General features: G+C 41.9%; 5 protein-coding genes, 2 long non-coding RNA genes and 6 other non-coding genes across 15 annotated transcripts; 3 read left to right on the top strand and 10 right to left on the bottom strand.

Annotated features, from left to right (window-relative positions):
* Positions 1–26,062: 26,062 nt before the first annotated feature.
* Positions 26,063–26,363, bottom strand: LOC120450084 (accessory gland-specific peptide 70A). The gene is made up of 2 exons (XM_039632877.2): positions 26,210–26,363; positions 26,063–26,157 (listed from the first exon to the last, which is right to left on the bottom strand). The coding sequence occupies exons 1-2, from the start codon at positions 26,322–26,324 to the stop codon at positions 26,105–26,107; spliced, it is 168 nt and encodes a 55-aa protein (XP_039488811.1). The 5' UTR covers positions 26,325–26,363; the 3' UTR covers positions 26,063–26,104.
* A 5,059-nt stretch (positions 26,364–31,422) lies between these two features.
* LOC120449882 lies at positions 31,423–31,852 on the top strand. Of its 2 annotated transcripts, none has more exons than XM_039632558.2 (2): positions 31,423–31,616; positions 31,687–31,852. In XM_039632558.2, exon 1 carries the CDS (start codon positions 31,438–31,440, stop codon positions 31,606–31,608), a length of 171 nt encoding a protein of 56 aa, XP_039488492.1. In that variant the 5' UTR covers positions 31,423–31,437; the 3' UTR covers positions 31,609–31,616; positions 31,687–31,852. The 2 variants fall into 2 exon arrangements, with proteins under 2 accessions (XP_039488492.1, XP_039488493.1); XM_039632559.2 differs by having other exon boundaries at positions 31,423–31,626.
* Positions 31,853–39,128: 7,276 nt separating this feature from the next.
* Positions 39,129–40,275, top strand: LOC120449066. The gene is made up of 3 exons (XR_005616177.1): positions 39,129–39,259; positions 39,327–39,726; positions 39,802–40,275. It is a non-coding gene; the product is annotated as an uncharacterized LOC120449066 (long non-coding RNA).
* Positions 40,276–44,782: 4,507 nt separating this feature from the next.
* Positions 44,783–45,907, bottom strand: LOC120447747. Of its 2 annotated transcripts, none has more exons than XR_006356482.1 (2): positions 45,363–45,907; positions 44,783–45,304 (listed from the first exon to the last, which is right to left on the bottom strand). It is a non-coding gene; the product is annotated as an uncharacterized LOC120447747 (long non-coding RNA). The 2 variants fall into 2 exon arrangements; XR_006356483.1 differs by having other exon boundaries at positions 44,783–45,301.
* A 2,545-nt stretch (positions 45,908–48,452) lies between these two features.
* Trnal-aag lies at positions 48,453–48,534 on the bottom strand. Its single transcript has one exon. It is a non-coding gene; the product is annotated as a tRNA-Leu (tRNA).
* Positions 48,535–48,616: 82 nt separating this feature from the next.
* LOC120447960 (protein slit) lies at positions 48,617–101,652 on the bottom strand. Its single transcript, XM_039629650.2, is given in 5 exon segments — positions 48,617–52,691; positions 63,516–63,732; positions 77,947–78,004; positions 91,419–91,468; positions 101,197–101,652. A coding segment is annotated over 1 exon segment (2,349 nt). The 5' UTR covers positions 52,565–52,691; positions 63,516–63,732; positions 77,947–78,004; positions 91,419–91,468; positions 101,197–101,652; the 3' UTR covers positions 48,617–50,215.
* Trnad-guc lies at positions 79,524–79,595 on the bottom strand. The gene has a single exon. It is a non-coding gene; the product is annotated as a tRNA-Asp (tRNA).
* LOC120447961 lies at positions 81,312–83,084 on the top strand. Its single transcript, XM_039629652.1, has 2 exons — positions 81,312–82,065; positions 82,120–83,084. Exons 1-2 carry the CDS (start codon positions 81,425–81,427, stop codon positions 82,952–82,954), a joined length of 1,476 nt encoding a protein of 491 aa, XP_039485586.1. The 5' UTR covers positions 81,312–81,424; the 3' UTR covers positions 82,955–83,084.
* Positions 89,622–91,403, bottom strand: LOC120447962. The gene is made up of 4 exons (XM_039629653.1): positions 91,173–91,403; positions 90,884–91,101; positions 90,208–90,281; positions 89,622–89,937 (listed from the first exon to the last, which is right to left on the bottom strand). Exons 1-4 carry the CDS (start codon positions 91,393–91,395, stop codon positions 89,931–89,933), a joined length of 522 nt encoding a protein of 173 aa, XP_039485587.1. The 5' UTR covers positions 91,396–91,403; the 3' UTR covers positions 89,622–89,930.
* A 15,298-nt stretch (positions 101,653–116,950) lies between the features above and the next one.
* Positions 116,951–117,075, bottom strand: Trnal-caa. The gene is made up of 2 exons: positions 117,038–117,075; positions 116,951–116,995 (listed from the first exon to the last, which is right to left on the bottom strand). It is a non-coding gene; the product is annotated as a tRNA-Leu (tRNA).
* A 1,675-nt stretch (positions 117,076–118,750) lies between these two features.
* Trnap-agg lies at positions 118,751–118,822 on the bottom strand. The gene has a single exon. It is a non-coding gene; the product is annotated as a tRNA-Pro (tRNA).
* A 743-nt stretch (positions 118,823–119,565) lies between these two features.
* On the bottom strand, positions 119,566–119,637 carry Trnap-agg. The gene has a single exon. It is a non-coding gene; the product is annotated as a tRNA-Pro (tRNA).
* Positions 119,638–119,908: 271 nt separating this feature from the next.
* On the bottom strand, positions 119,909–119,980 carry Trnap-agg. The gene has a single exon. It is a non-coding gene; the product is annotated as a tRNA-Pro (tRNA).
* Positions 119,981–144,179: the final 24,199 nt, after the last annotated feature.

Raw genomic sequence — 144,179 nt, 5'->3', positions numbered from 1 at the left:
TATTTTTAACTGTTTGGTAAGAAGTTGTAGGTAGGTTCTTGGATTCTAAGTGTTTATTTTTGCGATATCATAAACGGGAATTTGTGTACATCCCAGCCATCTTTGAGGTTCCTTTCTGGCCATGCTTCTCCGTCTGGTTCTGTGTATGCCTGTGTATTTTTTATGATGCTTGAAAATAAATAAACACTCAATACCAATGCCAAAGAGCAGACGGAGCCAACTTTCAGTGGCAGACACCAGAGAATCCGTGGCAGAGGCGATGGGAAAGGCAGACGACTGGCAGCATCGCGCACATTCAATAAATCTTCAACTGTGAATAGTCACTTGAGACGGAATCGGAGCAGGAGGAGCAGCTCCCCAGGACACTGGGACTCGAACGCCTTTCGCTTTCAGTTCTCCATCTGCTCCATTCCCCGTAATGGCCGCAGTCATGAGCTGTTGGATAATAATAATGATGATGCTCTCATACCGGCGCAGAACGTGTTTTGCGGGGAATATAAGAGCTAGTGTGTGAAAAAGCGCAGCTTGCACGTATGAACGACGGACTTAATGCCTCTAATAGCCTCATATTTTGCACTCCAATACATAACTCACTGGGAGCAGGAAGCGGAAGTCGAGAACGGAGGACGGAGGACGCGAGATCAAGACCAAGGCCAAGAGCTCAGAGACAATGAACAAAACAGGATATAAGGCCCCAATGATTTGCCGAATATTTGATATCCTAAGTAGATGATTAGGGACGATTACCAAGACCCAGTCCCCAATTATCCAATGGTCATTATAAGCTATAAATCTAATTACCGAACTTCCGTGAATCATTTTTTTGCTAAAGTCAAAATACGTGTTTATATTTTAGTCTCCAGAATCGAGCAAACAAACAAGGGTATTCAAACCAGAATGGCCTCAAAGTAGGCAACATGCAATGCTGCGCACAACAAAATGGATGCGGATGCAAGGAAAACGTAAATCAAACGGGGAAAAAGGCAATCGCAACTCTCGACCCCGAGCAAACATTCAATCTATAATGGCATTTACACGACTAGGAACAGGATATGTAATATCCTTTTGGGGTTTTTAGACCGAGCTGAAAACTGAAACGCCTCTCTCCTCCGTCCATCCTCCTCGTTCGTTTAGTAGGCAGGTCCTTCGAAATCTGGCTGACTGGGATGCAACTTACTTTCAAATAAATATGGCGCAGCCCTCTGGAACCCCGTCGCCATAAATCTCAACAATTTCCGCTGTCTGTGAGAGCAGAGGGCCCGCAAGTTCCATGGCCATCTATGGATTTGCTATTGAAATTTATGCGCATGGGAGTGTCTGGCCAAGTGGATCCTAACTCTTTTTGTTTTATTAACTAAGGCAGGAAGAGGTGGGCCAGCCGGAGATACTTTCGCCTGGCTTTAGTTTCGGTCAGTTAATGGATTTGTTTGGTTTGAAAGAATAAAAGAACTGTCTATGTTTCCCATTAAGCACATTGGCAATTCCCTCTTTTAAAAAATCTCACTGTTTCTTCCCCTACACAATTCCAATTGCAAACACTTCTGCCTTCCATTATAACTAAAAATAAGCTGAGCCAACGACGCGCCAATCATAATTTTTAAATCTTAAACGGCCACATAACACTCAAGTGCGAGGCTCAAAAGAAATGGCAACTTTCACTTGGTGCGCCAACGAGCGAAAGGAGGCCAGGCGAAAACTCCGCTTGGCAATTTAAAAATTAAGGCGAGGAGGCGCCAAGCGGAGCAGCAAAACACTTTAACTAAAATTAGAAAAACGCAAACGAGCTGAATGCAGGCGAAGCCCCTCTTCCTTTTGGCCATAATCAGCACTTGCAACTTGGCAAGAAAAACAAGCGCTGCATGCACTTAAAAATCCATACAGCAGATTATACGCCTTTTCGATTTAATAATAAGAGCATTAACACGTTGAATTAGTTTACAAATCTGAAAGGCCTTTTCTTTAAATGAGAAACTGGGAGATAAGGTTTGATTTTCAAATTCTTTTAGTGCCCTTATTTGTTCTCTGTGTATCAGCCAAGCAGGCGAATGTGCAACAGCAACATCAACGACAACTGCAACACGGCACTATAATGAAGCTATCAACCGTAAGATGGCGCTTAGGCACGCAATCATACTTTGGAAACCTTAGAGACCCCCGGCTACATGCGACTGGTTCTCATCGAGAGTGGCTTATACGACCAGATATGTAGTTCTGAGAATCAGTTTTTTTGGAAATAAGGTAAAGGTTCTTTATACATATTATTTCAAACTTTTAAGAATATTGTACAATTTTCAAGAGTGAAAAACTCGGATGGGAAACTATATTTGGCAGGAAATCCGATGCCAGAACACCCCCAAATTAAGTAGACTGCAACGTTGGCGTGGCCGTTTTCGTAATTTTCACCATGCCGCATAGACACGGCAGGCACTCACACACACGCGGCGTATGCTTAATATTTCCGCTGCATCCTATGCGCATATTCATTTTTGACGACGCTTTGACGTCGCCCGTTCGTTGACCGCTGGGGAATCGCCGGTGGGGGCTTCTGCATTAGCGTTTAATAGTAGACGACGCTGTCCTGGGCGCTGCCATCTTGCCAGCTGTACGGATATACCCCGCGGTGCTGACCTAAATTTTCCGGTTTATGAAAAATATATGTGTGCAATATAAAATGTTTCCCTCTGCTGCATGCATAAAGCGTGGAAAAATATGTATATTTATAGTTATATATATATATTTATAGCGCTGGGCACAGCGCTATATATTTATGTTTATTTACAAAGGGTTTGGTGGGTAGAGCTGGCCAAGTTTTTAAAGGCTCACCCGTTTCACTATTTTTGTCAAACTCTAAATGGCCACAAACGGTGGCGTCACAAACGGAAAATCGCCAGAGTTGCGGTGTTGCAAGAAAACATCAAAGGTTTGGAAAAGCTTTTGTTGGAGAGCTATGATTATAAGGGAGGGTAGCGCCAGCATTAAAACTGCAATACAAATCATCTAACATTAACTGGACAATAAAATATTTATATTTACATTTATATCAAAATGTATATGTATATTGTATATATCCGCAACTCGTTGAAAAGCAAGTATCGGGTGGAAAAAAGCTTTTTCAACTATATAAAATATATTTATTCTTGTTCTGAATCATGTCCGGGAACTTTTAACGCTAGATAGTTGAGACTAAGTATGCTGATTTTGGTGCCTTTTTACTTTATTACTTTTTGGCTTGTAAATTTTAATCGATTTACCAACAAATTGATACAAACGATCTGATGTCCTGTGGGCCAAAAGACCAGTATCACATGAAAAGCAGGACGGCATCGCCACTGTGACCTAGGGGAACAACAGAACCCGGAGGACCAGGTCTAATCAGGGAGTTACCCTTAATTTGACTGATACCGTTGGGAAAGTCCAGTGACAGCCAACTTTTAACTATATGCCCTTGTTGTTTAAGACTGTCTTGTAAAGCTAAGAAAACATATCCGATGAATAAGCATTTCGCAGCTCGACAAATGTGGACCAGTTGGCTTTGCACTTCGAAGTGCGGTCAAGCATTTTGTAATAATATTTATGCTGATACCCAGATTTCTTTCCTTTTTCGATGAGTAAGGGTAAATAATATTTTGAGATGGTGGGGACTATGTACAATTGCCAGCTGTGAAGGCTACAAGCCACCATCATACGCAAAGGCAACTTGAATTTATGAACAATTTTTGGGGAAAACATGGAGCAGCTTATCGTGAGCCATAAACGCTAATGGATGAGCTTTATGTCGGTCAAGAGGGGGACGTTCGCACTCCTCTGCACACTTGAAGTTCAACCCCGAAAAGGTGACAAAAGATATCGCAATTTTATGAGTAATCCTCTGACACCCTGACAAGGACATGCACTGATTACGAAGGTGTCGCAGACTAACCCCGCACAGCCCCCGTCGGAAGGCGGTAATAAAATTTTCACTTCAGATAGATTTTAGCATTGTCTCGCTTAGTGCAGATAATATGTATGTCTGACTGTGAGTGAACGTTTTGTGTGGTGGTGTCCTGTAGTCCTTTCCTACCTACCTTCCAGTCAGCCCTGTCTGCCTGTTGGCTCGGATGTTGTTGTGAGTCATATTAAAAAGTAACGAGCAAAATATTATGAAGCCAGACAAAAGGCACTTCCGGCAGCAAAAGAGCGAGGACGAGGACGGGGCTCGGGGTTTGGGGCTTCTGCTCCTATATTGGATTCACACGATGCAATGTTTTGTGAAGGATGCCAGCCATTTTAACTCTTGTTCATTGCCTGTTGTTGTTTGGCTGGCCAACACGATCCCACCATAAGACCACCAGCCCAAAACCATCGCTCGCCCGGAATCTTCCCCTATATTATATTGTGTTTTTGGACCCAGACAAGTCTGCATTGCCGCATGTACCATGTCCTGTCTCGTTTCCGAGGTTATCTCGTCCTTTGCCTGGGGGCAGCTCACACAGCATTATTAATAACCATAACTCAAATCTATTGCCGCTTTACTGCTCATTGATTCTGTTTATGGCCATGATTTCGTCAGTTCGCTTTGTCTGCCTGCCCCTTTGGCTTGGGCTTTTTCAAAAGTTTTGATTTCATTGCAACGAATGAGTTTCATGGCGAGCAGCGGGAAATGGATGTAAACTTCTCTGAATTTTAATGGGCTTTAGAGCTGATTCATACTGAAACAACTAAAGCGACTTACTTGAGGTGGAACTCCACTAAGTGTAAATTTTGTATCGTTTTATGATCGAGATTAACTGCATTTATTTTGAAGTCAGAAGTTTCAGTCTACAGCAATGTAAGTGAGGAACGACAATGATAAATATATGTAAGTATATTGCAGCTCACCGATCACTTTAACATTTAGAATGAAATTACTTTTAGATTGATTCACCAGCCAGTACTGAAATATCTTCAGCCTGATAGGAGCTAAAATCGATTTCTGTGGTCCATTAAAACTATATCCCCCCTTTTTCCACTACGGCTTATCACTCAAAGCTGGCACTTGTGAGATATCCAAGAAACGCCAGCGCCAACTGGTCTTTTGCGGCAAGTTTTAATTGTGCTCATATCTCAAGAACTCTTCTGGATCGCTTCGCTGCTTGTGGCAAAGTTTGCATTCGGCCATTTGTGGGTGGCCAAACTTTTTTGGGGCACAGTCACATGCACACACACACACACTCCCACACACAATCACAATCATACTGCCTGTCCCCGGCAAATTGCTTAACAATCCATGTTGCCATTTTACAACACTTGGAACTTCTTTCGGACAATTCGCCTTTGGCTTAGACCCGCTTTGTATGTTGACTTTTACTTTGGCCAACTGAGCGCAGAGCAGCACTCGCTGGGCGTATAATTTCAATGCTCACTGTCGTAAATAGCCTGGCCAGCGCCGAGAACGATGAGTATTTTCTTAATTTTCTTGCACTTCCTGCAGCCCGGCAAAAGGCAAAAGTTTTCCCAGCTCTGCCAGCCAGAATCATCATCAGCAGCAGCAGCGGCAGCAGCTTTTCCGTTTGTCAGCTGGAAAGGGTCGGGAAAATGGGGAGGGGGAACGAGCTCCGACATTAAAGTATTATGCAAGCGTATTAATGCACTCAACGGACACGGAGACTTGACAGACGGAACAGAACGGAACCGAAAAGTGACCGGCTACACAGAGAAAAATATTCAGTATTTAACATTCTAGCAAGTCATATGATTATATCAATAAATTCTCTTAAGTTCTTTTATTCTGTTGTATTTTGTATATACAATATTATTATGGAGCAATCAAAGCATTATCAGAATCATGCACTAAAAAGACTTCTTATAAATAAAATACTACTAATAATAAAAAGAGGCAAATATTTATGGTATATATTTTGAATGGCAAAACTGTTAGTTATTTTTTCTGTGCAGAGAAGTGCAGTGATAAGCTAGGGAGCAGGATGCAGTGGAAGGCTAAAAGAGAAATTCCAAGCTGCATCAAAAGTTCTCCACGGGCAGCAGAAACAGGAAGCGTCTTAGCGTGGCCCAAACTCCTGACTTAGACATTAGCCCATCTACGCGAATTCCGAAAGGGAATGTTTTATAAAAAATACAAACGGTGACTTATTAAATATCCCATAATGCGTGAAATACCAAACTTAAGACGATTGGTGTAATCATTTAGGCACAGGCCTAATTGAATTAGGGGTCAATTCCCCAGTTGCCCCGACCCATGTAAAATATCAAGTTGCTGTCTGGTCAAGATGCGGTGTGGCATTGTATTGTGTCGCGGTGTCTTGTCAACTGTCAAGTCATTGTTGGCCAAAAGCCGCCCACAGACGTATACAGATAGATAGATTCCTCCCCGTGCGATTCGATAGGATGTGTATTCCCAAATGCATTTCGATGTGACGCCTCGAACCCTATGATGTCTACACAGAAACCAAACGAAGTGGGATGACAAGAGGGCATATTTTTATGTTACATCTTAGAAACTATCATAAATTAATAATAATAATGAAAATTGATTATAGAATAAATAAATACTCATTTGATCTTTATATTGAAAATTTGTGCAATTTTGAAATGAACCAAGCGGTACAATAACCATTTAATAATTTACTTAATAGTACTTGTAATCTATGACATTGAGCGTTTTCAATCGAGCATAATCAATTCCGGACACCGTGAAAATCAGGAAGAATGGTCATATAGAAGATACACTTTACCCATGAGCTTTATTGGAATATTAGTTTCTTTGCACTTTGCGAATTGAAGCACACATGTGATTTGATTAGGAAACCCGATCGAACAGTCATTTATTTCGCAGTCTGGATCTTTTCTATGGGCGTTAACTTCCATCACCTGTCCACTTGACATATTTTTACGGTTGAAAAACTCGAATGGGTCGGGCGCTCATTCATTCCATGATTCGTTTATTCATTCATCAATCAGCGTACGCGACACTGCATGAAAAATGTCAGTGAGAAAAGCATCAACGCGTGGACAGGGAGAAATTTTGTTTCGATCTGTTGGTTGTCGTCCATGAAGATGGGAAGATGACTTCGGCGGGGAATACCATTACCTTTCTACCCGCCATCAGGTTCTTCCATTGTGGGAACCTCCACTCGAATGGTTTCGCTGCTTGCCGTTGCCCATTTTCGTCGATGCGTTGTGAAAATTGGCCAGTCACTTTTCAACATTTTCCGCGAGCCGTGAAGCAATCAATATTGATTGCATAATGAATGACAATCAGCGCTGCGCTTGACACTCGGCCCCAAACCTCAGCGATCCACCCACATTTCATATTTTTGCACAGGGAAAAACATTCAAAACTCTTGTAACCAATAGTAGTTTCCTAAATATGTGTGAAATTGTGTAAGGAGCATTTAAAGTTAATAGACTCATATCTTATGTATCCCTTTCTTTATATCTTTACAATTAATAACAATGTATTTAGGATAATGCATTTTGAACTGTATATAGAATATTATAGAATTAGCCTTGTCTTTATATTGCGCTTTTCCGCGGTGTGTGGATTTCCCGAGATGTGTGTTGACCTGCGGCATTCTAATTGCGCTGGCTCTTTTCCGAGGGTTCAATTGGCAGAAGCAATGCAAAACATTCCAGCGCTGGTGAAGATGATTCAATTGACATTCCCATTGCCACCGAAAGGGGGATCCGATCCGGATGCTCCGCTGGTGGCGTTCATGTGAACGTCCGGAGGATGAGGACGACGACGAAGGACGAAGGACGAAGGACGTCCAGCCATCCAAACCGACCGACCAGTCAGCCACACAATGGCCGCCACTTGGCTGGTCGCTGTCATGGCCAACTTGGCCAACAAGGATGGCAGTTACAGTTCCACCTCCACCTTCCCCTGGCCCCCTTGCCACAATATCCCTGTACTTCGCTGTCTCTGTCTGTGTCGCTGTTTTTGTTAACTTTTCGAGCTCAGTTTGCTGGATCTTCTCGTGTACGTGTGTGGCGTTTTGGCCGGCTCTTTTCTTTCTTGTTGCCTTCCTTGTTTTGGCCGTATTTTGTTGCAGTTTGTTTTGTGCTTTGTTGGTTGCCATTGCGCCATTTTAGCCGTTGATGTTACCTGCTGCCATTGCTGGCCATACTCTGCCAGGAAAAACACTGAATCAGGAAGATTAGTTTTTCCTAAGAAGTAGCTTATGTTTTTCAAAATATTTAAATGAAAAGCCGATTTTTGCAAAATCGTGAAGTTGATGTTGATAAAAATACTTTGTATTTATTTATTTTTTTACTGGTTGAGCATCACTTTATTAAGAACTCAAGCTGTAAAAGCTTATGGCAAAGTCTATTATACCTTAATGTGAAAGGTGACTTAAAATATTGGAATACAAAAATTGGTGTAGGGTATTGCCGATTTTCACATACCCGAAATATTTTGCACTATTTCGTGTTCCTTTTCTAGTTCAGCGTGTATGTGTCACTCAGCGGCATTGAATTCGATGTGAGTGCCAAAGTCTGTGTTCCTGTTCTTGGGGTATTTTTTAAATTGAACATATTTCCGTTTGAAATATACTTTTTTTTCCGAACCTACTACTGCCATCGAATTCGCTGCATCGACGGGGTATTCATTTCCTGTTTGTTACGGTCCAGACTGAAAACTCTCTGGAGCGAGCGGACCAGAAACTGAAGCATTCTTCAGCCCTTTTGAGTTGGCAGTTTTAAAGAGAAACATTTGTTGACAAACGACGGTGGATGGGCAAAACTATTAGGTTTGTATTATGTCGCAATCGTTTTAAATATGCACACAAAACCTAAACGCAAATACTGCAAATTGCTTTATGCATGTTTAAAATCAATTAATTAAGCCAAATTTGTTTGATTCACCAGGCCGAGTAGACTTTTTTGCTTCTTGCTTTGTCAAGTTTAGTTAAGAGCCTGCAAGAATGTGCAAATAAAGTGATTCCAATTTAATGAATTTCAGATTCCCTTTGTTGTCGTCGACTATTATTTTGTTATTATCCTGTCATGCTCTATTGCGTTGTGCACAAAGGCTTTCCCAGCAAATTATTTAAGCGAAATCAATTTTATTAACTTTTATTGAATTTTTCATTGGGTTCAGCCAATTAAACCTTTGGTTTTTCCGACTTTTTCAATATAGTTTTGGTCATAATATATTTTTTTTCCTCACTGTTTGTGCCGTTCATTATTGTTGAGCGATGTTTGTGACAAAGTGCACTTTTACAATGAAAAAACGAACAGCTGAAAAGTCCAGGTTTGGTCGTTCTTAAATGAAGACTCACATAGTTTTCCTAAAAAAGAATTAATTTAGGTGCTAAGTACTGACATATGTACGTATTTTAAGTGCTAGACAAGCAGAACAAATATATATACGAAATATGTATATAATCCTTAAGAGAATTTATAGATGCTAACAATTTGAATCAATGTCGCTTTCTGAACATTAATAGAGTAAACCTAACATCTTTTGAAACTTTAGTGATACAAACCTTTAAAATCAGTTAACGAAAGGACGCAAACTTCAAACTGTCATAGTCAGCGTTTTTATTGCACGCACATGCATTTCTGTAGCTTTTCCACCCACATAAAATAAATATTTTAACAAGTGTTATTTTAATTGCGTGCAACTGCTGCATGCACAACATTTCACCGTTTCAACTTGGTGTTTTTGCAGCTGCTGTTATTTACCTTTGACTGTTGCTGTAATGCGTACATGTCGAAGGGGGCGGGCCATATACGTATGTCGTGCACTGTATGTGTCCTGCGTGAGGTCGCATAAGTTGCGGACCGCAGGACAAGACCAAAGTTATGTGCTCGCATGAAGAACGAGCCGAGAATAAACCTTTTTATCTGATTAACGCGATGGGATGCATAAAAATGCCCGCCATTCCGATTTAATTTGCTCAACTGGGGGCCAAGGAAAAGTTTTCACTTTGTCACCTTACTTTTCCAACGCTGTGCGCTGCATAAATCAATTCAATTTGTAATAAATTTCAAAACTTTTCATTTTATATTAATTCTGATGCCAGCCAACGCCTGTCGTCGTCGCAGTTGGCCCTTTCTTTTTTTGCCGCCACAAGAAATCAATTTAATTCTAATAAAATAAGTGAGGGGAAAGTTTCAGTGCCCCGTCATCTTTGCCGTACACTCTAAAAATAAATTTTGTCAAGTAAAAAACAAATGAATTTTTTAAAGTAAACATAGTTTTAAGACCACATCAACTTTGCACAACAATCATGTTTTATTTTAAAAGCATTGACAAAATGTAAATCTTATGGTTTCATTATATTGTAATGACTGTTTTAAATTTAGCTCAAGTAGTATTACATATGTAAAAATCATATGTTAGAAAATCATTTGAATTTTTATATAAAACATATTTTCTCAGTGCAGACAAGACGTTGTCCTTTTAGTCCTTTTATTAAAGCATATTTCTGCGCCCCAATTTCGCGCATTTCCTTTGTCCTGCCGAGGTCCTTTCCTAGATGCCTTTTTTCTCAGATGCCGTTCCTGGCTGCAGCTTAACAAATTGACTTTCTCCGGCCGCGGTCTGCCTTAGATTTCCTCTTCTTTTTATTTTCTGCACTCCATACTTACTTAGTTTTTTCTTCTGATTATCGGCTGAGTTATTGCCGCAGGCAGAGAGGTCCTTTTATGGCCTGTCTGGACGCATCGTCGTCACTTTGTCGACGATGCGGGTAACCGGGCGCATGATAATTTCCAATGCCAATTCCTTTATCCTTCCTGCTCATGATTTACTGACAACTAATTTTGGTGCAGTAAACTAGGTGCAGTAAACGTCAAGCTCCAGCATTTCAGTCTTTCGGGGTCCAAATCTTCGGGGTTTGATTGCAGGAATATCAGGATATACATCACCTTTCTATCGAGAAGCTGAAAAACCTAAGTCCCGTATAAATTAACACGGAGACAAACTAACCATAGCTCTTACGTTGAGCGATAAATATGCAAAATCATATGAGCCCACGGAGTTTGCATGACGAGGGTCCAAGCTTCCTGAAACTCCAAGTAAACTAATCGTCAGGTAAATTAACCCCCAAATGATAAAAATTAACCCCTAAATTAATAAGCCTAAGGTAAACTAAACCCCAGACAAGCCCTCTAACAAACTCACCGTGGCTATTGATTACTGCGGATAAAATTTGAATAGGCTGCACTCATTTTGGGCCTCTTTACCTGCTTTCACCTAAACTATTTGCATATCCACTGCCGTCCGACAACCAAGAAATGCAATCAATTTGCTCAACAATTTTTGTCATTTGTTAAATTGGAAATTGCCAGCTGCAGGCTTTTCCTTTTGAATGCGGAGTGGAGATCAGAGAGAAAACTGGGAAATTCCTTTGGACATTTCGAGAATTCTCTTTGTCCTGAGCCTACAAACTGCAAGTCCTTTTCCCCATTTTGTTGATTGGTCGCCTTCAGGCCTTGAGAGCTCTGTGGAACTTTTGTTGATTTTTAATTGCGTCGATTTCTCCAGCACACAATCACACTGGAATGAAATAATTTATAACTCAGCCAAAACCCTATAGCCTATAGCCCCTTTGGACAACTTTCGAGAGCTCATTTCGCATGCAATGTGCAAATGAAATACAGTCCGAGCATTTCGCAAATCTCCTTTGTGTCTGACTTGCCAATTTGTGCCGGAGTCAACGATTTGCGATATTCTGTGGTGCTCATCCTGAGATCCATCAAAAGTACTCTTAAATTATCAATAAAAAATACCTTGTGTACGAACATAACAAACCATTTAAACCAGGGCTTTCTAGATCTTTTAATTTTCTTTCTTTAATTTTTTTTAAGAAAATTTAAATTTATGTTTTACAATAATAAATGATGACATTTGCTTAAATTAAATTGTGGTTGAGTTTTAAGTGTTAATAAATACAGTTTTAAATATATTCATAAGACTTTTCGAACGTTTCTTTTTAAAAAACAATACAGTAGCTTTTGTCTGCCTCGACTACAATTGCTCACTCTCATCAGATCTTCTGGTATTTCAATTATTTTTATAAGAAGCGTATACGTAATATAATTGTGAAAACGCACAAGAAACAAACGTGGCGATGCAATTGCTTTATAGTCCTCCTCGACAGCACACATGCTCACGTTTTATTGGAGTGTTTAACTCATGACCAGACATTAACAACGTCTGGCGTCTTCCTCTCTATCTTCCACGGGCAATCAAAGCATTGTCCTTTTACGACACCCCTCCCCTCGCACCACTTTCGATGCCAGGATGCGACAACAGTGAGAGCTGAAAGCTCTTGGCTGCATCTTGGCTCATCATCAACGCCAAGTAATTGCCATTGCAGCACTCCATCGCAACCCGCACTTCCCTCGAGCACGGCAACTTTCGGCTTTTTGTGTGCTGTGGTATTTATCGTGCAATGGCGAGAATCCTTGCAGGATAAGGTGTCCTTGCTGGGAGTGACAATTAATACAGCACATTGTTGGGCGGGCGAAAGCCATTTGGCTCTGAGAAATTTATACTTGGTTATCGAGAAACTTAACATTTCCCGACGATGACTAACTTACAGAAAACTAAGTGTTAAGTATTTTTTTATGTTTATCTTTACTAACAATTAAATGCAACATTTTTTTTTTAATTCTTGGATGGATCTCAAATTTTTATCGATTTTCGGCAGAAATCCATAAGCATCATCAAAAATTGCAAAATATGTGAAAAAAATAGAATTTTTGTTTGAAAACACAGTTCGATTGGAAAATTAATTACGAACTCTACGAGGTATTACATTTCATATATAGATACAATTTTGAATGTTCTGCTCAAAATACTGATATTTATAATCGCAAAAACACAAAAAAAGGGGTTTACCTTCAGGGCTAAACACATTTATTTGTCAAGCTAAATGTATTGTTTATTTATTTTTGACTCGAAGGGTAAGCACATTTATTTGTAATGTTTGTCAAACACAAAAAAGCATAATTGGCGTTCAACATTCATAGTGTTTTATATGTGTACATATAATTGTGCCTTCTATTAAATGCAAATTTTCAGTGGACTTCGCAAATGGTATTCCATTTGATCATCTGCATATTTTCCGACTAGGCTAGCAAGTCAAACCAACTAAGCCTCGACAAATATCGAAAGGACCAACACTCTACCACCTCGGCATCTGCTCTTTTCTGCACTCTGTGCCCTCCACTTCACTTCAATTCATTTAACTGTGTTAAATTAAATCACAAATCAAAAATCAATTACAGTTATTACAACGACTGCGACGATGTCTACGATTTCCAATCTCTAAACGAGCGCGATTTTCCACCCCCGTTCGCCTTTTCCGACCCCCCAACAGCTGCATCCCAAAGTGTGGTCCTGCGAAGGGTTGGGATTGGGGGATTGGGGGAAGTTCTTGACTGGCATGGTGACCTGTATCTATATCTCTGGTTCTACGGGTCTGATGCCGATTCCGATTCCGATTTCCACGCCGAAGGACTCCGGAGGAGTCTGGGGCTGCGGCTCCTTGGGCGCACATTCCTGCAATCTGTTCGAGCTGCCTTTCTGCCTTTTCTTCCATTTGCCGGCTGGTTTGGTTGGATGGCTGGTTGGTTGGCTGGGTGACTGGCTGGCTGTGACTTCTGGCCAAAGCTTCATCAATAATGATGTTATCGGTTGCACAGGCACACACCGAAGGCAACGAGGCCAGCACACGCTGCATATTTATTTAAAGTTTTATGGGTCCGGGCCGGGCCAAGATGAAGTCTAGTTGGAAATGGAAATCGAAGGGCGGCGTAGGAAGCAATTCCAACTGGTTTTTAATTTCGATTTGATAAAGATTTTAATAATGTTAGCCGAAGATGGTGCGGCGAAGCGAGGGTTCAACATCAAATTAGTGTAACGGATGTTGATTGCTCGACGAGCTAAAAGTGATTGCAGTTGATAGAAAACGTTGATTGATTTTTTCCCTTTACCACCAGTTGATTGGGATTGAAAGTTGGAAACGAGTTGCGAATTTACAATTTTTTATGTTATTTTTTGTTAGATTTTTTAATCCTATTTTAGTCCAAACTAATATTTATACGCAGCTAAATGGTTTTTGCTGTTGGTTTTTTTTCGAATTCCAACAACCACTAGCAATTTTGTGTGCAGTATTCAAAAAATGTGAGGCATTCAAATGAATTTTCCCACTTTGTAAAATGTGGCAAACAACATATAAAATACTTGTGCAAAGAGGGTTCCAAAATCCATTTTCCTGCTTTCGTTTCAAAGTTGTTTTCATTTCATTAATTAATTTAGCTTTACATCGAAGATCCCCTTTGGAATTTTCTGGTTACCTCAGTTGTTTTCCTTGTTTCACTTCGGGATGTTTCATCCTTAACCGCTTGAATGCCTCCCCCTTTTTCAGAGACTCTGGATTCCGGCAGTTGACTTCTATCTTGGGGCCCCACCCTTCCGTTGTTAAGCCGTTTGCTTTGTCATTTTGTTGGAAATTAATTCCCGTTTATGTACATTCTGGCAGCTACTGATACTTTTTATTTCGGTGGTTGCAAATTTTCTTTGGAACCAGAACCTGAATCTTTACCAGCCCAAGAACCAGGACCCCTTCTCCACTCGGCTAGCCCAAATCAACCCCAGTGCTTAGCCAAACTTCATTTGGCTGGAATGTAACCAGACAGTAACAACTCCTGACTGGATTTTATGAGTTCTGGCTCAACTACAAATGGCAGCCATAACACTAAAGAATCCCCGCCCTTTTCCAACCGAGATGAATGTGAGTCCCCAGCAGCTGCTGGCCAATTAGATTGCAAAGTTTTACGTAGAGGGGGCAAGTGGGATAACAATTTACCCGTTCGAGTGCCTGGCTGCTTGATTAATTCTAGAAAAGGAAAGATGGAAATCCCCAGTGAAACTGCATTGTCATTTGCATATCCGGAGTCAGGGTCATGTAGCAATGTGGGGATTTATGCTAGAGCCCCGATGGGGCTTCCTGATTTTGTGGTTTTACTTTTCCGCATCATCAAATCGAAGCATGCAAAAAACATCATGACTGGCGTAATTTACACGCCAATGACTTTCGAATCGACTAAGTACACTGGCACGCACATATGATACATACGCGTATGTATATCCGAACATTGATACGGACTGGGTCCCATCTTGGGCTAATCTTATCGGGCGTGGCACAGCTCATATAGCTTGGCAAAATCGCTTTAATATTGAAATTGCCAATTTCGATATTCATTAAATGTTGCGATGTTGAACGAGGAACCGACTGGGAGGCGGAATCGTGTGGGAGCTGGAGGGGCGTGGCGACAATGTGGCCTCTGTGCAAGGAAGCGTGCTTATCCTGCCATCGTTTCTGCTCCGGGGTGTGATATGTCGATAGGGCGGGGGCAATCAGAATCCATAAACATCAATGTCGCTAAGCAGCGAAATCAATGCACTGAGAAAAGATCTGTGCTATGTGCAGTCCATCTATTAAAAAATATAGGGCACTTTAGATTTAAAATGCCGAATCGGTCCTGCCATTAATACTTTATTGTAATACAAAGAAATAACAATGTAAATGGATCGGACTAAAATTCGATACATTTATTACCAAATTATTTTTCTTTTTTTGAGTGCATGGAAATTTTACACGGATCTCATTTCCGCTTTTGCCTCAAACCCAAGCTCAAAATGTTGTTCCCACGCATTTTATACATTTAATTCCCTATCAAGGCATCTTCGGCATTGCGGTTCATTATACAGAGAGCCGAAAATATCCCAGCAACCATGAGTTAAAGCCTTAAGATCTAGGGAAAATGTATGTGCAGCCATATATATATATATGTATATATATAGCGCTGTGTAAATTTCATCAAAATAAATACAATTTATAGCGCAATAAGCCAATTTATGCCCCATGTTCGTACACTCCCCCACTCCATTCACAATTTGCATAAATTTTGGCAAGTCAGTTGGAAGAGGGTCAGGGAATGAGGGCGCGGAAATCTTATATGTGTAAACAGCAAATAAATAATATTTGATTACTGTAATGGTGGGCGGTGCGGGGGTCGCCATAATTTAGCCTTCTGAATTATTGTTTCACTTGCTGTTTAGAATTCTAATGGTCGTTTTTATATTCCTTGAGCAGCAAGCAAACATCCTCCTTGTTTTTCCATCGAAAATTGCTCTAAATTCAGATGGCAAATGTTTGGGAAACTAATCAACTTCTACGCATCTCGACGAGCAATAAATCGAATTCAATATAGAGCATTTTTCTGACGAATCTAAAGCGTTTCTGTCTAGGAACCAAATGGAAATTCTCTTAAATAAAAGTTAAAAGAGTGGAAAAACAAATGAGTGTGGCAAACCCAATAAAAGCAACATGAAATGGGAAGCACACCACAAGAAGTACGAGAGAGAAGAGAAATTAACCCGGAAAGAATGAAAATACTGAGAAAAATGGCTGAGCGAAAAAAACGTGTCACACAGTGCGTATGTGGAACATTTTTTAATTGCTTCACATATGTTCAAGTAATTGCTGCAACAGTTTAGAATTCCAGTGGGAAAAGGGAACTAAGAAAACAATCCGTAAGAGGACACTTCACTTACGCAGAAGTGTTTTCTTCCAATGTATTTAACTTTAAATAGTAAAAGAAAATAATAGTAAAGATATTGTTACTTAAAATGAGTTATTGCATATGATAAATTTCGTAAACTTTTTTATTTTATTGTCTGATACATTATTTTACATCTACTTCATAGAATTATCATTTCTAAGAGTTTTTACCCAAGCGAATGCTTTATACTGTTCTTGGCATTGATTTCAGGTCCCATACCTACGTGTTCAGCTCTTCTCACAATGTGTAACTCATAATCCTTTCAGTAAGGCTTACAGCTCCTTGGCCGGGCAGGGACTATAAATTTTCTGGGAACAACCAGGCTCGGTTGAGAGTGTAACAAGCCCTAAGTGAAAAATAGAGAAAAATGACGGCTACACAAGATAAACAACACGGCCGAGTGCGAGCGAGCTACATAAAGTAAAACTGTATTTAATTAACCGACATTGCAATTACAAATTCTGTGCAGCGCGGCGAGAGCAAAACCCTGGACTGGGACCCGGGGGTTGGAACAGGACGCAGGACACAGGACACACAGGAGCACAGCAGCACAGGATCCAAGGAGCCAAGGAGGCAAGGAGTAGCAGCTGCTGTTCGGCATACTAAAAAAGACGCCGGGTAAAGAGCAAAACAATTTCATTTTGTGCACAGCCGGCTGAGTGAACTTATGGGCTGGAATGGCGAAAGGCGAAAGGAGCTGCTCGGCTACTCGGCTGCTGGGCGGCACAAAGCGCCATAAACGTGGCCATCAGATGAAGGACACTGCACCGTGGTTACAGAGTCCTCAGGAGTCAGGCCTAGAGGTCCTTGACTTTATGAGCTTAAACTAACACAGCCGATTGGTAAAGCATTGAAAGCATTGGTAATTCGAGATGGATGTGGATATTGATAAAGCATTGATAGCGAATGGTAATTCGAATTTGATGTGGATATTTTATATGTTAGTTTGCTTTAGTGAAATTCATTGTTAGAATTTAGCATTGCATCGTTAGAAATAACAAAAAATTGATATAATTATAGATTTATGAGTGCCTATTACATTTACAAAAATGTGTAATGCAAGCCTTGTAAAGCTAGCCATTAGTTGGCATTGTTGATCAATAATTATGTTAATCAAGCATATTATAATTTTATTTCAATATATATATTTTTCCAATGTAGCAAGCCCACTGTTTTGACCAATCGGGCTAACTTCTGCACACAATGCAGCAGTTTCCAAGGCGAGCAAACAAAAGCGCAGCAGTAGCAGCTGACTTGGAAGAATTGAAGGAAGATGTTGCAAGAAATCAGGACTAGGAATTAAGGTGGCGAGAAGCAGGGGTAAAAGGACGAAGCGAAGCCGCCTTTTGTTTATGGCTTTCAGAATTTACACCTTAAAGAACTGACAGTGCGAGCAGCTTCATTCTTATATTTTTTTTACAGCCCGGTGTGGGGAATGGGGGGCTCTGGGGGCAGAGGGAAAATTAACGGTAGCCAGTTATCATCCGGGAGCAGAAGCCTTTTCCCCACCTCGCCCAATGCCATTGGTCCTTATCGGTTTTGTCCTCCGGCAGCAGACGGAGTTGCTACAGCAAAATAAAAGGAAGGAACGTAAAAACTTGTGCATAACTCAGAAAAGTCTTAATGAATTATGAGCCCAATGTTGCCGGGTCCTGTCTCGTCTGATGTCTCGTCTGTTGTCTGTTGTCTGTTGTCTGTGCACTGGCAGCTCGCAGGACCAAAGTTCCTTCAAGGATTCAGTCCGCCTGCGGACGAGCCCATCTGGGTTTGCGGCCGATGATGGCTGTGATTACGGCGGCGAAGGTAAGCCAGTTGGATGCCTTCATTGTAAATTATTATATAAATGATTATATTACCTGGCCTGTTTCGCTTTAATCACTCCTCATTGTAGATAGGCTGTACCTTTTTATGTTTTGTTTAAGATCAATGATATATATCATCGGAGGGTGTGTGAAAACCAGGGTTTTTCCACACATTCAGATCATAATCATACAGTAAGATATAATAATTAATATCTTTTAACTGTTTTTCAGGCAAAATCAAATCAATATTTCAATGTTTAGAGCTTGCTGTTTATGAACTCCTCTGGCTTGTGATTCCCATTCAAATTCATTGCTGTTGATCGCACAACACTGGAGTGCTCTGCATACCCAACACTTCCTTCCCGCAGGCTTCATAAACAATCGGATCCCCGCACATGGCACCGCATAACAGTCCATTTATTTTAATTATTATTGCTATTATTGTCATGCTGACCAACTAAACAACAATGAGCAGTGCTGGGGAAGTGCACAGATGCAACTACATGAACGTAAATAACACACGAGAAGTTGGCGAGGAGTCTGCGATGAATAAAACTGCAAAGCATAAAATCTAAACAACTGAAATGAATGTTGCCAGGCAACTGAAATGGCAACAGAACCAGAAATACCAACGGAACGGCAAGAACGAGCAAACAAATAATTCCATGTCACACAATGATGAAAGTTTTGTAATGTTTGATGTTCCTTTAGGAGCCCCCATCTCCCACATCTCTCTCGACTCCCGCTGCTTGCAGTTGCAGAAAATTAAGCAATTTAATTTAATAGGCACGAGGAGTGGGAGGGGGAGGGGGAGGGGGACATGCAACTGCAACTGGAACTGGAACTGGAGCATAGCATATCCTCTGCGCACTCTGCTGCTCCTCCTGCAGGACAATAATTCAACACGTATTTAAATGCATATCCTCGGCCCTCAACTCTCTCCTCCCTTGAACACCACCAACTGTCTTGCAAATGAAAATTTACTGTGCATGTTGCCCCTGCCAGAAGCAGAACCAGAAATATATCCACAGCCAGAGAGCCAACCGGAAACGGAGACGAAGAAGAAAGAAGCCAGGACTTCGAGATACCGAACTCGGAGATACCTTAAAGTAAATACCACTCTAATGATAGTGAAGAGTTTAAAAAGTAGGCTTTTTGGGATTTAATTTATTCAAGTGATATAAATAGTGCATTTTATTGGGATTTTTGAAATTGATATTAGATCTTTCGATAATAAATGTGATGTAGGAACTTTCAGCTTTTCCCACTATATTGACTTATCATTGCAGCACTGCAAACTTTCGCCTAAATATGTAAATAGTACCCTTTGCAAGCATAAAACTGCAGACCGACTTCTTTTTTTCCCGTCCTAAAATATTGTTTGTGCCAGTTATTTATGTGTGTGTGTGTGTGTGTGTGTGTGAGAGCGTTGGGAAAAAGTTTGGCCAACAACTGAGAACTGAACTACAATTGCAGGAAAAGCGGCCAATCGAAAAGCTAAATCAAAAATGTTTGCCAGCTAGTCCGACTCTAAGCAACTAATTTCAGCTTAACCCACTTTGGCCGCATTTCCAAAGCATTTACCGTACTTGAGGCTTGATCTCTGATTTATGAGACCGACGACGACGTCTGGCGCAACAATACAGCATTTTTGTCATTTAATGCGAGTGAGAGATAAATTATTGCAAACAATCAAAGCACTGGCGGTGCGCTTGTGGGCTGTTGGGCTGGTGGCCTATTGGGCTATTGGTTGCCCTGTCAAAGGGGCGGAAATCAGGCAACATCCGCTCCATAAACGGATATCCGGTTTGTTCGCACGTTCACGCCGTCCTGTTTCAGAGGTCCTGTGAGGCTCAGGGGAATAAACTTTAATTTCTCTCGTTGTTTCTTAAATTGCGAGATAAACAGCAGATGCAAACTTAATGCCAACGAAAGGCTTGAGCATAAAATAATAAATTAATTGGAGGCTGTAGCTAAAAGATTACTTAAAAAGGAATAATTATAAAGAAAGTATTATAAGTAAAATATAATTAAATATAGGATTGGGATGCATTGCTAAGTCTGCTGTTCCATCTAAAATCACAAGAGGAATTTCAAGAAAGCCCTCCTTATGTCATTTATTTAATGTACCATTCATTACAGCGCAACGATTTCAAGTCACTTGAGATTTGCGCATCATCGCATAGTTATGCACAACAACGATGAAAAATGGCACAGTAGCATAAGAAACCAGCCAAAAAAGTGTTTTTTAGGGTTAAAATATCTGAAGAAAAGTTATTTCAATGGTTATTTACACTTGAAACGAACCGTCTGTGTGTCACCCTCGCATGTCTAATTCAATTCCATTGCGATTTCTATTAAGCCCAGCATCCTTGAGACGCCCATTGAAGTCACTATTCATCCATCCAAAGAGTGGTTAAAACGCCCACTTTCCCTTTTTCACTTTTTTTTTTTTATTCACCCGGCCAAATGGCAAGCAAGCGCAATTCGAGATTGCCGAAAGACGAGACGAAACAGGACTGAATCGGCTGAGTTATTACGCAAATTTAGCATCTGAATAGAAAATCGAATATTTCAAGTGGCTGGTAATGACATTTTAGCTCCAAGTTGCGAGTTGTCAGTCGTCGGAATTTTTGAGGTAAGCACTGCCATGGACCACGGGCTGTGGTAATTGAAGCTGGCATGTGATTTATTAACTCAATAATGGCACAGATAGCTCAGCATCATCCCCACGCCCAGTTTGTTAATGCCAAGAAAAATTGATGCAAATTTTCGCCGAATTCCCGCTCACACCCCAGCGCAAAAATTCCACTTAAATTCCGCGCATAATTCGATTTGCATTCAAAGAGGGAAATAAGCAAATTTGTATTAATCGAAATGTATTCAACTCAAAGGAACGCAGCCCGCGAGCATATGCCTGCGGGCTTGGGTTCAATTCTTTTGTGGTTCGCTTTTGGGTTTGGAGCGTAATTGAAATATTTCACTAAGGGTGGCTGGCTGACAGACAGACTCAGACTGTCCCCATTGCTTTTCAAAGGACTCGGGGAAAAAATCAAGCCAAATATTACACAATCTTGTTATATGTAAGTACAAACCATATATGTGTAGTGACAGCATAATATATTAATATTAGAGACACACTTAACTTACCAAATAACATTTTAAATATACTGAAATAAAGAAAGTATTTGGATAGATCTTATTATACTTCAACGTCACCTTTACAGGTATTTTCCAATCCGATGTCGAATACATTTTTGTGAGTTATATAAGATCCGTTGCTTATATGTTGTACTGTGAATTAAGATTACCAACGACAACCATTCCATCTGGAGCCCGATAATTTATGGATCCCTTGACGTTTTGTTTTCTTTGTCTCTGCCAGTGGACAATTACGCAATAAGATTTCGGCTTCCTCCCAGATTTGCTGCCTATCTCGGGTTAATTATTTCCTAATGCCCGTCTGTGAGAGGCGAAGGCATTTCCGTTTCCGCTGTCAGTCGTCGCCATCATCAATCTATATAACTAAAAGAATGGCGAAAGCAGCTGAATAATCCCCATACTCCGGACATTTCCCGGACATTTTGCCAGGCATTGTCCAACATTTCAAATGGAAAGTCCTTTAAGAAGCTGTTGGCATTTTGGATTTACGACAACCAACATGTTCCCACTGCCTCTATATTGTATTAGCTGCAATAACAGCCATAACCAAGTACTTCCCCACTCAAAGGACACAAAAGGGATGTAGAGCGAGTGAAGCGGCAGGACCAACTAGGACAATTGGTTTGCATTAGCAACAACCGAATCTCCGCTTCCCTGCACTTGGGCAAACAAATTACAAATAATTACTTAGGAAGGCCATGGCAGAGGTGAAACTGTGTAGTGCCCCTGTTTTCCCCTATCAACTGAACACTAACTGCAGGTGTAAACTGGCCCACTTTGTTGCATGTGCCGCTTGTTGTTAACGTCTGTGGTTCCGCCTCCCCTCCTCCTTCTGCACCTGCTGACGATGATGATGATGATGATGATGATGATGCTGATGGCGATTGTTGCTGTGGCTAACTGGAACTGACTAACTGTCTCATTGGTTAAAGGCTTGGCCAACGTCCTCGACCTACCCACCTAACACCCTTGGCTCCCTTGGAGCCTCCATCATTCCGAGCTGCAGAATTCGAAGGGTCTGGGAGCCACCTAATCTGAAATGCAATTATAAGGCCAAATGAAACAGCCTTTGGAGCTGGCAGAATGGAGTAATATTACAAGGGAATGAGACTTACTGGCATAACGGATCAAAATGGATCTCCACATGTATATATAAGAAATATCCTTTCCTTTGAAATAGTATCGGTTTATATTATAATTGGATAAATTAAATGAGGAACATAGATGGTATTATCTACAGCGATCCGAAGTAGTATTAATGCTGTTAAGGCGGGACTAAAATAATTTCGTGTTTCAAAGATGAATTACGTAATAAATTGGTTATTTAAAAACACGTTACTCTGATTTGTGGGCAGCACAATGAATCCTCAGGTACTGCTGGTAGTATTGCTTAGTCTATTGGCAACAACAAAAACAAGAGAGAACGCTATAGTCGAGTTCCCCGACTATCTGATACCCGTTACTCAGCTGGTGGAAGTGCGAATGAGAGTCTTAAACACTGAGAGTTTTTGCCAATTTGTGGGCGTTAGGGTGGGCGTGGCAAAAAGTTTTTTTGCAAATCGATAGAAATTTATAAGACTAATACAAAAATGAAAAAATATCAAAACATTTTTCAAAAGTGTGGGCGTGGCAGTTTTGGGCGGTTTGTGGGCGTTAGAGGGGGCGTGGCAAAAAGTTTTTTGGCAAATCGATAGAAATTTACAAGACCAATACAAAAATGAAAAAATATCAAAACATTTTTCAAAAGTGTGGGCGTGGCAGTTTTGGGCGGTTTGTGGGCGTTAGAGGGGGCGTGGCAAAAAGTGTTTTGGCAAATCGATAGAAATTTACAAGACCAATACAAAAATGAAAAGATATCAAAACATTTTTCAAAAGTGTGGGCGTAGCAGCTTTTGGCGGTTTGTGGGCGTTAGAGTGGGCGTGGCAAAAAGTTTTTTTGGCAAATCGATAGAAATTTACAAGACCAATTCAAAAATGAAAAGATATCAAAACATTTTTCAAAAGTGTGGGCGTGGCAGTTTTGGGCGGTTTGTGGGCGTTAGAGTGGGCGTGGCAACATGAATCGACAAACTTGCGCTGCGTCTATGTCTCTGGAGTCTGTATGCTTAATCCTAACTTTCTAGCTTTTGTAGTTCCTGAGATCACAGCGTTCATACGGACGGACAGACAGACGGACAGACGGACAGACGGACAGACGGACAGACGGACAGACGGACATGGTCATATCGACTCGGCTATTGGTCCTGATCAAGAATATATATACTTTATATGGTCGGAAACCCTTCCTTCTGCCTGTTACATACTTTTCAACGAATCTAGTATACCCTTTTACTCTACGAGTAACGGGTATAAATATTGAGATCTGGATAAGACCGAAGCCTGTGGACATACAACCCCCGTACTAAATTAATTGGCACTCCAATCGTCAAGCGTAACCTCCTCTAAAATAGATACCTTCTACAGAGTTAAGATTAATCCTATAGATACTACGGAGATTCTACAAATTTGTAACGTTTAATTGAAAAATGTACAATACTAAGTTTGTAGAGAGGTTCCGGTGAGAAATATAGTATAACCTGGCTAAAATACAGATTAAAATTCGTTTGAATTTTGCTCTTTCCCAAGTTGAGATATCCAAGTGCGAGTTTAATGTCCTAGTGTGTTCCACATTTGCATTGTCTTCATTTGTTTGCGCGGTGATGACGACAGCACTGTTGTCGTCATAGTCTCCTTGTTGGGCCATTGTCCGGACTCCAAGCCCCGGACTCCTATCTCCTATCTCCTATCTCCGGACTCCGAACTCCGGACTCCAAACTCATTGTTGGCCCTTTGTTTTTGCGCCTCGCGTGTCTAATAAAAGCGCATCACAATGTGGGTCATTGTACGACGACACAGGCCAGCCGGCATCACATGACTTTGCATTTGTCAGCAGCATGCAACTGCTGCAACATCAACACATAAAGCGCTGCTAATTGCAAACGTACACATGCCGCACAATCGGAGAGTTGCATGCAGAGAGAACATATATTTACCGAATTTTGTAATTAAAAAAACGATTTACTTGGTCTTTTTATTATAAACAACTTGGAAGAAATCATATACAAATACTTTAGGCTAGTATAAAATGTATTCATTGCTTTCAGTGTTGTCTTTCTTTGTTTCGCACAAGTCTGCGACAGCTGCAAAAGGAGAAAAGAGGGGAAGGCCTATGGAAAGTGTGTCAGGCATAGTAAATCGATATGGACTGCTAAATAATTAATTTCTGGATTAATTGTGATGGAGTCTTAACTTTTCCTGCACCATCTATTTATTAATCGTCACATACTTGTAAGCAAAGTTGGTTATTTAAAAATGAGCTCCGAAAATAGGCAATAAAAACATGTTGCACCAATTATCTACATGCATCTACATTTAAACAAATTTTACAAATATAAAATGTAAAAGAAAACTTCAAGACATTGGTTTCTGTTTATTTTATATTAGGCTCAATTACTCATATTTAAGCATCTTCCTCCCCAGCAAAAGAATAGATTAGACTACACTCGAAACTAAAGGGAATACAACTTACGAGGATTGGGGCTTGGAATTGGAAACTTTGGCTTCTTCTTTTGCCACGGCCAAGTCCAAGACTGGACCAAGCTGAAATTGCTAATATCAAATTTATAGAAATCCATTCAATATTTATTTTTAAAGAAAAAAGCATGGTCAGTTGAATAGGTATATCATATTCTACTTATCGTTTTCATTGCCGATTTAAAATTCTCAAAAGTATATCAGTGCGTGGCTAATTAATGCATCCATTCGTGACACCTATATATGTATCAGCTATAAAAAGGGAAATATCGTCGACTTGGCACAAAAATGAAGTCACTGCTATTTCTTCTGTTGGCCATCCTCTTCCTGACCGGAGTGACCCCAGCCCGGAAAAGGAGAGATGTTGGGATTTGGATCCGACCAGATCACTCGCCGAAACAGAACAATTGCCAGTACGAGTATGGTGGATGCGATAAATGATCATTGGATCCAGTGTGTCAATAAGGGCAAATAAACTTATATCGAATGTATTGCAAAAGGAAAAAATTATCTGACTGGGCAATTTTAATTTAAATTGCTAACAAGGGTATTATATTAAAACTTACTTTGTCGTGAAAAGTAGCTATTCCATTTATGGGGCTTTAAACGATAATGAGACGAAATGGAGTGGGCTGTTTGGTTTATCCGAAATGGGAAACGTTTTTGATTACGGACTATAAATAGGCAGAAGTTTCTGTTTCGGCTCGATAAGGTATCTGTTAGATACAATTTACAATATTTTCCGCTCCGCTTCGTCCTGCAAAGCATGGCTTTAAAAATAATGACTTTGACACCATCTATTTATTAAACGCCAGTAAACGTCGCATACTTTTGAGCAAAGTTGATCATTTGTAATGGAGCTCAGAGAGTAGGCAATAAAAAGATGTTGCACCAATCATCTACATGCATCTACATTTAAACATATTTTACAAATGTAAAATGTAAAAGAAAACGTCAAGACATTGTTTTGGGTTTATTTTATATTAAGCTCAATTACTCATATCTTAGCATCTTCCTCCCCAGCCGGGCCCCAAGTTAAGACGGCACCACTTATCACCTGCAAAAGAATGGGTTAGACTACACTCGAAGTTGAAGGGGATACAACTTACGAGGATTAGGGCTTGGAATTGGAAACTTTGGCTTCTTCTTTTGCCACGGCCAAGTCCAAGACTGGACCAAGCTGACGATGCAAAGGAGAACCAAGAGGAGAGCTACTGTGTTCATTCTTACACCGATATTCAAGCCAATCGGCTTTTTATAGGTCCGAACACTTAAAAAAAAGGTGTAGGGGCGTAATAAGATTACGAATGTCACGGTTTAGGTTTGTCACACTTTTGGGTTATCCAATATCCAAGTCAAATCGAACCTTTGACATTTAGAGGACATGTTTACTTGAGTTATTTTAGAAATAATAAATATTGTAATAAATATTATATAGTTCATTTAATATGATTAAAATACTTTAATATTTTTGCGTGTTATTTATCAAAGTTACATTTTCCAATTGGAATAGAAACAACTAGAATATTAAAATACGTTGATATTATGCTAGTTTGCGGCTTTGTATGACCTTGACATCCGTGTATTTGAAATGGTAAAGCAAATATAAATTGGGGCTTTAAAGAAAATGTATATTAAATGTTTCGATAGCAACGTAAACTAAAATCTTGGAACAGCTTTACACTGCGGAATGGAATTAGATTCACCCGAGACTAGCAGAACCCGAAAATCGCCATTAGGTGACCACAATATGTCTTCTTTGGCCGGGAACCGACATTAACATGCTGGGGTAATCACCATGCTTCGGGCCATGGCTTTATGGTTGCAATTCGATGGTCCGGCAACCGCAGCTGGAAGAGTGAAAGGCGGGCCAAGAACTTGCAGCTGGTTTCTGCTGTACTCTGGTCTTTGAATTGCTAACCTGATTCAATGAGCCTGAAAATCCATCACTTCCTCGGCCTCCCAACTTATTTTAGTTGTATGTGGGCCTTTCCTTTTGCCACTTTTTTTGGCCAACAAAAGGCAAAAACTCGATTGAACAGCAGCCAACCTTTTTCTTGTATGGCAATACTTTCTAAAGGCTTAGCCGTTGGCCGCAATTGTTTTATTACAAATTGGGAAAATGTCTCAAAAGCGCCTAGAGAATAATCGTTTTGCATTCGTTAGGGATCTATAAATTTCCAAATGCATTATTCGCGTCACCTTAATCGTAAAAGGAGAAATTTTGTAGCTGTAAAGTTTTTTAAGAACTACATTCAATCAGAAGTAATAATTTGGGTTTACATATAAGCAAAACTGTAAGTAGTGATAATAGATTCTTAATCATTTAAAAGTTCAGTTCCAATACACATCTTAAATTTTAGAAAGATGGACGGTATTTTATATTGTTACATACCCCCTAAGATTTTACAAATCTATTGTGTGAAGTAAAGTATAAATGCTTTTAAGGCGAGAAAAAATTAATTTGTCATGTCACCTTGGAATTATGTACATATATTATATATTTTTTCTATAAAAAGGGGATACGCTGAGATTTTGGCACAACAATGAAGCTTCAGGTATTGCTAGTAGGACTTCTTGGTCTTTTGGCAGTGGCCTCGGCCCTTCCAGCAAAAGGCAAAAAAAAAAATATTGAGATCTGGATAAGACCGAAGCCTATGGACATACCACAACCAGAGCCCTATTAAATCAATTGGTACACCAATCCTCTTTTTCTTGGTCTTGGTATAAATAATAACGACATAATTTTTCACTAATAAAATGGCCCCACCATTTTAAACCGTTTTGTGTTATTTTTATAGCCCATAAGTTTAAGTGAAACAGATATATTATGTTGTGGGGTAAATAGTAGTAGTTCGTATAAAGTGTATCCGCCTCTGCTAACTCGGATACTATACAACATTAACAGTTGCTTACAACTATTTTGTAGAGCGATTCTTTCCTTTCTACAATAAGAAAACCATTTGGATAATTGAAAAAAGGTCAAGTGGGAACAAACAAGCTGTGGGTGAAAAAACTGACATTTAAGGGCTGAGGCTTTGTTGAAATTATTTCTGAAACTAATAAATGTTATTTATGTTATTATTAAATAAAATTTGTCTTTGTCATAATATTTTGACATATCGTCCTATTCAAAAGATGGTATTAACCACCAACAACTTTATTTAATGCTTTCAAGCAAGCCTAAACATTTTAGTACATTTTATTTTTTTATTTTATTTTTTTTTCACTTTTCTTCATAAGTCAAATAACAAATTTTCACAAGTATTCACATTATATATGTATATATATATTTATATATGTTTTATGTATATTTATTATATATATATTATATTATATTATTAATATTATATTATATTATATATATATATATGTATATTATCCATTGCATAATAATTTTTATAGAAATTTGTTGTTAATTACGTTTTAAGATTAACAGAAAAAGGCCATTGTCTTATGTAACAAGCCCTTGGATATCTTTGACATTTCATTTAATGTTTAAATAATGTATGGTTATGAAAAATGTCAAAATTGGTCATGGTGATATCCATAAATAATCAACACTATTTTATTACAATATGTTTTAATTCGTACCCTATATTTTGAGCAGTGATAAGATCAAATTTATAGAAATCCAATCAATATTTATCTTTAAAGAAAAAAAGCAGCTATGCAAAGCAAGAAATTACATTAGGATTAAATTATCTATACAGTTATCATAATGAAAATGGTCAGTTCAATAGGTATATCATATTCTACTTATCGTTTTCATTGCCGATTTAAGATTCTCAAAAGTATATCAGTGCGTGGCTAATTAATGCATCCATTCGTGACACCTATATATGTATCAGCTATAAAAAGGGAAATATCGTCGACTTGGCACAAAAATGAAGTCACTGCTATTTCTTCTGTTGGCCATCCTCTTCCTGACCGGAGTGACCCCAGCCCGGAAAAGGAGAGATGTTGAGATTTGGGTCCGACCAGATCAATACCCAAGCAACAACAATTGCAACTATGGAGGATGCGAAAAATGATCATTGGATCCAGTGTCAATAAGGGCGAATAAACTTATACCGACTCTATTGCAAAAGGAAAAAACTATCTGACTATCTATAATTGTTAAAAAGGGTACTATATTAAAACTTACTTTGTCGTGAAAAGTACCTATTCTATTTATGGGGCTTTAAATGATAGTGAGACAAAATGGAGAGGGCTCTTTGGTTTAGCCAAAATGGGAAACGTTTTTGATTACGGATATATAATCCGCGATTCTATCCTTAGATAAAAGTGCTTATTTCGACCAATTAAATAGTACTTTTAATTCATAAGCACTTTAGTACAAACTAAATTCTTCAATTGACATTTATGAATAAAAATATTGAATATATTTCAGTTATTGCACGTTTATTAGTTCTAAAGAGAACATTTTCGAATCGGACCACAATTTGCAAGTGTGCATCGTTGAGATCTACATTTACTTTTTACAACACTTTTCTCCCCAAATTTAGCATGCTGCAGATTCGCAAAACTTTCCAGAAAACTTCTGGTCTGCGCAGTCGAAGAATGAGTTGCCGCCACGCCCAGTTATACTCTTATTATTTTGGCATGTAATTCCCAGCCCTTCCGTCCTTCAGCCCCTCGGTCCTGCGAATATCCCCACATGTGTGTCAGTTTTGTCGCTCGCGGACAATGGCAGAAGTTTCTGTTTCGGCTCGATAAAGTATCTGTTAGATACAATTTACAATATTTTCCGCTCCGCTACGTCCTGCTCGCCCCGCCCAGCCAAGTGAAAGTTTCGGCAGCAAAGTATGGCTTTAATGATAATGACTTTAGCTTCGGCAAAAAGTAGCGCAAAGTTTAGAATACGCCAACGCAACGCTTTTGGGGATTTTGCCAGCGAACTGGAGTAGTGGTTTGAAGAACTTTTTCTCTTCCCAACAAACGCGAATTGGAACGAGTTCGTTTGTTGGGTGTGTGTGTGTGTGTGTGTGTGTGTTTGCTAACTTTTCCTACGTGTTGCCCATATGAAACTGATAAGAAAATAATGGAGGAGCAGGACTCGCCAAGTGGGACAAGGCCAGGCTGCCTATTGCGTAATTTGAATGCGATGTAATTCGATATCAATGAAGCGATGCTGTGGCATTAGTTAAGCCCCAAACTAGACTACCTCTAGGGCCCGAAGATCGTGTACTGGCATTTGCAGCGATTTACTTTTATCACAATCGCCTCAACAAACTCGGACATTGTCAGCGATTTATTGCATCAGCTCCCACCAAAAACAACTCGGCGAGCGACAGACACTTGGTTACGTTGTAAACGGCCAGAGCTGCAGATACAGATACTTTACAGATACTATACAGATACTATGCCAACAACCACAAACAAGCATCCTGAGCAGCCCGTAGCTACCAAAAAGCAAAACCCCAATTGCCCATTCTCGTTCCCGATTCCGATCCCAGTATCTCATCAACGTGGCTAATCTGCACTGTGCCAAATTTCTTATACAATCATAACGAACCTCACACTCTACTGATTTAATTATTATTAGTATTCGTTCTGTGTTCAAGTTCTGTTTGCATGAGCAGTGTTAGAAATTGTATATAAAATTGTTCCATCCATTCTTGATTTCTGCTAAGTTATACTGGGGATAAATGTTTGTTTTCGAAGAATTAGTTTTTAGTTCATCGACATGACACTAACTTTTCTCGCGGTGCAACTGCAGTCGCTGTTAGACTGCTGCTGATGTCAACTTCTTTGTTGTCGTCGTCGTCATCTCCTCCTCATCAACATCAGTGGAGCGCGGCAAAAGTCTTCTCCCAGCAACGGCCCAAAGTTTGGACTGGAGTCCCAGGCTGTTAAGAGTTCAACTCGTGATGTTTAAGTGGTTTAAGCCAAGGTAACGATTTCCTCATTGGTCTACAATTCTCCAGCTCAGCTCAGCTCAGCTCAGTTCAGCTTGCTTTTGCTGTTGTTGCCGGCGACATTCTGTCATGCCACGATCACGAACCATTCGTAACACATTTGTTGCAATTTTCGTCGCTATTTGTTAAGGTTCAGTCGAGGTTGCAACTAGCAACCGAAAGGGACTCTCGTCTGTTTGCTAATGTTGTAAAATATGTAGTAAACGGCAGGATAAATCGATTGATTGCAATACGCTGCAAAGTGTCTGCACTGTTGCAAGAGCAAAAACAACAGAATTAAGACTCAGAAAACGTATTAAGAGTTTTAAAATACTCTAGAACACCAATAAGTTGGCATAACCAATACGTTTAGCACCTGGTTGAAACTCAACATTTTACGCTATAAAAAGAGTATAGACTTTGTTGTGGGCTTAATAATGAAGTTACTGAATCTACTACTAGTCGTCCTTGTCCTAATAGGAATGGCTGCTTGCCAAAAACGCAGGAAAAGAGGGTCTGAATTTTGGGTGCGACCCAAGCACAATCCACCAGGAACAAGATATTGTCAGCCGAATGATCCCTGGTGTCGAAGAGATTATGATAATTAAATCTTTAAGTATGTAGAAGTATGTAAAACACAGAAGAATGCGTTTCCGACCATATAATGTATATATTTTCTTTATCAGGACCAATAGCCGAGCAGATCTGGCCCTGTCCGTTTTTCTGTCCGTATGAAAGTCAAGAACTTAGGATGTATGAAATATAGAAAGTCGGGATAAAGCATGCAGACTCCAGAGACATATACAAGAATCTACCCTGTTGAAATTTAAATATATCAAATATACAAACGACCTTCTCTTAGTTTAAAGAAAAACAGTGGAAATAATTATGCAAGGATTAAATGGCGAAATTGCAAAATCCGCATAGAACGGTGCTAATGGCCGTCTACTTAGGTGGTTGTCCAAATTGCACTCGCATTAAATTCACTTCCGCTGCAGGAACACCGACTTCCGCTTTGGAGGGAGATGCCAAGGGGACAGGTGGCCAGAGGGGAGCAGAGGGGAGAACAGGTGTAAACTGTGACGCCGCCAACGGGCGACACATTTGGCAGCTATTCAAGTGTGATAACAACAATGTGCCAAGCCCAATAGAAAAGGGACACGGCGCAGGACAACAAAGGGAGCGAGCGAGATGGGATGAGCAGGAGTAAATCAAATAGAATAATTGTTACACGCAGAGCGAGGGAGATGGTCTCCCATCTCCTGGGAAGGAAAGAGACAGTTGGCAGCGACGTATGATCGAGCAGCAGCAAAAACAAACGCTGCCTAACAAGCCTAGGCAACAATAACAATAACATTGAAAGGACATCAGCGTCCTCCATCCTCTTCGCACTTTCCATATGTCCTTGCAATCGTCGCCTGCACTGAGAACAAACTTCACTGTTTCACCAAATGTCCAAGACCTACACAGATGTATTCTTACATGAGAGACGATTATTTAATTGCCATTTACACAAGAAATAAATTACCAAATCATATTGCAAGCAAGTAGATTTTTTTCTCAGTGCCTCGTTCCATTTCGCTGCGATGAGAAGCGCTGCGATGCGACTTCAATTCAATCAATTGAACGTGCCACGAATGGTTAGCAATAACAAAATACACTCTGCTGGCTTGGCGGGTGCTAAGAGGGGCAGGGGGCGAGAAAGGACCAAGGACCAGGACAACGACGGGTAGAGGGGGTTCAGACCAACTGGCGTGTGAAATTGACAATGCAGCTGCAGGGGGGAGGAAGGAAGCAAGGGGCGTGGAGGCATTTGGGATCATTGAACACTGACAAAATACAAATCGCTAGCCTTAAGCTACAAAGCGCACTAATACATTAATTCAAATCTAAACACATATATTTAATCAAAATTTGGCTAAGAATAAACAGGCAAATCATCTAAGATATCCATGGACTGGAATGATTTATAACTTTGGTAGTTAATTGCAATAAATTAAATGTGCATTTTTCATTGGCAACTTTTGAGTACAAGTACAATACATGAAATAGTTCTGAATTTAGTTTTGCAGTGTAGGGAGAACATTTTTGCACGCGACAAACGACCAATGTGCGGGATTAAGGACCTTCCTTGATGAAAAAGTCCTGTGTCCGCATGCCGTTCCTGTATGCCGATGTCCAATGTCCACTGGCGACGTGCCCCATTGATTGACTGGTACGGACACCTGCACACATCAGTGGCCGACATTTTTGCATAAAACCGAGCCGGGATATTGAAGCAAATAAAACTTATTTAGGTTGCAGGGGCGAACAAACCAACAGACCAGTGATTTTCAATATTTGCAGCGGGCTTACCTGGGCACAGGCCCATGCGCCATAACAGGTGTTGATATGTTTACACAGTGCCTAATGGGCGGGGTTTTCGGTGGGGGGAATCGGTTGGGGAATAGGCGGTGAATGGGCCATGATTGGTTTCTATGTGCGTGCAATTTGCACAAAATGCAGACGGACCGCATCGAGGATGCGAGACAAGCTTGTGGTGGGATTTGGCTGGTTATCAATTAAACAATTAGCGGACCATTATTTGAATAGGCTCGTATAGAGAGTGCCTGGGTGCCCTGCCCCACCCTTTCCCTGGGAATCACAGCTCCCACTCGTTGGCTTGTCGAATAAACATTTCTCACACATCGCGATTGTGTTTCCCCGACTGTCATTTACCGTTGGCTCTCGGGCGGAAAACCTCGGGAGACCCTGATTGCCACGCCCACAACTTGCAATCAAGCGCTTGCCTTCGAGTATCTCAAAGATGCACCTCTTTTTCCAATGGTGATGGCATAGTTACAGTTCCGTTAGTCGTGCCTCGACATGCACAATGATAATTTTGTTAAGTGCTCTTAAATGTTTTAAAAAGTCGTTACTATTTAAGTCAGAGTTTTCAGTTTAATTATATTCTACAAAAATAAGTTCTTATGATTTTTCCACTGTATGATTTCAACTTACTTATTTTGCTAATTACATATTATATTATATATATATATTATAAATAAATATATTATATGTGCTTGCTGACTTTTTCTCTATGAGTAGTTTCTGCCAGCACTAAGCGCAAGTGCACTCACGCCAGACCAAATTACAAGGGATCGAAGACGAGGCATGGTTTTTTAAATTAAAAACTAAAATCGATTGACATTCAATTTGAGCAGGCAGCTTCCCCCCCCCCTGACTAAAGTCAGTCCCCCGCCCGATGTCGTATCTCAAGTCAACATTTGTCGCTATAAATTTGCCAGTGCCCAAGTTTCGCACATTTCCTTGACTCTGCCACGGATGTTGGATGTTGAATGCTGGATGCTGGGGCGTTGGATTCTGAGGAGGAGCTGGGATGCGGAGATGCTGGGATGTGGAGATGCTGGGATGCTGGGATGCTGGATGCCGAGATGCGATGCAATGCGTGTGCGTGCGAAAGATACTCGGAGACAGATGGGAGCTGTGAGATGGAAACTGGGAGTGCTTCTGCCTCGGATGGTGTTTCCTTCCCAGCGCCAACCTTGGCAGCTGATATAGCTAGACCAGCCAGCGGCGACATTCAATACTCGCTGACATGTGCGCCACCCGACGGCATCTCTGTCTTCCGCCAGAAGGGGGAAGGGGGGAATGATTTTGCATCCCAGTGATCACAGTGACTACAGTTTACTAATTACTATACAGAATATACAACATTAAAAAAATGTGAAGTATGGTATCTATCAAAATGGTATCTTTATACAAAGTTTAAATTAATTAATAAAATAATTTAATATTTGACTCCCCTTTTTAGAACATTTATTTATCTTGTATAAAAGATTGTTATTTAAAAAAATATTTTTTTATTAAAACACTATAAATATTACTAAGAAATTCATATTTCTTCAGCACAGATATATGGTATATTTTTGAATGACTAACTCAAAAGTGGAACAGCATAAGCAAGGCCTCTAAGCTGGGATATTGGGGTGTATGACCAAATGCTGTGCCATTAATAACCCCAATTAATTATGGTTTAAAGCCAAACTAATGGCCAGTTCCCAACTGCAATGAATAACGAGTCACCGCCGGCAGTGACTGTCATCCTACTGTTATTTCGCAGCCATCACTCGAGCTCTGCTCCTCGCCGCAGGTCTAACACCGACTTCAACTTTGGCTCCTGTGTAGTATCTATATATCTGAATCCGTATCTGCGATTCGGTATCCACACACTCTACGTATCTGCTGCCATGTGTGGCTTTCCGCGTTTGCGTGCAAATTTTGTGACACTTTACCCACGGGAGCGTTTTTTGCAACTTTGGCAGCTGAGCGTCGATCTGGGCTCTCCATTCCGCCTTCTGCACTGCTCCTTCGCTCTATTAATCCTGACAAAGTACGACAGGTACACCGTAAACATTACACAAACAAATTCATGTTCTTTGCCTGCAAAGTAGGTAGCTTTAGGTTCGATAACGATATAACTTAAAACTACAACAGAAGGTCTGGGGAAGTTGTTACTACTTTAAAATAAATGCTGAGCTTGATGAAGTTTAACAAAATATTCATATTGAAAATGGTAACTGCTAGATATATTTCACAATTAATTCAAAGAGATTGACCGATTTCAACTGCGCAGCTATGTGACTTATTCAGTTTTCCAGGAAATAGTTGATTTAGTTTCCAGCGAAGCTGCTAGTCAACCCTTCATTAAGTTCTCTATTTTATTTGGATTTTTTGTTTGAAATGCGGAGGCGGTGGCACCGATGGCGTGTGCATAATTTCCCGGCTCGAGTGCAGCGAAAGAAAGACAGACGAGCTGAAGAGTTGATGCAACAAGTTGCAGCCGCTTTTAATTGATATTAATTTAATTGACACTCCAGTTGAGTTGTGAACTCGAGTGGCGTTTTGGGCTCGTTCTGGTTCTACTTACCCACGGTCCTCCTCCTCCGCCCCCTTTTTTTTCCACCCGACTAATCGCGTGGGCTTAGCCCGACTTGTCAGCCGGCAAAGTGGCGGCTTCAATGAGCTTGGCTGTAAACACAGTTTCCCGGCAGGGAAACGGGGGGAAGATGGGGGTCTGGAGTGCATTTTATGAGTTTCCATTTAAGTTCAATTAGGTTTGCACTCGCGATTAGCATAATGAGCGAGTGGCGTGAAAGAGTTGCAAAGGCCCTTCAAGTATTCATGCAAAATTCTGAAGAGGCGCGGAATTCTGACATTGTGTGCAATTCTTAGAGATCTCATTTAAAACAGCAACGGGGTAATTAATATAATTTTACCTTAATTACAATGGTATTTATGTTAATTAATATTAAAGGATGACTATTGTGAAACTGGGAATAACGCTATTGTCGACTATTCTTGACTTCCAGATAGCAGTTACAACTCGAGGAAGAAATTTCAAAATTTTTATGGCATGTTAAAGGTAATTATAGGGTAGAAACACTTTCATCTACCAGATACCTTCTATTTAAAGAATACAGTAACGCGAAAAGTGTGTATATAATGGTGATATGTTGATTTAAAAGTAGCTTGATGATTTTACTTATTATCTTACATTCGTCATTTAAAAGTTTTATATAAAGAAAAAGATCATGTACGATAACTTGTGCACTCATCACTGATTTCTTGATCCGAATTGGTCAAACCCATACAACAGTGTTATATGCATTTGATTTTGCTGATTACATAAAAATAGTGTTCATTGCAGTATACTGACACCTGGCTGGCATCTCGATATGTATTTGCATCCAATCCCCTTGCAATCATAACGGGTCCATGGACTGCAGTCTGCAGTCTGGAGTTGCTGCTCCGAAAGTATCGTGCCTCCATGCCATCATCGTAATCATCCTGGTGCGCAGACGCTCTAATCGCTCATTAAACGGCCACAATTTGCCGGACGGCGTTGCATTTAAATTACTTTCCCATTGAGTTGGCCAGGAGAATTGGCTGAAATTTGTTTATGAGGGCCAGCGCAGACCTTTTAACTAAAACTAAAGCTCATAACTCTGGCCAACCGACAGGCGGCTCTGTCTGCTCCGTTGGACAATCGAGTCGCGTGAATTTTAGCAATCAGGCAAGGCCCGTGGAAGTTGCAAAGTCGCAGCTGAAAACTCTGCAAACTGCAGCCAATGTGCCCCCCAGAACCCCACTGGCCCCACATTGTTGTCGTCGCATTCATCAAAAAACGCTAAAGTCGTGCAGTTCGGTTTCCAAATCTATGCCCCACCCGCATCCTCGAGTTCTGCATTTTCCTCCCAGCCCGTTCCCTTATTGCAATTGGCATGCCATGCTTAAGTTTTCCAAGTTTTTCTTTAGAATTTTCCATGCTTTTTCCACAGAGAGTGGGAAGGGGCAGGAGAGCTGACCGACGTGATATTATAAATTTAGCTTGCTCCAGCCTGCTGCCTCTTTCTTGTCCACCCATGGGAAACTGCTTTCTGCCATATTTGGACTTTCTCTAATCTCCCAGAATCGCCAGAATCACCAGAACCACAGTTTGATATATTCTTCTGGCTAGAGTTTCCACGAGTCCTCTTTTATATATTTTTGCCATGTCAACTACAAAGATTATGTGACTTAGTAACTAGTAATATTTAGATACCATAACAGTTATTTTCAGTCCAATTGATATATCTTTCGGATGTTCTGCTTGGTTGGTTGCTGATATAAGTGTTCAACTCCAATCGATTGAAATAGACGAAAATAAGTGCACATCACAACAATCTTCCAGCTCCAAATCATTTGGCAGCTGACTCACCTTCCCATTCCCCTGAATGGGAATCACTTCAAAAGGAATTTCAAATATTTATTAACGCCCTGCTGCCGAGCTGGGCTCATAACTGTTGTAAATTACTTGGCCAGGCTGTAAATATTAATAACCAAAGGGTGCAGCGCCGGAATCCCCGAAATAGAGGAATAGGGTCGTCGGAATGAGGGGGCCACCATTTCGAGCTGTGTTGAGGAACCAATTAAGCGGATTTCAAGTGCTACGAAAATAGCGCCGCACAATCGAAAGGTGACGAAGCGAGCTCGCCGGCAAGGAGGAAAACTCGTGAAAACCCGGGATGGGGAAAAACTCCACTCGTCTATTACATAAGGCAGATGCTGAAGAGGGTGATAGTGCCGGATAATGGAAGCGTGGAATCGGAGGACTGACATTGAAATGTTGCGCGTGCAGCAGTGCAAACAAATTTAAAAATAAAACAAGGAGAGTCGTAAGGGAAATGCCGGGGAAAGTTGCGTCTGTAGCATAAATTAAACTGCATTGCATTGCTGCATTAAGAGATCAAACACGAGTGAGGGCGAGGGGGAAAGGCTTTCCCAGCAGGAGGCTGCATCTGCTCCTCGAGCATTTAAAATGCTGTAAATTTTAATTAGACGAGATGCTCGCACTCCGAATTTGGAGGGCGCAAGCCGAGGAATGCGCTACGGGATTCCGCTGCTAAATATCCGAATAAAGATAACGATAAGTAATTAAGGAGATTTGAATCTTATCAATTAGATAGGTTTACATAGAAAACGGAAGAAAGGAGTTTACATAGAAACTCTTCAGATATATATATATATATATATATCTATTAAATGACAGCCATATAATACCGACCATTTTAATTATTGACTACCATCAACTTCCTGGTATCAACTGCCAAAGACCCCAGAGCAGTTTCAATGCCAAAACTCTTTGGTCTCCGTCAGAGCTGGCCATAAATAATAATCATGACAATATTTATCCCCGGGCAATGTGAACTTTTCGCACAAAGACCCGAGACCAGAGACTCTGGAACCGAAAGTTGAGTGCAACTCAGCTCGATTTGATGCCAGGCGATTCAAAATGAATCGCGGCTCTCGAGGCCTCCTTTGTTTTTTGTTTGCCGCTCTCAGCAAACTGCAGTGAATTCTGTTGACATTGGCTGGATGTCTAGGAGCCAGTTGTGGCCAAGATCTAGCTATTCCATTCTTGTGTAGTAAATTCGAAATGTAAAATAGAAATGTTAAAGTAAACATTTATTCTCATTCCGTTCTGACCGTAATAAAACGTTTATAACGCGGCTTATAACGCTATAATCACTTTCATTGTTTAATGGGTAACATTCTCTGCTGTTTCTGTTGTCCCACAATCGGAGTTTTATATTTGGGTACAGCTTTTTTACGAGTTCCCTCCTCATCACTGGCTCATCTTGGGGTTCTGGGCACTCCCCCCGCTTTTAGCCGGCTTATCAAAAATTGCATGGCATTGCAGCAGGCTGGGAATGCTAGGTAAGAACATTGTTCGACTGCGCCTTGGCGGCAATAAACGAAACAAAATGAAACTTACACTTTTCAGTGGGTCCACGGATCCAAGGGCCCCCTCCGAAATGTCGGCATAGCCACAATTCCTGACATTCGTTGGCTGAGATTAATGCTCCTTTGGTTGCAGCCGCCAAGCCGCCAAGTCGACGAGGGCAGGTCAAGGGCCCGAGGTCTGAGGTCTGAGGTCTGAGGAGTCTGGGCCACAAGAAGTTCTGGCCTATACTCTAAACAAATCGGAGTTCAAGGGCTGTGCGGAGACCACGTGGTGGCGATAAAGTTCTTCCCAGAAGCCTACTACTCAATTAATTTATAACTAAGTAAACAAACAATACTGAAGTTGAGTGGATGCACATGTACGATCTAAAGTTGCGGAGAATTTCCATCTCTTCTAAAACCACAGTATAAAGAACTTCAGAATGTTATACAATAGTATAGTAAGTTTGTAAGAATGATACAGTAGGTCTTTTAATAACATCTTTGACTTTCTAACAAACCATATATCTTTGTAGGTACTTTAGGAAAAGGGTATCCCAATGTCTCTACTTCCATGTACATCTCAGCTTCACTGCTCTTTTTTTGGGCCTTGTTGTCGACCTCAACAGCAGTTTAAGTTCCAGTCTCGGATTGCGCAATAAGAGCCCTCAGAAATATACAAGAAAAAAAAGAAAAAATAGAGAGCGAGAAAAGAACGAGGCAAGAAAGGAGCCACACAGCAAATTGTTAAAAATAATTTATATTAAAACGCAGCACAAAAAGACATTGCAATGAAAATTGTGCAAACAATTCGAGTCCAGAAAAAAAGCAGGCGAAGAGATGCCAGGGAGATCCGGCCATCCAGATAAGCCAGGAGGAGCAGCCAGGAGGAGAAGCAGCCAGGAGGAGATGGCCCAGGGATCCGGGAGCGAAACCCAGAGCGGCAAACAAATGTCCAAATGATATTTTGTCATAATAAATGGCACAACTATGATTATTTATGACTCGAAATGCGATCGCTCCCTCCACCGGCTCGCTCAATTTAAGTCTCATAATCAAAGACGAGACGAGGTGCTCTGGTCATGATTTCGATTTCTTGCCCGGCCATGTAATTTATAGTGCCAAGAGTATTGAATACCGCTGGATTTTCAGTTTTTTATTTTCATTCTGTTTCTGTACTTTTGTGCCTTTGCCGCCCTCCTTCCTGCCCCTTTTTGTGGCAATCAAACCGAGACTTAGGCCACGAACTGACTGTGATAATGCCGTTTTTTCTCCGATTCCCCGATGTTGATTTGCCGACTTAGGCTTTGGTTTTGGCTTCAGCTCTGCGTCTTCGATTTCCTCTGTTTTTTGCTGTTGGCGGCTGGCCGAGGGTATTTCTGAATTTCTGTATTTCTGTTCTAGGTCTCAATTGTGGCTGATTGTTGTGAGGCATCATTAGAAGAACGTAAATCAAATAGTTTCCTCGTTTTATGACTCCTTCGCTGAGAGTTGAACCATTTATGGCCTGTAATGGAGGCAGCAAATGTAAGACAGTTTCTGGCCAAGATTAAGGTCGGAATGTTGCAGGCCATTCTGGAACAGCTTTATGAGATGGCACTTAAAGAGCGATCAAAGATGTTGCATGTCAACGGTTTTAGAAATGACCTTCCCTAACAGATTCTTTTAGCCTAAAATTACACAAAACTTGTGGCTAAGGCTAAGGAATGATACCGATACCAAGTCCTTTCTGGAAATCGAAGCATTAATTTTGTTTACATGCCATTGCTAGACTTTAAAGGATTCTTGTGGCCATTGATTGCCATACATATTTCGGTATTTTCGTGGAGCTAGCAACTGTCAATAAGTCCTTACACTGTCGGCACACATGACACCCGGTTTCCCGGTTTCACTGCCATCACTTAACCTCCTCCATCCGCTGGCTTCAGCGTTTTCAAATTAAACTTAAACTTTTTTCATTTCCATTCAGCACACATAGAAAAACTCCCGACCCGGACCCGTGGATGGATTCTGCTGCGCACATGCGTTTCAATTCCGATTTTTTTCCATTTCATTTTCATTTTCATTTTTTCTTGTTGTATTTCGGTTGTATGTATTTTTTGTAGCTGCTGGGTCTGATTCCTGGTATGCCGCGTGCTCAGCGCGTTGTTTGCTTATTTGAAGTTTCCGCAGGGAGCTGAGTTTTCGGTTCAGTCGGGTTGAGTTGAGTTGAGTTCAGTTGAGAGCTGAGCTGTGCGGGGAGTTCCTGGGGTCTTTCAGGGGAGTTCCAGGGGAGTTCCAGGGGGTATTACGGAAAGTGAGGGGCGGATAGAGCCAACGAGCGCGCAATATTAAATCGTCTGTATTGTTTACAATCAGAAAGCGTTTTATAGACTTTATATAGACGAACGAGTCAACAGAACGAGTCAAACGAAAAGCGGGCAAACATATCGTATCGATTCGAGCTCCTATTCTCCAGAATTCTATGGACGCGACCACCAGGGAGTCACAGTTGAGCAATTTCTGCTTCAGCATTCAGCTTTCGCCTTCGAGTCGGCAAAAGTCACGTTCTAATCGCCGTACATATCGCTCCAATCATTAATCAAAATTAAACAATAATTATTTGCCAAAAAATCGCAGTAAGTGGGGCGCGGAGGTATATATTTCTTCATATATTTCTTCAGGTGTTTCTTGTGGCCAGGTTTTCGTGGTGGGTGCGTCGAAGGCTACAGAAATTGTATTTGAGCGGTTTTAATTGAGCTTTAATTATGCTTAATTAAGCGTGGAAGCACAAACTGTTTTTGCTTTTTTTTGCAAATCACATTGCTTCTTTTTCAGCAGCGTGTGAACACCATTAACATATTGGTGGCTGGCAGAAAGATTAAGACGTTTGAGTTGATAATTAGTCAGTATGGATGGGTTATGAGAAAAACGTTTTGATTGAAAATAAATTTAAAAAAAAAAAGATTATAAAATATCTTCCCAATAATGAAGAATTTTTTAAAACTCAAAGCAAGTAGTACGAGAGTGTCTCCTTACCGTGCATCTCTTGTACTTTGAACTGAGTTTAATGACTGTTCTCATTCCCTGCTGCCCAATACAATCATGAGTTTTATATGTTTAGTCACATTTTAAGTTCTGAGTGTGCCATAACAGTAATCCATACAGCACATATCAACTATGACGGCCAACAAGAACTCGATTTTGTTTGATAAACATAAAGGGATTGCCAACGCCAACCCAAGCCCCTGGGACGAAAAACCAGAAGGCGGAGTGTGGGGCCAACACAAAGTAATTGATTGTTTATGGTCGTACAATTTATGTGTGCCACAACATCGAGCGCAGCGAGAAGGGGAAGGGGTTGTGGAAAATATTGACCATTTGCTAAACGATAATTCAAAATGTTAAATCGACAATTTCAATTTGAGGCGGGGAGTGTGGGGGGTTTTCCCCAGAGACTGCAGCACTCGGAAACTTCGCACATGACTCCCTGGCTGTAAATATAAACATAAACTCTCCACTTAATAAAGGCGAGTGCCCTGCCACGCCCCCTGCCCCCATGCACCATGCCCCTGCCCCCTGCCCCATGCCCCATGCCCCAACATTAACCCCATCTGGCCCCGCTGGAATCAATCGAACGTGTAATAAAATGCAATTTTTGCAGCGTCGTCTCCAACTAGGCCGATAAAACTGACTGCCTCACTTTTTTTTCCGCCCAATGCTCCTCTAGCTCCAAACGCATGTTATCGACCTCCGGGGGGGTTGAGGGGTTGAGGGCATAGCCCTTTGGCACTTTAGGGTTCAATTGCTGTGTAAATGCTACTGCTGCTGCTCCTTCCCTTTTGGCTGGCCAGTAAAAATTCAAACAGTTACAAGTTTATCGGCCAACAAAAAAAACAAGTCCAAATTACACTCTACACTCATACTGCTGGTCATTGTTGTTGGCGCTTGTTTGTTATTATTATATACAAGCAATTTAAGCAATCTGTTTGCTCTCTGCGTTTTTGCCTTCATATTTTTTGGTAGTTTACAAAAATGTGGACATAGCATTTGATTTTTATTTTTATTAAACAAATACCGTTCGTAAAATAATGTTACTTCTGTGATGATAATCAATGTTTAATATTATTTATATCTAAAAAAAACTTATCAAGCCGAGTATAAATAATAACAACTACATATTTGATATTAATTATTCAGAAAAATGTTTAGATAACTGATGTAATATTATTATTTGTATTTCAACATCATTATTTTTACCTTTCTGCGAATCAATTGAAAAAGTGTATACCTTGAATGGAACATAAAAGGTTTAACCCTCTTTGAAAGCTGCTAAGAAGCAAGTATAAATAATTGCTTTTAATTCTATGCCATTATTTCGCATCGTTCTCCGCATCACATCAGAAAATTCGCAATATTTTGGCATATTACTCGCGTAGCCTTTCCGACTTGTCCGGTTATATAATCCATTAGTCACGGTCGATTTCATTAATTTTCATAAACAAATTTGTTCAAGTTGTCCGCCGTAACCCCCTCTCCTCACTCGTTCTCCCCTGCTTCTTTTGGCCATGTATTGTAAATAATGCAATTTGCTACGCAAAAAATAAAACTCAAGGAAAGACCTTTTGTGCTTCACTGCCGAATCTGCTGCAGCTGAGCAATTATGTCATTTTTAATAGCCGCCATCGGGGGCCAAAAGCGGTACGCATTTTACGATCGCTGAGAGGGGTTACGAGTATTTGCCGAAGTATAATTTATTATTGTCAGTTGCTGAGGAGCAACCCCAGGCCGTAAAATGATGAGGAGCGGTGTAAAATTTGTGAAAATGTATTATTCTCGAAATGTAGGAGCGAGGCAGAGGTATCTATTGCAATAAAGACCATTTATCCAACAATGTACGTGTTATTTTTAATTTTAAAATAAATTGGTTAGAGAGGCTCTAATGGTTAGAGAGTACTTATGGCTTGTTAACTATAATATATAAAAAGAAAAAATTAAATCAATAATTTTTTTCAAAGTATCCCTGTGCAGAACTCACAATACATCGGCACTGAAAAAATGGGAAATTATGGGGGTTGGCGGATGTACATCGGAGTATATCTGGTGTGACGCATGACGCATGACGCATGACGCGTGCATCGCTCCACGGATTTGGCCGCGCACTCACGTCCTTCACGTCCTTCGACTAACCCACTGCAGGACATTTGGCGGGCACATTTCACCCGCGACCCACCCCCTACGTGTTAATTGTGGCAACTGCTCTGCTGTGACTTCTGTCCATTCGACTTGGCCACTTGTACGTGGGGCCGGCGGAAAAGCGGAAAAGCTGCAAAGAAAACTCGGAAATAAAATATGACTGGACCGAGCACATGGGACAGCGCACACATAAACTTCGGGTGGCTGGGGGTTAAGCATTTTCGGGAAAGCGTTTAGTGCTCGATGCGCCATAAACTTGTGGATTTAACTGGCGGAGCGGTAAGGAAACTGGACGCTGAGACCTTCCACAGATGCTTCCCATCGCCTTGAGTCTAAGAATGGTTAAAGTAGTCGACATTTATTTTAACACCTCAAAAAATATTCAATGCAACTAATATAATGTATATAACAAAGTTGATATGTTGTTTAAGTAATTAATTTCATTGTCAATCGCCTATTTGTATAACACAATAACTTATTTCACTGTCTTTAATTAGCGCTGGTGTTCCGGGTGTGTTATCCTCGCCACTTGAAGGACACTACACCTGTCGGCACCTCCCTCACGGAATCCTCTTTACTGGTCAGTCGCAGTGACCCGGGGTCGTTGCCCCATATACGAACTGAAAAAAATGTTTGAAAATAATAAAAAGTGAGCCACGAAACCCGAAACCGAAACCATTTCCGGCGACTGTAGGACTGTGGGACTGGAGGCTGCTCCACTTGAGCTGCGCTTTTTCAACTTTGTTGGCGGCGGACTCTTTTGACGGTGATGAGGATGAACTGACCACCGGCGGCTCCCTGTTCCCTGCTCCCAGTTCCCTGTTCCCAGTTTCCAGTGCTCATTGCACAGTTGCGTTCGCACTACTTGAAATGAAACCGCAACTTAATAATTTTTGCTTCTACGGCAATTAAAAATTTTTACCTTATTTGCTCCAGTTTTTATTTTTTGTTTTTTTTTTTTTTTGGGGCTTGTGAGGCCAGGACTTGTTATCTGTGCAACATTTTGTGCATGGTCATTTACTTTTCGCCCTCGGCCGACCGCTTCAGTCCGCCAAGTTGCGTTGTTACTAATTAAAAACGCAAATGGGTTTATGATGTTGCACAAGTTGAGTTGCGGTTGCCAGTTGCCGCATGCCGGTGGGGGCGGGGGTGGGGGTATTATTTTTTACTGCTGTCGCTGCAGAATTGTAACATGACAAAAAAGCTGAAAAGAAGTTATAAAGAAAAGCATAAAAAGAGCGTGGCATTAAAACAAATTTTTGCTCTCCTCTTTTTTCGGGACAAATACAAAACAAGTCCTGCTGGGCTCCCTGCGTTTTTCCATCTTTTCCCCCATTGCGGTTGCTTGCGGCTGCTCCTTTTGTTGGGTTTTCCGGCCCAACTCCCACTGACACCCCGCCTCACTGGAAAAGAAGAAGTCCTGGACCCTCCCTGACTTTATCGCCATCCATCTCGGTGGTCTCCTTGCCGGGAACTGCGGACTCCTCCACGCTTTTCACGCTTTTCACATTGCCCTGGCATGTTTTGTGTTTTATTAGCGTGAAAATTTTTCAAAGGTGTCAGCACTTTTTACCTTCTTGTTTTTTATTTTTTTTTTTTGTCGTTTTCGTTCGTTGTTTGTTTTTTGCTTGTTTTAAGCATTTCCAAGAAGTGGGTGACTTTATTTTAAATACTTTGCAAATTTTGCATTTGTCGCAGCACAAATAAGATGTTGATGTTGAGTGCAACAAAAAAGTATTAAATGTTTTCCTGGAAATTCTCGAGGAGCTTATCATTATAAATTACAGTTTATAATTCTCAACTTTTAATAACTCATAAATAATTTCGGTCAACTCTTTCTCGTTAATCCCCTGAAAGAAGAGGGAATGCTATTAGCTGTTAGTTTCTCATTAAAGATTTCTCCATCGGCAATTCCCTTAATGGCCAGCAGCCCTTCGCCCCAAGGCCAAAAACCAAATCCAAGCGAACCGAGCTGACCGGAAATCCCCAACAGCACCAGCCGCCCCCCTGCAGCCACGCCCCCGACCTGCCATTGTGTAATATCCGTTGACTATTATTCTAATTCATGCTGAAAATTAAAAAGCTGCCTATGAGCCCCTGACCAACCCCAAACCCCAACCCCAACCCCAACCCCAATCCCCTTTCCGACGTGTTTTTGTGCCAGTTCAGCGAAAATTTCATGCAAAATAAACCCCAAAAAACTGAGGGAAAAAAGGAAGAGCCAAACCGAAAACGCCTTTTTGAATAGACGATGGCATTATGTTGTTTTTGGGGCTTTTGCCATCCTTTCCCGTTTTTGTATTCGAAATAAAGCGACCGCATCAACGAAATATGAAATAGCACAAAAATATTATCCAGTCTGTGTATGGAAATATGGGAAAAAAATTATCATATAAATTAGCAAAGCAGACAAAATGTTTGGGGCGAAGGTTTGAAGGGAAAGACTCCTTTTGTTTTGAAAACAATTTTCGTGGCATAAATTTTCGGGCTGGCAATTAAAAATATTTCGTTATTCTTCGTTGCTGAATGCGAGAACTGAATGAAAATAGGGTACAACTTAAATTAAATTTGATACAATGTATGGAAGCGATGGGACTAGCACTGTAAGCTTTTGTAAAGATTTTTCAGCTGCTATCGTCGGTTTATTTGTTTATATTCTTTATACATCTTTGTGAAAGCTTTATTGAAATTGAATATTTTTACTTAAATATTATGTCTTTATGCTTGCCTCGAAGCTATTCAACTTTGATCTCGAGCACACCTTAATTTTAAAGCGATAAACGCACATCCCTGGCAACTTGCTGGCTTTCCGTTGTCCTTAGCTCGGTATCCACATATTTACGGCCGCAACAATGTGCGCCTTGTGAAACAATTTATAACTTTTGCGCTTTTGCCTAATAAGTTGGCATGTTGTGGCCAATAAGTTGCGGCAACAGCAGCGGACATGCAGCGGAACTCGTTTCGAAACTAAATTACAAGTTCAGCAGCAACAACAGCCGCCGGCAGCGGAATAGATCCCCCATTCCATTCCCTTCGTCCTTCGAACACCCACTTACGCCCACTTTTGCCCACTTACGCCCACCTTTACCCCCGGCGTCCTTGCTCACCGATGCACATCTTGCCAACAAGTTGAGCGTGTTGTTGTTGCCTTAACTACTGTTAATTCTTCTAATTGTGTGTACGTTGTTTGCGTGCACTAATGTCGCATATGCACAAGCAGCAACAACAGCGGGGCAGCACCAGCTGCAGGCGTCCCGTGGCAGGAGGGGCATGCAAATGCGCAACTGTTTATGCCGGGGCAAGCTCTGCATCTCGCACTGGAACATCTGGCGATGGTACCGTGAGCGAATCCCTTGGAACTTTAGCTATAGTTGCTTCCAGTTCATGATGAAACCAAGTTCAGTTGGCCATTTTCTTAGTCTATGAAATAAACCTTAATTAATCTTTAAAACCATTCTAAAAAGTGCTTCTTAATTTTTGCGAAAGAAGAGTTCAATATCACTAATAATATGATTTTTAATGGCAAGTAAACATTTATATTTATTTCTTCCAATGAAAATACACTTTATATGAAATTGTTTTTATGAATGATCTGAGTTCGTGACACGGACTCTGCTCCACCAGTTCGCTCGAGATTTCAGCGTAGTGTCGCCTCGCCTGACAGCTCGTGTTGCAGCAGCAGCCAAAGGGGCGGCAAAGGGCGTCGCTTATTAGCGCAAAACGTTGCACGTTGGGGCATGTGTGCGTGAGCCCGTGTTTTTGTTATTGTTAAATGTAATTAAATTATGCAGATGAGCGCCAAGCGCTCCCACTGCAGCTTCAACTCTGTCGCTGCGGCATTAACTAAACTGCCATGGAAAAGTGTTTTTAGGTATTTGCATTTGACACCGACAAACAGTTGCCAGGCCCACGCTGCTTTCCCCAAAGTGCTGGCGTCCGGAATCGTTAACAGATTGCTGAACAAGTTGCAAATTTTGGAGAAATTTGAAATTGAAAAAAAAATTCTACCAGTTGGCAGCGGTGGGATTCGAACCCACGCCTCCGAGGAGACTGGTGCCTTAAACCAGCGCCTTAGACCGCTCGGCCACGCTACCCTGCATGTGCCACGGGATAAAATTGTCATTCAACTGCGAACAGCCAGCAAAAAAAAGCCCAATAATTAAAAACCACAACTCATTTATTGTTAAATTTGTTCTTTATTTGATTTTATCTCTAGTTCTTGAACACTGTTGAATTTTCAATTTTCTCGCGTTTGCGATTATCCATTACATTAAGAGAATTCCTTGCATGACTTGTTTTTTGACTTCTTGTTTTAGTGATACGATTAGACGCTGATCCACAAATATTTCTTGCTTTCGGCTACACCCTATATCTGGTTCATATATTTATTTACGATTTTGTGCTTTCGCTTGTTTAACTATGCTTGTCCCTTGTAATTTGCTTAAATTGTAGTTCAAATTGATTTAATTTATTTATAGTTGCGTTGTCGTATAACTAGATGAAAGATCTGCTTCGTTATGAAATATGAATATGAGATTTGCGTTTGAATAAGTTTTCAATTATATATGGTAATCTTAGATTTTTGTTTATTCGTAGGTTACTTTTAACTCCCTTGTATTGGTTTTGCAATTTGTTCCATTAAGTTGTTAAATATGTACAATTGATCAAAATTGTGGCCGACTTGTTGCAGTCAAATGAGAAAATGAACTCAAATGCTGAAATAAATGATAAATTCGAAATTAAAACAATGTAAAATGTATGTTTTTTTCCAGCACAGTTACTTTTTATTTACACGCATAATTCGTATATATAGATTTACTTTCTATTTTTGTATGTTGCATAATTGCTTATTCATATTTGTGAATGCGGCGTGGAATCTACATGAATATTTCGGAGTTTTCAATAGTTTTGCTATTTTCATTTTACATTATCTTTGTTTATTATTCCGATGAGTAGTTTATTCTTTTCTGAGTCTATTAACTATAAAAATCTGCGGTATTCTTTTTAGTTTTTGCATATTTTCTTCCATTTTATTTTTAGGCTCTTGCATGGTTTTTTTTTTTGGAATATTTTGTGATAGCTTTAGGCTAAATACATACATAGTTATAATGACTGGTGCTTAAGCGCGTAGCTTATTTGTTATTTAATAAAGTAAATTAATTGCTTACTTATCTGTTTGTTGTATAGAAATTGAATTAATTTTGTTATTATGTATTTTTACGAAGCTTTTAATTATTTACAATAATTGAAATGCTTTTAAGCATAACTTAAATATTAAGATCACTGTATGCAAATGAAATGGCCGATCAGCAGGTTGGTCAACTGTATTAAAGTTTTTCTTTGCCCAATCCACACTGTCCGCCAAATTGTGCGCAAGATTTTCTTATATACACCTGCGATTTTCCTGCGCTTTTCCTGGTCGACAACCTTTCGAACTAAATCCTAATTTATACAAAATGCTTTCGCTTGAATACACGTAACATAGGAATATACAACTAGAGTATGAATATGCAGGTTGGCTACGATTTTCACTTTTGAATAAAGTAAATGAAAGCGAATAAGTTCATTTGCATCCCTTTTTTTTAACTTTATTAACTTACTGCTGAAAACTCTCTCCAAAAGTGAGAACCGAAGCAAACCCGATTAAATTAGATCGATTCCCTTGCGCTTCCAGTTTCCTCTTTAACCCTTGTAGAAGTAATGCAGCTCGATATCCGGATCCGGCCTGGTTTTGATGATGGTGCGGCCCAGAGTGCCGCACGTCTTGGCCGGATATCAGTGGTACCGCCTGAGACTGCCGTTGTTGTTGCCCCCAGCACCGCCGACTGCCACGCCCACTCCGCCGCCAATGCCATGGTGGTTGTTGTTGGACAGGGTGGACACGTTGTTGTTGTTGTTGTTGAAGGATCGGCGCCCGGTGGTGTTGCCATGGATCAAGGCCATGCCCACCCCATTCCTCAGCGGCAGGGCGGGGGGCGGTGGTGTGGGCGTGGGGCTGGGTGGCAAGTCGTGATCCAATGGCAGCGAGTAATGCGAATTGTTGTGGATGTATCCCGGCTCGGACATCGCATCGCACGGCTTGGCATAGACTCCTCCGTAGTGCTGGTTGTGGCCTTGGCTCTGGTTCTGGTTGTGGTTAAAGTGGTCCTGGGTGAGACGAATCCCGTTGGCAAGCGGCTGGATATAGTGCGACAGGGTGCTCTCCTGCACCACCGGTGGTCGGTGGCGCGGCAGCGAGGTAGCATTCAGTGGCTTCCCACCGTTGCAGGCCAACAAGCGCATATCCTGCTGCGAGTGGTGCATCTTCGAGGTCGATTGTGGCTGCGGCAGTTGCTGCTGGCCATTGTTAGTCATGTAGTGAATGTGGCTGAGCTGGGCAAAGGAGTTGGAGGCTTGGTCCACGGCACTGGGCACTTGGAGCTGCTGTACGGCGCCGCTGGCGGTGCTGGCGCCACCACCCCGACCACGCAGCTGAGGCGGGGGTGGTGCTTCTAGCTATAGCTCGGTGACCGGTATCGGCCGACTGCTGCCGGCGAAATAGGGATAGCCTCCAGCTGCCGGATGAACTCCACCGCCGCCGGGTGGTGGCCTCGACATGTACTCCTCATCGGAGAAGGTCTTCTGGTACTCGCGCTCCTTTCGCCCCAACGCCGAATGTCCCTTCAGCATCTCCCGAATCCTGCGACGACAGGTGTAGAGAACCAGGGCCAAGGTGGTTATCAAAGCGGCACAGCCCACCACCAGCATTCCGATGATCGCCTGCTTACTGGCGGCTCCATGGGCACAGCCTAGAAGTGGCTCCGCCAAATGGGCCAGTGGCAAATCCCGCAGAGCCGTTGGATAGGCACAGATGACGGGCGCATACTGGCCACTGGCATTCCTGCTGACCAGCAAATGGCGCAGCCACAGAAGTCGGCAGTCACATTCGAATGGATTCTCCGAGAGATCAAGGGTTTGCAGATCAGCCCAGGGCACCAGACCCTCATCCAGGCTGCTCAATTGATTGGCCTTCAGCACCACTGTGCTCAGATGGGGCAGGCCACCCAAGGCGATGGAGGATAATTCGTTCAACTGCTTGTTACTGGAAAGGTTTAGGTACTCCAGGTTGCTGTTTCCACTGAAGGCACCGCTCTCCACGCGTCTCAGTCGCTGGGCACCCGTCAGCTCCAAGTGCCTCAGCTCCCGGAGACCCGAAAAGGCGCCCGAGGAGATGACCTCAAAGTCATTCTGACCAATGTTTAGCTGTTCCAGGCGTCCCAATCGCTGGAGCGCTGCTGTGGGTATCGCAGGAAGGCGATTATCTGACAGATCCAAGTAGCGAAGGGACTCCAGACCCTTGAGAGCATCTCCCGAGATGTTGTGCAAGCCAGCTCCGCGCAGATCCAGTCGGGTCAGTCCGTTGAGATCCTGGAAAGCTTCACCGGGAATCGTCATAAAGGAGTTGGTGCCCAAGTATAGTTCTGCCAGGGAGTGGAGTGCCTGGAAGGTTAGTGCTCCCGGCACTGTGGTCAGTGTATTATCATCCAGATAGAGCACCCTCAGGTTGTCCAAGCCATCCAAGGCGTGTGGATCGATGTGACTGATGCGATTCTGGCCGAGATTAAGCTCGGCGAGCTTGGTCATGGGCGAAAAAGTGCGGTACTCCAGCTCGGCAATCAGGTTGCCTCTCAGATTCAAAACACTGATGGTGGAGAGTCCCAGGAAGGTCTTGTTCGACACCTGGCCAATCTTATTGTGGTCCAGGTGCAGCTCCTGCAATTTGGCGTGAAACGTAAACGATCGTTCCGGTATGTTGAGCATGTCGTTGAATGACAGATCCAGGAAAGTGAGCTGCGCGTAGAACTGCATGGATGAGTCGATGGTCTTCAGTTTGTTGTTCTTGATCACCAGTCGCTGGATGGCGGGATTCAGTGCGATGGGCAGGACGTCCAGCGTGCCCTCGCCGCAGTTGACCATCAGGGTGTCGTCGTCGCACTCGCAGCCATTGGGGCAGTTGGCCAGTCCCAGGGCCACTGGTAATGTGGCCAAAACCAGGCACAGGCACATGCACAGGCAGAGGCTGAGGCTAAAAGCCTGGCCAAGATGGGGAGCCAACGACATGGTAATTGCCCGTCGTCTGCTCATTACACGCTCACTGTCTTTTGGCTTTTTGCACTCGTCGTCGCTTCGTTTGAGCCGCTCTCCTTTTCTACGTTAACTACGTTCTGGCCAAGTTCGCCAATGGCTTTCTAGTCCAGACTCCGGCATTCGCCTGCAAATAGAGGAAGGAAGCAGAAAGGTGCGGGGTTAGTCGGGTTTCGCTTTAAATTGATTTTCCATTAGAGTTCAAAATTGCTTGGCTTTTGGATTTCCATTGGATTTGGCAGCTGCAGTGCTGCAAAGCTGCACAGCAATCGCATTGCCCCCGTCGGGAGTTAATCGGTAGTTTTGTGGATTACTTTCAGCTCCAGCCCTCCCCCGAAGTGCGCCCCCATTTGACTGTCGGGCAGTAAACAAATGAAGACAATTTAAATGGCCACGGCCTGGACATTAGGAACGGAATTAGCGACTGGCTAAAAGCAAATGGAAGTTGTTTCGAGTTTCACTTTAACAGTTGCCTGCCAGTCTGTTGCAGACCTAATGGTTGCCAGGCAGTTTAGCTTGAATTGGATCGGAACTCTGGGGCTGGGCTATCGATTGGATGGATGGAAGCAGATTGAACGGCACCGCACGACTTGCCCAGGAATTCTTCATTGAATTTGAAGTACACAGTCCATGATTTACTACAGCGAGATCTGGTTACTTTTGCTACAATTGCCTATGAATTTCAAATGTGAAAACAATAAGCTTCTGTTTTGGCTGCTTTGAAATGGCTTTAATATTATTTTAGTCATTTGACTCCCTTTGAAGACCCCATCCATGTAACTTGGCCAAGTCGGCACACATGACAGACAAAGGACCAACGTCAGCAACCCTTTGTGTCAACTGGCAGGTCCCCAAAGTCAGACCCTGGCCCCAAAACACAACCCCCATTTAAGTCCGCTGCCCTTAAAGCTACCACCTCCCAATGGAACTCCGAACAGGCCAAAGATATGCCGCATAGTTGGGGCCAAACTTAAAAAACAACTTGCACTTTGTTTGCTTTGGGGACATTTATCAGCTCCGGGGCTGATGGGCAACATTGGGGATGAGGTGGTGGTGGTGGTGGTGGATATGGGGGAGCTGGTGGAGCTGGGATCTGGGGACAACTGGCAAAACAAAACTTAATTTAGCGCGGCAACTGCGAGAAGTTCAAGGATGGGGCCCAGAAAAAGGATATCGGCACTGGGCTCCCCCAAACGGGCTATAAAATAAATAAAACAAAGGCGAAATTCTTTTTTTCCTTTGTTGTTTTTTTCAAAGGAAGGGGGAAGGCTGAAAAAGACAAAGGATGTATCGTCCCCCTTTTTCATATTTTTCAACTTTACGCAGTGTGGGCGTGGCTGGGCCCCAAAGGCGCTATGAAAGTAATCATAGATGTGGGTCAGAACTTCAGAGCGCTGGGGAGCGGGGAGCGGTCTTGGGTCTTGGTCCTCCACCGACCAAAAGGATGTGACTTCCATCCCCTGGAACTCTCGCTTTTTATTATGTAAATATCACATAAACACCCGGGAGCAGCCATCATATGAACGAAGGCCGCAAAAAACGCCACTCGTGGAGGGTCCTTCCTGGCCTTATCCTGGTTCTGGTCCCAGTTCCGACTCCTCATCATTATCATGCATATGCCATAAAGCAACTTGTTGAGGCAGGGATCTCCGCCTCGAAGAACAAACAGCCGACAACATTTTCGGGCGAATAAAAACAAAAACTGCCAAGTTTTTCCTTTGTACGCCAGCCCAGCTGCTTGAAATGCATATGGCTGATGATGGGTATGGGTAGAAATCATATTTAAATTGCTAAAATCCTGTTAAATGGCCAACGCGATACCGCAGGCCAGGTTTTCAAGTAGCTCGCAGCCACGACCTGTCGAGAAGTTCAGAAGTTATCAGTAGGGTTAGGATGGGTTTTGTGTTTTTCCCCCCCAAGGATATGAGTTGAGTTGGTTTTTTGGAAGAGAAAAACTCTGAGGACGCTCTAGATGGACTACACTTTAGAATTTTGAATACAGCCACAATAATAAGCTTATCTTTACGACGTGCTATTACAATTAACTTTGAACTATGTGCAGAATAGTACAAAACGAATTTGTTTCTATGCAGACTGCGGTCGTTTAAAAAAGGTTTTGACTAAAAACCTTGACAGCTCTTTAATTCAATTTTCTACAGAGCTCTTCTGACTTGCATCACGCTTTTATCATCAGAATAGCAATACTCGAACTACCCCATGAATGCAGCTATTTAAATTGTCACCCAAAGTATCCCTCTTCCCCTTCGAACCTTTCAATCCCCATCCATTGAAAGTATGCCCCTAATATTTTATGGTCTGGCACTGAGATTTTATTCGGTGGCTTTTGTTGCCTTTTCAGGACATTTTTATTTGGTTTGCTGCTGTTGCTGAACTCATTTATTAGTTCCGTTCGTGTCCGACTTGCACTTTTTGACCCCCCTCGGTCACTTGTCCCCACCCATGGCTATATCTTTTTGGCCATTGTTGCGAAATGTTTGCCGTTGGAACTTTGTACAGTGAACAAAAATAACAACGCAGGACTACTAATTAGTAAATATACTTGACTTGATTTTCTTTTATTTATATAAAGCCTGTTACATTTTATGTTGTTCTAGAAAGTTATTTCAACATAACATATATAGGGCTTATTTTTGTTTATATGTATAAATCCAAAGAGTATAGATAACAAATTTAAAAATTTAATTTGTGGAATTCATAAGCTCTTAAAGAATTCTATATATATGCGTCTGAATACAGCATTGAGTTTCTTCGAGTGGCTGCGAGTCCAACAGCCTTGTGGCCATGGCCCAAAAAGAGGGGAGTTTGCGGGTGGACAAACCTCTTTTTATTGTATCTGTCTGGTGCCGTTTTCTGGTCCGTCTTTTGTCGGTTTTTGGTCCCCGGATTTTGGTTTTGCTATTGCTTTGGCCCAGCGCTATGACTTCCGCCCCACTGCCCCGCCCACAGTCCACCGACCACCCCCTTTTAACACTTTCTGTTGTTGCTTTTTGTTTAGTCTAGAGATTCCTTTGTTTTTTTGCTTTTTGAAAATTTGCCAGCAGAAAAAAGAATCATTTGCCACAACTTTTCTGTTGCAGTTGGTGGAAATTGCTAAATAAATGCATGTTTCTGATTTAATGGTAGACAAAAACCAAAAAAAGTGAGGGGGGCGAAATGGAAAAGAGTTGGCAAGTACAGTTGTGCCCGTGGCGAACTCAGTTTTCCCCCTTTTATCTGTGGCGAGCGGAAAAAGTTTGACGGTGCTTAAAAATAGCATCGGAATCGACGGGTCCATAATGGTTTCCAGGTTTCAGCTGGCCTGGCCCAATTTCCTTTTTCCTACAATTTTCCACGGGCCCCCTTTGCACAAAAAAAAAACAACCAAAAAAAAAACTTGCTCAACTCGAGCCATCAACGTCGGCAATAAACTTCAACTTTGCCTGTTTGCCAAATGTTTAATATTTCAAAGTAACGCCAGCCAATATCCTAAAACCTTAAACCAGAAACCCCAGGGCCCCACAACGCAAAAACCCCTTCCCTGGGCGTTATTTATATGACAATTTCGCTTGAGCGCGCGTTAAAATATCGCCGACCATATTTTATGCTCAATGCCTTGGCTCATGTTTTGCCAACAGCCCCCTCCCCCTGCTCCTTCCCCCTGCCCCTGCCCCTTTCCCACGTACATGGAAGTCCTGTCGCGCCACGCCCCCATCCGTTTGCTATGATAAACTTGGCAAATTTATCCTGCTTTGTGCCATACGTCTTTTGGCACAGTTTCCGCTCGAGACATGTACCGAGCTGCCTGCGCCCGATTTGCACTATTTGCACAGTTTACAGTTTACAGTTTACTGTTTCAGCTTCTTCGACTTGGCGAGATACTTTTTGTGTGCATCTGCAAGATACTTTTTCCTGCCAGCGCGGGCAGACCAAATATTTGCCATCGCAGGAATACAAAACAAAGACATGGCAGGCTCACGCACAGCCAGCTCCAAATTGGAAGCGGTATTTGGGGCACCAGCAACCAGCATTCGGCACCACCCACTGCACCACTGAACCACCCAACCACCTACTTCCCCCAGTGGCGGCCAAAGCTGAAGGCTGTGTGCCAGTGAAAGTCGCCGCGGCAACAGCCACTCGTCTGTGAAATAGAAAACGACACAATAGACGGGTGGGTGGTTTCAGTATTTGAGTGGGTGCTTTCAGTATTTGAGTGGGTGGGTGGGGCGTAACAGCTTACGGAGTTACAGAGAGAGTGGCCGCCAGGGGGCGCTTGCCAATTGCGCATCGTCACACATGTTACTTCAATTCTCAGTAATGGTAATCGGGCACAAGTTTCAGTTCCATTCAGCCCCACTCGCACCCCCCACCCCCTCCACTCACACAATCAGCAATTGAATCGGGCTTGGAATTGGGATTGGGCTTGGGCTTGGATTTGGATTTCGATTCGGAATTTGGCGCACGAACTGAATGCTTTCTGCTTCTCCATTTCTGCAGCTGATTGGTGTTTATGAACCGCAAAAGCTACACGGATATGGAGTGGATGTGATTGGTAAAAGAGGCACACTATAATCAGCTCGGAAAAGCTAATTTTAGGGGGAGTCTGGCTTAATGGCTACATGTGTGCGAAGCCACTTTCAAATGCTGCAAAAGAACTTGCTATTCGGAGTGGTAAGATGCACATCGGGGAGGTGACCTCAATCAGAGTACATGTGTTAATTTCTTATACCCAAAGATAGGTACAGAGAAGATTAGATTATTCTAAGACTCAATGTTTCTTTGGGAACCACAAGTATCATAAAAACATGTTAAGCTATGATGGTTCATATATAATATATTATAGGTCCAAAACATGACATGCCTTAATAAGTTGTTTAAACTTCACTAGGTTATTATGCAAACGTTGTACTCTACTTTCTACATTTTCAAAAATGTCTTGTGGTCACTGCCACACCTCCAGGGAATCCCCCCACTTGGCATGCTCCGAATGTAATCCATTGCAGGTTCAACACCCCGAAATGAGCGGTTAAAGAGGCGCCCCAGTGAGCTGGCTCATTTGTTGGTTCTGTTCTGGTTCGGAGATGGTACGGAGGAGTCCCTCGCCGGTAATCTCCTCTGCCCACCAGAATATCCGCCAAACAACAGGAGCAATGCGGCGCTTTGGATTCAAAAAGTATTTTATGGCCCCCTTGAACATTGAGACTAGGCGACGGTGACGGCGTTGAAGACCGCGGGTGTTGGAGGATAAACCGGAGGATGACAAAGAGGATGATGTCGACGACAAGCCAAGAATTTGGCAAAGTTGGAACTACGACGATGCTTTTATGGCATAATTCCTAGCACCTCCACCTCCATCTCCGTCTCCATCGCCGTTTCTCGCATCTCTGTTTGTTTTTACAGCCTGGCCAAAAAGTTGGCCCAAAGAGGAAGAGAACGAACGAGAATTGGCACTGCAAGAAAGTAAAGAGTAATACCCAAAGCAGTCATAAAGTAAACCAAATATTTTACATATAAACGACCGCAAGACGACGTTGTCGTGGAGCATTTTTCCTCGGCCCCAGACGTCGTCGCCATTTTAGCCATAATTTTCTAGCCATCTCGTTGCCGTGGCTTTTCTCTCCCTTGGCTTTCTGCCCAGAAAGCGGCGGCGACAGCCGAAAGTAGGTAAAAAAGTTCCGCCCATCGACCTTGCCATCCAGCAGTGGCACGCCCTTTTAGCACTTCCGTGTCTGGGAGTTTAAAGCCAAGACAAAGTTATATGTGGCAGACAATAAATCCCCAGCTATTGATCCTTGCTATATGTCTTAAACAAATTTATACGGCAACCGGAAAACTAACCCATATATCCCAGACTTATTCAGGAATCTAGAGCAGAGTGGGGTGTGCCTTCTTCTTTTTTTTTTGTTTGATAAACGCGCATATGGCGCCATTACAGCATGTCGAACATAAACTTTGCCAGCGAATGCAGATGGCGAGAAGCCCCACAAAAAAAGGGGGCTTTGGACTCGGTCTAGGTTCTAGGTTCTGGGTTCTAGGTTCCGGCAGACCATTTAGCGTCGAGGGCTTTAAAATTAAGGCGCGATAGTGGAGGTTTTACTACAAACACGGCTTAGGCAAGTTGAGACATAAATTCTGTGCATGGGGAATGGAGTTGGAAGGAGAAAGGACGTTCACTGAGGTTGCCAGAAAATGGCGGGTTAAAGGAGCACTTTGGGCGGAGACTGAGCAAATAAAATTGGTTCGATAGCGGTGAGTTCAAGAATGAGTGTTTAGAGTGTTATACCTTAAAGAGGGTAAGAAATATTGTGTTAAATATTGTGGAAAGATGATTTGATAACATTGCGTCAGGATAATCCATACATTATGTACAAACTGTTTTTTTTATGGAAAACTCTTTTAAATTATATAATTACCAGAGGTAATTTAATGGATCTCAATCCACTGCTTTCACTGCAATACCCACTTTTATTCGGATGTTGTGTGCACAAGACTTATAACCATTAGGGAGCCTCGTAACTCTAGAACCCAGATCCTCTTGGCCAAACTCTCATTTCAAGTGCCGAAAAGTTTGCCGAGCTCTAAGCCAAAGCAAATTAAATTGCCATCGCCAAGGCAAAATGATTTTTTCTGCTGCCGCTTTCGTTTCTTTTCTCCATTAGATGGGATAAAGTTGGCCAACTTTCGCCATCATTTCTGCTGCCGCTTATCGACAAAAGTCAGCAAACAGATCGGATTTGTATTTAAATTAAGCATTAAATAGTGAAAAGGTAAAGGGCGCTAAATGAAAACGAGCCAACTGGATAAGGCCGAAAATGAATGCACTCGAGAAAATTCTCTACTCCTATTGTAATGGTAATTTTAAAAGAGTATTTTAAACTTTCATCCATGTTTAAATATTCATTATTGAATATTAGCTGTTGAAATGATATTTTTGATAATCTTCTGAATTGTCAACAATTTTCGGGAATTGTTGGGTATTTAGTTTCTAACATTTTCCGCTGCATAAAGGATTTGGCGCAAAGGAGTAAAGGGACTTGAGCTCCTTTACAACGGCATTTGCTGACAGGCATTAGGAAAGTCTTTTATTCGAGACAATGCCTCCCCCCTCCTCAGCCCCTTTGTTGCTGACTCAACAAGCAGAAGGAAGTGTGGTGGTGGGTGGTGCTTGTGTCGCACCACTGGTGGGTGGGTGGTGTTCGGTGCATACCTGCAGCTGGACTTAGTGGCCTGGACAGCAGCGCTTCCGCTTCCATGTCGTGGCCCATAAATCTTTTCCAAATCGCGGCCAGGCGCAAAGTGCACCACAAAATGGTGAAAATTGCACGGCAAGAATATAAGCAACGGGGCAGGGGGGGGAAAGAAAGAGACAGCCGGAGAAGAAGAGCGAGACAAGGATCTAAGCGGGCAGCTTACACTGTTCCACTCGGTTTGGGGTTAACTGGGGTTCTCAGTCTGGCTGCTCTCAGTTTCGCTCGGGTTTAGTTGGCTGTGCGTAAATTTAGTGCCCTGGAAATTTAGTTTCACAGTTGCGGTGATTTACTCGGCCGCTGCTGTCCTACGAAGATGTACAGTGTGGAAAAAGTACGAAAATAATTAGTAAATAATATATGGGTCTATAAACCCTCAAGTTACAGTTATTATATTGGTTTTAATCCTTTATGGCCAGAGGTAACATTTTAAGTTATATCAGAGATAGGAGTGAAAATTTGACCCACTAGCTTTTGGCTCCACTGTGCATTTAAAATGTTCCATATTGTTTGCATTTGCTTTTAAATTTCCCCGCTCAACATTGTACGACCATGAAGTACGAAAAAAGTATAAAATAAGTCTCAACTTTTTGCCTACTGCCGCTGCCCCTGCCCCTGCCCCGCTCTTTCCCTTCCCCCTCTCCCGATGGCGCTGCGTTCCCTGGTGAATTTAACATGAGGCAAGGCCGTTGGGAGGTGGGTCTCGGTGGGCGGTGTTCGGTGCTCGGTGGGTGCAGCAGGAAAGCGGGAAAGCGGGAAAGCGGGACAGCGTCACATGTGTGCAGAGCTGAACGTGGCTGAAACGGAAGGTGAGGGGTCGAAAAAAAACTACACACAGAGAAAGGGGAATATATACCACCCTTTTTTAAAAGGACAAAACTAATTTTTAGAACGAAGTATAAGGATTTTGCTTACTATGATTCTATTAAAGAAAATATATCGTCATTCTGTCCAAGTAGCATTCATCATGAACTAATATATTGTATCTTTTGGTATAAAATATTCTTTCACAATTATTTAATATTATATTAGATCGCTTTCGGCTTAAAAGCGAAATGTATTATTTGTGACAGCCTGTCTTCAGAGGCAGAAATATTAGAGCTAACTCTGTTTTTCTCTCAGTGCAAGAATGGCGAGAGCTAACCAGACTCATTTAAAGAGAGACCCCGAGACATGAGTTAAGTGCGATGGCGAAATTTATGCGAAGAATGCAGCAGCAATATGTGCAACGGCAGCAGCAGCACCAGCAACTCTGCAACACTGCAACAGCAGCAGCAACAACAGCAGCAGCAACATCAAGTGAACCACATGGTCGGCAAGCATTTTTCTTCGTCCTGTTTGTTTTTGGCATCCCGTACGCTGGCTGGCAGCACCCAAAAAAGGACCAACAGGGGAGCAGGACGATATTTTTCCTCATTTTTTCCTGGCCGGTGAATAATGTTTAACGTGTGCGTCTGTGTGTGTGCTGGAGACAGGAAAAGTATTTGCGAGTGAAAAGTCTGCAGTTGCCTGTGTGATGTGTGAATAAGTAAGCTTTGTAAGAAGTTTTTCATTTCCCACTTTTTCCTCTTTGTCTGCCGCTCATCTCATCTCTCATTCGCCACCATTCTCGGCAATTTTTCAGTTTTCCCCCATTGTTTCAAAGGGAAACGTGTGGCAGGCATACGGAAACTTAATAAGATTTTAATTGAAGCGCAAGAATTTAATTAATTTAATTATGAATACATAAGCTGAAGACGTCCAGAGGAATGATATATGTGTGTGGAGAAAGACGCGGAGAGCAAAATTACTTGGTCGCTGAGGAATGCAATAAAATGGCAGATTTGATTAAATCATTTAGCATTTTTAAGAAAACCCATAGGGGTGGTTGCCACAAAGATTTCTTAAGAAATCATGATGATCCAGAAATTATGATCACAAAAGAGGGAAAGTGTTTTCCCCAAGTTCCTAATTTATCTGAAATATAAATAGAAGTAGATGTTTCAGGACTGAAACTTTAGCACTCAATATTAAACCTAAACACGCCGTAATTACTTATCATGTATACAGTGATAGCTGCATTGTAACCAGTCTATACAAAAGTCACGTTCTGTGGCTGTTTTGTCAGCTAAATTCGATGAGCGCGTTTCAGGGGCTGTTTTAAGCGCGTTGCCATGGCTCAGTATTTATTTTTTTGGTGCGTTTCAAGTTGCCATACAAAAAGTGCACATTAACTTCCGCATTCTGAATTGAATGAGTGAGTGCATTGGCCTGGACAAAAGAAGAACGATTGCGTGACAATTATGTTGCACATGCCAGAGTGTCTACTGTTGTCTAGTTAGATCTGCAAGTCCGTCATTCCTTGACTTAATTAAAAGCAGACTTTTCGCCGGACGGCGAGTCATTAATTTAATTACTGCTTTCAATTAAATGCGAACGAAATGCCATCCGCAAATGCAACTGCAGCTGCATAAATCAATTGATTTGGCTCGCATGTCTTCTATATCAACGTCATTGAGCTTGATTCATTCATTTGAACACTTGTACATCTGTTCGCCCATGTTCGTTTATCAATTATTGCTTTTCGGAAAACGGGGGGAAAAATCAACAGAGCTTTCCCCTGCACAGTTGACCGACTTTGAGTTATTGTTGTTGCGCTGCTTGTTTTGTTTGATTTTCATTAAGTCTGGCCCCCTTTGCAGCTTTGAGATCTTGTTGCAAGTTCCCAGTTCCCAGTTGCAAGTTGCAAGTTGCAAGTTGCCGGTTGCCGGTTGCCGCTTGCTGTTGCAATTACTTGCGTCATTAAGCCGGCGACCATTCAGCCCAAGTTCTCGACTTCTAGAGTTCGGGCCCGAGTTCGAGCTCTCCCCGGGTCATTCTCCTGATCCCTTGGGTGATTTATATTACTTTGCCAAGTTTTCACAGTCGCCAACGATTTTCAATTGAGTTGCCCGCTCTGTTTTGCTAACATTAACAACTTGCAATTAGTGTGCATATGTATGTTGTTGCTGCCGCTGGATTTAAGTAGTTCTGGTTAACCCCAAAAAGGCACGTAATTGCGGAGTCAAAGTCCCATTGGTTGGGCAAAAGTTTGCTTAAATTGTATTGGATTACTTCAAAGAATTACAAATGGGCAATAAGATCAAGTTGGTGTTAGTGGATGGAAGCCAACTTTAGGGAAGAACTAAGAACGTAACTAAGAAGATTTCTAGTCCCTGTTTCAGTTTTAAACTTTGTTATTTTTTCATTCACAATATTTTTCAATGATTTTTATTTGTGATTAATCGAGATATTAACAAGCTATATTATTTATAATTTTTTTTTTATTTTTCCAATTACAGTCTGGTTTACCATTTGTATTATATTAAGCTGCAGGCTTAATTCATAAGCCCCTTAACATAACAAATCCTAACCGTAATCCCAAATTCCAATGCATTTGCTAAAAAACCAAACTGAATTCGAAACCAAAAAATTCGCAACGAAACAGCAAAAAAAACGCAGTGGCGACAAAAACCGCGTGCCTGCAAACTCGTCAGACGGCGCGTTTTAAACCGCAATGCGACAGCAGGGGCTGGAAAATGGTCAAGGGGGGGTTAAGGATTGACAGGGAGCTGTGCTCAATTAATTGTTGGATTTAGCAGAAAATGAAATGAAATAAGTGACCACATCAATGCGAATTAAAATTATTGTCACCGGTGTTGTAATGCAATCAGTTGCGATTTGATTACCTTTAATTGACTTTTCAGCACCGTTGAATCAGCGACTGCGACTGCGACGTCGGCAGAGGCAGCGTCATCAGCATTTAACACTTTTTGCCGCCGCTCATTAACAATTCAAACTGTGTGCTTTTGACCCACTCCGGCTGCCTGGTGGCTTAATTTATTTTATTAAATTCAATTTCAATGCCGGAACTTGTTGTCAAACATATTGTTGATGGAGGGCCGCCTGCAACGAGAATAATGTGCAAAAAACCATAAATTATTTAATCCAGCTGCAGCAACATCGTAAATTGTTAATAATATGGCAAAGAGGTTTGCATGTCGGCCATTTATGATTTGCTTAAAATATTCATTTAAATGCTTTCCGAGTAAAATCGCTCTTTGGGACACCAACTTTTTACATAATATTCATATTTTTTGCGCGTTCTCTTTTTGCTCGCGATGCCAACAATTTTCTTTTACAATTTCCATTTTAATTATTTATTTATATTTATGCCTTAATGGTTCAATTGAGCGTTGGTATTGATTTTCCATATATTTCCCGAAACACTTAATTACATTTAAAATCATGCATTAATTAGATTTTTTCCCTTAACGCGTTTCGACCTTAACTCCCGTCCCGGTTCGCCTAGATAAACTCTAGATAATTATTTAATATTCAATTACTCAAAGAGCAATTTTGCATTTGAATAAGTTGCCAATCGTTGGTAAAAAAGCGTTTAACAAATTGCTCGGTCTTAATTAATAAATTGTTTGCTGTGCAATTTGGCCGTGCAACTGTTTTCGCAACAGAAATATTTCCGCAATTTAATATGCTGCAAAAGGAGCCACAGAGGTGAGGCACCATAAAGCAAATGTGAGCCTCGGCCGCAGCATGAAAAACATACATATATCTGAAAATGTGGCAAGCCAAGGAACATACAAGGGAAAATGCAAAATGCCGGGACTCGCCTATTGCCACTGGGAAACTGTCCCTTGTCTGGGAGCCCGACCCCTCGATTCCCGATCCTTTTCTCCTGGAGCAGCCAGTGTCCCTTGCCATTTGGGCTCCTGGCTGCTGGCTGCTGGCTCTCGGGCTGGGGCACCATACATGGCAAGTGTTGTAAGTATGTGCTTAAATACGCATTTATTCATACAAATATGGCCAGAAGGCGTCTGCGGCAACCGCAGAAAGCATCAGCATCAGCATCAGCTTCAGCAGCCGAGAGCAGTTGGAGTCGCAGCCGGCAGAACAATAAAAGCAAGTTGTGTGGATGCTCCAACTAAACTGGCTCTCGAATGCGAAACATCCTATGAATATTTGTTAATTCATTTGTTAATATTAAATGAGTTAGAAGACCGAATATTCCATTTTTCTCATTAGTAAAAGTGACTAATAAGTTAGCAGTGCTTCTCTGGCGAACAAAACGTATTTCAATAGGCTTTTCACGGCAACTACATCAAATATCCGTAAGTATTGCTATATTTTTGAAGTTTCAAATCTAAGTCTCATCATGCCCCATGCTACCCCGCGGTCACTCGGAATGGCAAAACGCAGAGCGAACGAATTTCCATGTCGTCGTCGTTGTCGTTGTCGTGGTTGTTGCTCGTTAGTTGCGCATCTGATTTGCCCGTCGAGGGAAGAGCCATGGAACGGGCGGTGGAATGCGGGGGGAATGGGGGTTACGAAGCACAGGAGGGGGGTGGGGGTGGGTACAGGATGCGGACCCAGTGCTGGACCCCTGGATGGTAACCCCGCGGGCTCCTTGGCCACGCGAACATGGCGCAAATGTGACAAATATGGTCATGAAGTGTGCAAGTGACAAGTCCAACATACTTACAAATTTTCATGAGGACCCACTAAGCCCGCCAACTGAGGGCCAGAGCGGAATTCCTCTGCGTTTTCAAATATATGTTAATGATGCCGCGCAGGAGTGGGCAGCGGAGAGCGGGGAACACACAATGATTTCCAGTTTTTCTCCATGGCATTTTCCCTGTTTAGTTGGCCAAACGTATTTCCTGTCTTTCCGCCGCTTACCCAACACCTCTTCAGCTGTTTTTATTTTAACGATTTTCCCCGTTTCTTTCGCAGCCTTTGTTCGGCAAATAAAAAAGTGATTTGAATATGTGCAAACTAATGCCGCTGTTGATGAGCTGGCGCTTTTTTTCGCCAGCTCGCTTCGCAAATTAAATTTCAATTTCAATTTTGAACGGATGCGGTTTGAACAGGGATTTCTTTCTTTCATTCTTCGGGTCTAATGCGATTTAGATGGCTTTGGGATTTTAATTGGCGGGAAGAAACATCAAAAATGGGCTACGATGAGTTAAGAGCTTTACGCCATTGGCAATGTTGAATTTTAGAGAGTGAAATCTCATTACTGATTACAATTTACTTAAGAGCTGTCGACTTGTAAGAAATATTGTCTCTAATCCCAACTCTTATTTAACTTCTTTCCCACAATGATTAATCGATCGACTTGTCGCAGTCCTTGTTAATCCCAGCAGGAAGTGCGTGTCTCAGCTCCAAACCAGAGAACATTTTAAAGGGGTAAGAATAAACGGCTGGAAAATCAATCATCTCGCTGCATCCTCATAGCGTACATAGTGTTTGTCCATTTTCCAACCTGGGACAGGAAATGACAACGAGCTGACCGAGCATACAAGAAATCAAACCACTTGCGAGCCAGGAAAAACAAGTAGCCACTCCGGCAAAGATTTCCAGCCATGGTCAACAGCAATCAGCGTTGCATGCCACATGCAAGGGGCTCCTAAAAATCGGACGCACAAGTTTTCCGATCCGAAAACTCATTTAAAGTATATACGCATCGAGCGAAGTGTGGGGATTTTAAGTACTTGCCCACACAGAAAATAAAAATCTTAGAGAATAAGTATTTTTTGAAGTTACTATTTAAATAACTTTCTAAAAAAGAGAAAATGGTATTTTTGAGGAAAATCAACGTTTAGCAGAAACATTTTGAGATGACGACTTGCAACTATTTCTCCCTGTGTACGCACGCACTTAGCTTGTCGCCCCTCGTTGAAACTCTAAACAACAAAATCCGTCACGAAAATTACATAATTACCTGCAATAAATTGTAATTACGGACTTCGGTAACATTTCGCTTAGATAAACGCTTTTCCATGTCGCTGTCTGGGTGCTCAGTGTTCACTTTTGTGTTTATTTTTGCTTTTGCTCGCTTTTCCATTTCGGTTTCATTTTGCCCCGGTACAACGACATTGACTTTGCTCCGTCCGCTGGCATAAATTAGACTAAGCAATTACAACAACAGACAGTCAGTCTGAAGTGACAATGTCAAGGGGGCGTGGCGAAGGGAGCTGCACGTATTTGGATGCCCAAAATAGCACTCTATACATCCAACATTATCCAAAGTCCAACATTCAACATCGAACGCCCTCAGGCACTAAAGTCATTTATACCGATTTGTGGGTGGTCAGAGATTTGGCAAGCGGACCAAATCATGCCCAGAGGACTTTGGTAGAATAAATCTGTGTAAATTTTTAATTTAATTTCCACGCGAGTGTCCTCGAAGTCGGAGCTCAGACATTACTAACCTCATTTGATGTGGAGCAAGTTTTAGCTAGAATCCGATGGAATCTCAGCCTCCATGAATCATGCATTGGATCGAATGCCAAATTATACCACTCGACCGACCCACTGGAGAGTGGCCGAGGAAAATATGTATATATTTGACAAATTGAGTTGGAATCGATAAATAATAATTGAAGTCGGGTGTGTGCAGAGGCCACAAAATGCCAGAAAATGCGGGAAAATGACTGTAGATTGAAGAGATACGATTGGGGGACGAAAGCGAGGTAGACACTCTGTCTCGGCTTACCCATAAAAGCAATTTCAATAAATAAACAAATTGGGTCAATGCAACCGGCAACTGGCAACTGGCAAACAGGGAGAGAGATACTCGCATACTGGCAAACAAACACTGACATCGAACGACACTAAAGTATCTGCGAAAAAACATTCGAGTCTGACCAAATGTGCCGTTTTTGGGCCTCATTAGGGTGAACCAAAATCCCAGCCACCCACTTTGCTCTCATTTGTTATGAGCACAAAATGAGTGAGCTAAACAAAAAGTCATTTGGTCAGCTATTTCGAGTGAATTATGCATCCCAAATAAAAGAAGAAGAAAAGCGTTGACCATAAACTAGTTTTTGGCTCATTGGTCGGCTGCATATTAAAGTTTTTAAGCACCAGATTTGCATATTTAAACCAAATCATGTCGAGTAATCAACTTTGAACTATATAAATTTACGCTCCACATTTCCTACACAACAATCTATTTCATTGGGAGCTAACAAATAAAATCACGAACGAAATTTAAAATGCAAAATCAATGGGAAATAAATGCGCATAACGTTTAGCGTAATTACGGATCGGCAGCCAATGCAAATCCTCCATATGAGTCCATGTAAACATGCATCTATACGAGTATACTTAAACACACAGGAATGTTTCCCTTGATAAGCATGGCAAAGTGAATTTTTATAAAAATTTATTGCTAAGGTTAATTGGCTGCTGATGTTTGCGCGAGGCGATGACATAATGATCTTTATTTATATATAAAGACACAAAGTTTAATCTTTATAAATTTCTGGTTTCACCCATCGCCGTTTCCACTGAAATCATGCATAATCTTTGAAATCCTAAGGTGTGCTTGTCGTTAAGCAATGATTAATTTTAACTTTGAACCTTTTCAGGTGCCAAAAACATTGCTAATTTGCATCTTTTTCGGTTGAATGTTTCTTAAGTTCACCTTTGCATAATCTATAAATTTAGCAAAAGTTAAGAAATCAGCTTGCTTCGGAAGTTTAAGTTATTATAATTTGGCACTTGTTTTCCTTATAATTCTAGTATATATCTTAAGGGTCTGTAGAAGAGCGATCGTTACCAAGTCATATGTGACTTGGGCTAATTATGGCCTCTCACTATTACCGCTAAGCCTCAAATGAGTTGGGCTTATCAGCGGATTTCCATTTCCTCCTGATGTTTGTGCGTTTTTTGCCCGATATAATCTTCCGCTTCGTTAATGTCCGCAGCCTGCCATCCTGGCCGTGGCATAACTTTTATTTGCAGGCCATTAAACATTTAGGACCACGCCCCTTAATGTCACTAAAAGCGCTGTTCGCTCCAAAGGGGGCGGGGGGCGGAGGGCGGTGTGGAGCTTTGCATAAATCGATCTGAGGTCTGAGCCTGTCTCCGGCTATTTACTTATTTATCACAATGACCCAGCCCTATTCCCCATCTCCATTCCCGTCGAGGAGACCACACACAGCGTAATAGTTCCCGAGCTCGTCTCTCTTTTTTCAGTCCTTAGGCTGGTCGCTCCTCCATTAGGCCGCTGTTTGCCTTGATAATGTTTCCAGGGGCGAGTCTGGGGGGGAATGGGACTCAAGTTGGTCAAGACATCGCTGCCTTTTTGTCATTTCAGTTGTGTTTACTAAGCGGAAACACGAAAAAATAAATATATATGGGAGTGGGTATTTATATATATATTTGCACACCTCCCCCAGTTGCTAAACTAAGGCCTAGTTCTGACTTCCGACTCCTGATTCCCTGATTCCCCACTGCTCCACGCCAACTGCCGAGTACCGAATGCTCCTAAGCAAATAATTTATTTATGGGCTTGTTTACTTGTTCCGGCTCGGGATCTGAGTCGACTTCTTTTGTCATGTTTGCCAAGGGCTTAGTAGGTGGCAGTTCTCGAATTCGCTTTATAAATAAGAAATCAATTGATTTTATTTACAACTCTTAAGGCGCTTAGCCATTCGGTCTATTCGGAAATTGAACCACTCCATGATAAAGTCGATTCCACATAAATATTGTTCCAGCGAATAGCGCGAATCACAAGCTGCTCTTTCGCTTTAATAAGAGTGTTTACATTCGATCCTGCTGCATTCGCATTCGCATTCGCGAACGCAAACGCAGTTCGCATTGAGTAATCAAATGTCGGCTGGGTGCAAAATGTTTACTCCCAGGGTTTTCTGCGAATAACTGGTTGCGAAGTGTTGAAAATTTATCTGCAGGGCCATGCAAATTTCTTCCTTTTATTTGCCCCGTTTAGGTTCACTGCAGAAACCAAACCAAAAAAAAAGAAAATAAAAGGGAAACGAACGGAGGAGGGGAATGGAAAAAGGCCAGCACAGTTTTCCATTAGCAAATGCAACCACAAAAGCTTGGCTGTATCTCGCCTGTTCTATATCCACATCTCGCCTGCTCTCGGGGTCTCTCGCTCTACTAATTCCGAACCAATAATTTGCACTTAACTGCCAGAGTTTCTGGATGGGTCCTCGCTCCTCGTTCCTGGTTTCAGTTTCTGTCATACAAAATTCCCTTTTATAAAACATTTTTTACCAGTCTTTCTTTTTTTTGTGTTTTGCCTGTTCCGCTGACAAACTCTGGCAGAAAGTTTGTGTTCGAGGGCTTAACATTATGTGCTTGACTCTGTGGTTCGAGTTGACTGCATTCGCTGGTTACAAATATCCAAATATCCAAATCCGACTGATGAAAGTCTATCAGCCAGAGCGTGAATTGAAGTTACAGTTTGACTATCTTTGCATTTATATTTGCCATCTACCATTGAGGGGGCAGGAAAAGCGAGCACGGCTAGGATTTCCGTGGCCATCCTGCTCCATTTTGGCCCCGACACCAAACACACAAGTTATTATTTACTCTGACAATAGTGGAGTGTTCGGCGGACAGGATGTAGAGCTCCTCCAGCTCCAGCTCCATCTCCAGCTCCAGTTTGCCACTCAATTGACGCTCGATGGAGTCCGTTGCCCATCCTCCAGAATTTCCCCCGGGCTGTTGTCGGCCTGCCAAGTGATGTCGTGTTGACTTGGCTTCCCAAACCGACTCTTCCCTCACTCTGACTTCACTCCAGTCCCGATTCCCGGTCCTTTTCGAGTTCCTCCTCCTTTACCATTTCAGTTTTCCACTTGGTAGTTCCCTCAAGTCCACAGGGCTGTTCCTAGTTCTTTTCATGTATAATTTTTACGTACAGAGTAAGAATCGATATTAAATATTATCTCTGTTTTCAAGCCCAGAATTTATAACCAAATCTATTGTACCGATAAACTGAACTAATATAAAATATCAAATATTATTAAAAATAAGTACTAGTAGGATAGTACTATTTCAAATATTTTTCTCTGTGCAGAGAAGCAGCTTCAATCATTCTTGACTGTTCAATTCCCCCAACTTTTTGCATTTAAGTTCTCTAGAATTTGGCTTTGTCTTCTTTTTTCTAAGGACACTCCCCCTTTTTTAAGGTTTAAATAATGGTTTCATTTTGATTCCAACCCATAATTCAAAGGCAAACGGCAGAAATCGAAGTTTGGCGTGGCCAAATGCATCTGGATGGCCAAATGTATCTAACCCAGCCAAGTGCTGTCCAAGGCCGGAGGGAAGTTGTATCTGCTGGTTGCTCGAACTATCTGTATCTGTCGGGTTTGTTCGCTCGTTCGAGTGGCGCTACGTTGACCATTTTTGGGTGGCCCCGCCAACGTTGAGGAGCCGGAGTCTCGAAGTTTGGGGGGACAGAAGGCGTCTATAGAATCTATAGCTTGGAAGCTGCCAGCACGCGTTGATGCCGTTGTTGTCGTTGTGCTGCCCATAAAAAGTCAGACAAGTTCCAGGGCGACGCGTTGCCATTGCAACTCTGGATGGCTTTTTGTGGTGTTCTGCTTCTCCGGCTTGTCAAACGTAGCTGTTAGATACAATTACAGTTAGCTGAAGTAGCTATGCGAACGGCGGCACTCCGTTTGATGTCCGCTCGGCCGCCTCCAGGTATGTATCTTCATCTTCATCTTCATCGTCATCTTCTCGCATCGCACATCGCACAGTTCACATCTCCATCTTTGAGTTAGTCATGTGCGGTCGCCAATGTTATCGGATACCAGTCGAGACTTTTGCATTTCCATTGTCTGAAGTGCAAAGATTTCTGCTCTGCTCGTAGATCTGCATCGCCATCGGGGCATGTGGAATTCGCTACATTTCTAAATGCCTGGGAGGCGTGTGAATCATCGGATACGGTCTTATGGCCACTGGCAACTGGCCATTAAAGTGCGACAAGTGCTCGGGATCGGTGGAAAATTGCATAATTGCCATGTTGGGGATAATTGCCGTCGATGAATCATCCCACGGATTGCCCGGCTTCGAAATCAAAAAGATGTAGATGCAGAAAACTGGTTGCGGATTAATGGCCAGCAATCAAAGGGGAGGTTCCACATTTTGGCATAATTGTTGTGTTCAATGCGCGGTGAAGACATAACCAAAGTTAAAGCTTTATTTTATATTAGCTTGTACAACATCAAAACTAAAGTCCTTTTTAATTTTCCCCGAACTTAAGTATCGATTACTATGTGGCAGTTTCTGCCCCTTACTCTGAACTCTCTACCATCCTCTGCAGCTTTGCTTCTTTTTACCTTGATCTACCCAAATCTCTTGGGTAAACATAAACTAAGCCAAAACAAACGCACATCCTTGAACGTGTATAGCCATCCCCAAAAGTCCTTAGAAAAGCAATTAAAGATTAAAGTCTTGCAAGGGGGGGGAAATAAAACCAAAGTCACTGGAAATGGATGACCAGCACGTGTTAAGCTTATTAGGAATCCTGATTTCTTTTGCAACAAGGAGCTCCACAAGACCTTCCACTGCAAACTCTTTGCAACCGAAAATTCAAGACATAAATCCCGGACTCAAAACACACAGCTTGGCAGCAGAAATGGCAACAACTAATAACCAATAAAAAGTCCTAAGCCTTCCTGAGCTCATAAATGTTATTTTCAAATACAGATATAACCATGGCACAGCGGTGGTCGGAGGTCAAAGGGCAGCCAGTTCGTTCTAGGGCCACAAAATAATCCAACTACGTGTGAGTGTAAGTGTAAGTTGCTCAGCTGCTCAGTTGCGCCGTAAAGAAAACCATTCGAGTTGAAAAGCCCTTTTAATAAGCATTTTTGCCAGACTCGAGAAAAGTAAAAATAAAAATAAAAATAAAAACTTGCATTCGAGGCAGCGGCAACAAGTGGAAAACGAGGGGCCCCAATGAAGTGTGGCAGGGTTAAGGAGAAACCACTTCAGCTGATGTTTGAGTGAATGAAGTCGAAAGATGAGCAGCCCAAGCCGCGGCCAATGATTGGCAGCAGAAAGAGTCAGCTATAGCGGTGCGAGAGAGAGGGGAAAACGCCGCAGAACGGGCTGCAAAGTAAAGCAACAGTCAACAGTCGGCGGCAACAGTTGTTGTCTCAGAGCTGCGGTCATGTTGCATGTTCAAGATGACAGCCTGGCTGCCAGAAAACGAGGGTTGGCTTAAAAGTTTATAGAGCTGCTAAAAAGAATTAAAACACTTTTAAAGTTAAAGATCTTAAGTTATGAGAAACGTTTAGTAGATGTTAACCAACATTTTTTTAAGATTTTTAAGAAATATATTATTCCAATGAAGCATGTTATTTTTGCGATCCACAGAATGATGTCTTATGATTGTTTTTACCAACTATTTATATCAAAGATCTAATCTGGTTTATTATCAAATATTGAAATGCTGTGTCTGAAATTTCGTGACACGTAAAAAGTGAATGTGGAATGGTGTTATATATAGATACACTTTTGTCAGAACTTGCGAAGCCACCCGCATATCAATTTAACTCACGGCTGGCAGACAGGCAGTCAGAGCTGAGGAGTTGTATCAGGCCGGCTGGCAAAACGCTGCAATGCAGTTGAACTTTTAATTTGATGAATGATATACATTTGTCTCGAGTGCGAGCCAAACCCCCCTGCGGCTGCCCCTGATCTCGATACCCTCCTGCGTTAACCCTCTCGCAGGCCTTGGTCTGCCACAGTGCCACAGAGATTGCCGCAAGTCGACCGGTAATTGTTGTGGACTGCAGCTGGAAGGGAGGATGGAGTGCGTCCAGTCCAAAGACCGATAGCCTGGAAATATTTGCACAGACAAGTTGAGACCCCTCCACACACATGCTGCTGCTCTTTTCTCACTGTGTGCTGATCTGGATCTCGACTCGACTTGGGCTATATAATTTTGCTTAGCTGCAATTATGAGATGTGCGGTGCTGATCTTGAACCAAACGAGCCACAAGAATTGGCCGCGGAGGGGTGCTCACATGCGGAGAAACCTGAACTGCACCGGAAGCTTCGTCTTCTGTGCGCGGGTCTTTTGTGAATCAAAAGCAGAGCAGAGCAGAGTAGAGCGGGCAGTAAAATATATAAAAAAAAAATGAAAAAAAGAATAACTCGTTCTTACGGTTATCTGTTGGTTTTACAAGTGCCTCGAGTGCTGCAAAAGACTCTTCCCTGCACCATTCCTCTTCATGCGTCTGGCAGATGCCAACATTCAACATCCAACATCCAGCATCCTTAATTATGACAATCATCTCAGCTTGATGTTCATTTCTTGACTTGGTTTTCTTTTCCGCGGCTGCTGATCTCCGATCCAGATCGCTTGTATCCGCAAGTGTGTGTGTGTTGGTATGGGGTCACTTCTCGATATAATCGACTTGGGAGAGGAAAGCCGAAAGATCGCAGTAAAAGATCTTTGGCACAGTTTTTGAAAACACTTCGGAATGCCGTGCACTGGGGGTTGATTTGGGTTGCTCGCCAAGGATGGGAACCATCTCCAAGTGGGGGAGATTGTTCTTTAAAAGGTATAGGGAGCGTGAGAGCTTTCTGCTCGGGGAGTTCTTATGACGATTCTGGATGACTTGGATATGTTGGGAATTATGGCTGCATTGGGCTGATCGCGGAATATATAATTACTTTAAAGGGATATTTTATTCAATAGTTAAATAACTTACTGCTCGTCTGGCCATGCAACTATCAAATACCAAATTATATGATCCCTTTCTTTATAGTCTTTTTATTTTAAACAGCCGAACATTCAGTGGTTGGTATACCATTATAACTCTGGTGTTGAAGATCATTTTTGGCTGGTGCTATACAACCCTTTTTCTGACCTCTGACCCGACCAGAATTTTCTAACAGATCACTTTCGTTTTGGTGCATACATGTGTACCCATGAAACCTCAATTACACAACCAGCTGATTGATTATGCGGCAGCAGCAACGACAGCTGCGCAATTAAAAACTCAGCTTTCACCCTAAGGCCAGTTTTCAGTGGCCGACCAACCAACCAGCCACTAATTACTTTCACTGGACCAGGGCCCGTCATCAAATCCAACTTGCAAATAAGCCAAGTCAAAGTCAGAGGCGCAGTTACAAGTCGAGCACGCAGCCGGACTTTGGTTATCATCGTCATCATCGTCGCAGGGGGCCAAAAGGTTAATATGGCAATTAGCCAACTTGGCCAAAAGAAAGCCGAATAGGGAAAAAAACGCACAGCTCAGGAAAGTTGAAACTCTCTGACAATTAACAGTGGCATAGCTTTCGTAGATGCGATAACTTTCAAACGCGATTAGGGTCGATGAGCTGCCAACAGAATCCAAATCGACAGGTTCTAACAAATGATGCTTTTCTTCGATTCTGCTGTGTTTCTGCTGTTTTCTGATGAGGATGAGCCAACGATGGGACTTTTGAAAGTATCTCAACAGGTTCACGCCTCTATCGAAATCTCAGGCACACATTAAATGTAATTTTCGAACAAAAAATGGGGAAACCTTTTGAGCCCGATGCCGATCCACTTGTCGGTGGTACAACAGAAATTTCCAACAGTTTTTCAAGTGTTTATGATGGGTAGTGAGGGGCATTGGTTTCGATGTGATTACCGCAAGTAAACTATCTCTCGCAGCTGGATGTTTTTCTCTTTCATTTATTGAGGGGGAACTGGCTGCCGGTTTTTATACCTCTGCGTCAGTCGGTCGGTGTCTTTTTTTGTTTTCCCTTTTTCTCTTTTTACCGCTGTGTTTTATGTTTTTATGAAGATGAATTTCTTTTTTATAAGTGATTTAGACGTGCCTGCCGCACCGCACAGCCCCTGCTGCTGGATTGTGGCTCCAATTACCTCGCAACTCGGTTGATTGATTCCGCCGCAACGAGCCGAGTTCAATATCAAGGTAAGTTCAGCTCCACTAAGCCCACCAGCTAATCCGAAATGGAGCGCTCTTTGTCACAAGACCCCACAATACGTCATCATCGGTTTACCTTCAATCGAAGCAAGCTTACAAAAAATAACAAAGTAACAAAAAACCAAATGATACAGATAGAGAAGCAATGTCCAATGACAAATCCGATCAACTAGTGGCACTTGGCTAGATCTCTTAAGAGCTGTTACACCTGTCGAGGGCTTCTGCTTACATCAATGCCAGCATCCAAATCTTTATCTGCGGCTCATCATCATCATCATCATCATCATCATCTGCGGATGGCATTTGCATAGAATTCCCATCGATGCGCATTTCCTATTTATAGTATATCATTTCCCCTATCGCCAGTGACAATCTGGTGGGCATAAATCAGGGGGCCGCATCGCGGCTTAGATCTACAGTATATAAATTTAAATTAGCCAGTTCAACTTTTACCTCCAGACTTGCCCGCCAGTGATTTAGCACTTGGAATATGCAAAGAATCGCTTTGCAGGTGTTTCAATGCCAAAACGAGTTTACATGCGACTTGACTTATTTGCCTGCTAATTTCTGGTTATTTATGCGACCGAAGCCGTTGGAAAAAGTCAAACAATAGACGTCTTTTTGCTTTTTAGGGTGGGGCCCCAAGTTGGCTTTTTGGCGGACTGTTTTGTTTGCTTGTTTTTCTGTGAGCGCGCTTTGCTGGCTGCCTTTTCGTGAGTCCATTGTTTGCCCGACAACATGACAATTACACGTTAAGAATTTTGGAAAAAACAAATTGCGTTGTCAGCTTTTTGCTGGAAGTAATCAGCATGGCAAATTATGGAATTATTTCCACCTGAAATCGAGCGCCTCAAGGTCGCCGCTATAATTCATTCCACTTAGTCAAGTGCAGGTTTGGATTACGTCGACGGTGAGCTCAGCCGAAAACAAATTTTGTAAAGAGCAAATAAGAAATAATGATTTTGGCAAAGTCAAATATTTGATTATTTATATGATGATGTCAGGTAGTAATTTCGATGTTATTACCGAGAAGCTTTAACTATGCAATATTTTGCCAAATGTACAATTTATGTACAATTTTTTTTTTCAATTTATGAAATATTTTCTAAAAATCCATCAAGTGCAGCATATGCAAGTGATTAAAGTTTTAAGTAGGTACTTAAATAATCACTTGTTTTTTCCCATCGAGCTTCGTCACATTTGTACGGTCTGTGTGCTTAATTTGTGGTTGCAATCCATGAGATACTTTTAGACCGAGTGGCTTTTAGCCCCAGGACTTCCAGCCACGGAATCCTCTCAACAGACTACAAAGGATACTCCAAAAGTTGTCGTCGGCAGTTTCGGTATTTTTAAAGGAAAACCTTGGATGAGAGGAAAGGCCCGTTTGTTATTTACCGACAACTTTATGGCCACATGTCGACGACAACAACAACAACAACAACAACAACGACAAATTGTCATCATAAACAATGTGAGTAAAGCAAAAAAAAAGCCACGATTTTGTTGCTTAAATTTCTGCCTCTCGCCGCTTTTGTTTTTCATTTTTTGTTGACGCGCATGTGTGAAAAATAAGCAAGTTTCCCGAGCTGAGCCCCCAAGTAATGTGGGGGGTGTGGTCGTCAACGAATTTTTTTCCATTTGGATTTTTCTTCACTTGCTATTTTTTGCACAGTGTTTTTGTGGGGAAAAGCGCCGCCACGGCGTCTATTTAATGAAGTGCCAGAGTGCCAACGATTTTTGGGGACGTATGCGCGGCTCTACATTTTTTCATGTCCGCCGAGAATAGTGTGAATTTTCACATCAAGTCAGCTGCAGTTTTGGGCTGGCTGGCATTCAGCGATTGCACCAAGTTGAGCCGAGCTGAGCCAAGTTGAGTTATCTGGCGTGCTGAAGGTGACAACATCCCGGCTGACAGGTGGGCGGATGTTCAGTTGATTTAAGTACGGATTGAATGGGGTTAACGTTGTGTTTATGTTCGAGTTTAGTGGCACTTAGGAGATGGTTTTAAAGCCGCCGAACACAAGGCAAGTGGTCCACTAACCAGAGATTATGTTTTAATTATAGGGACTCGTTTAGTGCATTTTAAAAAGAGCATTTTAGCCTTTCTTATAGTTATTACCTCGCACTTAACATTGTTTTTCAATAACAATAGTCTTGAAAACCGTTTAATATTAGCATTAATAGCCTTGGCCAGATATTTCCCAACATTACCAGAACTTTGCCTGCCAAATAGCTTTTAAATCCCCCGAAAATAGACCAATATGCTCCAAACAGGCTGACACATATGTGAGATCATGAAGAATTAACCTAAGCCCCCGTTTCGAAGCTCTTTAATCCGACATCTAGTATCGCATCGATGTAGCCGAAGCCCATTCATCCGAGCACTTACCCGCTAACACATGTGTATCCAATCACTCTCTGCCCCACTGACGTTCTGCCGGTATAATCTGTAATGAAGAGCAAACATATAAATTTAATAAGCTGTCACATAAATTTACCGCTCTCTCATGAGCACTTAAATCTATATACTAGAGCCGGACCCCAAAAAAAAAAACCATTCGAGCTGAACACTAAATTAGATAGAGAGCTACCAAAAAAATAAAAGACAAATAATTGAGAGCCTAAAAATAGCGGACAACAACGGCATAAACTGATGCGGGGAATCTCTGAAACAAATTAAATCCACTTAAAAACCGTTGCCAATGGCAAAATGAAAATGTTTTGGCATCTGTTTCGATTTAAAGGATTGAGTAGAAATTGAATACTTTCCCAAGAACGCTGACGCTGACTAAGTGAAAATTAATAGTCAAAAAATGGAAAAACAAAATTGGAGGGAAAACTTTCACTGGAAACTGTAACAAGAAACTTGAAATGACTTCTTGAACTGTGAACCGTGAACATGAAGTTATCGATGGCCCTGAAGTGCCGCGGATTGGAGTGTTTGGATTGTGTGTTGTTCGGCCAGGCCGACCAAACATCATAAATATTTGAAATGTGTCTCCGTAACTGACACGATGATGGTTCCATCGGGGGATCTTCGGAAGAGCCAGCATGCCACATGGCAGCAACAACATTTTGACACACTTAAGTGTCGGACAGCCCCCATCATCAGCGGATCCCAACCGATGCGATCCTCAGTCCGCTCGAAGCGAAGATGTGCGACAATAAATTTGGAAATTATGAACATAATTCTTCATTAACAGCGCGCCTCCGTGTTGCCATTGATAAATTGGAAAATGCGATAGAGCAGAGGCGTCTGTGCCCCGACTCCCCACCAATTTTCTTCCCTTCTGAGTCTGAATCCGAATCCGAATTCGAAACGAAACAAAACGAAACGAAAGTGAAATGTGAACTGCCCACATTTGCTTTCGTTTTATGCGTCCAGCTGGTGGGTTGGCGAACAGAGCTCCGGGTTTTGGGATTGGGCCCAATGGTCCAGTGATAAATTGGCGATATTACGGCAGCAGATTATTCAAATATCTGGCCGTGGGCGTTAACCCACAAAAAGGCATTTGGAGAATGCCAAACCAGGCCAGAGATAGACCCATTTCTGATAGTAATGCCCACTGCCCGCCCGCCGATTGTGTTTGGCATTCAAATTGAAATAACGTGATTTTTGTGGTCCACTGGCCGCTGGTCGTTTTTGTTGCAGGGTAGCTGGTTGACATAGATTTTCCGCTCACTGTAGCTATTGTTTTGCGGTTTTGCGCAGATTTCTGGGCTTGACCGAATCGAAACGCACTTTTTTCGGCTCTCTATTATTTAGTGGGCGTTGGCGCGACTTTCTGATAGTTTAGTCGTTTTTTAGGGCCTAATGCCTGGGGGAATTTAATGGGAATTGACCAATAGTGGTCGAGGCGGTTTTAATAGTATTTTTCAAAAATGTTGCTTTGGTTTTGCCAAGCCCTTTAACTAAATATGTATATTAAAAAACAAATTAGGCTGACAAAAAAATAAAATACATTTCTCCCCGACTGGGAATTGAACCCCGGTCTCCCGCGTGACAGGCGGGGATACTAACCACTATACTATCGAGGACGCTGATTTTCGCGTGTCAAAATGGAAATTCATATTGGTTAATACACTACTTATCTAACAACTAAAAAGATTAATATAGAACAAGAGAGAACGCTGTAGTCGAGTTTCTCGACTATCTGAAACCCATTACTCAGCGGGGTGCTACCGCACCAAAAACTGTCAGTGTGGAAATTTCTCCTTTGCACTTCCACTAGCTGAGTAACGGGTATCCGATAGTCGAGAAACTCGACTCTCTTGTTTTTTGCGGGGTCCCGGGTCCGGTCCGGTGTGCGGGGTGCGGGGTCCGGGGTCCGGGGTCCGGTCCGGGGTGCGGGGTCCGGGGTATGGTCCGGGGTGTTTGGTGTGGGGCGCGGGGTGCGGGGTCCGGGGTGCGTAGTCCGGGGTGCGTGGTCCGGTCCGGGGTGTTTGGTGTTTGGTGTGTGGTGCGTGGTGCGTGGTCCGTGGTGCGGGGTCCGGGGTGCGGGGTCCGGGGTGCGTGGTCCGGTCCGGGGTGCGGGGTCCGGTCCGGGGTCCGGGGTCCGGTCCGGTGTGCGGGGTGCGGGGTGCGGGGTCCGGGGTGCGGGGTCCGGGAACCGTGGTGCTTAGTGCGGGGTCCGGGGTGCGGGGTCCGGTCCGGGGTGCGGGGTGCGTAGTCCGGGAACCGGGGTGCTTGGTGCGGGGTCCGGTCCGGGGTGCGAGGTTTGTGGGCGTTAGAGTGGGCGTGGCAACATGAATCGACAAACTTGCGCTGCTTATATGTCTCTGGAGTCTGTATGCTTAATCTCAACTTTCTAGCTTTTGTAGTTCCTGAGATCTCGACGTTCATACGGACAGACAGACGGACGGACAGACGGACAGACGGACGGACATGGCTATTGATCCTGATCAAGAATATATATACTTTATATGGTCGGAAACGCTTCCTTCTGCCTGTTACATACTTTTCAACGAATCTAGTATACTCTTTTACTCTACTTAAGTAACGGGTATAAAAAGTAGCGAATTTCAGATGCTCGTTCTCCACTCGATTGCGACAAGTTTAAACAATTTAATTTACCGATTTTGTTGTAATTACTGATCCGCATTTTTCACATATCTTATGCATTCTCCACCGCAATCAATTGATTTTAATGCGTTTGCAGCATAGTAATCGCCGCGCTGCCCCACTTTATGGGGCATACCAGAGCGCGTTCTCTGTTTATATTTTTTTTGCTGGGGCCCCAGAGACCAGCCGTGAAGTGCAGTCCGGGAGTGGGTCTGTGCCACAGCGGTTTCGAAATCATTCCCACCTCATAACAGGCACCACCAGGTAAACCTCCTCTGCCTCCTTTCCCCTCCTAACCACAATCCGTATCCGCATGCAACGCGTTCGGCTTTCACAGCCCAATTCACTTGCCACAAAAACCGCAAGGTGCGTTGTTATAGTTGCTCAAAAGCATTCAAAGCGAAAAATGCATGCACAAAAAAACAAAGGAAAAGCAATTACGCAAGCAAGATGGATTGCAACGCGATCTATTTTGCTATCTCTATACAAAAAGAGGACCAATAAAAACGAACGCTGCAACACCACAATTTATTCAACCTCATATACTTTTCTCTATAGTTTAACTCCTTTTAAAACTCTTAAACTTAACTCCTTTTAAAACTTTTAAACTGGATGGTAGTAAGACAAAGTTGTTCAATAATTGAAGCTCCTTATTTCTATGTTTTATAATTATTTATTATGTTTTCCTTTGCTTTAGCTTTCAACCGTTCCGAAATAGTTGTCCTTTACAAATTCTGATGTTTTAATTCCTTTACCAAAAAAAAAAAAATTAAATTTGTTAAAAATAAAAGAAATAAACCATCTCATGTCTGCGCGAAGGTGTGTCATCTGTGGCGAGGAGCCGCCGGCGAAGGATGCGCAGGGCAACGATGCGTATGCGTATCCCAAGACGGAGGAGGAGGCCAGGATCTGGCAGTCCAGTATGGCGGCCAAGAACTGCTGCCTGGAGAGCATCCAGAACCAGTGTTGCGTCTGCGTGCAGCACATTCCCGACTTTGTGAAGCGGGCCAAGAAAGTCGGGCGGAGGCTGCGAAATGAGGAGCGCGAAAAGGAGAAGCGCCGCAAGGAAAGGGTGGGTGGTGAAGGATGCAAGTGTCCGGATGATGGTCAACCGGGTCCGGAACGTCCGTCGGTTAATGTTCTGCTCCTGAACGGAGCATCGTTGCCCACGTATTGCGGCAAGGGACAGTCCACTGTGGATTTGAAGAAACAGCCGGCGGAGGAAGGCGATTCCGAATTAAAAATAACCAAGAAGCTGGACTCCAAAGAATCGGACACGGAGATCTTTGTGCAGGAATCGGAATTCAAGGACACTGGACGTAACTTTCCCGATATCGATGGCACCGAGGTCACCGTTCTACGCACTCCCATGCAGGAGGATGAGCAGCTGGAAGAGGACATGCAGGCGCTGCAGGATGCGGAGCAGGAGCAGGATCCGAGTGTCAGGTGAGAAAAGTCATTGCCTGGGTTTCGACTATTTCCTACTTTCTGTCACACTAGACAGCGGCGCAACAACTGCCTTCCAGGCTGCACGGATGTTCTGCTCCTGGGCCGCGGCCCCCATTCCTCGGACGAGTGTCCCTGCAAGTGTGAGCAGTGCTCCAAGCCTTCCGGCTTGCCACAAGATGACGAACCCTGCTGTCAGCCGGAGTGCTGTTCGAAAACCCACACGGAGTACTTCACCCAACCGCCTTGCGGCTGTGAGTGTGAGCAGCAGGTGCGGCGTGAGCTCACAAAGGTCATTAAGACACAGGGTCAAAGGATTCGGGAGCTGGAGGAGATGCTCTGCCGGCAGAACAATCTGCGCAACTGTCTGCAGCGAAAGTTGGACGAGTTGTACTGCGAGTTCGGCCGTTTGGACGAGGATGACGGTGAACGATCGCGATTAACTTGTCCGGGAAGCCAGCGTAGTGGCCCAGAGTGTGCCAGTGTCCAGTATCCGATACCACCACCACCACCTCCGCCAGAGTCGAAGGCGCCGACTGCCCCAAAACGCACAAGATCCTATCGGCGGGCAGTGCTGCAAAAGGCTAAACGCGAGGTGGACTCGGTTAAAGGTGAAGCTGAGGGTCCAATGGTGGTCGAGGATGGGGAGCGGGTTCACTGGTTCGCGGAGAAGCAAACGCATTCCGAGAACGTCACCCATCGACCAGGTTGGGTCAATGTGCCACATGAGGAGGAGATGGAGTCGGGCAGCAGGGTGGCGATTCGCTTCGGAAAGAACAGCACCTACGTGGTTCCCGAGAAGAGGTCAAGCCATTCCATATCCCAATCCGCGCCGCAATCCACCTCCAATTCCAGCTACTCCTTGACCACCACCAGAGGCCGCACTTGATGCGCCACCCTCTGTCATCCGTATCCCATGTCCTAGTAAATGCCCATACCCCTATGCCCTTTTGGATCTTCCCGTCCTGTGCAATCATGCAAATACAAATATATACTCTTTTTTTCCGGCTCTGTGCAAATGTTTTTAACCCAAATATTTTGTAGACATGCAACATTTATGTAGACAGGCTGCAAACAATTTGCAGCTGAGTGAGCGACAGGGCACTGCAAAAATTCCGCTTTTCGATTTCGCTGTCGAATTGTTTTGTTTCTCTTTATACGAGTCCTTTTCATAGTTCATTTATTGTCTCTGTAAAAGTGGCAAATTCCTTTAAACAGAACGGGGTTTCCTTGAAATATAAATATTTAAGTTTATAAATGCATTTTTTAGTCGAAATGCAATATTTCCAGCGACTGGGAGGAAGGAAAGAATAGAGCGAATAAAAGCCACTCTCGGTCCGAATGCGAACCACTTGAACACCCCTCGCAAGCGACAGCTGTGTGCAAATTGTTGCCATTTTATGGCATTTCAGTGCAAACGAATGCAGCTGTCCCACCTCCACTTCCCTCCGCCCCCTCAGCACTTTAAGCCACCCCTCGGCAATTTAGGGAGCAATTTTCGCTTACTATTCTAAATGTTCATAAACACATTAAAATGATAATTAAAAGAATTTCGCTCTCTTTTCATTTTTCGCACATCAGCGGCAAAGTTAATGCTGCAATTTTGCGTCTGCATTATTTATTTATTATGTATGCAAATGCATTTAATTGCATGGCGCAGGCAGAAAGAGACAGCAGCGGAAGGAGCGAGAGGCAGATAGTGGATAGTGCGGAGCTGCAGGCGAGGCAACGTCAAACAATTTGCATATTTTAGCATGTAATGAAATTTGTAATAATTCTGCAATTAATTGCGTACGTGTCCTTGTTTATGGTCCACGTTGCAGTTCGGGATGTTCGGAGTCCGGTTTCATTTTCAGTGGGTTGTGTGGGCTTCTGGCTTTTCCACCCAAGAGTCGGGAAAATTCAGCGCAAAATAGTGAGTCGGGGATTAATGTTCACGTGTTTGGTGTATAAGGTAATGGAATATGCATTTATAAGGTCACTTTATAAAAGCGAACTTTTAAATATGGTTTTTTTTAAGGGTAATTATTTAAATCCTCTTATAGATTATTACAACATATGCTCAATTTACAACTCTTATTTTTCAATTAATAATTCACTTAAAAATAAAAATAAGCAAATCTTGATAATGATATATTCCTACATTGATACCCTGATACTTTTAATGATTTAATCTACATACTCTTAGTTCGCTTGCAGTTGCCAATTATGTTTTCATTATTATTTGTTTTTATTTGCTTGTTTCATTTGCGAACCTCTCTCAAAATCGCCACATTTTAGGACTCCGACTTTGACCTGCACTTGAAAAGTGGAAAAACAAAGCAATCGACTGCGAATCCACCCTGATATAGTATATCCCAAAAGTCCTTCATTGGCGGCGGCTGCTTTACAATTTGCGTGTTTACAAGTAAATTTCCAACATGAATATTTATTTATTTTACCATTGCAACGCAGCAAATGGAGTTGTGTGTGTTGTGTGCTGTGTGTATTGTGTGCTGTGTGTTGTTGTGGCAGTGCATTGTTGTTGCCAGCGGCTGATGTTGATGTTGATGGGTTGTATACCTTTGGCTAGGTGTTCGACATGGTCCTGTTGTTTTAATCCCTGCCCGCCCCCCCCGCCACGAAGTCCGCCCACTGAAGCCACCTTAACCCCTTGGTGGATTTTCAATAACAAGCTGCCAAGGTTTCCATTGCCATTGTTGTTGTTCTTGTTGTTGTTGGTCATTTTGTTGTTTGTTTTTAATTGTTTTGCATGTTTTCATTTCATTTGCAGTCGTGCCATGTAAAAAGGGATAAAAACCGAGGGGGGGGAATACGAATACGACACCGTCATTATGGCGAGAATAACAACAAATATTTATGCTGATTTTTATGCTACTTGGGCGCTTAAAAGTGTATTTAAATTTTGAAGATGTCAGTTGGCAGTTGGACTGCACTCGATTGCCTATCTGACAGCCATGTACTTTGATTTTCATTTCGATTTGATGTTTTTCAATTTTGTTAAGGGTCCTGCCACTTCGGTGATATTCCCACCCCGCCGCGCCAGGCATCATTTGTTGGCACGATTTTGTTTTTACTCTTAGCTGTTTTTTAGGCAGTTTTCATGTTTGTTTATTCTGCAATTGTCTGGACGGCCAGACAGACAATAGATTTCAAGGATGGTTTCATTTCAGCTGCGCCCATTTGTGTTTCATTTTCATTTCTCCTTTTACGGCTTGCAATAATCATTTGGCGAGCAATGGGAGCGGAAGCACAAAAGGGAAAAAGGAAGCGGGCCAAAAAGGAAAAGTGCCAAAAGGAAAGTCTCATAAAATTAGTAGCAATGACTTTAAAACGCCATGTTTTCCAGCACTCCATCTCCACCACCTCCACGTTCGATGTATCCATTCATTGCCTTTTTTCTAGGTTCTTTGATGATGATTTTTTCATTAGTTTCGCGCCGTTTGAGGGCGCCAATTAAAATGGAAAGAGACGACGTTCAATATATAAAAATATTCCGACATTTCCACAAGAACTAATAGAAAAAGCAGTATGTACACATAGAACATTTTTTACTTATTTTATATATATTTTTATAAAAAGAGTTTGTCATCTAATAAATTCCAATTTAGTTAAAAGGATGGGTTTTTCTTGAACTCCGCTTAAATATTCCGCAGTCTTAATACATGTTTCACAGTAAATACTGGTCTTGCATAAATATTTCCATTTTTACTGTGTACAGATAGACATGCCGTCATGATGATAAATGAGCTGTGGCGTTAGCCGAACAGAAATGCGTGCTAAATGTTATAATTGCCGCCATTCATTGGGGCCTACGAGTCGAGGGAAACTGAAGGGTACTAGGCATGTGCAAAACATTTGAAACGCTTTGAATGAGCGGCAATTTTGTTAATTTAAAAGGTTAAACATACAGTTTGAATTTAGCGAAATTTGAGAGAGGTTCAAGCGTAGCAGCATGACAAAGCTTTCGAGAGTTTCAACTTTAAAATGATGCCTTGCAAGTAATTTAAATTCAGCCATAAATTTCCTCATAATTTGGCAATTTCCAGCGCCCTTCCTATTGAATTTCCTGCTACGTTTGCACAAGTAAACTCAGCTCTAAGAGAATATAAATGCCATTCTGAGTTTTTCCTCGGCTTTTCTTCATATTTATCCGGCAGTGAGAAATTGCGCAACAAAAATATGTACGCATATATGGTATATCGGGAAAAACACAGCCAAAATAAACCCTTGAGAGGAAAATAGTCGGAGACCCTGAAGGATTCGCACACAGAACAATAAGGACAAGGACGAAACTGAACGGAAATCAAGAGCAGGCAGAATAATAGTCAATAAAATATTTGCACGAACCAAAAATCATTCAAGCGCATCTCGGGACCCCTATATCAATACCATCCACCCAGATAGAAACAGAGGGCTTGCTTTCATACAAAAAAGTGGCCCAGGCATTGAAACAACATTTGGCGAGTGCAAAAAGTTCCTCAAGTGCAGCAGCATCATTCGAGGAAAAAGATGACAGCCAAGGAGAATTTAAAAAAAATAAAAGCAAATACAGACAGTCCTGGGAAAAGTGGCAAAAAAAGAAAATGCAAAAGAAAAAGAAAACAATTTTCAATGTTTTTGCTTCTAGTTGGGGACGCCTTATTCAATGCCATCGGTGGGCGGATAAAATGAAAATAAAGAAAAAAAGAAAGCGCACACTTTGAGCCAAGTTACTTGAGAGTTTCAGTCACAAAAATTTTTACCCATGACTGGACAACGGTGGCGGCAAAAAGCGTTCGCTTCGACCTTTCCAGCAAAACAAAGCAGGAAATGGCTGCCAGGATATTGACAATGGCAAAGGCGGCCGGGGGGCGTGGCCATGGCCGCTGTGCATCCACCGTGAAATGCGACAACCCTGGCCGGCGAACAAAGCGAGATAAAAGAGTTGCCAGCCATTTAAAGCGCATCTTCTTCAGCCATAGAAAAGTTTCAAATTTACTTCTCCCACTTGTGGATCCTTTACTTACTCACTCCATCCCTTACGCACTCACCCCCCGCCCATTTCGCCCCCCTTTGAGCACTTGAGCTACTTAAGGACATTTTAGTTAAATTTTATGTCGATTTCCGCTGGACTCAGATTTCAGTTTGCCAATCTATTGGAATTGCGGTCGAGCATCGAGGGAAAAAAGGTCAAGCCCATTAAATTTATAATGCGCTGGAGAGAGAAACAGAAACCCAGTGAGGACGAAATGGGCGTGGCAGCTGTGTCCCTGATGCTTGAGTGTATATGTGTGTAAGTGTGTGTGTGTGCGTAGGAGAGAGCCTTAAGTAGGTCAGTTTTGTCTGTCATAAAATGCAATTGGAGCGCATAAAAGTGCCCCGCGAATCGCAAGTGAAATGTCAAGTTGTAAATAAGCAGGACTGCGAAAGGGGGCGTTGGGCCAAAGGGCGTGGCCGGTTAAGGGACTTGAAGGAGCAGGTCCTGTGAAGGGCGTTGTCGTCAAGTGTCGAAATGACCCAAGAGGTTTGACGTTTGATATCTGCAATCAAGTCAATTGAGATGGACCCAAAGAAGGTTATTTAAATCGAAAGCTTTAAAAATGAAAGTAGGGGAATGTAATATTATCTCGAAGGACTACAAAATAGTAGCTTTAAATTTGTTTGCTAGTCTAACCAAACAAATATTAAATTACATTTTTTTTTAATATAGTTTTAAAATATATTTGTATTCCACGGTTTTTTTTTTTAGCTCAGCGCAGAATCTTTCCATCTACGCGAAACCCAAGTGCTTTTCAGAGACTCGCTGTAAAATCATTTGAATCAGTTATCTGCTCGCTGTCCGCACTATCTGCACTCAAATTCCCCGACACTTTCGGGCCTTTGTTACTATGCAAATGGGCAAACATTTTGGCTTAAAAGCTTTGTTACGACCACCGCCGAATAGCATCGCGTACTTGGTCTAGACGTCTGTTCAGCCACTTCAATTTGGCCCGAAAGCCGAGCGGAGGAGGCAGCTGCCATTGCTGCCAGAGCTGGGGGCGTGGCAGCCCCCTTGAATTGCGATTATGGCCATGAGGATCATGGCCTGGGCTGGGCCCCTCCTCTCATAATTGATATTCATATGCAGCGCGGATGCCGTTTGCTTGCATCTCATTAGTGGCAGCCGCTGAATCCCGCATTTATCCTTATGTGTACCTGGCTCTTATAAATAAGCACATAATCAGGCGACAAACGCGGCTGTGGATGCCACGTGCATAAATAAATAAATAATTTGCAACAATTTCCATAGCTCGGTCTGACATCTCCACTAGGCAGACCTTCTGCCACATTGCTCCCAAGTGTTATGACTAACTTGGCTCTCTCTCCAACGGACGCAGTGCTCCATCTGCTGATGATGATGTCAGTTGCCAGCAGAAGCAGCAGCCTCACCAGTCAATAAACATAAATATCGGGCTGAAGATGGTCGTGGAGCATCGTTAAGTGTTTGGCTTTATGGCCAAAATGGGCGAGAGACTTGGCGGCCCGGCTTGGACTTTAATTAGCGCCTGGCCTGACAATTAAATAATATTTTCGCCAACCCACAGCTCACAGCTCGCAGCTCATCCTCACGCCCCAGTGCCACCAGCTCGTCTGTGGAGCCGCCGACTTGTTAACTCGCTGCCTGACAGTCTGCCAACAAGTTTTAATTACAACCCGAACGACAGTGCAAAAATGAACATAAAAAACACTGAAATAAGACGAGTAGGAAACGAGCAATTGATTAAGCCGAGCCTTAAAAATACCCTATTTTTAAATTGGTAAAGTGGCTCTGCGACTTTGCTAACCAATTGAATTGAAATAATATTCCTACTTTCATTACCATTTTGTATTGCCATTTTATTTTGATTTATGCTGCTTAAGTGATGATTCAATCTGACAGCTCATGACAAAAATATACAACATAAAGTGTAGTTTTTTACCATCGAGTTTTAAGCACCTAGCTGCCAAGTTTATAGTATAAACATTGTTATATCAAACTGCAGGCTTCAGCGACTTTAATGTGATCGTTAATATTAATAGGGAAAACAGGCAAATGATAATAATAAATGGTAATTACCAGTTGAAGCGCATTTTATAAATTTTATAAATAAAGTTTGGCATTAATTCTTGAAATATAAACAAAATATTTTAAAGCAGTGCTAACTATGCGGAATAGCCTACGAGGATAAACAGGCTTATCAGTATAGTACGGTTACCCATTTGAGCAAAAAGTGTCCCCTGACCAGTTAGTTTTTGATAGTCGCTGGCTTCTTTTAATGACTCCAACTGGCCTGCAGCAGCATCCAACTTTTTTTATGGCTGTATGCAAACATTTTTTCAACACACTTTATGGTGTGTGATTGTTATCCGGCTCTAGGTTGGTTGGCAGTCGGTTTCGCAAAGCTTTTGTTCAACTTTTATGGCTCCCTAGCCCTATATACCCAACTACACCCCCTCTTTAGTGATGGTCAGTCCGTCTTCGTTGCTGATGACACATTTCTGATATGTCGCTAATTTGAATTTGAAAATGAATCGAACGGCAACGGCAAGCGGCAGCCCTTTTATTATTTATTTATTTATTAGTGTCATCAGAAGAATTTATGACAGTTCAGGCGTTGTACAATTTTCCGGTTTAGCATTGATTTTCGTTTCATTCTCGTTTACGAGTGTTGATTGCTCGCCTGACATATTGACTTGCATTTTGTCAGTGGCGTTTTGTCCCATTTGATTCGATTTGATGAAGGTTGTTTCTATTAGCGCCCATTAAACGACGGAAATTCGACTCCCATTCAACCTTCGCTACTTTGATTTGGGCAGATATTCTATAGCTGAGGAAATTTTACGTATAATGTGGTAGGAGAAGGTTAAGCACTGCAAATTAAGTGGAAAATGTAACGGAATCAGTCCCATTAAGTATTAGACAATATAAAAAACTAATATTTAACAGCCTTAGTATTACATGACAATAGATTAGATTAGATTAGATTACATCTTGTGGATTTAAATATTCGAGTTGCAGAATCTTATTTAGATAAATTCATTAAAAATTTCAATATTTGTTATGGATATTTGGGGTTTCTTTTTTTATGGAAGTTACATAAGAATAAACATTATTTTAGGGCTTAGTTGTAATCCAATTACCCCATTCCGATTGCTCCACCCCGGGCAATTACTTCAACCACCTTTTGCTGGAGTCGCCAATTAGTTGACCGAACCTGAAACCAATACGAAGTTTGTTTTATCAAGTAACTGGCAAACACTCAAACACTCGATGCAATTTAAGCAAATATATGCAGACACTGCCTCAAAAGAAATGGCGCACACGCCCCTTGCTGTCAGGGGGCGTGGCAGGGTGGTGGTAAGCGATAGCCCAGACAGAGATACTTTATGCCGTACGTGCCAAACAAAACTCCACAGCCACTGACCCATCCAGTTATTGAAATGCAAAAGCCAAAAGCCAGAAAGGAAAATTGCAGTAGCGAAGACAATTTTCCTGGCACGCAAAGCGGGGCGGAAAAACGGGGGGGTTGGCGAAAATGCAGACGGGTACATGGATGGACCCATGTGTGTGCATGACTTGGGAGACCCGCGATCTCCAGGACTGCACTGAACTGGACTCAAAACCTGGACCAGGATTGGATTTCTAATGTGCATTCGTTGTCTGCCGTCAATCCATTAAAAATCGTACCGGCGACAACAAAAACAGCACCAGCAAATGCGGCACGTACGGTTTTATTTCTTGGTCTGGACTACTCGCTTCTAGATTCTCGGTTCTTGGTTCTTGGTAGATAACATTTGTATTTAAAAGACACTTTACGGATTGCTTTTGAGCGCCGGCAAACCGGTCGCTATGCTGCCCAACTTCTTCGCTGTGCAACCATTTGTAGTTTATCGGAGGCGAATCTTGAAGTACCGCCCGGTACAAGCCGCATGTCAAAATGTCAATTTTTGTTTCGGTTTCTTTTCCCCAGTGCGCTGTGTGGCACGTCCTCTGTGGCCTCTTGTGGCATGCAAAATTGCCACATGTTGCGTAAACTAGTTTCGTGAGTCGTGAGATATATCACCTGAGTCTCGCGTCTAACTGCACTTGCAGAATTTCTACATACATACTCGTATACTCGCAAGTATAGATATTTCCACAACGATCTCAGACTCAACCATTCGGCCTGTCATGTCTCCACTTTTCCAAATGTGTTTGCTATGATCGGTGGCCTGAATGGCCAATGGACAACGGTGCGGTCTACCAGGGAATATGTAGAATATGTAGCTCAATCCCGCCGGGAAACGGCCAACTGGTTCGACAACAGCCTTGGACGGCTGAGATGCCATTAGATGGCTGGGAATTAACTTACCCTTATTTATGCGGCAGGTGTTTCGGCTTATGTGGCGAGAAGTTTGTTATCTGTAAAAATGTAAAAGTGAGAAAGGTTAATAAATTAGCTATTATATATTAAAGAAAATGTGTTATATTTAAAGCATATAATAAAAACGTGGTTTATGTTCTTACTACACAGAGGAAACACATTCACTGCTGTTGAAAATCACTTTTAACCACAAAAGTTGGCACCACCTTAGCCCTATTAACTTGGTTTAAATGCTCGCCTTTTGCTGTGCCGATCTTTTTCTGAGAATACCACCCAACGCGAATACTTCTTGAACAATATAGAAGACATAGAAGACTTTGTTGATTACCCCAGAAGCAAAGGCAAATAAAGTTTATTACCCAATGGCCGTGTGCCGTTTTAGAATTTCTGGCAGTTTTTTCGGCATTAATGCGAAGTTTATTTCTCCTTCGTTTTTGCAGGCATAATTAAGCGCACTTTTAAATATTTCGACCTATGTTGTGTGTGTTTGCTTGAATCATAAAACGAACTGGAGTACCGACTAGGTCGTAAAAGCAAAGACTTTTTTTGGACCTCCCAAGATGGGCTGGGAAACTTTTGCATGAGTTACGAGACGCGTGTGCCAAAAAAGAAAGTATGATGAGTAGGGGAAAAAAAAGGTCAACAATTTTATAGCCATTTCCCGCTTAGGTTTCTAGGTGTTAAATAATAAATACGCCCAGGAATCGCTCTCTCCCAGTCGATAAAACCGGGCGTCTCGAAGGCCCAAGAATTGCGTGTCCTGACTTACAGTTCACTTGGCCCACACAACTCTCCATTTCCCATTTTCCATCCTGGCCGATGCATGATGACATTTTAATAGCTAGCCCAATCCTCAAGGAGGCAAAAAAAAAAAAAGCAAAGCAATAAGAGCATTTCCCGTCCGTTTACGAGCACTCATAAAACATTGAAACAATGACGAAAGCCCAACACTTTTCCTGTTTGTATTTTTTTGCCCGTGCATGTGTAAGGATGTGTAGGACCCTGTGGAACCATAAACAAATTCCCCATTAATTGCTTAATTTTGCTAGCCACCTTATCGACCGAGTCCACAGTTCAGCTTTAAATACTCATCACAAAAGCAATTAAAGGCCCGCCAACAACTGCCGCCACTGGAAAAACCTTTTTCTGCAGACTAAACTAATTTAATTAGTTCAGGTTGGGGCTGTAGTAAGCTATTTAGTCCCTGTCTGGGGCTCCTTTCCTCAGTTAGAGCCGCCAAATGAAATCAGACTTCAAGCGATACAATGTTTAATATTGCCCTGCACAAAGGGAGCACGCACAGCGAGCTCAAAAGGTGCGCGAAATATATGTAATGCACTATATAAATTGAATGAATAATTCATATTATAAGCATACGCATATTTATGCAAGATTTAAAAATATAATTTATATACTTTGAAAATTTTTCGATTTTATATCAACTGATAAATTGAAATATATCTAAAACACCTGTATCTGTATTGCAATACATTTCGCATTCATAAATACTTATATATCCTGAGACTTTTATCTATGGCGCACACCTTAAGCACCAAGATCCCCCGAGGAAGCTAGTTCCTTTCGTACATGTCATTGACTCACACCCAAGGAAAGAGACAGGGAGTGAGTGAGAGAAAGAGAGAGGGAGAGAGACAGTCCGGAATGGTAGAGAAACATAAAATTTGCCGCAATTTCTAGGGCGTCGTCATCGCCGTTGTCGTCTCGTTTTGTAGGTGACTTTGGCTGTGCGGCATATAAATAAATATTATATTACCCTCAGCGAGCAGGAAACCTTAGACCCGCGTCGCAAATGCGAGACACATTTCCCGCCCCTCGCCCCTTTTGTTTGCCTGCTGAGTTGTTAATTAAATATTTACCCTGCTTATTTGCAAAATGAATAACTTTAGTATTTTATTTCACATGGCGCAATGTGTGTAGCTTCTAGGTATGTAGCTTCTAGGGATTTCCGGCCCGCACTCTAACCTTTTAGCACATTTATGCTTGACTTGGGAGACACTTTAAGTTCGCCTTTGGCTGCAGCTTTAATTGCCTTTATTGCCGAGCTAAGATACATGGAGAAAAATATCTGTAAAGCAAGTAAAATCTTACAGAATAACCTATTATTTACTATATAACTATGAAATTAGAACGAATAGTTGGAGGTTATAAAGTCCCAGGCAAAGTCGCCAGTTTAACTTTATTACCGAGCTTAGATACATGGAGAAAAATATCTGGAAAGAAAGTAACATCTTACAGAACTAACTACTGTATAACTATGAAATTAGAAAAAACAGTTGCAGGTTATGAAGTCTAACCAGGCAAAGCCAGTTTAACTAACGTTCGTTAGTCACTTTGCAAGTTGAGCTCACCCAACTACGAATTACATCATTCAAATTCTCTCACAGCCTTCTAGCTAAAAAATAAAGCCAGTCGCATTTGCATTTAACTTTTCATTTTTCTTCTCACATATTTATTTATTTCATTTTTTTTTAGCGTTTTGTTACGCTTCACATTTACGTGTTGATCGCTCGTTCAGCACACAAAGCGAAACTTGTTTTGCAAAGTGCCATTCAAATACTCGCTGTAGTCTGAATCTTGGCCCATCTAATGACTTCATTTCTCGTTGTTGTTTCACAAGGTGAGTTGGACGAATCTCAAATATTTCAACAGCTGAAGTTCCGCGCTGAGCTAGCAGTTTACCCCAGAGAACTTTGCATAATTGATTAATAATTTTGGCGGACAGGTGGCGCCCCCCAAGCGACCACGCCCCCTTGGCGACCGCTGCCCGCCAATCGTTAAATATTCAAATGAACTATCCAGACCGCCCTAACCCATTAATTAGCCCGACTTGAGCACACATCAGATAAATGTTGTGAAACTTGATTAAAAGCAAACAGTTTGAGCTTCGAGCTTCGCATAGAAAAAATTTCATTCTCTCGCTTTAAAAGGGGTTACACAATCCAGAGATAGATAAAGATAGATACTCGTAGTTCAAGAAAGGGGGAAAATCTATAGAAGAGGGGGCGTTACCCTAAACGTACTATTGATTTTACTTACATTCGAGTTTTTGCTGATTTGTTGATCATTTTGTTTGTTTGGCCTGCGCTTGTTTGTCTGTTTGCTTGTTTGTTGATTTTCTGTTTGCTTGACTCGAAAATTATTTGGGTTAAACCAACAGCAACAGGCAATCAATGCAATAGTCGAAGCTCGTAGAAAAGACTTCAAATGGGATTGAAGCACTGATATTTTCCGAAATTGCTTCCTGGTATAGAAGTTTCTTTCATAAAGTTATGAATTTCCAAGTTTCTTTGAGGAAGTGCAAAGTTCGAAACTTAAATGCAAATTATGTACAAAAAGAGTGCTTAAATTTAACGGACTAAAGTATCTTTTAGATCAATAGAATACTTAAATCATTAAATTTGATATAAATATAGGCCATTCTTTATTTTTACTTTATGCTATCCCCATTTTACTGCCTTTTCTTGTTTCAACTTGTAACGTCTCTAATCTCATTAATTCGTCTTCAAACACCTGCCTAATCCAATAAGTTGTTCAACTTCTCAGAAACAACTTTAACCGCAGAAACTTTAACACGAAGCAAGTTAATTTGTCGCAGCTAGGAAACTAGCTTATAGGTAAACAACGAACATGTCAACAAAACTTAATAGAAATTAACTGGGTAAACACGAAAAGAACCGGGAAATACTTGCTTAATTAACTGGCAAAACTTTCGGCAGAAAGGACACATAGATGGAGTTGGGGCAAATGTGGCCGTGGGAACCCTTTTATTAAAAGGATAAAGTGCCGCAACGTGGCGTATGCGCAATTAACATTTATGGCAATTAATTATACGATTATGCATACGCCGTGTGGCACAACATAATAAGCCAAAGTTTCTGTCTATTCTATTCTGGCTCCTAATGAAGGCATCAAATCCGAAGGCGACAAAATGTTTACCACCGACATTTTTTGCCCCCACTTTCGGTAAGCTATAATTATGGGTAATCAAACAGTTTTATTTGATGCTCTAACTAATGATCTTTTTGTCTAGGCAGCCAGTCAGCAAGGTCGAAACCGTAAACGAGCCATTCAGAGACTTGAGGCTTTAATTAATCGTTGTATCGCCAACAACTCTGATTAACCGAACAGACCCAAAATACTAAAATACTGCCCCCGAGGCAGCTCAATCTCGTTAATTGATATGCAAAATCAAATGGCCACTAAATGGTGCGAACCAAAGAATTACGCAGAAGTGCCATGCCAGGTGAAGGTTTCACGGGTTATCCAAGGAATCCAGGCCACAGTTCGTTGAACTTGCAGAGGGGAGTGTCACAATGCATTACGCACAACAAAAATGAATGTTAATTGAATAGCCCAAATCTGCAGTCAGTACGTAAATGTAGAACATTATTTTATTTGCCCTTGCACTCGTATTTGTTTATATAAAACTATAGGTTAACCAGCTTATGAATTTGGAATGCATGTGAAAAAGGAAATATATTTTTCATTATCACGTAAATTTCTCGACGTCTGCTCCACCTATTCTACACAAATTCAGGCAATTTGTTTTGACATATTTTTGCTCAACTAGGCAGAATTGTTCAAAACACCGAGGGAAAACACAATGGGTATCTGAGAGACACAGTGCACACAGAGATACAGATAGAAAGCTAAATCATTTCGCTGAGAACATTTTTACAGATTGCGGTTTGGGGCTTTCTTGCTCGCCTTTCTGACGTGCTGATAAAGCAAATTTTGGATTCCTCTCGCCCCCGAGAGTATCAATAAGCCCATAAATTTAAAAGAGAACCGCACAGCACAAAACAAATGTAAATACATATAAATTTGTTGTTGTCAGCCCATTTTCATATTTATTTCCCAGCTCTGCCTCACATTTCATGTGACGTTTGCTCTTATTTATGCCCAGACTTTTTTGTGGGCGTCTCCAATGCGACCGAAACACAATCTATCTATCTATCTATCTCGGCAGTCATCTATCTGTACCTCATATCTGGATCTGGTGTCTTCTAAGTTTTAAATTTTGCATATTTGTCGTAACTTGCTCGCTTCTCGATTTTATGGATCATGTTCTGTTTGTCGTCATGCTAGTTTTTCGGACTATTAAATGGTTCCGCGTTATATTAATGGATTTTGGCTGTTTTGTGTTTTCCGTTGTGTTTGGCCATAGCGAGTCATTATGTACATATTTTTTCAGCAAAGTTTACATTTTGACACTCGGCACAGATGTTTCTGGCGGAACTTGGCCTTTCTGGCCCTGAAATATTCAACAACATGTGAGTTTAGTTAATGCGAAATTAGCTGAACGATTATCTCTGAGCAATGAGTTCATTAATCAGCTATGGGAGCTCATGTCTGGGAACCAAATTGTACTGTTGGAAAATGTGTTTTACCTAAAATTATTTTTAGACATTTATACCTTAGAATAAATATATTAAGAAACCAATATATAAGCAAATGAGTGTGGCGACTTGTGACATTAGTTTATTAATACTGCAATGACTGCAATGAATTGCAGTGGCGCAATTGTGTTTTCGAAATAGAAAATGAAATACCTGAATCATCAGCCCTCACTGTCGAAGAACTCTTAATCAACGAATTCTTTCTTTATGGGCTTATCCTATCTATAAATTATTTACACATTATGTGCCCCACTCCACTCGCCATCAAGAACAGTAAGTAAGCTTTGACGTTTTTCCATTGAGCTCCTCCCAGTGAGTTGGCTTTGTTCCCTTTGGCCCCTCAACGCCCACGAAAACCACAAATATTGACCAACATTCAGGGCCCATAAATACGTAAACAGTCCATTAGTTCCACAACTCCCCAAGCCGTTCCATTTCCATGGCAGCAGCAGCAGCAGCAGCAGCAGCAGCAGCTTGCACAACAGCACAACACAACACATTCATATCACGAATGCAGCGAATTCCTTTTGTGTGGAAAATCAGAAATCGAAGCCAAGTCACACCCTATCGAGGCATAGATCCAGAGTGGCTCTATCTTATCGGCTGGCGCCTTATCGCCCAAAGGTAAACACAAGATAAGCGGCGTTCCACTCCACAGCGACTCCACTCATTTGCCAAATGACGCATAGAATATTACTGGGGCAGAGGAAGTGAAACTGGAAATTGAAATACTGTTTGTATGGTTCATCAGCCGAGCATGGGCTAAATATAAACAACAGCGAATAGAATAAAATTCAGAATAGAATTCAGAACTAGGTGAAAACGGGTACGGGTATAGTTTATTTTGATTTCGATATTTCAATTTGAGTGGCAAGTACTGGGCATATTCATAGACTCGCACTCGAAAGTGTCAATGGCACGTTTCACCAGCTGTTGCCAGCTTTTCTCACACCTTTCTCCACGCTTTTCCCGCACCTGATCTTCAATATTTTGGGCTGATGAGGTGGGCGAAACCGCGCATATGGCACCCGAAAGCTGCCAGCCCATTTTTAATTGCCGCTACGTGAGCGAAATTTTAAAAACACAAATCGAAAAAGAACATCCGTTCGCAGAGTCAATTATGCTAATTAAATTTATGATGGAGCCGATAGTTATGGGCAGCCAGATAATGCCCATATAATGGAGCCTGCTCCATCTCTCGCATTTCGATTCGATTTGGTTCGGTTCATTTGCAGTTTGTTGCCGATTTAATTGCAAAGTATATCTCTAGAGATATTTATTTTTAATGGACTTGGCTTCGCCACGGGGTCTAGTTATTAGTTATTAAAATAGAAATTACTTTGACTTTGGCTCTGAAAAAAAATCACATAATTGCTGTTGTAAAATGTTTTGATTTCAGGCCTAATGGTGGTCATTCGGGGGAACTTATTTTCGTACTTGTAATTTGGGGTGATTTTCTGGGGTTATTAGAGTTTCAAGTATTCGCTTGGCTTTATAAATGTCAAGGCAGCAAAATCTCGATTGTATCTTGATGATAGGATAGGGTTGGGCGATGAAATGTTTGTGTTTGGTGGTTGAATTGAAAAGTGAAAAATCAACGAGGGTTCTAAAAATATCAGTGGTAAGATTTGCTAAATCTGATAATATTGATTCATCGGGGTATTACGTTTTTTAATTCATTGCGGTAGATTATACTGGTCATTATAAAGTGGTTCCTTTTCTATTCCCTAGCTATAAATCAGTATTGCATTAATCAACATTTTCACTCCTAATTTTTCGCCGTACAATTAGCTCCCATTTATGTTTACCACTACAATTACCTCATCGCACAAAGCTCCAAAAGAAATTACCCCATGTTAGCCAACATAATTTGCCCAATCCTTGCATAACTTTTCCTAATCGCATTAAACGGAAAATTCTTACCGAATCTCAGTCATCGCAATATGTTTATGTTTATGTATGTGTAACGTGGAAGACATCGTCAGCGTCAATAATTACAGAATCGAAGATATATATATACATATACCCCACATAAAAAAAGAGAAAGAGAGACATCAGCTCCCGCATCTCTTGAGTTTTCCTCGATTTTTGGGGCAGGCACGCCACATGCTTTTTAACCTTGATTAAGTTGACGTTCTAATGATGCTGCTAATGGTGGCAATGATGTTCTTAATGATGATGCCACTGATGATGATGCCGATGGGATGCGGACGGGAATGAGAGTGGGAATGGGGATGAGGCTGGCTGCTGAAGATGCTGCCGCAACATCATTAACAACATTATCAGCAACAACAAAGGCGGAGGAAAACTTCACGAGTATTTTTTGTTTTTAATTGCCGCCTGGCACTTAGCTAATGTTATTTATATTACATCTTGCTGCCGCTCTAAAAGCTTTAAGTAGCTAAAAAAGAGAACCAAAATAACAGCAGCAACAGCCAAAGTGCAGCATCTGAGAGTCGAGAAGGTTGTAAAAAGAAGTGTGGGACCTAAAGACGTAAAGTTTTGTTTATATTTACCTAACATTGTACTTGAAAGATATTTTCGTTCTTATCGTTTCTTTTCTTTTATTTTCCACCTCAGGTTCTTGCTGTATCCATCTTCATCTCCCCGTTCTATTTGTTTATCTAATGGTTAGAAAATATTTAAGCGGCAAAATGTGTAGCTCTGAGATGGCTAAAAGCTGCTGCTTATTCCTTCGTTTTTTTTTTATTTACGAAGGTCATAAATACGAATTCCTTTGGGTCAGTGGGAGAGAAGTAAAAGTTTCGATTTTGGCTCGGGCTCATCTTCTTCTTCAGCCAAAACGGATGGTCTCGAGTCGAACAGTTGCCATAATTTCAATTTATGTAAAAGAGGGTGGTGTGCGTCCCACCTGCCCCCATATTACCTGGCTTTTATCTTAAATGTTTTTTCCTGTTGGTAATTAAAAAGTTTTCTGTTTCAGTGCCAGCTTAGCTAATGCAGGTTGGAAGTTTTCTGCTTCGGCCTTGGCGTTTTCGGTGGGGATTTTGGGGCCTTCTGATAACAACGGAGGCTGGCAGCTTTAATGAGTGGGATTTGCTTTAAGATTTCGCCTCGAGGTTGTTCTCGGATGGAGATAATGAAGGTCACCAGTAGATGGACAAAACGGAATAGAATACGCAACATAAAGATAAGCGTGTTTTTAGAAGAGGTTGCTTCTTTGGGTGATCATCTTGGAAGTAGTTTATATGTTCGGAATATTCTTTATGTAATAATTATACAAAAAACTGATACTCGACATCCTTTAAAACACATTAAAGCCAAAGCCTGTTTGTTCTCCTACTACATTTCCTTTGAAATCATCATGAGTTCTGCCCAAACTCAATTCCCCTTTCGAATTCTTCGAACTTTAGTACATCCCAGCTTCCTAGACTTATGCCAGCTCACGTCTAACCCATTCCCAGTTGACCAAGCCAGGCCAGTGGGGCCAAGCCGACATTCCTCAAAAGTGTCAACGAGAAAGGCCCACAACACGAGACATTCTGACCGCACAGCTGCCCAAGCGCCCGAACTGAGCCCCACCTCGTTCATTCATAAAGATCCACATCTCCATAAAGGGGGGCGAGCAAACACGAGTCCAGGCAGCACCTAACAAGTTCCCGGAATCGCACACCTCGAACCTCGAAAAGTTCTTTAAGTTTTTCGCTCTAACGAAACCTGTTCCCCAGACAGAAACCCCAAAATGAGACGACGGCTGGGGGGCTGGGGAGCTGGGGACCTGGTCGGAAACTCCGACCGAGTCTGCCGCCCGAGACATAATTAATGATTTCAAAATTTCACAACGAAAACTCATAAAACTTATCGATCGCACATTGAAACAACAGAGATGAAGGAAAAGAGAATGTCATGCTGCTGTCAAGGCGTTTTTCGGGCCTTAAAGAGGCTCTTCATAAAGTGTAACGGTTTTATCTGATAAGGGCCAACTTTAGTTACGTTAGTTCGCCAATTTAAACATTATTTTCTTAGTAAAAGTAAAACATTCAAGTTTAATAGAACTAAAGATACAATCATCTCTTGTTAATGTAAATTATAGTTTTCTAAGTCGTAACTTTGATTAGATTATTAATTAAAATTAGATTGTTATCAAATCAAATATTACTAAAATACCGTTATCGCATATTCACAAAGCGTGCTATTATATTTCGTCACTAAAAACAAGTTTTTTATTAAACAAAAATGGTTATTAGTACACGTGCCTAAGCATATAGTATTTACGCACCAAATACAAAAAATAAACATAACCAATTAATTAAAATAAACGATACCAGTACTAAGCTAAGCAGCACAACAACACACTAGCATTAAGCCCCAAAGGGAGGACTTACCGCGATAATTTTGGCAATTCGGGGCTGGTTCGTTAGCACGCACTGTTGTCAGAACAAAATTGTTGGCCCAAACACAACGTTAACCGAAAGCACAGCTAGAAATCTTTGAGATACTATTTTGCGAATAGTCTTCTCGCTTTTTTGTTTTCATTGATGAAGCGGCGCGGGCATTTCATTAATTCTGCACACACGTTTCGCCGATGACGATTGACGATTGACGATTTTGCTATTTGCGATGACCCGCGTGCCCCGCCCCCAAAAGCAAGTTGCCCGCACAACAACAACAACTACAGCTAGAACAGCAACCGATGGCGGTGGTGGGTGGGAGAGGAGAAAGAAGAGAAGGGTGAGAATTTGCACGCGCGAATCTGCTGAGCTGTCTGCTATAGGAAGTAACGGTGCGCTCCACAACGTGTCCAAACACGTTCACGATTTTTTTCGAACTAACGCTGTATTGTATCTGTGTACGCCACGAACTTCAGAAGTCGATTCTCAGCCGCTGTTAAGTGCCGAAGCGAGCTAACAGCATGCCGCGCACGAAGTAAGTGTGAATGTGTGCAACAGCCGAGGCACGAGCGCACACTTCGGCTTTTTGTGCAAAAATACTCTCGCTGAGCAGAAGAGAGATCTCAGATAACGATTATCTGAGCCGGCAACTCTCGAGTTGGATTCTCATTGAGTCAGATAATGTGCGGCTGAATGGTTTGAAACCAAGCTAACTGAAATATCAACTTCTTGCAATACAGCATGCAAATTATAGAGATTTGAAGGGATACAAAGTGAAATACTATTGGTATTATCATCAAAATAAACTTGACATTTAATCTAAATTTTAGAGCATTTAACGGTTTTCCATAATATACTAAATAACTTAAGTAAGAAATATGAAAATACATATCAAAACCTTCAGTGGCCAAAAGTGCACTAAAGGGACTAATACAATTGCTTATCAAACCGTAAACAAAAGGAAATCTTGCATTTTCCATTAGTGCTATCTCCCAATTTCCCATCCAATAAGATGTCGTACTTCCGCCGCCCACTGCTAATTAGCCTTCACCGCTTGCATTGACCGGTCCCAATTAGACCTGCCCACAGAGCCTCCAATAAGTTCAATGCTCGCCCAGCACACACTGCATTCTTATCAGATTCGATGCTAAGTAAAATAAATAAATAAAAAAGAAACAACAACAACGACATGTAAATCTGATTTTTTGGGAGCGGTTGCAGCAGAGACACCAAGAACGCTTAAAAAGAATGCAAATGCGGCAGTTGAAGATAAACAGAGAGGAAAACTCAGCTGAGAACCGCTCTTAGATAAAATTCCCAACTAGATTGGTTTTTCACCAATTTTCTCTCCCTTGCTCTCTCTCTCTCTCGGGAAAACACCCGCGTTATCTGACTCTCTGGCGTAGTTCGCCTAAGCGCGGCTAGATGGCGCCCATGTGCTGCCGAAGTGCGAATTGCATTTCAGATGCTTTTTGTTTACCAACGAAAAAGTGGGCGCTGTTTGTGGGTAGAAAGGGCGGGGGCGTGGTGGTGAGGTGGCGGCAATGCGGTTGCATTCTTGGAAATGTTTGCAAAAACCGTCGCCGGTTTGCTGCTGCCACAAATGCCGCGTAATCAGTTTTTGCGACTACGCCGACGTCACCGGAAGTTGCAACACGTCGCCGTCTACGCACACAAACGTAAAACCCTACATACGGTGCATATGCCGTTAATGCCGAACTGCCACACCCTAGCAATTGCAAATTTCCACCCACTCCACCGCCTTGCAAATTTTCAAAAAAAAAAAGGAAAATCGAGGGGAAAGAAAGTTGGGAACCTTCGGTGGAGTTGAGTTATCGCTCGCATTTCCATTGTCCGCCCCCCAACACCCCCCACATTTGCACTCTTTTTGTGAACATGTGTGAACAACTGCAGTCGGCAAACCACCCCTTTCCTTACACTGAGAACATTATCGGACCAGTTCTGCCATTTTGTCTAAGGGGTGGAAATTTTATTTGAATGAAGCTTGTAAAAATATTTGAATTTTGGACTACATGACGAAGTAAATTTAGAAGTTTGCAAATTTATATACCAATAAGCTTTTCTTTTAATATAATTCTGGTAATGGATGCATATAAATGATACAAGAAAATGAGAGGAAAGCTAGGATAAGATCAGTACACTGTTAGTAAAAGTAGTTAAGGTGGCAAATGCAGTTTTTGTTGCAGTGTGCTGGCTGTCCCCTTGCACCCTCGGGCGGCGATTAATCACGAAAATTCACACAGAAAATATCCATTAGATACGAATTAAGACATAATTGAGAGTGCAGGCATCGTACACGTACACGTACACTCAAGAACCTGCAACGAAAATGGCAGTGGGAGGGGGGTGGCACGGGGTGGTTTTCCTCCGTGTGCAGCGACATAAATGCGAGAGGCTGCCTCAAGTGCCTGCGACATATTTATTATCCCTGTTCGGGCACAAAAAATGATTATGCGATGAAAATGCCCCGGGCCCGCACTCCCATTAAACTCCCATTGTTGAGCGAATGGCGAACGGATTGCAAAAGGCTTCAAGAGTCGATGGGCAGCGTTGGCTTTAATTACAGTTTGAGTGCCACTGGAGAAGGTCCTTGAAGGCGTTTTTGATACGCTGCCGTTGCCCTGCATCGCAGTGCCACATTACTGGGGGATGCACTCCACCGATCGCATGAGCAAATAGCTTAGAAAGTGAAGCATTCACACCACACCACTTCAGGGCACTAAGCTCGAAAATGAACTGCTAACGAGACATTTTTACAAAGATTATGTATAGGTTTTCATCTTTTGTATTTTAGCAAAAATTTTACTTGAAGGGGTTATTTCATGGCAGTTGTAAAAATAAAAATTCTAATATTATATTCACTTGTTAGCTAACAAATATATATATAATTAATTATTTAAGGCTGGAAGTGTATGTTCAACATAAACTCAATAAGGTAGAAACTTCAGTTAGAATCCCAAAAGCAGAACAGTGTTGGTTAGTGCCATCTAATGCGTACACCTGTTGGAATGCACCTACGAGCCGAGTACCTGCCACCCACTCCACCGCCCACATCAATGCCAATTTGTCGCTGCGACACGTGACAGCTACAAGAATTTGGTAAGTGCCAAAAAAAGGCGCACAAAACACGAAACCAAAATGAAAATGAAACTGAAACTGAAAATGTGGAAAACAAGCAACATTTGTGTGTTGTGTATGCGGCCATGCAGGCAAGAAAATGCCCAACAAGTGAGGCGAACAAGTGTTATATGACAGGTCTCCGACATCCAACTGTGATTTTCGGATTTCAGATTTCAGATTTCGGATTTTTCCTCAACTGAATGGCTTGTTGTTCGCTTACAAAAAGCTACGTCTGTTTGCCGGATTGTAATGTGGAATGTAAGTTTTGTATGTTAATTTGATTTTGGTGTCAAATTGGAGTTTTTTCCTTCGGCCTTTTGTGTGTGCTGTGTGTGCTGTGTGTGTTTTGTTATTTCCATTTGTTATGGCCTGCACTTGGACTGCGCTTTTATGGCACCATTGTTGTTGTTCCAGCTGGTATACCATCGGGCATATAGCACATAACATATAGCATATAGCATATAGCATATAGCATCTAGTAATTGCTCGACCCGATTCCCCGCAGCAATTTGATCCCCCGCCCGGTGTCAATCCGCTTGGGGTTTCGCTTTTGATTGTGCGCACTTATGTCTTTATTGACAACGCCGCAATAACATAAATAATTTATTACAGCAGACATTGAGCAATTTGTAAATGGCCAAAAGAAGTGGAAATCTCGGCCTGCAGCACGGCACGGCAACCTCAAAGATACTCGACGGTGGGCATGTGTATCCGTTGGATATGCACAAGTATCTCAATGCTTTTCCAATGCTGCTCGCTACTGATTTGCATTTATAAAGTGCATTTGAGGTAAACGCAATCAATCGAGCGGGGGAAAAAAACCGAAATGGATCTGCCAGAGCTCAAAGTTCTTTCAAGGACTCTTCGGGTGTTGGATGCACTTCAATGATGGCGAATTTAATTGAGTTAGGTTCCGTTGCGTTCACATGTGCGATTATTTGTGTCTGGCACTGGATTCGCCTATTCATTTCGTAAATAAATCGTTTTAATTGATGTAAATATTTGCATTCGAAATATGCAAAGCAAATGCATCAACTCGTTGAGTCGATGAAGTGCATAGGTCATAAATGTTAAATTCAATATTAGTACTTGGAAACTTTTCTTTGTTTACTTAGTGCCTGCATTGTTTTGGTCTGTGAATATTTATTAAAGAATCTGATATCTTAGTTTCTTTCCGAGTTTATGATGGATTTTTAATGTATTTGTTGAGCAAACAATAATTCATTTATCACAACCACATAATTGATGGCAGTCTTACTGATTTTATTTGCAGTTGATTAAATAATTCATTTAAAACTACCATTTTAGATTCGTTATTTTTTTTAGCTAGGTAAAATGTAGGCTATTAACCCGGTATTTCCTAATTACCCATTACGTATTACTTAACATAGACATAATTCAAAAATATACGATTTCAATTAGCTAGCAGGTGAATGAATATATCCAATTTCGACCTTGAAGCGTGAAATTAAACTCCGCAGAGATCCCTGCACCACTTTGCTTATTGCTCCACATCTTTCACCTCTTTCACCTAGTTTTGTGCATGGCATAATCAATTACTCCGAATGGACAGGCCAAAAACAAAGTCATTTATTATGCTGGCCAAAAAAATTTGTCACTATTCTGCACTGATTGTTGTTGCTGTTGCTTATCAGCCCAGAACCGAGTTTGGGGCCATAATTAATTTGGCCAAACAAGAACGGCCAGAAGATATACACACAAGCGGCCCCAAACAATGGCAAACAAATTGATTAATGACAGCGTATTAAACAATAATCGAGATAGGCCTCCGGTCAGATCAGAAAAAAAAAAAACAAAAAAAGAAGGAGGAGTTTTCACCGAATCTGCAATGTTGTAACCCATCGAATTTTGTGCGCCCACGCAGAAACAGAACTTTTTCGTCCGTGCGGCGAAAAAAGTGTTTTTATCGCCATCGTTGGTGGCTAAAAACAATTCATTTAAATAATATCTGAACCACTTTGCCCGAACAGTAGGAAACAAATCATTTTTCATATCCTTCGTGTTCATCGCGCTACGTCCGCAAAAGCTGGCAAATTAATAATGTGTAATTAATATTTTTCGGGACCACATCGTGTGCTAAAAGCCGGGTTAAGGGAATTCGGTTGATGGGATCAGCCAATTCTGAATTATGGCTCTGAGTCATTGAGACATTGTTTTGTAAACCACTTTCTGACTGTCTCTGTTTAAGCGCTAAAATCATTTAAATATTATTTAAACATAGATATATTCATTTAAAAAGGTTGCAGGTGTGTGATCCTCAAAGTAATATATATACATATGACATCAAAGATAAATGCTTAAATGAATAATAAACTTTGTGTAAATCACATTTAAAAGTGCGTTCAATATTTTTATTTATTTATATATTTAGTTAACCGTTCATCAATCAACCAAATTCCAGCTTTGACTTTTGCTGTCATTTGGCAAAATATTTAATTAGGCCCTGACAAAATGGGAAAGTTAGAAGTGAAAAGAAAACTATTTCACTTTCAACGTAACCGAACATAACAAAACGTAACGCAACGCTTAAGGTAATAGCCTTTCATGTTTGCTTAGTAACCTACATCAATTCTAATCTCTTGAAGCCGAATACAGTACCCCCGCCCCCTTCTCCACTCTCCACTCGCCCCCTCAACACCACGCCCCCACACCAACACTATCACGCTGTCCAGCACAGCCTTACACACACACACTTGCACACAAACAAGGCGGGCGATTTATGGCATGCTTTCACATACTTTCACCTGGGGAATATTCTTCTGTGGTTACTGGAGGCATCCTGCTCCTTTCTTTTCTAAGTGCACTGAGCAAAAAATAATAACGCAACTTTATGACCTTGCATTTATGCATAAAATCTGTAAAAATAAAAAAAATAATAGTTCAATTTTATATTAAAAAATTTCATTTTGAAAATATATTGGAAACTATCTTCCTACCACTTTCCATCCCATTTCTCACAGTGCATCATTGTGCGAGCAGGGTAATATAGTGCACAGTCCGCCCCATTCATGTAGTTTATGGGAGCATATTAATTTTGGCATTGAAATGGGTTCCAAATGCATTCACAATTGTTTTAATGTCGAGTGGCTTTCGTTACTATTTCGAAGAGGGCTTGACCAGCTCCGTTGATTTAATGGCACTTTTCAGTGTACGGAAGCAGGCACTTATGTACGATGGCAAATAGCGACAGTAAATTAGAGGAATTGTAAATATTTGCTTGTTACTCGGGTAGTATAATTTCCAATCACCTTTAGTTTTCAATTAAAAATAAAGTAGCTATCGGTTTATTGCCTGTTTATATCTGTGCATGAAGTGATGGTCATTTCAAAAACATAGCTATGCTCAACTATTTCAGCAATCATTTTAAATCACACCCTTACATTTTGGAAAACATTGTTTCTGGTTTGTTTAAACTGCAAAACGACTGCACCTGCTGCCCCAAAAAGTTCTCGATTCCCAACTTGTAGGGAACTTTTATGCATTCCCGTGCTTTGCGTCGAGTGCATTCCATATGGATTAGCCGGAACAGCCTGACAATCTTTATACTTTTGTCATTAGCAAGCTTCTTTTTTACGGCAGCTTTAAATCCTGCCCCTTTGCCGTGCAACTTTCCCATATGAAACTGTTAGAACTAAAAGATTGCCTTTGCTTTGCAAACTTTAATTTCTAAATCATAACTTTTTTCTGCCCTACTTTTCCGTAGAGTTTTTAAAGGGTTGACTGCTCCCAAGTCAGATTTGGGGGATGCGGGGAGGCAGTTAACAGATGGGGAGCCATCATATATGTACTTAGGTCGTGGGTTGAGGGGTGTCTTTCCCTCCTCCAACTTGCACTAACTCACAATCTACTCGGCATGGAAGAGGAAAAGCTATTTACACCCTATAAAAAGGGCCTTCAAATTGCAATAGAATTCAAAGTGGTAAAAGATTGTTAATTTTGAAAAGTATTGTAAAATTTTTGTAAAAGAATGTTTATTGAAAAGGGAAATCTAATATATTAAAGAAGAATTTTTTATATATTTTATAAAGAATTTTGAATAAAACGTTTAAGTACATGCTGAACTAAAAATTATCAAAAAAATAATTAAGGATGAAGATAATTTTTGTTAGCTGCAAGAAAAATCTTTTTGTGTTATTACTTAGATACAAAATATTGCATTCTTTGCCTTGTACTGTATACATAAGTAGTTTATGAAATTTTGCATTATTTAAAGATACTTTTCGAGTGAGGTGCCGTACCGCACTATGCAGCTTTCTTGCTCTGAGTAAGTTTCTGTTTTATTATATTTGGGTCAAAGTTTTTAATAGTTTGCCATGCTCTTGCCGGTGAGTTCCCCTCTCTTCTCCCCTCCTCCCAAAGAAGACTTTATGGATGGCCCGAGTCTGACCTCCGCTGACCCACAGAAGACACGTGTTTGCACGTGCTACTCTCCTGCGAGCTGACCAGATAATGGAAAAGATTTGTTTATAAGAAATTTAAATGCTGGCCTGCCGGCAGCTTCACTGCTGTGCGGATGTGCCGAGAAGGCTGAGCCAATGTTTAATTAAATTTTGGGCAGCTTTTATTTACCCACCTACATGGCAAATCAGCTACAAAGAAGTTCCCCGAAAACTAATTTTACTCAGCGAAAAGCATTTAAGATTCCACAAATCCAAGCTTTATGTGTGGAATGGTCCCATTAACTGTTTTAAAAATGGTATAAATGTTATGTTAGTAATATATGCTCTTTTTCATATACGATTTTTTCCCAGTGCAGTCTCGGTTTCAGATCGAAGTTCACTGGCTTGGCTTCAAGTGCTTCTAATTGCAATGGAACCGCACGAAATGTCAACGCTTTTGGCATATTTCTGTTGGCCTGGTTGTTGGCCGCAGGTGCCTTTATCCCCCCCCCCAAAAAAACTCAGCCAGTTCATGTGGCTAACCTAGAAAAAGGAGGCTAAGGCAAAAAACCTCGGCTGACTGGAGTCTTTTTGGCCACGTACTCCATTCAGGTTTCTCGTTTTTCGGTTTTTCGTTTGTGAAAGGCATTGAAAAAACGAGCGAAAAAAAACAAATATCTACTGGATGTCGCTTGGAGATTAGTTACACTTGTGCTCCATTTAAATGGCAAAGCGACTAAATTATGCGAAGTTCTTTTTTATGCTTTCGGCTTTTTGTCTTTGGCTTTGGGAAAGTGAAAGACCGAGAGCACACAAAATAATTGCAATCAAAGCCGCCCTTTCCCTGGGTGAATGTCGGTTGTCGGATGTTGAATGTTGCTTGTTGGTTGTTGGTTGTTGCTTGTTGAATTTTGAATGTTGAATGTGCCTCGATCTAGGACCGGCGAAAGTTGGACTGCATGTGGACTGCACTTTTCTGGGTGGGTCAGTCGTTCGATGGGAGGGCATGGCGAATTTTAATGCGGTTCAATGAAAATGGCAAATTTCAAAGGAGCCCGCCGCTCGAAATAACTCAAATGCCAAAATGGAAAGGCTGTGATTGTATACTACCAAAATAAATGATATAAAAAAGAAAGAAAGATCCTTAAAATCCTTAAAACATTTTTCCTATGACTTGATATTTAACTGCCACAAAGCCATGAGCACATATTTTATCCATAATGTAAGCATCACATTTACTAAAATATCGCATATCTATGAATATCTCTGTTCTTTGAAATACTTATTATGTAGATGTTTGAAGGGCCACTATCTATGCTCCGCTTGCCAAGGAATCCTTTATATCCCTTATCTACTCCTTTTCCTACCGATTTTACATAACTAGCTATCACATCTCTGGTCCCAGCACTCAGTACACCATAATTTAATTTACGAGGCAGCCAACCAGCCGTTCACAAGTCTTTGGGCTTGCCTTGGCTTTATAGTTTCGTTTTGGAACATGCTTCATTAACATATCTGCATATTTTGCCATTGTCTCCACTGGCATCGAGAACTGGAAGTATCGACGGATATTGGCAATCTCGAGGCACACGTGCGTTCAGCTGGATTCACTTCAAAGCTCGGTTGGGAAACGCTGCTGCTAATGGCAACCGTTTCATAAACTTTTGATGTGAGAGGAGACCTTTTGGCTGGCTTTTTGCTGGCTTTTTGCTGGCTTTTTGCTGTTTTATCTTAAAGCTAAAACTCATTAAAATACCAGAAGTAACGAAACGAAATCAAAAAGATAAACCCGCACGCCAAATACTTTTGGTTCCTGGAAGTGGCGATGGCAATGGCAATGCCAATGGCAGAAGGGAAGCAGCATAAAAAAAAAGCAAGAGAAAAAAAACGGCTCCCACAGAGGCAAATTTTCATTTTCGTCTTGAGGAATGCCACTTCTCGTGTCTGTCCCCTGATTTTCCCGGCTTCCCACCTCCCCACCCACTTTTGGCGGCATTGATTACAGCGATGCAGAGTGAAGGAATGGCAAACAAATTATTACAAGTGCAGTTGGAAAATATGTGGCGGCCACTTATCAACATGATCAACAACAAATACCTGGACACGGCTGAGTGCCAGCGGTTCGCCTTTGCGAGGGCCTCCTATTGACAGCACCCTAGGCATTTTTTGCGAGGGCTCAGGGGTCGCCTATCAGATACCTCTAAGTGCTGGTGGATCATAGTAAAACTTAGAAATTATGCAGTTACCTTCTAGCAACCATTTATTATAAGGGATTGTTTTTACGTTTACATGATATATTAGAGGAGTAAGTACACAGCTCCTCCTTTTGAGCTGTATGTGGAGCTACCTTTCGAACCCTTCGTTCCAGGGTACCATTCCCGCAAAAAGCGAACCCCAAGAGGTCCGGACCCAAAGACATCCCAAAGCCATAGCTTCGAGTGACAGCGGCGTAGACGAAGACGTCGCCTTCGATTCTGAGATCCCGACAAGCGCTGAAAGACCGACTGTGGGGTCTCCGGAGCTGAGCTAAGCCAAGCCAGAAGTGAGCTGTTGTCCGGGGCTGGGATTGGGATTGGGAACTTTGCCGTTCAAGCTGGGGAATTGCGAAAGGGAAAAGATATACTACAACTCGAAGTAGGCAGCGATATGGAAAGGGGGCTGAGGGAGGAAGTTAGACCCAGTGGCTCCAATCCTGTGGCCGTTCCATTGCCGCTCTGTCAAATGTTTGGCTTAATGATGGCATTGATGGATGGATCACACGTAAGCGACAGTCATTTAGTAATTTATCTCGGGCCATTTCAAATTAATAGACTCGGTTCTTCAGGAAGCGCTGCTGCAGCCTTTGATTTTGCGATTTTTATCTCACATTAGAAATTATGTGCGATTTTTTCCCTCGTTTCTTGTTTTTGTTTTGTCAAATTACATCAATTTATGAGCGGGGAACTTTCGACTTTTGACTGTGAGAGTGCAGCTAATTAAGGCAGCTAGCTGCCTGCAACTTGATGAGTGTGCCGCCTTCTTAGCTGCAGTTTCAAGCTCGATTAAGTATTCAATTAGGCGCAGTTTAGTTAATTGGCCGCCTGACTCTTCATCCACATGCAGATTGCAGATCGAGTTGGAAAAAAAAGGGCCAAGCGATCTTGTGTCATGTGTGCAACGACACTTGTTCGTCGAGGGTCGGTGACCTCAGAAGGGCAGCAGGGGTGTGTAGCAAAGGTCAGGGGTCAAGGCCCTTGGCACTAAGGGAATATAAAGCAGCAATCATAGCTTAAGAACTTTGGTATCATTGGTTCACTAAGAGGGGCGCATTTGATCTTTAAAGTTATAGCTGTTTTGGTTATAGTATAATGCTCTCCAAATACTTTAATAATTTCCCTAATGCCCCACATCCCGGCCACGCGAATTCCTGGGAGCTCCGTCAATGTTCAACCCAAAAATATTTTCACAAACATAGAAAACATACCTGCTATGCTTTGTCCATGCCACAAAACTCGAAGAAATAGAGCGCGGAGCATATGAAAAAATTGGCGCTGACACTGACAAGTCGTGTGAAGCACACCTGCAACAAGAGTCAAGCGCAAAGCGACGGATTTCAAGATTTCAAGATTTCGAGACTCCGAGAGACCGCAAACCGAAAACTGAAAACCAGATCGGTAAAGGGGAACGCAGGTGGGGGAATGGGGAATTGCGGCTTGAGGCATGGCATGGCATTCGGGACACCGAAACATGTTGCAAAATGCAGCTCAGCTGTGCGTCGTGGCCTTAAAACTGGTGCAACACATTGGCCTCCTCCGCCGACTCGAAAAAATCCCCCGACATGTGTATATTCCTACCTCCTTCCCTCGAAGCTGGCAGAGCGCCAAACTAGCCGACTTGAAGTAGCAATCCGCTGGGGATCCAATAGGAAAAAAAAGTGAGTAACAGGTGGTCTAGGGAACCATAGAATACCCTTTAAAGCATTCAAATAAACGGTTTAGAATTCGTTGCAGAATAAGCTTAATTTAAGCTTAACAACTTGAAAGTCATTTAAATCTGACAATTTGTCTTGTTATTATAAATACTGTAAGTTGCTTTCTGAAAAATGTATTAAATATTATTAAGTTTAAATGAATTTGCATTTCATTTCGCAGGCGTTAGTTAACTGATGTGTCTGAAATAATTGTGATACCCTATTCGTGAGTACCACCGCCAAATGGGAAAAACAAATGTTGCACCGCTTGATTTTCTTGCCCGGGGCCTTTCGCTACTTGAGCACACACACGCGTAAGTGGAACGAGGGCGGCTGCAGCAGTTGCAGCAGTGGCAGCTCCCCCCCTGCCCCTACAATAAAGAGGTGAGGAGGGGCATTGTCCTTAGCCGCACCGCAGGCTGAAAAGCGGAGCGTGCACAACAACAATCGCCAGCGAGACGCCGCAACAAGGCGAAAAAGAGAGGGTAATAGACAGGGACTTGGACTTGATTGTAACAATGTTGCACACTCAAGATGCGCCAGGTATTCGGCTGAGGCGATAATGTGGCAAGGATAACAAGGCATTCGGACGGCGGACTGCTGCACTCGCAAATTAAAGACGTATTTAGTTCATATTTTAAGCAAAAAAACTATTTTTACTAAGGCACATAGAATTTGAACGCAGTTTGTTAAATGAGCAGCACACTAATGATACGAACAGCAAATCTTTTACAATATGTATAGTTTTATTGACCTAAATTCTATTGCCTTCTTTGTATTTCCTAGCTTTTCCTTCCCAACCTGCTTACAATGTACAATGCCACATGCGTATTTCTCCCGGTGCAAAAGTGGCAAATAAGGCAGGTTGTAAGGGCTGCCTTGTTATCGGGCAGCTCCTGGCTCGTTCCCCCCGACCGCCTCGAAGTGCGTAATGCGCTCATTACGTGCTGGCATCAACATGGCATCCACATGCCACACCGGTGGCGACTCCAACTCCGAGTCAGATCCCAACGCCATGGCTGAACTATTCCATCAGCACTAGCTTGCAGCCCCACTCCTTGGCTTTCAATTCGGTTTTCGGGCTTTGTCCCAGCTGGAACATGGCAATGTCATGCCAATTGCATGCCTTTCCCATCGCCGCCTTCTCTGAAAAGTTTTTCGACGATTCGGTATTGGGTATGGGGATTGGGTGAATCTGTGAATTGGTGAATCGGTGAAACGGGGAATCCGGGATGACCAGTCGGGCGACGTCTGGGAGTCAGCCAGTCAGCAGCTAATTAGAGAACCGCCTTTTGTGCCGGGTGATAAGGCAAAAATTGGAACTGGTGGCAAGATTGCGGGCTGGCTTTGATTCATTCCCCGATCGAATGCTTTGGCATGGCAGATTCGTGTCTGGCAAATTGATGAAATTGTCAGCGATTTGGCTGGCTGCTCACTGGGATGGGGAAATAGCTGAGGGTTTTAGGTGAATCGATGGGGCTGCGTTTAATTGGATAAATAACAAATAATTGGATTTGGCACTGATATTGAAAAAGATGAGCTCGATTTTAAAAATGTTGTGGGTTACGAACTGCAAGTAACGACTTATTGAATTGAACTTTTATATGTTCTTAAGTCCTGAAGTATTCCTTAAAACCACAAAGCTCTAGATGACCCTTGTCGACTGACACTTTCAACCCATCGCCCATTACTTAACCTTGCAAAAAGTTCATCAACCCAAACCGCAACAGCTACAATTCAGTTGAGTGGCGTTTAAGTCCGGGCAGCAAAATTAGCAAAAATAGTGATGAGTAGGTATCGGTTTTTTGAACTTTTTAAAGTGCTGCATATAAAAAGCGCTGAAATTGTGTATCTACGTATGCAAAAAGGGCAACACAGACAAGTGCAACAACATCGGCAACAGCAGCGCATCAAAGTTAATGATGCAGTGCAAACCGCTAAATACCCCGAACTGCAGCAGAGCACCTCCTCTCACCTGTTATTCCACTTTGTAGTATCATGGCCTTCAAATTGAGGTGCGAGGCAGGTGTTTTTGGCCCTGTGATGTTTTTCGACGACTACGGACACGTGCGACGATGTCCGGCGGTCGATGGAAGCGGAACAAAAGGCTTGCGGTCGCTGGCCGTTGGTAACATGCCGCCGGTCATGTCGGTTATGGCCGTTGCTGTACTGCGGTCGTTGTCAATGAAAGTCCATATGTCAAGGGACTTAGCAGCAACAACGGCTCAAACGAGACAAAATCAATTTGCCTGCCCAGTTAACCAAGCAACAACAGCAACACGACTCACATTTAAAACGGATTTGTAACGCCAACCAATTATTCACGCTAGGAACAAAAAAGAATGAAAAGAAGCCAACTGCAGGTGGCAAACAAAAAATTCAGAAGGTAAGTGCATTTGTTGAATGGGCAGTACGGCATACCCTCTTAAAAAAGATCATTTGAAGCGATTGCAGAAGAAATATACAGAATATAAAAGATTGGAGAAGAAATATGCAGAATATAAAAGAATCTTATACCACATGCTAAATGCTTCTTAAGTTTCAAAGTTGCTGATAGAATGAATAAATTGTGAAACTATTAACGAATATTTACGAAGTAGAGTTCTGTTGAACTTTCTTTAAAAATCCCAATGCCCATCGAAAGGGTACTTCAACATCCAAGGCCAATAAGTGGAACAGGAAAAATCGAGCGCAAGAACGACAGAACGCGTAGGCGACTCTGAAGATGTAGATTACAGGGTTAGCACCGAGGAGGAGGCAAGAGTTGGAGGAGCTGGAGCACTTGGCCAGAGGAAGGGGAAAACTGGAAAAGGAACGACGAAGCCTAGGAAGTGGGCTAACTCAATTGGTCTCTTGGCAAACGCATTATGGGTCACTAAGCCGCACGGCCATTGTCAGACGTTGGCTTTGTCACTTCCCCCTTCTCAACTCCCACTCTTTCTGTATCCTCCGCCTGGTTTCTCCACTCTGCCCCTTAACAAGTGCATTCCGCGATTGACATGCAACACGCGTTCGGCCGCCCACTTTCCGGACTTTCGGGGGGGGCGCTGCGGCGTCTGGGGGCGTGGCACGCACCGTTGTCGCTTGGCTTAGTTATAAAACTTGTTATCGCCGAGGGAGAATGAAAAAATATTTTTTTCTCTACCATTCTCAATGGAACACTTGAGAAAATATTTAAATGTTTTTATTAAAATGCAGTATACATTAAAAATACATTAATATAGGTAACTATAATCTTTTCTAAGGCTTCTAGGCTTCCTAAAGTTGCTCATACGTAGGCATAATTGAACAGGTTATTTTAAGTTATAGGTATTATATTTTATAATTAGATTTAAAATTCTCGGAATTTTTTAACTGCTATAGAAAATTCTTTGCAGTGCAACTGTCTCTGTCTTTGAAGCTGTGTAATTGAAATTACGTGACACTTTGCATATGCACTGGATTTAAATCGAGTTTCCAGTTGGCCATCAAAGACAGGCAGCGGGGGGGGTGAGTGCGGAGGGGCACAGTGGTGCCTGCCTATGTGGCACGCGTGGCTTACGGTTCGGATTCCCCGTTGTTCGATGTTGTCTGTGGCTGCGAAAGTAAAATGCATCGGACCAGCGTAGGCGACGGCCCAGAACTTTGACAAGTGCATTCAAGTGCAGTCAGCGTGCAGCGGAAATTAAGGGCATGAAAATCGAGGAAGGAGGCCCAAACACGTGCTGGAAAAACCATAAAGAAATATATAAAAACGAAAACCTAATTACCAGCAGACATGCTGCGGGGGAGAATGATGGGGATTCAATGCAACTCGGGGTTTATGAGGTGCGGAATCAGACTTAAGGCTTAGTGGGGATAACCAAAGACAGCTGAATTAAATCAGGCGAAGAGCACTTGGACTAAGGATGAACCATTACTTAGGAGCGAGGATAGTATAAAATGGGGAAACGGACATAATTGTCTATATAATCCAAAAGTATAGAGCAAAAGAGGCTATTTAAAGCAAAGAATGAGGGAAATAGCTGCTCTAATGAGTATGGAAATTGTTTACGACTTTTGCATATTTAAATTCCCGCACTTTTAATAATTGATATTTTGTAAATGTTTGAAACTTGAAAGTTAGTCAAAAGTTCTCGTTAAATTAGATTTTCTGCAGAGAATGGTTATATTTAACTTTAATCAAATTAAGTTCAGCAATAGAGTATTTCGATTACTAGCATATCAACTTACTTGTTTAAAAATTCAGCAAAACGTGAAATTTTTCTAAAAAATAATTTGTCAGAAGTGGGATTCGAACCCACGCCCTCAGAGAGGACCAGAACGCTCAATCGAACCCTGCTGCGAAGGGTAAGAGACTTTTGCTCTTGAGTCTGGCGCCTTAGACCGCTCGGCCATCCTGACATTGGCAATCAAGCGACAATTTATCCTGTTGAACTGCGGGCTATTTATAGAACAGCAATTAGATAAGCGATTATGAGAGAGAAACGCTGGCATTACAACCAACAAAAAATATACAAAAATATTATCAAACGCGGGGAAATGGGAAATAGGAAGTGGAAAATAGAAATGCCATCCACACATTCGGCCAAAAAAGGTGATAAAAGCTGGGCGGCATCTGGTGTTTGTGCTGGTGTCACTGTTGCCGGTTGCTATGTGGTTAAGTGCTGCAGTTGCCATTTCACGCTCGGCTAAATCGCTGCTAAATCGTAACCTGAGCACCGTTTCCGGCAGGGCAATCAAAACCGAATCGAGCCTTGTCCTCTGTTGCCCGGGGGCCTCATCATAAAAATCACCCAAACCGTAGCCCAGCAACAAAAAAAAAACCACACTCGACAAACTCGTGCACATGAAGAAAAGACTGTAGTGAAATTGAGAATATGGGTCTATAATATCAAATTATTTTAGTGTTGACTTTATTTTACTTGAAACCCAATATCAACACGTGTATCAATATTTTAAATGTAAATACAAAGAAATCTTTAAGGTAAGAGAGTAATCATATTTCTTGTGGATTAACATTTTTCGTCTATCGCCTCATCATATTTGGGCCTAGTTTCTCTCAGTGCACCCAATATACACACACTCGATTGATGCGCCACGAGTTCAAGTCAATTGCAGAGCCCGCTGGCTGCGGCTAAGGAGTGAAGCGAGTTGTTCCTCTTTGTCGCCGGGTGCTGAAACCACAGACTTTATTCAGCCCCTCTCCATCTGCTGTGATGTATGTACATATATATTCGTCAGTAAAACATCATATAAGAGTTAAAAGTTTATAGGAAACGAATTCGAAAATACCGATTCATTGAAAATGGTTAATAATTATCACAGCATTCTATAGTGTATAGTGTGCTTACTAAATAATTACTACTACTTCTCTGTATTTTGTATTTTAGTATTTCTACTTTAATATTTTGTTTATAAAATATTAATAAAAAATATTTAAAAACCACTTCACGTTACGTAAAAATTAAGTGTTCGACTCGATTTTGAAACATTAACCCGAGCACTTGACCTCTTCTGCACAATGGGTATCTGGATATCTCAATATGGATTACGAAAAGTAACTCCTCATGCGGAGGCAGGCTATCAAATGCAGGCTTCTTGGGGCAGGGGGATGGGAGATGAGAGAGGGGGAGAGGATTGGGGCAGACGCCGGCACTGAAATCGAAATCGGAATCGACAACCAGACACTTCAAACGCATGCAAAACGCATCGAAACAATGAGATTTACGTGCTTCCAGCTGTTATGGACTGCAATCGGATACATGGCACGGCGAATGAGAAGGGGCCGGGCTGAGTGCCATATTATTACAATGCAAAGAGATCTGGCCCAGCCAAAACCCCTCCAGCACCGGGGGGCGCAAATGGATTTCGGGTAATGACAGCCATGAGCTCTTGGTCTGCCGGTGTCTGCATGGTCAGCCAAGCCGAAAAGTTTGTTGTGTTAATTTCCAATGCATAAAATTCATTCGCCACTGGCACTGGGCACTGGCAGTCTGTACACGGAGAAAAGTGCGCTACCAACTACAAGAATTTCATACAATTTCATAGTGCATTACCAAAAAAGGTAAACCATCTTGGGCTCGTCCGGGATTTGAACCCGGGACCTCCCGCACCCTAAGCGGAAATCATACCCCTAGACCAACGAGCCAGGTGAATATCGGCGGCCAAACTACTGTTTATCAAAGAAATGTTCGAAATTCGATCTTCGCTGTTGGACTGGATAAAATATGAGTTGCATGTGGCTGTGGACTAATAGCTTTTGTCTTCAAACGGGTTTCTGTATAATGACTTGCATTGCAAGGTTACTTTTCAAATACTGATATAAACAAAAAATCGTAACTAAAAAACATTTTTAACATTTAACATAATTTTTCCCTAAAGGCTTAAAATAATTGAAAACTTGTAGTGTATCTCGCACCCTTTTCCAAAGGTCAACGGTATTCCATTGAGAGCTGAAAGAGTCACAGACACATGCATTTAATGCTTCAGTCTGCAATTTCTGTGGCTCCCGTCTGACAATCCGTCTGCTGCATTGTGTTCTCTGCTTCTGGAATGAAACTGTAATCGAGCCGACTCGGCTTACCTTTCAACCAATTTGGCCTGAACCGAGTAATTGTTATTATTTAAAGGATCGAATATCGTTGCAGCCTCGATGACTTTGAAAAAGGCGCAAGCCTTAAAAAAGCTGTAGCAATTAAAAAAAAAAGAACTTTAAGCATTTAAAATTGTATTTTTTGGGTATGCTATATCTATAAAATTTATTTAGTTCTTACTTATTTATATATATTATTCTTCATAGCAAATACACATTAATGCATTCCTTCATAAATTATGAACAAAGAGTAAGCTTTTATTGTAAAATATATTACGCTAAAAAATATTTAATTCCTTGGGCTCGTCCGGGATTTGAACCCGGGACCTCCCGCACCCTAAGCGGAAATCATACCCCTAGACCAACGAGCCAGTTGGAAATCACAGGCAAAACTAGTCTTTATCAGTTTTGGAAAACAAACTAAAACAATATAATCAAGTTTATTTTGAAACATTATCTAATTTGCATAAGCATAAGTAAAGGCTTAATATAAAAGTGACCTTAATATTTACACCGACACCTATGTACATATGTAAATACCTAACTAAAAATCAAACTGAATGATGGACCGTAACAATTTTAAATAAACAAGGTAATTAAAATATAAGTAAACTTAAACTTTGCAAAATACGTACTGCACTTGGGCTCGTCCGGGATTTGAACCCGGGACCTCCCGCACCCTAAGCGGAAATCATACCCCTAGACCAACGAGCCAGTTGAACATCGCCCGCGAAAGTACTTTTTATAAAGGGAATGTTCGAAATTCGATTTCGGGTTTAATAGTGTCCAAAACGTGATATGCATGTGGTCTTAAGTTAAAAAGCGAAAGTTTTGTTACTTAAACTGGTTTAGTGTATAATGTCGAGTAAAGGAGGGCTCATTAATGGCCAGCTCACAAATCCCCTATTGTCACTCAGTTTATAGTGGCTTTTAGCTGGCCATAAATGTACTCAATTAACTGTTAATAGTTCGTGTTACCCTCCTCGCCGATTTATTGGAAACCCTTGCCTCAATGCACTTTATCCAACATATGCCCAAGTACATTTTCGTTAATTGCCTATGGACATATGGTGGTGGACCCTGAATAAATCCGCCAACGGGTCAGGGACTGGACTTTGCAAATTTCTCTGGGTTTCTGGGAGATTAGATCGTTTTCGGGGTTGGGTTTGCCTTCTGTCACTGATTGTAATCGCACGAACCGCGGGCTCGTTAACATTATTTGTTGTGGTCTCTACTCACAAAGTGCATTGGTCTTTTATTTTTTTACGTATAGCTGTTGCTTTTTATTTTAACAGGGGTGACCCGCATTGATTTTTCGGATTTTTCTCCGTCTTTTGCAGCCCTTTAAAGTTTTCAATTTGTACCTTGAGAACCACCCTGAATGGATTGGATCTCCGGGCAAATATTTGCCAAAATGCTTAGGCAACATCAAAAGGCTCTTCTCGTTATCCTTATATGGTCAAAAACACACTCGCAAGCAGCAAAACAGCGATGGAAGAAACTTTCGGTGGCAACTGTGGCAAGTTACGTGAGTTGATGGCTTCATTAGGGGTTGACGGGGTTGACGGGGTCGCCGGAAACCCGCACGGGAATGTTTTATGTCTTAATTCTGGCTGGCATAAAAAAGAATTTCAAGTGGTTGATTTCTGGGCTGCCCTGGAACCCCCCGTTGTTGCCATTTGTTACGTCACAGCTGTTATGATTTTAGCGCTGCCTTGTTTTAACTGCGGACCATCAGAAACGATGTAAGTGGTTCCCCTAATTAATACGGCACGATATCCTCAATCGCAGTAAGCGAAAGCCTTGGGGCCGTGAACTTCGCCGGCTCATTTGAATTCATTAGGTTTTCTAGAGCTTTATTCCATTGCTATTTTACTCTTCAATGAGTCGTTTTCATGGAAAAGCGTTAACTTTTCATTCGGTGGAAACTGCGCATTTGGTTTAAGGGTTGATGTTGATCATCCCGGTGCCCTGTAGGTGACAGCTCCGCGGCATTGTTAATGGTCCAAGTCACTGGGGGATTTCCGTCCCAGAGCCAGAAGAGACTTAATAATGATGACGTAATTATATATTAATGCTTAAATGGTCTATGCCAAGCCCAGACCTAATGGATTTATCATGGGATTTGACTAAGGCAGGTCGCTGAATAGGATAAATGATTCGGAAAGCCGGAGTTCTGTAGTACGACTATTAATATATATTTTAATAAATATATTTTCATTTTCAAAGTAAATTCCAAGTAACCTAAACACATACAATCTTTTAATACCTGAAATTCCTCTGGTACCCACCTGCATTTCGAACTAATTTTTTGCCCTTTCGAAGACCTGGCCTCCTCCCAATTTCCTACCCGCTGTCATGCATGACTCAACCACCTCCCGAGGCATCTGCCAAACTCTGCATCCCGTGGCCAAAAGCCACCAGAGTGGCGGCTTCTAAGGCAAACATGCCCGACACGTTGCACAACGTTGGCAAATGCGAAGACTGCAACTACAGTGCTGCAGAATGCGAGTCAACAAAGGCTCACAATCTATAAAGTACAATCACTTTCAACAACAAAGCCAACAGACAGGACTGGGCCGTCGTCTGCCCTTTAAATCATGCACGGATCTGCCAGAAAACGTGGCTAGATCTCCGCACGCCTGCCTGCCCTCAACAATTTTCTATATACATATATATACATATTTGCACACACAGCCCGGTAATTATGGGTTCGAAAAATCTACACCAGCATCTCGGGCTCGATGATCGACATTGGTGGCTGGCGAATGGAAATATATGGCCAAAAAGCCGATGAAAGGCCAGTTTACTTAGCGTGGGGAGGAGAAGGGAAGGCACAACCTTCTCTACTAGTCGTGCATTAATTTTAACACAAATTTTTCACTTTTTTCTCATTTTTTGCATTAATAGTATTTTCTTTTACGTTTTGTGGCACGCCCACTAAAGTGGCATGCCGCCTTGGTTATGTAAACAGCCAGAAGAGGAGGCTCTCCAAAGGAAGGTGAATTGATAAAGGCCGCAGATGACGCCGGGCGTTGATGATGCCGATGATGATGATAATAATGATGATGGAGGAGCTGAGGCTGGAGCTTCAGCTGGAGCTTCCACACATCGCAACGTGTGATGCCAGGGGCCAAAGGTTGCCCCCGGAGGAGGAGGTGGAGAAGGAGGACAGTGCTTGGTCGAGGACGTGTGCAGTAAGTGTTAATGTTGCAATCTTTTTCGAGGAGCCAAGACACTGCGAGTGGCTCAATGGGTGGCTTTGTGCGCAATAAGCCGGTGGAGAAGTGGAGGTAGTGCTTCGAGAATCTGGGGAAAGTGAAATGCGATTATGTCATGTTCAGCGAATTATTCAAGAATTTTAAAAATGTTTATGTTGACGTTCTACAGTTATCTTACATTGTGACAAAATGTTTCTCATCTCATTACAGTAATTTATGCAGCTTGAGCTAAATAATTTTTGGTAATAATCGGCCTAAAAATATTTTATAATTGCAGTCATTTGCATGTTTTTTATATGTTAAAATGTAACACTAGTTCATCAGTCAATTTAAAACCGCACTTAAACGAACTGTCCAGCTGTGTGGATTCCACTTTTGCCATCGTTTACCTTTTTTTGGGACACCAACTGCTTTTGGGGTCTCAAGAACCCTTCCATGCCCACGGCCACAATCGTCGAGTGCGAAGTCCAGCAAATCCCGCACATTAAGCGGCAACACGTTGCGCCACGAAGCCGGGCACAAATGAGCAGCAATCCTCACACATATCATCAAAATTTATAAAGCTTTACCCCCAGCCGAAGCGTAAAATGGCCAGGATGGCTTAACGCTCATAATGCCAATGTCTCCCCTCGTGGAGCGGTAAATATATGAATTGGACTTTGAGCTGCCGGGGATTAGGAGAACTGGGGAGCCGAGAACCGAGAACCGAGAAAGGAGAACAGCGGACGGCCAAATGGCTTTATGTGCGTCAGTAAATTTACACCTCGTAATCGAGATGAGTGGACACAGGACACTCGCCGAGGGCCAAACGACCCCTAGCAGCTGTTGTCCAAGATTAGTCCCTCGCAAAAAATCTGTCGCACAAATTTTCATTTTTACGAGCCGCAGCCGCGAAGGCATTAAGGTCCGGTATTTGTTTGCCTTTGAATTATTGCAGAGGCGAGAAGTCGGCCCAAAAATAAATAAAACTGCCTGGTGCCGCAGGCTTAGCCAATTACATAAAATCAGCTAGCAAGGGTATGCACAGTTGTCGTATTAGCCATTCGTCAAGCGAAGAATGGCCTAAAATGTTTAATATAATTAAACGTAACGTTAAACGTTAAATTTGGGAACTATTGGGAACATTAAGTTGCATATTTATGGGTTTTTCATAAATAACCTCTAGGTTAAATCACTTAGCTGATACACCAATATATAGTACTTTTCAATCCTCTCTATTCGCCAAGGATTTCTGAGCAGCCCCAGAAAAATTAACAGATTTGCATTTCAATCTTGGCGGCATGTGTTTAGTTTCGGCCAAGCAAACCTGTTCGCTGAATGGGGGAAGCCATCGCCGCAACAGCTGCTGCTGTTGTGAATTTTGCTGCTGCTGCGGCAGTTGCTGCTGTTGCCAGTTGGCAGTTGGGAGCAACAACAACACTTGCCAAGTGAGATCTCGACCCCTCTGACTTCTGGTGCCTTGCTTTGCTTTGCTTTGCTTTGCTTGCACCGTGACTTAAAATGCAAATGAAAATGCAATCATTGTTTAATCTCGAACAGCGCCGCAGCAACAACAGCAGCAGCAACAGTTGGGGATGTTGCAAGTGTCATACCCAATCATAAGGTATCTTTACTGAGCCATTAACCTAAGGCCAGCAGTTCTGAAGAAAGCTTTGTTATAGAATGGCAATTTCAGTTTTATAAAAATAGGGATTTTCGAGCATAAGATTTAGACTGCTAAGTTCCGCTTTTTATTTTAGAGTAGAATTTTATAGGCTTCCAAAATATTTAAAATCGAACCTGAAAAATAGCTCTTAGTATTGTATAGTATTTGGTGTTATTAGGAAAATTGACAAATAAACAGTAAGCACGTTATTTATTCTTTGTAGTACTTCCTTATATTTGCAACTTCCTAAAATAATATTTGAACAGCTGAAGTGCCGCAGGGTATTTACAAGTTCGTGGTCTCCTAGGACTCGCGATCTCCTTTCCTGTTGCTGCGATCGCCAGTGAAGCGTCCCTGCGGCAACAACTGTGAGCATGTTTGCTATGCCCAGCCGATCCAACAAGCCCCGACAGAATCAGGAAGCTTCCTGGCCCCGAGATACACCGTTTTTGATAATATTTAAGCAGGCAAGAGTGTCGGAGCCAGGGCAGCAAAAGGCAGCAAATGCAGCCAATGCAACATCGGCATCTGAAACTGCAGCATCGGATGTCGAGGGAGTTTGCAGATGCAGTGCGCTGTGTGATAAATTCCTGCCTTGTAGCGACTGCAGTACAAGACTTTTCTATCAAACAACATGAAAATTAGATCGGGTAATGCTGTCATAAGGAAGAGGAAGCAACCCAACCAGCAGATATCCAAAGCCATTGTAAAGTTTGAAGTTGGGAATTTGGGGAGTGGAGATGGTGTAGTTGATCGATGTGGTTCCGTTGACTTGGTAATGTTGCAGGCTATCGCTTTTGATTATATGGGAATGCAAACAAGGAAGTCTGGCTTGCATTAAACATGGACTTCATGCTTATACTAAGTTTTATTTAAGCATTGACTGTATTTTCTACGCCAGAATCAAGAAACTTAGAGTGGAGCCACAGGAGTTCAGGCTTTTAGAATTTAAGCCCACTTGAATGCGAATTTAATTAGCCGCGAGCTGACACACATCTTGGCCCAAACTAATTCCAGCTAATTTGGAGGCCCCAAGTCCGCGCTCACACAGAGAAAAAATCCAAAAAAAAAAGCGAAAACTCCCCAAGCCAATCGACAGCGCCAAGGTCAAAACTGTCTGTCCGCAGAAGCAGCAAGACCTAATTGGCAACGCCTTTTGCCACTGCAAGTGACAGGAAACTTTCAGGCCAAGCGGCACCGGCAAACTAATTAGCCTTAAAATAAAACCAACACACACAGGAAAAAATGGACCAAAGAGATACGTTTTTTTCCGAGGAAATGATACAATTTCGCGCGCTTGAAAATGGATCCTGGGTGAGGCGAGTGGTGGAAGTATTCCACCGGACAGTAGGAGACCGGCGAGCACTCGCAACTGAAAAAATAAAAATTTTAATTTAAAGGAGGATAGCTGAAAAAAAGTACAAAAAATAAACAGCACCCAAACAAGCGTAGGTTCGCAAATCCAGAGATGGCCAAGGTCAGTGTAGATGATAATTAACCAGAGGGAAATAAATATGGAATAAATATGGAGCATTGCCAAACATTTTTCAACTTTTAAATAATAAAATATATGATAGATATTAAGGAATATTGTCAACTATTATATTATAAAAATTGGTAGTAATGTATAGAAATACATTTCTTTGAGGCGCATTCACTCTGCTATGTGGAGTATTGTTGTGATAGGATAAGCATCTGAAGTGACCAAGCTGAAGTGGCATCAGGGCATCCTCTCGTATCCTCATCCTTTTGTCCTTTTTCTTTTCCAAGGCCACTGGACGATCCAGAGATGGGCAGAAACGAAGGTATATACATAGCTAATGCAAAGGTCAGTTTGTAGAGCACCTTACTTTAGCGTATGCACATAATGCGAATTTGTTTGAACTTCTGAAAATGTGTACCCTATTTATGCAACCGAAGGATACATATTGCATATATATAACACATACATATTTTCATTATCGAGATCCACTAACTTCCATTCTTAATGCCTGCGAGATTAGGGTGCCAACACTGGGCGTCATCATCGTGTTCGCCGACTGGTTTGTCGTTTATCTTGGCTTCATTATCGCTTCATTAATTGCTAATTAACCATGTTCTACATGGCCGCCAGTTTCCAGTTCCCAGTTCCCAGTTGCCAGTTTCATAAAAATGTGCATGGTGTGGAAAATATAGCCGAGCATCGGGGGCTTTTGCCACTTTGCTTGGCCTTTTTGTAAGTGCAAATAAGTAGAAATCATGCCAAGTGAACGCGCCTCGCGTTTATCGCGCTTTAATCTAATGCAATTTGTAAATGGAAACGAAAACGGGCCCACAAAGGATGGTATGGTATGGTATGGTATAGCACCTCCACCAGAATGGTGTCTCCTTGCCTCTCTTTTCCTCCTCTGTCCCCTGTCTCTTTTCCTTCCCCTGGCCGTGCTTGTAAATTAAAGCAAATATTTTGCTTATTTATTTTGGTTCTTTCTCGCTGCCGCTGCTGCTGCCTCTGTTGTTGACTAGCCGCAAGGCAATTAATTAATTTATTAACGCAAATAAACAAAGGCGCAGGCAGATGGAACAAATGAAAGCACAATCAAAGCGCATATGAAATGAGGTAGGTCTCTGAGAACTAGAACCGAAAACTCGAAAATCGCGAAATAAGATTACTAGCCGCAAAACAAGATCGTTCTTATAGCCACCCCTTATTAAAGTTTATCCCAAAACCTTGGGAAAATTCACTTAAATGAATAAAACTATCTATTCAACTAACAAATGGCACATTCTTCTTCCATTAAGTTTCTTTTAATTTTATTAAAGGCATTTATTGAATATATATTTATATCATTTGACTTTAAAAAGCTTGCAATAGGTTTTAAATACTGTCTTGTTTGCATCATTACTAGTTAGTTGCATCAATTTAAGCCTGATGTGATTTTACCAAACTTATATTTCTGTGTAAATAATTCAGGGAAAGAGCATCGGAGCTCTTAAATGCCATATAATTTTATTAATCAAAAGCCCACTGGTGGCGCCAACTAAAGCGGCAGCAACCAAGTAGTCATTTCGCTTTCAGGCCAACTCAAAGACAACACCCATCCTCCCACCTTGGCCAGGACTGTATGTACGGCATGTTGACTTGTTAAGGCCACGTAAATAGGCGAAAAGGATTTTCCACTTGAGGAGTGCCAAGCTGCAGCGTTAGGAAAAAGAGCAGTCAGCGGTGGCAGCTCCTCCGTTCCTCAGTTCCTCAGTTCCTCCTTTCCGGTCCGCTCCTTCTTTTGAGACTGCTCTTCCAGTTGGCTGCCTTGGGTGGTGCGAAATCGGCGGCGCCAAGCCGCAAAAGGAGCCCAAAACCACGACGACGGCGGGTTAAGAGATTAACAAACTGGATGAGGCCGGCGGATGGGGTATGGCAAAGTCATGTCAAGTGGGGTGGGCAGGCAGGAGATGGCGGCTGACACGGAAAATGACCAAGGTCCCGACTGGTTTGATGTCTGGCCCTGACTCGGTGGCTCGTTTAATTAAATCAAAGTTAATTAATGCTAACGTATTCATAAACAGGGTCATCAAACACCCAAAAACGCCGAGGAGCGGAGCGAGCTGGGGCTTCGTCTCCTTGGCTGAATAATTATGTAATATTTTCGACTCAAGGATCCTTTCTGCCTGCCTGCTGAATATGCATCAACAGTCGCCGCAAGGAGTGCCTGTCAGAGGCAGGAAGTCAAGGAACAGGAGCTCAAATCAGGACCTGTTCCAGGACTCAAGGAGTAGAAGAAGGAGCAGGAGCAGACTTCAATTATTGGCATTCCCTTGTCGTTGGTAATTATGCCAAAAAAGGCTTAGCGAAACTTTTGACTTTGTGCAATTAAAAATACATTTTTCAAATATTTGTATACAACACACAAAAACAAGGAAGGGGGCAAAATTGTGTCAACTTCGAGAATTGACTGACTGAGCTATGATGCCACCGATTGACCAGAATTTCCATTGGGTTGGGTCATGATTTTCCACGAACTTAATTATACGTTTTTGGGGCGGCCATCGGGCGAGTTTGGGATTAAAGTCCTGACGACGACAGCTGGTGAAATCGCAAGGGTTTAATTTGGGTTCTCGAGCACGGAAAACCCAGGCTGCGTGAATATTACTCTGATTTTCTGATAGTTGCATTTACCCCAGCTGATTTCAGGGAAATAAACAGACTCTTTGCATTGGTTTGAGTGCCTTAAGCCGTGTGGATTTTCCAACGCAGCATTCGATGGCTGACACGAAATGTATTTAAAAATGCTTCGCACCACACAAAAACACTGATGATATTTTCGAATTTCATATTTTGACACGAACGCCGAATGAGTATGGTTTATTTTTATGTGCGTGCTGCTCTCCTGCTCTCGCCTTTAAATATTCAACATCGAACACGTGAAACAAGTGTGCCATTAAAAATCATAAAATATTAAAAACATAATCCCATAGACGAGTATATTTTAAGCTTAATTATCGACAGGGAAAAATCGCGCCTGAAAACGTAAATGCAGCGGATAACAACGTGTAATGCCAGTCGAGACTGGAATTTATGTGCGGAACAGTTGGACGCGGGATTACGGCCCCAAATATGTGCGAGTGGATAAGATCTGTTTGCCAGATTGAACATAATTGATGCCAACTACTTGTTGAGCTCAGGCCGCCCTTCGCAACATTAAACTTTAAAGTTCTGCAGTTACAAATATTCGCTTTAAGCTAACTATTTCCTATCCCCAAATACTTACGAACCGGAATTCGACAGAAGTCCAGACATTTTCGGTATGCCGAAAAACAAATCCCCAAACCCAAAAACCCTACATAACCCTCCATTCCCTGGCATCCCGAATACCGAATACCAAAACAATGGGACCAGGAAAACATGACAGTGAACAAGTTTTTAAACGACGCATTGAAAATTTGTTACGTTGTATCAAATTTATTATTTAGAGATTTCCACTTTTGTTTGTTCAGCTTTATGCGATTGTTGAAACTATGCGCGTGGGTATTACATAGTATCTATCGTGTAAATAGTTTATTTTGGCAGTCAGCGCCGTAAAAAAATTAAACTTGCTATGATATTCCCAGAATCCTTGTTTGCCACTCCCCTCCCCACCTCCCCACGCTCGTCGCAAGCAATAAAACATTCAAAGGATTAAATGGAAGCTGAAAAAATAGATGTGTTCCAAAAATAGTTTTGGCTCAGAAGCCCCCCAAATGGCTGAACGGCAATAACAAGAAAAACTGACAACAAATTGTGCAACTTTTTCGGGGGGCAGGGACGCAATTGGGGCTTTGGAGTGTGGGTCCTTTTTTTTTGGGGAACTTGTTGATACGGTTAAGGGGTTTAGTTGGAGGCGAAAATTGGGTTGAGTGCAAAATGTTCGGAACGTAGAATTTTCAAACTTTAAGAGGTGTTTAAAGACTAATTTTTAACTAATTTTTATATATGCCCTGAAATCATGTGAAGTAAACTAAGATCTAAAGTAAAAATAATGGTGATAAGCATCTTTCATATAGATAAGTCATATCGCGATTGACCCAATGTGTCTAAACCAATTGCCATTCCCGCTTTCAGCTATTTGGCTTGAATGGTTTGGTGGGAATTCACACCAGAAATTGTTCAAACGGAAAACACCATCAAAAATACTAATAACCTCAGTCGGAGCAATGGGACAAAGGCATCGAAGCCGAGGAAAAGCGGGAAAATGGGGGAGCTCCATTGCGAAAAATGTTTGCCGGCCTCGCTGCCATTCGTCTCGTTTTTTTCTGTGAGCGAGCTTTGAAGCGTGGCTGCATATGCAATTACATTTTACAGCAACAAAGTTGATAACAAACAAACGGGCACCAAAAGTGGGGAGTTGTTGTGGGGGTTGGAAATGGGGAAAATGGGGGATTCTTCGCAAGGCATTCAACAAATTTTCAGCGTCAGGTTTCATTTCGACTGCTCCTTTCCATCTATCTGCCCTGTTCAACTGCTCCTTTCTTTACCCTTTTTTTTTTGTGTGTTTTTTAACATTTTGTTTGTTTTGTGCTTGTTTTCTAAGCTTGCATAACAAATCGCTGCGAAAAGCTTTTCAATTCAAATGAATGAAAAACGAAGGCAAAAATGTTTTATGCATGTCGATGGTTGGGGGGGGGGGTTTTCCAAGGAAAGAGTGGCAAACAAAGTGTGAATGATGCGCAGGGGCCAAGTCAAGGAAATGAAGGCGTGGAGGAAGTCAAAGTATTCCACATAATGCTCACTTTCAGCCATGAAAAAGGATTAAAACTGGGTTCAAAGACTTGCAGAGTTTAAAAAAAAAACTGTTTTAGGCTCTTGCAATTTGAACTTTGAATTTATAAAATTTAAAAAAAATTTATAGAAAAGGGGAAAGAAGTAGTCGGCAAACATAAAGTATATACCTATATTCATGATTAGGATCATTATATTTTATTATTTTTTTTGTCGATTTCCAGCTAAGTAACGTTATCTGACTTGACTAAAGCGTACTTTCTTGTTTTTTAAATACAATTTACCATTATTGCAAGCATTTAGAATACGTATTTCAGAAATCTCTTATCTTGACAGTGTATTCCGTGTTCCTTAATTGCGGCTAACAATATCGCATTTGTTATAAAACCTAAATGAAGAAAAATTATTGTTATGAAAAAGCAATTAATGCCGAAGGATAACGTTGTGCTGGGGGCGGCGGAGTGGCGGAGGTGTGGTCATCGGTCGAAATTGGGAACACAAGATGGCAGCACCTTGATATGGCGCGTGACTAATGGATAGCACTGCCAAAAACCAAAAGTCGAGGGTTGGAAATTAGAAAAACGACAAACCTAATGCACAAACACGGAAACCCCGACAAACAAAGGGAAACATGTTGAGGGGGGTTTTTGGGATTGTGAGTGTTTCTTGGGTGTGTGGAATGCATTAAAACAAAAGGCAGCGTGAAAATTTCATTAGAGCCCCGAGCTGAAGGGATCCAGGACCCAGAGAACTAGGCCAGAGTCATATGGCCATAAACACATGCTACACGCAAGGGGTTCTCCAATAGGCTAAATGGGGGTTGGGGCAGGCATTTATACACACTATAATTCATTAACGATTATGCACAACACCCCAGCAGAAACAGGAACAGAAACCGAAACAGAAACAAAAACAGCAACATCCATAACAGCAATTTGCCTCACACAATTTGTGTTAATTTCGTTTTGGCGAAAAACCAAACCCAAGTCGTGGGCACATACTTCTCTGGCCCACTGTTTTTGCACTAATGTCTGGCACAAGATTTACACACGTTTCTCAAGAGTCATTCATCGTTTCTATGCAAGGCAGTTGACTGAACCTTTGGGGGAAATCGGTCATGGTTAAAGAAACTTTTGGCGGATACCCTTAAAGTATTTGGGATACAACATTTCCAAGAGTGAAACCACACCGTAAATCATTAGGTTGTTTTTAATTTCTTTTAATTAGTTGTAGAAAAGTATAGCATTTAAAACGACTTTTAAATACTTGCTTGCCTTACAAACAACGTCTTTGTTTTCTGAACCGAGCCTGTCTTAGAGAATCGGGTGTCTATTGAAAAACCAATTAAATCGAAAAGACATCATGCATTAGTCATAAATTTAATAGACTGTACTTGCTCGTACTCCCCCCAATATCCGAGGAATTCCCCAAAGTACTCGAAAGTGTGCCTCCTATTATTATAATAAACTTGCCACCGCAACGCGACAAGAACAAGTAGAATATGGGAATTGGGAAGTGGCAAGTGGGAAGTCACCCCAACGAAAAGCCGAGGTCTACGACGCACTTGCAAAATGTAAAATCAACATTATTTCCTTCCACACAATCAACGATGATTTCTTAATAAAAAGCTGCTCTTCGTGCGAGATGGGGGTACCATAAGCATGCTTACTCCGCGCAGAATGGAACCAAAACAACTTGTGCATAATACAATTTTTGACTGACAGAGGACGGAGGAGCGGATCGGGTATGGTGGGTCGTGGCAGTAGTAATGCTTCGTTGACTGGTGCCAATAGACGAGGGGTTGGCCTTGGGGCGGGTGGGGGTGGTTGGGAGCTGGGTGAATGGCGAGTGCCCTGTAGTCTGGCATTTTTTAATACCCAAGTGTCCCCCGGTCGCAATAAGTGCGCTTCGCAACGCTGCACGCATACAAATGAGCCCAAGAACCCCCAAAGAACCAGACTTGATAGGGACCAATTCGAGGGGGTGGGATGGGCGAAATAAAATGCACGGCCTGATGCCGAGGTAAACAGGAAGTGGGTGGTGTAACGAAAAATGCGCGGACATAAATCGGAAATACATAAATTATTAAACATCATACAAGAAGTCTTCTGAGCGTTGACATTCCTGGGGTGGTTTCTCGTCTCCGGCGTTCTACTTTCATTGCCATGTTTTTCAAGACTAATGAGTTATTTTATACACTCTCTAGAGACATTTCTGTTTCTATAAAGTGTTGTTTTCAGAATATCAACGTTAAATGAGTTTGTATTATTTTCAAAATTTTTAACTATGATTTTTGGGGTATTTTGAGATATTAGGAATCCATATTTAAATATGGGGTTATAGAGCATTAGAGTACAAAAACTCAAACTTAAGAAATGGTGAATTTCTACTAAGCTGAATTGAATAATATTCAACCAACTTGGTTTGCAAGTTAAATAACATTGTGCTTCGGATACATGAAATATATAAGCAAAGCGCAAAAAATTAAACGAATTCGGAAGCAAATACTGAATATTCCAAGTAATTATGCCAAAATAAAGAGAGGCCTGATTGATTGCACAGGTTATTTACTCATTTAGCAGGTTGGCAGCTGAGCAGAACTGTCAGGGGATTCTTCCGGTGACCTCTGAACCCCCACCCCAACGGCCTTGTCAGCTGTCAGCCAATAATTGTCAGTTGTATTCTCGCTCTAATGTCAAAGATTTCTCCATCTCCTGAGGGGGTTTCATTTTTTTTTTTTTGACAACCTCGCCGACTGCGAGTGTGTGTGGTGTGTGTGTGTGCATGTCAAGTAGCAATTGAGACGAGCATTTGGCATTTTGGGAGCGCGGCAATCCCCCGATCCCTATCCCGTTGCCGATCCAAACCCAGATTCCAGTCCCCTGGCATATATATGACATCTGACTTCCACTTGTCAGAAAATATTTGCTTTCCAAACACAACCACTCCGATTGCGACCCTGCTGCTGCTGACTGCTGACTGCCCAGTTCCCTTTTCTTCACGCACGAGTTGCAATCTTTTTGTGTCCCAAAAGATTTTCCATCTGCATGTGCGAGTGTGTGCGAAAGTTTCGTTAAATTGATAGAATAAATGAGCATAAATTGAAAAAAGAAATATCGATGAAACAAGGCACGAATGGGGGTGTGTGAACCACCCAAACAACCCCTGGCTTACACTGCAAAAATTTCCATGTTGTGTCATATAACATTGGCTAAACTTAATACAGGTGCCACAGAAAGTTTTTAGTCTTCAAAGCTAAAATTCCTTTTAAATAGATTTATGTACTTTATTGATAAATACCTGAATAACTTGAATAATCTGCTAATAATACTTGTTGATTATAGACCTAAATGTTACCGTGTAGCTGCTGGAAAGGGTGGCTTCACTCCTGATTCTGCTGCTGCTCCTGGGGCACATATGGGCAATTATTTAGTGCTTTGGCACAGCTCAGCACCATCGAAGGAGCATTTGGGGGGTGGGAACTCCCCAAGCAGACCGCCATTACTATCGATTTGAGGGTGCATTACCAACTATCGGAACGAGGCGAGTCCATCCAAAGCCAGAAGCCAGGGAAACCCAGAGACTTTTGTTAGCAAAACTTTGCCCGTTCAATTGCATGCAATCAGCAACTGGCTCGCCTCCAACTCAAAAGCAGGAACACTCTGAGGAAGGGGGCAGGAAAGTGGGAATGGGATCTGAAAGGAATCCAGTTGAAGGATCGAAGCTCTCAATACCCAGGTGTTAATTAATAGAAAATATAGGTACATCTTACAACACAATGGTTTTAAGCACTAAGATTAAAAAGCAATGTGCGTTTTCTTTAAAATTTGTATATTAGGATTCCAAAAATTGTAACAAATATTTAACAAATAATTAAATGACTTACTTAACGTTTAAGAACATGTGAAAAATCAAAACGGTGTGCTTCTCTTCTTACTATATTAGGTTTTGGAAAGAAGCTAAACAAAATTAGCACACTATTTTATTGCCCAGCAAATAATTCATCACCAAAATACCCTCGGCAAAAGGGCCGTGCTGAATGGACAGGACAGCCGGAGATCCTTTGGCGCAAAGTAATTTAAAGAAGCCATAATTCCTATCCCCTCGGACTGCTCCCGTTCATGCTTATTATTCCTGGACGTCGCCTCATCGCGTGTGTTGCCAATTTGTCGGCATTCAGTCACTCATTCATTGACGACGTTCGGCTCGGTTCTGCCCAGGACATTTCCAGTAGCTGGCCAGGATCTTCGGTGGGTGGGAGGTTTGGTATGTACGTGTGCCAGCCATGTAAACCACCCAGAATGCGGACCTATTCCTGCTGTCGTCGCTGTTTGTTCGCGCAACCAAATTTAGACGTAATTAAATGTGAATTGTTTATTTAAGGCGCACGCTCATCCACCAGCCTTCCATCACCCAGCACCCAGCACCCAACACCCATCACCCAACTCCCATCCATACCGCGCCCTTTCGCGCTGCACAAACAGCTCGTGGGCTCAATCAGGAGCGCCGGCTTTTTCTTGGCCAACAACTGCATTTCAGGCCTGGCCCACACACACACTCACACTCACTTACACACACCAACAAGCAACTCAAAAGTTTTCATTTGTTTATTGTTGCTGCTGTGGCGGGTTTCGCTTCGACGTTGCAATTATTGCCCCGCGGCAAGTTTCAAATGAAAGCAGGTGTGTCAAAAGCAAACTTGACAGGAAACCGGAACGGGAGCTCCAGAACCAGGAACGGGACCAGGACCAGGAGCAGGAGCATGGGCATGGGCATGGGCTGGAGTTTGGTGGCTGAGCAAACATGGCCTGCGACTTGATTGACTTAAAAATGCATACACACCTAGTCGTTCGTACATACAGCCAGCCGTTTATTTGCCTCCGGCTGGCCAAGGCTTTTGGCCAAAAAGGGGGTCTTGGCCTCCATTCTCGCCCTGGCTGTTAATAGAATTTTTCATGAGCTCTGAGGACGCATTGGCATTGTGTGGAGTCACTCAAACTTGAACGAAATTACTTTATAAGTAGTTAATTTGATTGGTTGAAAGGGGACTGGTTGAGGCATAGAGCTGCCATGCACCTGTCATGTAAGTCAAAGGTGAACTTTGAATGGGTTTAATCGCCGGGGAGGGCAGAACTTTGGTAATAATATTTAGGCAACTAGAAAAGGCCTCAAAAAGGTCCTGGGGCCAGCACAGAAAATTACATTCGTGTTTTGAACGATGAGGCAGCCTGAGGGTGAATTCAAAATGCACATGTGAAAATAAATAATGACATTCGAAAAATATTATTAAATTCATATTTTAACTATTGTTTCATGTACACATTTAAATTGTATTTAATAATGAAATTCTGTTTATTTGCGTTACAGTTTATTGTTCCTCGAACGTTTGTTAAACGTATATTTCATTCATTCAGTTTTTTGTTCACATTATATATTTAGTTTCCTAATATGCCTATTTCTTTATTTCTAAGTAAATACTAACACTGTACTTAATGCAGACGAAGTCGGTAAGGCAAATTAATTAGGATTATTTTAAATAAAGTTGTCTGTTAGAGAGCTTTAAAAAAACTTTATTTTTAACTAGATATTTCCCTAATTTTTTTTGGTAACATTCTAACTTTAGTTTGTGGCCACAGCACCCCCTTTCAGCCTAACACCTGTTTTCAGCCCCATTAGCTCGGTGAGTTACAAGGCCCAAAAACCTGGCAAACTGAAAGCCAGTTTAGGTTTTTGAACAAGTGCAACCCCTGACAAGTTTTCACAACGAATTAATCACCATAACAACAATACCTAATGGACAACAAACAAGCCTATATATCAGACAATTAGCGACAATAGAGTAAACACGGCTCAGTGACAAGTGAAACCCAGAAGGACCCAGAATGGGTAAAAAAACGTTTAGAGGACAGGGATGAAGTGGAGTTCCCCAAGCGAACCAACGAACATTGCACTTTTAGCCATGGCTCATAAATTCACGTAGATGCACTCAATCGAAGGGTGTGGGATGTCCACAAAAAACATAGGTATACGAAGGGTAGGAGATGAATATGTAGAGCGACTGCTCGTTTTCCATTTGGCCAAGTGAGAACAGGAACCCTCTAAATAGGAACAAATCCCAGTTGCAGTTCACACTGCACCACTGCAATTAGAGGTGGAACCAAAAGAACCATAATGATTTAACTCGCTCGGGGATCTGTCGAGGGTACGAACATGTCCGGATATATATGTATATACACCCCAGTGAACCTCAGTTGGTCACGTGTCGTTCACAGGATATTACTTTTATCGGCCAGTGCGCGGCACACTCCCATGAAAATTGATAGCACCCCGAACGAAACCCAAAACGATAACTGCCTCTGGTCTAATCGCAGTCGTGCGATCAGTCTTTGCCTTAGTCTGTGTCTCCGAAATTAATTTCCAGCAAATTCATTATGGCCAAGGAGCACATTAAAACGATAAGTAATTTCGCACAAAACGGTGTCAAGTCAACCAAACATGAAAAACCAGGAAATTGAAATATTTATTGTGTTCCTCTGGGGTTTGCTATATATAAACTGTGGCATTCAGGCATGATAAAGAAACGGGTTGTGAACGGAGAAGTTCTGGGAGATATTTGAACCTGGAATCTTTTAATGAAATCTAATAACTTTGGAAACTTTTCCTTTTTCTTAAAATTTAGGGTGATTTTTATGAAATAAAGAATAGGATAAGGCCCTGTACTACCTATTATTATAATGGATATTTTCAAAATGTAACTTTTCTTACACATTCTTTTCTTATACATATGGGATACACCCCATTTTCAATTTACTAGCGCAACTAGTCTCACATGGCTTTCAGCTCTTTTGCAAGCCTTTGCAATTATGCACGCTTTTAAGAGCTGGCTCGCTGTTTACGGAACAAGGAGTCCCAATGGAAAATGGAAAACCCTGGGGGCATCGTCAACCCAAAGGCATCCCAATCAACCCCCAACGCCAACCAGAGCCTTGGGTTCCAAGGCAGACCTGTCTAGGCTGCGGTGCAGACATCATTTATCAACTAACCAAACAAATCAAAACGATGCCGCGCTGCCCGAAAACTAAAACCATGGCAAACACATGGAGCCCCCATAGTACTGGCAGCCTGGCAGAGAAGCAAATACAGAAGTGAAAAATGATTTGAAATGGATTACAAGCTGCTTTCATCATCAGCATCAGCATCAGCATCATCAGGCGGCATCATCAGCAGCAGCCAGGGCAGAAATCTATTTACGCAAAACTTTCGTACGCTGAATGCAAAAACTGTAGGCGAAACAGGAGATCGGAATGGTTGTGCACTGGGAAAAAATATTGGAAGCTGCTACTCGAGGCTTGTCTGTTACTCATGGCTTATATCTTGATTCAGCTTACGGATCAAGCTTAAGTTGAATTTTTAAAAATTTTCAGACTACTTTGTTATCTTAAAAAGAGTACATTTATCTACAACATAAAAACTACCTCAATTAATTAAAATACAATCACTTTCTCATCACATTGTACATTTTTTCTCTCTCTGCATCTCAGAGTTTCGGCTGTGGCTCGACATTTTCTGCACAATCACTTAACATCATTAAAATGAAGCGTAAATGAAAATTGCGTTCACTCCAACCCCGAACCTCTGCTAATGTCGCTGGCATTTTGGAATTTTTCGTGCAAATATGAAAACGCAGCCACCGAAGGAACTTCTGGCGCTGGAGGGGGATTGGAGATTTGGCCGGGGAAGGGGAGGGGCAACATCATTCATCAAGGATTTAGTTAAACGACGTCGAGCGGAGAGCGTTTCCCAGCGGCGACTGGGCTTTGGGTTTGGGTTTGGGTTTGGTTTCGGAACCCTGGCCGGGGACCATTCATCATCATTCGTCTGGGATTATGCTTTTTAAACATACGATTGCTGTCAACAGTGCCGGAGTGTTGGAGTCGTTCTCGTCATCGGGCTCTGGTCTCCGGATTCGGGACGAAAATTGGACTGGACTGGACTGTTCCCTGCTGAATGGGCTTCCAAATCGAACTGAAAATCGAATGGGATCCATTCAAGCGCGTCTGGTCGTTTTAAGGGAACCTTGGTCCTGGCATTAGAACAAATCAACTGGGGAACATGGTCCACACACACACACACACACAGCAATGTCCCCAAAAAGGACCTCTCTTTTCATCCCCCATAAATCAATCATATTTGCGGGACACCAGCAGCTGGAGGGAATGGCGAGAGTCGCATAATTTATCAAAGAATTTTTACAAATATTTGTAAATAATTTCTGGCCAACGCAATCTGCTACATGACACCCCGGCAAACAATGGAACGGGTATATTGCATTCGGGGATTAGCAACAGCCAGCAAACAACATACAAACAGGCAGGCAAACAAGCAAAACAGGAACAGGAACAGGAACAGAAACATGTCTGTCATCCTGACAATTGGCTTTGGTTCACTGGCTGTTCCTCACCATTGACAGAATGTTGGATCCGATGGGCCGGAGGACATCCCAGATCCACACCCCACCCAGATGACCGGCTAAACAAACAGCCGTAGTTCGAGGAGAGTCCTGGCAGAAGGCTTGTCAAAATCAAAACACAAGTCGCAGACGACAGGGCTAACATCGTAAGCACGGCTGGGAATGGAGCTTTCGACCAGCTGGACAGCTGGTGACTCTTTCTGGCGGGGATGTGGGGATGGGGATGGGGATGGGCATGGGGTTGGGATGAGCAAAGCTGGTCAGCAGAGCAGCTGTATGCAGCTGGACAGCTGGCAGGAAACTCACTCAATTTAATTGAAGCAACAGAAACGGTTTCACTATCTAGCCACTGCTAGAAATAAAATAAAGGGGAAATGTATGTATTTCATACCAAGGATTTTTCAAGGCACTTTCCCTTATCCTTAAAAATAATAAGAAGCTTTAAAACTAAAAGCAGCATCGTTGTTTGGGTGAAACTTGAAATTTATGTACGATGTAGTTGTTATTTTTACATTTTTACTAATATGAACTATACTATATTTAAATTTTAATTTTTTTTTTTTGTTAAGAAAAAAGTTTTTAGTGTTAAAGGTTCGCATAATCTTTGTGATTCACAATGGCTTCCAAATCTACGGGCTTTACTCTGCAAGAAAGCATTTCCGCCGTTAAAGTAAATTGTGAAATAAATAAAGCAAACGAATGTGTTTATTAAATTAACACACGCAGCTGGACAATTCCACTTCGCAGCTCCGAGTCACAATTATCATAACAATAATTCAAGATCTGAGTGCGAAGCAACTTAAGAGCAGTCGATGTGGGGGCTTATTCATTGAAGTGCTGCCGAGGCTGGGGACAAGTTTTCCAGCGAAACAATAAAATCATTTTGCATTCCATGCATAAATTTGCGGACCCATTCAGGCTAATTATCGATTGAATAAAGTATAACGAAGCTGGTGAGAAAACCATGTTAAAGTCGTACGTTTGCGAAACTCTTATCGAATTTCGCGAATGTAGCGGATCACTCGCTGACAGACTTATTGACAGAAAGTGTTCGATGAGTCAGGGCTTGTGTACCTTTATGCGGTTTCTGGGTCCATGGTCGCTGGTCCAGGAATCTGCTAATTGATTGATTGCACGAGCTGGTGAGTAACCCAAAAGTATGAAAGACATGCCCACAAAACGAAAACCAAGGCAGCCGGAAAAAAAAAAACCAAAACCAGAACCAGCAAAGCTATAAGTGCCGCATGGCATTTTTAATTAGGCATGGACGGCTGGTCCTGGTCCAGAGAGCTCTTAAATAATTCAAAGCAAATTATGCGACAGTTCCCGCAAAGAGCCAAATAAAGAAAAAAAAATAAAATTAAAATGTGCAGACCAAAAAACGTTTGGGTAAGCACTTAACCCTTTTTACTTTCCCCACCAAAAATGTCTATAATTATTTGCACTGTGTAAGTCAAAGTTTGCAGACCGCTGGGAACCACTGAAGTAGCCACCCACCAACCACCACCACCCTCCATATTTCGCCACCCAAACCACCCAAACCACCCAAACCAGCCGAACCACCCGCAAATAAAAAGCGTTGCAAAAGAAATGTCAATATTATATTTAAGACGTCGTTGGGTCTCCACGTTTTTCCCCCTTACAGCCGGTTGCGAAAAATTCAAGAGGCAAAACACACAAATCAGCAGTAAAAAAGGTAAACGCATTTCTGCTCCTCGCCGAAGACAGAGGGAGACACACAAAATATTATAATTGCCCAACCAAATGGAAATAAGTTCTGGCGTCTTAAGTGCCATTGGATCTCAGGAGCGACGACAACGTCAAGATCTCAAAAGGGTTGAGGGAAGAAGACATGAGTCCCGAAGAAAAAGTTAAGATTCAACATCTGACTCATCGGAAGGGTGCACAAAAAGCAGATGGATGTGAATATTGAAAAGGATTTAAGGTGCACTTTTGTTTAGATTTGGGCATTCAGAAATCGGAGTAGCAATAACAAGTATTTTTAAAATTTCGTAATGTTTGGATAATTTACTATACCTCTATTAAATAATATGTAGAGTATTCCAAATATTGTTGAAAATCCATTGGATCCATCCATTAACTGTTGAATAGATGTTATGTTTAGATAGAAATGTTTAGATTTCTTAATTTATTTTAAAAAAAGTATTAAAACAGTAGTTTTAAACTAGCATGCACACCTGCCAGTGAAACCCTTCCATTTAAAACTTTTCATCATTTCATTGATCAACCATCAGTTTCTCACCTCTTTTTTAATTTTCATTCCACTTCGATTTTAAAAACTTTTTCGATTTTCTTTCAGATTAGTTTTAGTGCTCAGATGGCTTGGCAACTTTTTAGTTACTTTGCAGTGATTTTATTTCTTCCGCCTACACTGAAGTCAATCCGATAGATGACTCATCCGGAATTCAAATGTTATCAAACTCTTATCCAACGAATTTTTGGGGACAATGTAAGCGAATGGGGACGGGAAATGCGCTTGTCTCAAGCCAATTAAATTGTTTTCGCCATAAAAATGTGCAGCTACCGAGAAAAGAAGGCGGTTGTAGTGGGGGAAAGTGGCTTGAGTAAAACTAAAACCAAAGCCTCACGATCCTGGGCCAGCGATAAAAAGTCTGGGCACTGAGGATGAAATTTTATCACACTGGGCAGCAGGACTCGAAGGATGTGACCCCCAACCCCACATGACGTCGCACGTTTTGGGCATTCGTCTCGATTGCAGTTTAGTGCAATCAAAGAGGATTCATCAGCCCTTAACCCCACCTCCGGCCCTGTTTATCCGGCCCATCGAGAAATGTCCAGCGAAGCGTTTATAATACCAATCTGAGATGAGGCACCATCGCCATCACCATCACCAGGATAGCAACCAGGACCACCAAGCGCCCAGCGAGCCTTAAACCAAAGAAATTAGTGTAAAACTAAAATCCGATTTGGGAAAACAATGTGATCAAACAGGGTGGCCGGTTGGTAGTTGGTTTTGGTTTTAGGTTTTCGGTTTTGGGTTGGGTTGAGTTTTTCGGTGGTGGCTGCTTGCTGGTCCTGTGGGAAACCCCCTGCTCACTTAGGGGTATATTCACTGCGTCATCGCAAGCTGAGATCTACAGGGAGAAAAATATATTATCAAAGAAAATTTATTATTGGAGATAAAAATAAACATCAAAACAACTTAAGTTACAAATTTATGGCACAATATTTTAGCTGCTAAACATAATGCATGAATTAGGATCAAATATGACTTCTTCCTTATCTAAATTTGTGTACTAAAACATAGGTTGTTTTAAGTCCGTTCTCTTAAAAATAGTCTTAAACTTGAAAAAAAGGTAAATTTGATTATATCACTATTTTTAAACCATTTCAAGCTATTTTTCTCAGTGCAAACTCAACTGCTAGTTTTGCCTGGCTAATCTGCCTCTCATGGGTTTTCCACTGATTCGCTGGTGTTCTTATTTTTTCCCTTCGTCCTTTTTATCAATTGTTAAATATCTGATGGCCGCAGCAACATTTTTATGGCACAAGCATTCCATTGAATTGGGAATGAGCGCATATGCACGAAAGTTAAGTCTCGTTGACTGTCTGGTTCGATATCTCGCGGATTTGCGACCGGCAGAAATTAGTTTCTTACGCTTGAATTTGTCTTAACGCATACTCGATGCGAACCAAGTTCCCAGGGGATTTGAGCATAATTCGATTAGAAGGGGATTATGTTCCTAGGGAACTTGCTCTTCAAAACTTACGAGTACTCCCCACACTCCCATCCCATCCCATCCCATCCCATCCCATATCATCCCATTTTGGTTCGACGGCACGCGTTTTGATGAATGATGTATCGAATTTTTGAGCTGCAAATGGAGTCGGAAGCGAGTTCTCCGGAGCGGAGGAAGTGCTGAAACAACAGCGTAAAGCTTTTAAATGGCCATATGGGGCCCCATGTAGATTAGACATGCCTCCGGGGAGGATTCATCCCGTCCATCAGGATGCAGGGTGATGCGAATGCCCACGGGTCGCCACACATGATGGGCACCGAATGGCGGATGGTGACCTCTTAAGTGGATGACGCTGCTCCAATTTTGATTGAATATCAAGCGAAACAAAGGCATATTCAGCCACGGAAAGTATAAAAGGTTTCCATTGAAGAAGAGATTCATTGAAGGTCTTGTAAACTGAAGAGGGGATGACCAGAGGATATTACAGAATCGTTTCAGTCAAGCAGCCCTCAAAACACTTTATGTGGTTAGTCTTCCAGATCTGAATCTAAAGTGTATGGCTTATACTTTGGTTTAATTTTCTTTAAATTAATTTCTGAAGCGATATGAAGAGATATTTACATTTAAGAGAAATATTGCAGTAAGGCTTAAACAGGCGAAAATCTAAAGGCAATCTTTAACTCAAAGTCTATCTAGGACCTTCCCCTTTTAAGAACTTTTCGTTGTGCCGATCATTTTGAACTCGTTTTCCATTTTCCCCCCTTAACCAAAAACATTTCGCGCCATTCCCGAAGAACCAAACCCTTTCCCCGCCCAAAATAAAAAAACAGAAAAGTAATTCATGACCCCTGGACAAACAATAAAGAAGAAAAACCGAAGAAAAAGGCTAAATTACTTTGCCCAAAAACGGCATCCACCTTTCACCAGAAAGAATCGCAGCCAGACAAAGCGAAGCCTGACCCAAAACTGTCAAAGTGTTTGGCGAAAAAAAGGAGTGGAATGGTAAAAATAAGGGGAAGGCCTGCTAAAGGAGGCAAGTGTGCAAAATTGATTTAACCACGAATTGCTAAACGTTGCGAAATGGATGCAAAGAAATGGTCTATTCCACTGGTGTGGATTTCCGCGTCTATAATTAAGCTGTCAGATTATTTTGACATGCGCGGCACCAAAGGCAGCAATTGTGCCATACATTTTGCGGAAAGGAGTAAATTATATTGTCGCACTGCCGAAATATACAACAAAAAAAGGGTGGCCCCGCAGGATGGAAGTGAAATAAATAGAGGCCAACACACAAAAAGCATTTGACACCCCATGCATTAATAACAGTAATTTTCTACCTTCCGCTCCCCTTCAGTTCAACTTCCGCTCGATTTTTGCACAAAAGGGTTGCAATTTATAGCCGATTAAACGCCTGCTCCTGGCCAAGGACCTCCAGCCCCGGCGATTCGCAGATTCGCAGATTCCGAGATTCAGAGGATTCGGGTTCATTTCCCGCTTCCTGTTTTGCGCATTGTGCGAAATTGTCGCGCGATTTTCGCCCCCCATGGACGAGCTCATAAATCGTCCTTCAGTCAGTCAAATGCTGAAATTCTCCTTCGCAAATCTGCAATATCTAACTCCTGC

This window comes from Drosophila santomea, chromosome 3L (genome assembly GCF_016746245.2).
Source record: "Drosophila santomea strain STO CAGO 1482 chromosome 3L, Prin_Dsan_1.1, whole genome shotgun sequence".
In the NCBI taxonomy this organism is placed as follows: Eukaryota; Metazoa; Arthropoda; class Insecta; order Diptera; family Drosophilidae; genus Drosophila; species Drosophila santomea.
Note: the sequence above shows the minus strand (reverse complement) of the source record. Positions and strands in the feature narration are given on the sequence as shown.

What these genes read in the sequence shown, in the direction of transcription:
- LOC120450084 (XM_039632877.2), bottom strand. Translation starts at nt 26,324, where the DNA reads ATGAACACAGTAGCTCTCCTCTTGGTTCTCCTTTGCATCGTCAGCTTG. An exon ending in AATTCCAAGCCCTAATCCTC is followed by an intron (nt 26,158 to 26,209) that starts GTAAGTTGTATC and finishes ATTCTTTTGCAG; the next exon opens with GTGATAAGTGGTGCCGTCTT.
- LOC120449882 (XM_039632558.2), top strand. Translation starts at nt 31,438, where the DNA reads ATGAAGTTACTGAATCTACTACTAGTCGTCCTTGTCCTAATAGGAATG.
- LOC120447961 (XM_039629652.1), top strand. Translation starts at nt 81,425, where the DNA reads ATGTCTGCGCGAAGGTGTGTCATCTGTGGCGAGGAGCCGCCGGCGAAG. An exon ending in GAGCAGGATCCGAGTGTCAG is followed by an intron (nt 82,066 to 82,119) that starts GTGAGAAAAGTC and finishes CTGTCACACTAG; the next exon opens with ACAGCGGCGCAACAACTGCC.
- LOC120447962 (XM_039629653.1), bottom strand. Translation starts at nt 91,395, where the DNA reads ATGGCATCTCAGCCGTCCAAGGCTGTTGTCGAACCAGTTGGCCGTTTC. An exon ending in ACTTGCGAGTATACGAGTAT is followed by an intron (nt 91,102 to 91,172) that starts GTATGTAGAAAT and finishes TCACGAAACTAG; the next exon opens with TTTACGCAACATGTGGCAAT. An exon ending in CCGGCGCTCAAAAGCAATCC is followed by an intron (nt 90,282 to 90,883) that starts GTAAAGTGTCTT and finishes TATTGGTTTCAG; the next exon opens with GTTCGGTCAACTAATTGGCG.